This window comes from Crinia signifera, chromosome 3, assembly GCF_055691185.1.
Source record: "Crinia signifera chromosome 3, ASM5569118v1, whole genome shotgun sequence".
Taxonomy (NCBI): Eukaryota; Metazoa; Chordata; class Amphibia; order Anura; family Myobatrachidae; genus Crinia; species Crinia signifera.
The window spans coordinates 13824213-13946108 of NC_139219.1; the positions used below are offsets into that span (position 1 = coordinate 13824213).

Below are 121896 nucleotides of genomic sequence, written 5' to 3' on the forward strand. Positions count from 1 at the left end.
TAACATTGATTCCTATGGAAAAATCGGGTCATTGCATCGCATCGCATCCGATGGTCGCATGCGATGCGATATCGCATCGCATCGCATCTGATTGTATGCCTTAAGTTAAGGCATACAATCAAAAAATCGGACGCCCAGATACTACATAAGTACCCAAAAATGTGACCTTTTTCCTTTGTCATCCTTTTTCATGTCGACCAATAGTGGTCCAGAATGACCATCCTACTGTCGACCAATCATACACACCCTTATAGAAATGCCAATGAGTACATGCGGATGTGGATTACTAGATAGACGGTGTCTAGATACAGTCAATGGGTCTACCCCGAAAGGTCGACAAGAAATAGGTCGAGAGGGTCAAAGGTCGACATTGAAAAGTTCAAAATCCAATAGGTTGAAAAGGTAGACACAGGAAAAGGTTGACATGAGTTTAAAAATGTTTGTGTCTATATCGACAACTGTCAACATGTACCTCCAATTAATGTAATGCGTACCCTCGCATGGCTTGCTGCACTCGCCATGCTTCGGACTCGGTGCCTCACTGCGCTTGGCACACTGTTATATTCGCCAACTATGCCGACACGGGTGGTAAAGTAATGCTGCCCACACACGCACCGATCCCGGCGTGCGTTGTGGGCTTAACTAGCACACATAGCATCTCATCGTATGCCTTGTGCATACGATGCGATGCTGTGCTAGAAAAAGCTAGTACAAAAAGTATGTGCAGCACATACTTTTTGTACTGTACGATGAGGTGCCGCGGGAGCGCGCACCCCTTCGTACAGCATCGCACCGCCCGCATCGGTGCGTGTGTGGCCTCCTTAAGAACAAGCTGGTTTTAAAAAAAAAATCATGAAAAAACTACCTATTTTCCCAATTAAATAACCAGGGAAGTTTAAATACACTCAATTTTCAGCAATATAGGGCAAATATATATTTTTATCTATGAGAAGAGTACGCCGGTTTATGTTACAACAACTAAGACATATATGTGATTATCCCTTTTTTGGTGGGTGGTGGGAACGGAACGCTTGAGACTTCCCTGAAAGCCATTTTACTCAACAACCCAGATAATTGCAACGCTGGCTGACAGAAACAAGGAAACATCCGCATATCATATGATGCTAGCTGCTTACTCACGCCACACGCATGTTGCCTGGCAACTGCACAGGGCAGAGGATTAAACATTTCTAACGAGATAAAACAAAATAAAGCACAGATATAACAGAACAGTCAAAGTTGATCGCCACTTTTAAAGTGGTTGTAAAACACGTTATTAACTATCGAGGAGGTGTTTATTGCCCTGTGCTTTTGCCTTTATTGCAATTCCAATATACCTTGCTAAGCAGGACTGATACTTGAATCATTAACGTGATGCGGCACTGTGACATTTTTATTACGTACCCAAGGACAGATCTCTAATTCCGACATAAACGCAGCCGCAGGCCGCAACCTCGTCGTCTGGTCACACCACCGGGGGGGAAAATCTGCTCACCAATCTGAAGTTTGAACATGTATTTTTTGGGTTATTATGGTACATTAAATACCGTATCTGGATTAAAAGTCGACACCTTAATGTCGAAATGCATTATGTCGACATGCAACACAAGTCGGAAGGTTCACATGACCAACGTGATAATTATCGACACACATGGTCGAATCAAGGATTTAGGTAGGTTTTTTTACATTCTTCATCTATTGTGGATTGTGATTGGTATATTGTGGCCCAAAGTGTGGCAAGCAGACATTCAGGATTCCGACCTGTTCGCTAGTAGCCCCACCCCGCCAAACAGCCGCAGCAGTGGGAGATTCAGAATCAGCCTCTTATGCAATTAGGTATCGAGGAAGATCAATGGGAGTTTTTTGCACAATATTTCCCAATGTTTCGGTTTGTAGCCGAGTATAAAATCCCGGGTGTGACTCGGCCTTTTGATCTAAAAGAGGTTATAACTTGGTGGCTGCGAAGAGGGGGATAACCATTAAGGCAGCACAGATGGTGTAATGGTTAGCATTACTGCCTCACAGCACTGAGGTCATGGGTTCGATTCCCACCATGGCCCCAATTGTGCAGAGTTTGTATATTCTCCCCGTGCTTGCGTGGGTTTCCTCCCACATTCCAAAAATATACTGGTAGGTTAATTGGCTCCCAACAAATTAACACTAGAACGTCTGTGTGTGCGTGTACATGTGGTAGGGAATATAGAGTGTAAGCTCCTCTGGTGCAGGCACTGATGTGAGTGTTCAAATCTTCTCTGTACAGCGCTATGGAATATGTGTATGCTATATAAGAAACTTAATAAATAATAAATAAAATAAACCATTCAATGGTGAGTGATTGGGAATGGTCCCAGCCGTGCACCGGGGGTGGGGAGAGACTGTGGCAGACGGCTTTTACCTGGTCTCTGGGCTGATCGTGGGTATTTGGATACCCCGTATATATTTATATATTTATTGATCATTAAGAATGACTGCCCCTTCTTTCTCGATTCATTCCGTTCCTCCGGGTTTTTGTTTATTATTTTACTTCTCTCCCTAATTTCACACAGCTGCTTCCTCTTCATCTTTTCCCACTGCTGGAAATCCTTCTAGGACCTAATGCTCCTTAATTACAGGCTTTGTGAATGGAGAATAAACGTATGGGATAATAATAACATCATCATCACTATACAACCAGAACAACGCATATATTTACAGCAATATGTAAATGACATTAGCGCAGCACTGAAGTTCTAAAGAGAAGAATTAATTAGTGCCCACACAATGATCCAGACCTGACAGAGCCATGGCAATACGATTGCCCGCTGATGGAATGTAGTAAACACGGGCTGCATGGGTCTGTGTCAATGAACTATTTATTGGCAGATGCCGACAAGTTGGTAGGATGTGAGCCAGGCCCGGCGACAGGGGGGTCAAGGGGGACAACTGACCCGGGCCCTGACGATCTGAGGGGCCCCAAAACAGGCCTCCCACCCACTTAGTCATCATGCCACTCAGCCCCTAACTCTCCCGCCTCAGATGAATAGTCAACAGCTCCGCTGCCCGGCTGGGTGGGCGGGGCTACACAGGATCTGAGGGGGTGGAGCTAAAGGGGACCCAGCCGGAGGCAGGGCTACAGGTGGACGCTGCTGCTGCTTCCTGAGCATGAGGGAGAGGAGAGGCTGCTGTATTCCAGGCCCGCCCTGCACTCTTTGGATGTTTCATAGGTAATGCAGGGTACACACCAGGACGACCCGCTCACGATGCATATCGTGAGCGGGTCGTCAGTGTCTCGTCCGACCCGCTCACGGTGACGCGGGGGGGCACGACCCGCTCACGATGTGCACCGTGAGCGGGTCCGATTCGATGGCGACCCGCACCTGGCTGTATGGTCGTCATTGAGATCCTACCTGCAGCAGGTAGGATCTCAATAACGACCGACCGACCCGCGGGACCGCGCATCGGATCGGTATCGGTCCACACCAGGACAGAAAAGGGCCCAATCAGCACACAATCTACATCCATTTGATCGGAATTGGATCTAGATTGTGGGGATCGGGCCATAGTCGTCCTGGTGTGTACCCAGCATAAGACTGAGTGCTGGATGTGTGTATCTATGTGGGGAGGTTAGGGTTATGCTGTGGGGGAGGGGGAGTTAGAGTTAGGCTGGAGGATACTAGGGTTTAGCACTAGTGGGGAGGGTCAGAACTGGCCTGCAGGATGTCTGGATGGAGGGTTAGGAAGCGCGTCAGATTTAGAGCGAAGGGTGAGGGAGCGCAGGGTGAGGGTGCGCATCGTTGTGATAGAGCGCAGGCAACAGGGTAAGGGTGCGCATCATTGTGATAGAGCGCAGGGTGAGGGGGTGCATCGTTATGATATACTGATGTCAACATATAGGGGGTAGTCAATGTCGGGGCATGACTGTCGGACTGGCCCGACAGCCATGGCCCTGTCCCGTTCTCAGTCTGCTTGATCGAGATTTTGCAGACGGGATTCAATGACCCGCCTGCCGTGGCCAGGAGAAGGACGTGACACGAGAAGCAGCCAGGAATCGGCGAGCTGCATCCAGGAGCTTGTGAATTCCCATCCGTTCTCGGCAGACCGAGCCCGACTGCTTGTGAAGCAGCTGACATTCAGAACATGTTAACATTGTGAATGTCTACACATATTTGATAAAGTTGTCGAGTGGACAACGAAACTTGTTAGGAAGCACCGGCTCATTTTAAGCCTTTGGACTCTAGAGGTTAACTTTGGAATTCCCTCATTGAACAGCTCTCTCTTCATCACCCCAGGGTTTTGTACAGTCGTCTTTTGCTAACTTAAAATCATTGGGACACCACCACCTGCTTATTTTTGGATTACAAAAACCGCATTATCCTGAGGATGCCTCCATACCAAGGACACTGCACCATCCTCCAGCGGTACCAAAGTCCTGCCAGATACATGGACTCCCACAGCAACAGCCCCACTCCTTAATGGATCAGCCTTGGGGAATAGTGGTCAACGCGGTGTTGATCTTTTAATCATGTCGACATGTCATCACTAGCAACATGTAGAATAAAAAGTAGGACTGATCGGGGGTTATGCAGCAATCACAATCTTGGCTGCAGATTTAGAGCAGCAATAATTTAAAAGGCAAAAACCAGTGCAAATATCGGCGCTGCATCCCCCTCTGAATCAGGCCCTTTATTACAGAGAGAGAGAGCTTCCTCCCGCAGGTTTATGCTGTGTCCTAACGTGAGCTGCTATGATACCTGCGGCAGCCCTGTCCACATGCAGACACGTTGTGTACTGGCTGAAGGCTGCTGGTTTCAGTCATTAAATCCTGTTGATAAATTCTGTCATAGGGAAGCGGCAAGGCCAGAAACACCTGCGCCCCACCCCCACCCCCAGCACCTTGCCTCCAGCTCTATTGGACTTCCTCCTTCCACCTCTCTTTTGTGCTACAATTTAAACTAGAAACCCTGAAGGCTCTAGATAAAAGTCATTGTCCTCCCTTTTCTGAAGACTCTGCGGCAGTGATTTTCAACTCGGACAACTCAAACAAGATTTGAAATCGAAGGAACGCCATAAGACCCCCACAGGCAAAAATCCAATTGGACCCATAAAAAAACAAAAACTACTGGCCCCATGAGAAAAAAAACGGTACTGCTTTCCTAGCACGGCGCCCGTCTCATTGATTGTATGCCTTAAGTTTAAAGTGTTAGAAAGCAGCGCTCCGCGTCTGTCTCCCTCTTCTGTTAGTGAGCAGCCTACAGACTGTCTTGTCCCTCTGCAGCCACTGTAGTTAGAGTGTCACCCTGAGTGACAGCTTGCGAAGCGAATAGCAGGGCAGAGTCCCCTGACCCTGCTGGCAGCGCGGTTTCCTCTCAGTCAGGAAGTGATAGTGTGTGCCTTTAGCGCGTGTGTCCTATCATCCATGCCGGTTCACCGCTCCACGTGCATTGGAGCGTGTAATAGCAAGCCCCGCTGTATTCCTCGTTACCAGCGCGTCACTCACACAGGGAGATCCATCCTGTGTAGCAGCAGCGTTACTGGGAGAGATACCGCCAGCGTAAACCAGTCATTGCCATTAACCCTGCACAAGCTGAACGGATCAGATAAGTAACACCTGTGACTGTGATTCCTGCATCAGTTATATTGCATGTGAAGTTAACCACTGAAGTACCATTGTACACTGCAAGCTTATCACCTGAATAAATCTAAAGCTGGTTATATCTTCTAAGTGTGTCATCTAACAAACACACAGCACGATCATACAAATACTCTGCCAATAGGTTATGGGCCCAGCACGTCACGTGCGCGAAGATTAACCCCCTAAAGACCAAGTGCTAGCGCAGTACATAAAAGAACACAAAGGAATTATTTCTAAATTGACATTTGTGGAAGAGTTAACGAGAATGCACAGCACAGGGCATAGCATGAACTTTCCTAAACTCAAAGGCTCAGAGAATTACACTACATGGAAGTTTGCTATGGAAATGCAGCTAAAAAGGGAGAAGCTATGGAAGGTCACAATAGCCCCAGGAGATAGTCCAAACCCAGAAGAGGTAGACAAGGCCATCGGCACAATAGGCCTGGCTGTGGAGCAGCATGTTTATTCTACTATCTGTGGGAAGGAGTCCGCTAAGGACATGTGGACAACTCTACAAGGTGCTTATGAGAATAAAGGCCTGATGAGAAGGATAAGCCTGAGACGCACACTATATGGAACAAAGTTGAATGCATGCAAGGACATGAACGATTACATCGATAAAATACTATCAATAGCTCAGCAATTGGCATGTGTAGGAGCAAGAGTGGATGAGGAAGAAGTGGCGATGGTAATGCTGCAGAACTTGGCAGAAGAATTTGACTTCCTAGTTGTCGCACTAGAGTCGAATGAAACCAAGCTTACAACAGAAGTTGTGAGGGCCAAGCTACTACAGTTCCAAGAGAGAATCCACAAGGAAGCCATAGCTGAGGGTTCTGCCTTAGTAGCAAAGGGTGCAAAACCCAAGAAATGCACGTTCAAATGTTATGTGTGCCACAAAGTAGGGCACAAGGCTTCAGAATGCAGGATGAAGAACACTAGTGGTACACACAAGCGACATGACAAGAAGAACGAGTCAGCACTGAATGTAGCAGACAAGCCAAGGAGGGATTGCTGGTATATGGACTCGGGAGCCTCTAGACACTTCAGCTGCAACAAGAAGTGGTTCAATTCTTTAACACAGTGTACACCCACAACAGTTACCGGGATTGGTGAAAAGGTCCTTACTGCAACAAGTGTTGGGACAATCACGGTGAGACTAAGAATTGAGGGACAGACAGTAGTCACAGATATCCAAGACGTCCTGTATGTACCAGAATTGGGAAGTAACCTCATCGCTATCAGCTATCAGCAAAAGGCTACAGAGTCCAGTTTGCAAAGGGCAGGTGTATGGTGCATAATGAAAGAGGGACTGTAATTGCTTCAGCAACCCGATGCAACCAACTATACGTCCTAGACACAGATGAATGTGTAGCTTTGGCAGCCTCTGGTGAAAATGAGTCGATGGAACTCTGGCACAGACGTTTGGGACACTTAGGATATGACAATGTCCAGAAATTAGCTGATGGGATGGCAACAGGGATCACAGTGAAAGACACCGAAAGACCTGTGTGCGAGAGTTGCATAAAAGGCAAGCAGACCCGCAACCCATTTCCCAAGTCAGCAGGCAGAGCAGAATCACAGTTAGCTCTGGTGCACACAGATGTGTGCGGACCGATGGAAGAGGAGTCAACCAGTGGTTACAAGTACTTCATGACTCTCATCGATGATGCCACAAGGATGACACATGTATACTTCATGAAGAAGAAAAGTAGTCAAGAAAATTGTGGAGTACAAGAACCTAGTGGAAACTCAGACGGGCCTAAAGCTAAAAGCCCTGAGATCCGACAATGGGGGAGAGTACGAAAATGAAGCACTAACTGATTTTCTCAAAAGGAATGGCATAAAGCATCAGCTGACGATGGCCTATACGCCTGAACAGAATGGCGTAAGTGAAAGGGCGAACCGAACAATCGTTGAAAGAGCACGAGCGATGGTAAACGATGCTGGCCTGGAGAAGAGTTTTTGGGCAGAAGCTGTATCTACTGCAGTATACCTGAAAAACAGAACACCTACAGTGGCCGTGAAGGGAAAGACCCCCTTAGAGGTCTGGTCTGGGAAGAAGCCAGACATCAGTCACCTCCGTGTTTTTGGGAGCAGAGCTTATGCGCATATACCAAAGGAGAAGATAAAGAAACTCGACCCAAAATCAAAACAGTGCATACTGCTAGGCTATTGTGAGGAGAGCAAAGGGTACAGGCTCTGGGATGCAGAGAACAGACGTCTTCTGAAATCAAGAGATGTGATATTTCAAGAAACAGCACCACTCACAAAAGCAGAAGAGCAAGAAAAGCAAGCACTAGTAGAGGTGTGCGAGATAGAAAGCATGCCTGAAAAGGAAAATACAGAGGAGGGAAGCGAACCAACAAACAGGGCTTCCATAACTTACTGCTATACCAACTAGACTTCGATTCAGCATTCCTAAATGGAGAACTGGCTGAAGAAATCTATATGGAATCGCCAGATCATTACAATGAGGATGAGCTTCAGACAGAGAAGGTATGTCTTCTGAAGAAATCCATATACGGCCTAAAACAGAGTGGTCGTTGCTGGTACATAAAATTGGATGCAGCACTACTTGAAATTAATTTTATTAGATCAGAGACTGACCACTGCCTCTATCACAAAACTCTGGGAGAAAAGTTGTTCATCATAGCAGTCTATGTGGATGACATACTTATAGCAGGTCACGAAGATCACATCGCAGGTGTGAGGGATCAACTGAAACAAAGATTCAAGCTGAAAGACCTAGGCCCAGCCAATCATTTATTGGGAATGAGAATTGTTCAAGACTTACAAAAGGGAACAGTCACAGTCGACCAACAAATGTACATCGAGGCAACAATTTTGAAGTATGGGATGGCAGAATGCAAGTCAGTAAATACACCAATTGACAAAAGTATCAAGATGACAAAAGGTATGTCACCAACCACACAAGAAGAGGTAGAGGAAATGCAAGATGTTCCTTACAAAAACGTGGTTGGAAGTCTTATGTATGCAAGTATTGGAACCCGTCCAGACATCACTCATGCAGTCAGTCGGGTGAGCCAATTTGCAATAAATCCTGGAAGGCAACACTGGATCGCAGTGAAGAGGATTCTGAGATACCTAAAAGGTACAAGTTCCTTGCAATTAAAGTTCACAAAGACAGACAACTCAAATTTAAAGGTCTTTTGTAATGCTGACTGGGGAGCAGATGAAGATGATCGACGTTCCCACACCGGTTATCTGTTCACATTGGCTGGAGCAGCAGTTAGCTGGGCAAGTAGAAAGCAACCAACTGTTGCCCTGTCAACAACTGAGGCCGAGTACATGGCTCTTACAGAGACATCTAAGGAAGCACTCTGGATCAAAGAGACTTTGTGTGAATTAGGCCTACTCTATGAAGAAGAGACTATCAGCATCGCATGTGATAACAGGGGAGCGATAGATCTTTCCTGTAGTACCAAGCACCATGGACAGTCAAAACACATCGCGATTAGACATCACTTCATCAGAGAACTAGTGGAGAGCAAGTCCATCGATGTCGAATATGTTGCAAGCGGAGAGAATGTTGCTGACATGCTTACAAAAGGACTGTCGACAAACTTGCTTATAAAGTTCGTGAAGGACTGTGGACTTGTTTAAATCCAAAAATGTTGATTTGAAGTTTTTTGATGTTCTGAGTGTCTTTCTCTCTAACCATATTTTTCGGTTACAGGTATAACAAAGGACAAAGTATTGTATCATGTTCTTTTATGTAGCCGAAGACAGCCTTGAGCGAGGGGGAGTGTTAGAAAGCAGCGCTCCGCGTCTGTCTCCCTCTTCTGGTTAGTGAGCAGCCTACAGACTGCCTTGTCCCTCTGCAGCCACTGTAGTTAGAGTGTCACCCTGAGTGACAGCTTGCGAAGCGAATAGCAGGGCAGAGTCCCCTGACCCTGCTGGCAGCGCGGTTTCCTCTCAGTCAGGAAGTGATAGTGTGTGCCTTTAGCGCGTGTGTCCTATCCTCCATGCCGGTTCACCGCTCCACGTGCATCGGAGCGTGTAATAGCAAGCCCCGCTGTATTCCTCGTTACCAGCGCGTCACTCACACAGGGAGATCCATCCTGTGTAGCAGCAGCGTTACTGGGAGAGATACCGCCAGCGTAAACCAGTCATTGCCATTAACCCTGCACAAGCTGAACGGATCAGATAAGTAACACCTGTGACTGTGATTCCTGCATCAGTTATATTGCATGTGAAGTTAACCACTGAAGTACCGTTGTACACTGCAAGCTTATCACTTGAATAAATCTAAAGCTGGTTATATCTTCTAAGTGTGTCGTCTAACAACCACACAGCACGATCATACAAATACTCTGCCAATATAAAGTACTTAAGGCATATAATCAACGCGATGGACCCGATTTTTTAATCTCATGGATCTTATGCATCCACAAGATGCATAATATGCATGAGATCCATGAGATCCATGAGATGCATGAGATAAAAAAATCGTGAGCCGCCAATAACCATTGTTAACACCACCAGCACTATCAATGCCAACCCGAAGCGTGGCGAGCGCAGCGAGCCCGTGAGGGGCGGCGGTTCGCGTCCTCCGACCTTTTCATACCCCCACTATCCACGTCGGCGTGGAGTTGATTTAATATAGAGTGGCGAGCCCGAAGCGTGGCGAACGCAGCGAGCCCCACGAGGGGACGCGGAGTACTTTACATGTACTCCGCATCCGCTCGCCACGCTTCGGGCTCGGTGGCTCGCTGCGCTCGCCACACTATATGAAAACAACTCCACGCCGACGTGGATAGTGGGGGTATGAAAAGGTCGGAGGACGCGTACCGCCGCCCCTCGCGGGCTCGCTGCGCTCGCCATGCTTCGGGTTGGCGTCAATAGTGGGGTGGCGTTAACAATGAGGGGGCCATTTCACCCATGAGGGGGGGTTAGCAATTAAAATTGGGGTTTTGGGGGCTTTTTACATTGATTCCAATGTAAAAATCTCGTCGATCGCGTCGATTGCATCATCTCATGCATCTTATGCCGCACAAACACATAAGATGCATGAGATGCTTGTGATATCAGCCCCACACATACAATCTAGATCGTGGGCGCCGTGCTAGGAAAGCAGTACCAAAAAAACTATCAAACTGGTCCCCACAGGGAAAAATAAAAATAAAAAAAATACAGTGGCCCTTATATGAAAACAAGAGACCATTTTAATAACAGTTGAACTGGTGGCGGTGGCTGTAAACTGGTGTGGACATCTCTAGATCTGCGGGCGCACTTGACAACAGCACAATGGTTCAAAAAAACCTGCTCTACTGGGTACATTTACTAAGATTGGAGTTATATTAAAGATGGGATGTTGCCCATAGTAACCAATCCGGGTCTATCTATTGTATTTTAGAAGGTGCTAAATAAATAAAGAAGTAAAATCTGATTGGTTGCTGATTGGGTCATAAGTGACAAGCCTAAATCCCTACTTAGATGTGGCATTTAATATTCCATGAGAAGTGGGCGGTACTCTAAAGATGACTAGAGAATTTTTTACCTAAGCAACCAATCAGATTCCAGTTTTTATTAGATTATAGATCATACTGGATAAATGACAGAAATTATCGGATTGGTTACTTGTCCTCTTTCTCATTTGATAAATCCCCCCCTTCTAAACCATCCTCATTAGACAACACTGTCCCCAGACCAAGATCAGAAGCCTCTCGCTCTGCCAGAGAAAGTCATTGTCATTAAGAACCCGTTTTCAGTTGTCACTAATTGTCGTTCTGCCTGATTGGTTTCATTGTCGTTGACTTTGTTCTCCTGGTAAGTGTGGATGACCTAATATAAAATAAGGCTTCCGTTCCTCCTCCGGGATGACTGGTCACATCATCGACTTCTGTCACCATAAGCTTTTTCCCCAGCATGCCCTACACCAGTGATGGCTAACCTTGACACTCCAGCTGTTGTTTAACTACACATCCCAGCATGCCCTGCATCAGTGGCCAGATAGTAAAACTGTAGCAGGGCATGCTGGGATGTGTAGTTCAACAACAGCCGGTGTGTCAAGGTTATTCATGAGGATTTACTGTTATATATTGTGCAGTACTATACCAATATGCACTATTTTATTATGCAATATTTAATTATCGGGTTGTTGCCGGGTCGACGTGCGTTGTGAAAGGGCTTTCTGAAAATACCCTGGTCCAGCAACCTGGCATTCCGACCTGGGTTAACAGAAGGATTCATCCCAGGTTGCTGTGCAGTGTGAACGGCAGACCTGAGTCCAGCGACCCGGGTCCCGTTGACACTATAGGGAGGAGGCAGCATCAGCTTCAAATGCTGCTTTCTTCCACACCCCCTTTGGTGTGCCCCGCCCCCGATTACGTCAGCATCCGGCAGGGTTGCCAGAGCATCCATTTAAAGGTGCCCATACACATTAAAATTATTGTATACAATATCGCATCTCGGTTTTGCGATGAGACCTAGTACAAAAAGTGCTGCACTAGAGTGTACTAGATCTCATCTCATTGCATTGCAAAACCTATGCAATGTGATGAGATGTGATATTGTATACAATAATTGTAATGTGTATGGGCACCTTCAGAAGGCCAACATATAAATTGCTCTGTTTTTTGACTGTCACCCCCCCAACCATACCAACTGTCATTACATCCGAGCAGTCAAGAACCTGTGTCATTCAAATGTGTGCTTATTAAAGGGATGATCTGGCAACCCTGGCGTCCGTGCTTATTGCTGGGTTGCTGTAGGGACCTTGCATGGCAAATCCCGGGTGCGAGCCGGCCCTTGTGATGTGAAAGGATATTACAGTCTAAAGACCCTCGTACACCACTGCATGGTATCCTGTGTGTGCTTCGCATGCTACAGTATATACCCTGCCAGCTACCCGGCTCCCCAGGTGGTAGGATCACATACAATACACCATAAGTGCTCCTTTTGCATACCATGTATCATACGCAATGCCATTGATTGATCCGACAAATCCTTGTGGCAGCCATGGTCCTCTCCATATCTGATGCTGATTGGATCGGATCCAGAGATGAAATATTTACTATATGACACTTTGCACATGATTTTTTTGGCCCCATGGGTCCAAATTGTGCAAAAAGGGCCATATGGGTACATGGGCCCCTTAAGGGCCTAATTTAGAGACACGCAGTGCCGATATTTACAGCGCTTATCGTCCCACGTGTGTCTGCCTACAAATGTTATCCTCTAGGCAGAAAACATGGCGCTGGTTCAGTTACCATGGTGATTCTGCACAACCATAGATCGGCCACTGGCGCTACTTCTTTGAACAAAGCCGATAGGATCTCTGAAACCACCTGGGTGTGTGTGTGTGTGTGTATGTGTGTGTGCTTTGGTGCATTTCCAGGCAGCTATACACAATCTTGCAATAGCGTCCCGGAATCAGACCCAGAATTCTCATATACTGTATATAAGTATGATAGGCAGAAATAACTTATAGTGCCTGGATTTGGTATGCTTACCATCAGCTGTGATGCTGTACTTAAGCAGAGGTGTAGTGGTGCTGCTTTAGGCTACACTGCAGTGACAGTATATGTTGGTGAACCAGCGTGGATTGAGGAAGGAAACGTGCCCATTCACACTGACTTCTATATTAGGCAGGGGAACCCGATGACTGTGGAAATATTTCAGTGGTGCAGTCATCTGGCAGTGATGGCAGGAAGCAGAGAATCGCTCGCCTGTTACTAGAACGGCCCAATAGAACCTTCTCAGCTTTTACTGACTGTTTTATTTAACCCTAAATGTAATGGCTGAACATGAAGCGAGTGGCCACTGATGGCGCTGAGTGTTCTAGTAATGCCGGAGAATCCTGCAATAGTGATCTGTGTGTTCTGCTGATTCTTTCCATGTCCTGAAAACATGTGGCTGCTAGCGGAGTGTGTGAACTGCTGCGTGTTACCATATGAAATAATTATACCATCTATTTATATACCCCAATGACATCACTGTCACTAATATGTTTATGAAAAACGATTTAAAGGGATGATCACAGACTTTCTGCTAGTTTAGATGTCAGATGTGAGAACTCTACCCCTCCCTGCACCAGTCACACTAGCCGCTCCCTGCACCAGTCACACTAGCCGCTTCCTGCACCAGTCACACTAGCCACTCCCTGTACCAGTCCCACTAGCCGCTCCCTGCACCAGTCACACTAGCCACTCCCTGCACCAGTCACACTAGCCACTTCCTGCACCAGTCACACTAGCCCCTCCCTGCACCAGTCACACTAGCCCCTCCCTGCACCAGTCACACTAGCCCCTCCATGCACCAGTCACACTAGCCCCTCCCTGTACCAGTCACACTAGCCACTTCCTGCACCAGTCACACTAGCCGCTTCCTGCACCAGTCACACTTTCCGCTCCCTGTACCAGTCACACTAACTGCACCCTGCACCAGTCACACTAGCCCCTCCTTGCACCAGTCATGTTAATACATCCCTGCACCAGTCACACTAGCCGCTCCCTGCACCATTCACACTAGCCCCTCCCTGCACCATTCACACTAGCCCCTCCCTGCACCAGTCACACTAGCCGCTCCCTGCACCAGTCACACTAGCCGCACCCTGCACCATTCACACTAGCCCCTCCCTGCACCAGTTAGACTAGCCGCTCCCTGCACCATTCACACTAGCCCCTCCCTGAACCAGTCACACTAGCCGCTCCCTGCACCATTCACACTAGCCCCTCCCTACACCAGTCACACTAGCCGCTCCCTGCACCAGTCACACTAGCCGCACCCTGCACCATTCACACTAGCCCCTCCCTGCACCAGTTAGACTAGCCGCTTCCTGCACCATTCACACTAGCCCCTCCCTGCACCAGTCACACTAGCCGCTCCCTGCACCAGTCACACTAGCCGCACCCTGCACCATTCACACTAGCCCCTCCCTGCACCAGTTAGACTAGCCGCTCCCTGCACCATTCACACTAGCCCCTCCTTGCACCAGTCATGTTAATACATCCCTGCACCGGTCACACTAGTCACTCCCTACACCATCACACTAGCCCCTCTCTATACCATCACACTAGCACCTCCCTGCATGCTGTGTGTGTGTGTGTGTGTGTGTGAGTGCGTATATATATATATATATATATATATATATACAGTGGTCGAAGTGGAAATTTTGAAGTGGGGGTATGGAAAAGTAAAGAGTGAATATAGTGCGCACCTTCGGACACCCCCCTGTCCATCAACGTCCCCTGCCAGACTGCCCCGTTGTACAGGGGTATTACAAAAGCACAATATGCGCTGCTGAGTGATCAGAGAGCATCCTGAGGGGAAAAAAAAGTTTTTTTTTTATCTTCAGATTAAAGTGGCGGTATGGCATACCCCCGTATACCGCCCCACTTCGACCACTGTATATATATATATATATATATATATATATATATATATATATATATATATATATATGTATATATGATGTTTATGTATTTATAAATGTGAGTGCGTATGCATGTATGTATGTATGTATAATGTTTATGTATGTGTGTTGGGTGTGTATGGGAACAAGCACCAAGTTAAAAAGCAGGAACCAATTGGACCCCTCCACCCGGTGCACATGCGTGAAACTCAGACCACGTGTGTGCACTAACACTAACCGGGTCACACCTAGCCAGGGGAGCCGAGAGAGGGGGGGAGCAGGTACTAATTACCCGGGCCCAGGCATGCTGAAGGGGCCCCGCAGGGGCCCTGGTTCGACCCCTCCCCTCCCCCTCCGTCCCTCCCGGGTAGCAACAGTAGCAAACACTTCTACAGCATGTGCTGTGCTGACAACAGGCTCAGCATGAGTGTCTCACTGACAGCATGAGAGGTCATGCTGAGCCTGCTGTCAGCACAGCACATGCTGTAGGTGTGTGTTGCGTCTGAGATTACAGTTTTCTTTCACCCTCCTCTAAACATTTTGGGGGCGTGGCCTAAGTGTGGGTGGTGCCCACGCCACACACACTTAGGCCACACCCCCAAAATTTTACCGGGGCCCGGCATTCCTCTCGGCTGCCCTGCACCTAGCAGCACAAAGGGCGAGTCTCTGCCACGAGGGGTGTACATAACCACATATGTTTGGGATCGCGAGGGCAGCTGTTAATCGGAGCAGCCTTCCTGCCCCAGAGCGATGCAGTTACCCTCTAGTTATGTGACCACCACCACAACTCACAGCGACTCACCCAATTATCAAAATCTGAAAACAGCATAACAACACCACCAGACCGCGTGGAGAGGCTCTGGATGCAAAGTATGTATGTCCCTTTGAATCGAGCAAAAAATGCTTGTTTAAATGACAGATGTGCCATGGCGTGGTGCGGACTCAAGACGATGTCGCAGATGGCGCGGCGTCTTCAATAATGCAGCTCTCGACCTCTCAATCTTCTTACAGCCAATTATAGTCAGATGATTTGATTTGTTTCAGGATTGTGACTTTGTGTACCTGCGAACGCTCAATCACATGAACTCATCAACGTGTGTCAGGTTACACACAGAATGCTAAGCGGAGGTTGTCTGATGTCTGGCTGGCACAAGGCAGGACAGGACCACCTTGGCAACAATCTACATCATTGTGGTTTAAAATAAGCAAATGGAAACTGCGACATGATATAGAAAACTGCGTCTAACGATTGCATCAATGTCGCGTCACAAGGTTCATGTTAATTCATCGTGTCTCTCCGAGCTGCCACCATGATACAATATATTCCAGATTGGATGCTTTGTGCTGAGCCCGAGCGCCCCCTTCAGGTTACACTAATGTCAGCGCAAGACACAGCCCAGTAGTGTCTTGTGCGGACCACGGACTATGGGCCCGATCCATTCGGTTGAATGACTGCTCATGCACACGATCCACAGTGCCGACCGTGTGAACAAAGCTGGGGAGCATTTGATGGCAGCACCCCTGCATTTTCTGAGCCTGACACCTAAAAACGCAGATGGGCCCAGCCGTGGGGAGGGAGTTCCTCTGAAGCCTCCAACTCCACAAGGCCTTTACAGGGTGGAGTAAGTCTAGTCTAATGGTTTTCCCACTGTGTGCACAGCTGCAGATGTATTCACAGCCGAGCACAGGGACGGGGGGAACTGTGACGGGGTGGCGTTTTTATGTGATCGCTGGGCTCCGAAGATTAGCAGCACAGTGATCAGGTCTGAATCAGACCTATCTTCATTGTACCACAGCAGCTGCTTTGGACGTGCGGGACTTAAAATGGCAAGCATTTACACGGAAAAACCACGCCTTGTAAGGTCAGCCGGCATCCCGGGTGGCCGACGAACTGAAACGCTATTACATCCGGCCCATAGAACGCATGATCTTCTACTGTGCTCTTGTGAATGGGCAGTTGCTGACTATGGTTGGTCTGTATCACAGGTTCTCAAACTCGGTCCTCAAAGACCCCATACATTTCATATTTTCCAGGTCACCTGTGTATTTTTAACCCCTTGAATGGTGAGTTTTTCTGGGGGCACGACAAACTTACCAGGACAGGTTTGTCTTGCCCCAGAAAAACCCACTAGAGAACTTAGAGGCAGCCCCCCTGTCGCACACCCACCAGCCGACTCCCTGGCCTAGATCGCCGGGGTGCCCATTCCACTGCCCTCGCTGCCATTCACAGCAGTGACCAGGTGGCAGGCTCGGGGATGTTCGGGCGGCTCTGGGGGACTCGGGCGTCCAAACTCCCGAGCAGCCCTGAACTTTTTTAGAGAAGGGCCTGCCGCCGGTGCCTGCTCACTGCAGTGAATGGTGGCAGCGGAATTGGCAGGGGAGCCACGGCATACGATCGTCAGAGCAGAGGGTCGGGGGGAGTGACAGGAGGGTGGTGACAGAGGGGTTTAGTGCCGGTAGAGGTGGTGAGCCAGTAGTGCACAGCAGGAGGCACCACTGGCGCACACCTACATACTGGCATACCTCCCAACTGTCCCGCCTACCGCGGGAACATCCCGGTATTCTGGGACATTCCCGCGTCCCGCCTGGGGCCGCCATTGTCCCGTGTGGGGGTGGGGGCAGTTGTCACTGTGCGCATGCCCACAGCGTCTTTTCTTGTCACCCCAAGAATAGATGCTATTCTTGGGGTGACAAGAAAAGACGCTGTGGGCATGCGCACAGTGTCTATTCAGCGGCGGAAAACGGGGGCCCGGCCGGAGGACGCGTCATCCAGTGAGGCCATGCCCCTTTTCAAAGGCCACGCCCTCTTTTCGGGAGCGATCTCCCCCTTCAAAAAGTTGGGAGGTATGTACTGGTGGTATGCCTGGAAATTTACCAGGACAGCCCGCTGCGGGCATACCACTGAATTGGTTAAATGTGACAATTGGTGATACACGCGCGCACCTGCCGGGTGACCTAGAAAACATGGATTGTGTGGGGTCCTGAGGACTGAGTTGGAGGCAGAGGCGTAGCTACCGTAAGGCAGCCACCGCGGCTGCTTGGGGGAGCAAGCACCAGCGGGGCGCCCCCGGTGCCCGGGCACTCTGGTCAGACCCCCCTTTACCCCTCCGCATGCCGCCGCCACCGCATTCAGTCCGGGACCGCAGATAGCCTCCGGGCTCCGTCTCCTGCAGTAATGAAAAATGTCACGACAAAATGGCTGCCCCCTAATAGCAGACAGTTTTTACGGATGCTAGAGGAGGCCGCCGCCTCCTCTAACATCCCTAAAAAAACTGTCTGCTGTACGGAGGCAGCCATTTTGTCGTGTCATTTTTCATTACTGCAGGAGACGGAGCGCGGAGGCTATCTGCGGTGCCGGACTGAATGCGGGGCCGGCGGCGGCATTAGGAGGGGTAAGGTAATTTTTTGGCGGGGGGGCGCCACAATATTAGGTACGCCTCTGGTTGGAGGACCACTGCTCTTTATGTGCAGCAAATTATTACTTAATATATAATGCACAAAACCACAGTACCACTCTCCCCAGCAAGATGGCACCAAAGGTATCCAAGTGATTGTTTTTTTAGCAGGAAATAACGAAGAAGGCTCATAACTATCTATGGCTGTAACTAGAGACAAGCTGCAAACACTGGGGGTTATTTACTAAGGGGGAGCTGTGCAGGGTGTTCTAGCTCTAGGAGTCCCTGGACCCTGGCTTAGCAGCAGCCCGCCAGGCTCCGTCATGCACCATTTTTAGGATTATGAGGAGGAAATTTACTAAAGATCAATATCTTTCGATTTGACTGTTTTCTACGTCAAGTTTGTAAATCGGGGATTTCACAAAGGGAAAATCAACAGCGAAATCGCATGTGAGACACAATTTAACACACTATGCACCATCATAGCAAACATTGTATCCTTAATATTAACAAAATAGAAATCCTGGATTTGCTAAGAGCTGCAGCATCACAGCCAAAACCAATAGACAACATCCTGTCATGTTTGGATCATACTTTTGAAAACTAGTTTCAGGGAGATTACAGTTGGCAGTAGAATTTTGCATAGCACCCCATTAAAGGGGTGTGTCATGCTTCACCCAAAGGGCGTGGCTAGTTCCATATATGGGCGTATATTTGTGCTTAAATGCTTGTTGCTAAATATTTCTAGATAATAATAGTAACTATATACTTTGGAAAATGTAGCAAGTATTGATTACAACAATGCTTCCTTCAATATTGGATTATTTGTTTGCTATTTGCTGTGATATTTAGTTTCTTCTCTCTCAGCACAACATATGTGATAATAATTGTGATGCCTAGGTAATAAATTCCAAGTGCAAATCCCATCTGATTGTATATATATCTCTGATTTATTTTGTTTTCCAAATAAAAGGTAACGGCTGCATAACTTGGGTTAGGAGAAATCAGGGAGATTTTCTAGACTCTTCAGGGAGAGAGGGAGATCGCTCCTATTTCAGGTGATGGCTGAGGAGGGGGCGCAAGCAAGGTAGCAAGCCCCCGCTCCCCCCCCCCCCCCCCCCCCACACAGACACACCCTACTTTCCTGGATTTTTTATGTCATTTATTTTTAGGGTACAGGGACACTCTTCCTTTTAGGCCACACCTCCATGCCAGTCCCGGGGCTCAGCTTGACTCTTTTTGGTCCTGCACCAGTGTCACTGCCGTAACACACCCATAGGGCAGTGCACCCCTGTGCACCTGAATAGCCCCCACCCAGGAACATTCCTAATACAAATAGTATTGTGCTTCTGTGCATACCCACCATGGGCCATGTCAGAGGCGTAGCTAGATTTTCGTGGGCCCCATAGCAATTGATGGTGGTAAATGTATGTAAAACATATTACTTAAACAGCAAAGATGGGCCCCCTTCAGCTCTGGGCCCCATAGCAGCTGCACGCCTTGCACCAATGGTAGTTACGCCCTTGGGCCATGTGACTTTTTAACGACTTAGACGCATGTGTAACTGAAACGCATGCATGAATATCGATATTGCTACCCTGAATCAGGGCCTTTTTGCTTGCTCATAAAGCTTATATACCTTGACTACAAAAACTCCAAGCTATGAATTAGCGGGTATGGGAACCCAATGTACTGGAGTAAACCTATCCCGATGTCTTGCTGATAGGCTGGTGTTGCATAAATGCATCAGGTTTCCTCCTCGGCATTTTTTGGGAACACCCTGCTGTACCAAACATCCACTGCCTGTTGGGTGTTCATGGCGGAACAGTACAGGTCCCTTTGGATCCCGCATCTTAATATTTCTCAGCCACAGAAGTGAATGGGAAATATCTCCTCTCAGCTTTATAGTCAATGCAGCTAACATTTTTTTTTAAAGGGAGACGGGGTTTCCAACAAATGCTGCGATTTGTGAGTCTATCGAGAGGGGGAGGGGCTAAAATGACAGGATTCGAATGGAGTCTCATCACACTGGCTCCACCCACTCCACAATGATAATATGCTCTCTTTCTCACTTGTGTCAGGGGGGTTTCTGGGCACTTAAAAACCCCTTCTAGGTGTGCTAGTGGCCCCTGTCTGCTGCACAACTCCAGCTTCTCCAAGTGGACAGCTTAATAGATTATCCAGTAATTCCCTGTCAGGTTGTCATATTCTGCAGTTTTACATGGGTCACATAAAGATTACATCCATGTAGAGAACACAATGACCTGTGGACCCTTATAATAGATAACCAGAGTTTATTGCCTAGGAGCAAAGGCTGGTAACGAAGGTTACGTTGTACGTTATAGTAAATAGATATTGCACACTCGCACACACTAGCCCATACTCACTTTCACTAGTAAAGACACAGGGGGAAATGTACTAAGGCAAATACGACAAAAAATTTGTATTTGCATATTAAAATACAATTTTTTTTAGGGGTATTCGTATTTTTTGGCATTTACTATGCCAAAAATACACATATTCGTATTTTTGGCACATTCGTATTTGTATTTACAAATACGAATGTAAACGCCATCGGGGATTACAAAGCAGTCGTATTTGACTGCTTTGTAAATGATCCCCCGGAACACGAATTTGCATAACAGCCGTATTCATTCGAATTAAGAATACGAATACAAAAAATCGTATTCGCAATCTTAGTAAATTTCCCTCAAAGTATTTATAGACCTAATAATCCAGTTTTTATCCTTTATTATGAAATTATTTAAACTACTAAAAATAATATTTAACTACTGAGAGTATTATTCTCTTTCTGAATATTTTTTACTTTAGGTTATAATAAGCAGAGACACAGATCAACAAAGGGCAAAGGCTCAGGGCAACAACAAAAGCCACAAGGGCTTAAGGCACTGTGATACGATAAACGGCACAAAGGATAGCCGTCTGAACCACAGAGTCTCCTCCACATGCCACTATTACGCAACCAGGCTCCCAACTGCCACTATTGCGCAATCAGGCTCCCAACTGTCACTGCTGTGCAATCAGGCTCCCAATTGCCATCAGACTTCATCTACAAATATTATGACATCATGGCGACACGTCACTATGTTGCCTTCATACTGTTTTGCATGTCACTATGGGGTGTAATTTTCTGCAGTGAAGAAATCAGTATTTTTCGACTGTTTTCGTCCGAATTTGACTCGCCTTCTTCATTCCCCATGCCGATGGTTCTCCTGGGCGAAAAAATCCAGCATGGGCAGAAGCCGCATGGACCTGTAAATTTGCCATGAATCCACGTGGTTTAAGCAAATTTGTGGCCATTTTTGCCCATGAAGATTAGACAAAAAAAAGGGGAAACGAATTGGCGAAAATGGGCTGTTCCATATGACACTATAATGCCATCATACTGTTCCATATGACACTATAATGCCATCATACTGTTCCACATGACACTATTATGCCATCATACTGTTCCACATGACACTACAGTAAAATGCAATCATACTGTTCCACATGACACTATTATGCCATCATACTGTTACATATGACACTATAATGCCATCATACTGTTCCACATGACACTATAATGCAATCATACTGTTCCACATGACACTATTATGCCATCATACTGTTACATATGACACTATAATGCCATCATACTGTTCCATATGACACTATAATGCCATCATACTGCTCCACATGACACTATTATGCCATCATACTGCTCCACATGACACTATAATGCCATCATACTGTTCCACATGACACTACAGTAAAATGCAATCATACTGTTCCACATGACACTATTATGCCATCATACTGTTCCACATGACACTATTATGCCATCATACTGTTACATATGACACTATAATGCCATCATACTGCTCCACATGACACTATAATGCCATCATACTGCTCCACATGACACTATAATGCCATCATACTGTTCCACATGACACTATAATGCAATCATACTGTTCCACATGACACTACAGTAAAATGCAATCATACTGTTCCACATGACACTATTATGCCATCATACTGTTACACATGACACTATAATGCCATCATACTGTTCCACATGACACTATAATGCAATCATACTGTTCCACATGACACTATTATGCCATCATACTGTTCCACGTGACACTATAATGCCATCATACTGCTCCACATGACACTATAATGCCATCATACTGTTCCACATGACACTATAATGCCATCATACTGTTCCATGTGACACTATAATGCCATCATACTGTTCCACGTGACACTATAATGCCATCATACTGTTACACATGACACTATAATGCCATCATACTGTTCCACGTGACACTATAATGCCATCATACTGTTCCACATGACACTATAATGCATCATACTGTTCCACGTGACACTATAATGCCATCATACTGTTACATGTGACACTATAATGCCATCATACTGTTCCACGTGACACTATAATGCCATCATACTGTTCCACGTGACACTATAATGCCATCATACTGTTCCACGTGACACTATAATGCCATCATACTGTTCCACATGACACTATAATGCCATCATACTGTTCCATGTGACACTATAATGCCATCATACTGTTCCACGTGACACTATAATGCCATCATACTGTTCCAAGTGACACTATAAAGCCATCATAATGTTACATATGACACTATAATGCCATCATACTGTTCCACGTGACACTATAATGCCATCATACTGTTCCACGTGACACTATAATGCCATCATCCTGATGGAAGGAAACCCGACAGGGGTTAGGTAAGTATACTTACCTTACCCTCCTAACCCTCCCTAACTGCAGCCTACCCCTAACCCCCCCCCATGCAGCCTAACCCTAACTCTCTTTGCTAGTGCCTATCCCTAGCCCCCATACCCCGCAGCCTAAACCTAACTCCCCCACCTGCAGCCTAACCCTAACCCCAACTTCTAAGTACCTAAATCTCGCTCCCTGCAGCTGAACACTAAACCACCCCCCGCGCAGCCTAACCCTAAGTCCCCCCTAGTGCCTAAGCCCACCCCCCTCCCTTTCACCGCCCTAACCCAACCCGCATACTTACTTTCAGCATCCCGACAGTCTGGAATCTGGCACCAGTATCCATACTGATGTTGGGATCCCGGTGCCAGTCTCCTGCCAGTAGCAGGGATGCCAACATCCGTAATTGTGAATCCCCCCCCCCCCCACTGCCCTTAATTAAATAGCCCTTTTTCTACTCTAGTTTCCTGTCTGACTATATATGCAGCGCTGATATCCTCTGATGCTTTTAAAGGGTACTGAGACTGCGATAGGAAATCCTGGCATTATTATTTTGTTAGATGACACAGTAAGCAGTGCTGTGATAATTAGGCCAAGTGGTTGCAGATATAAAGGTGTCTGCCGCCTCCCTATGCGGTTAGGAAGTATCGATATATGTGGGTGGTAAGAAATGATGGAGTCACTATATAGATAGATATAGATGCATTGTAGTAAGGTTGGGATATTTTACTTTCTCGCCGGCAGATTGGCAGCTGTTGATTAAAAGCGATGTTTACCTTAATGGTGCAGTCATGTCAGCTGTAACTACTGTAATATCCACCCATTGTGTAAGAAGATAATACGTCTTCAATACACATTGTCAAAGACAAATTGTGGCTGTGTAAGGATTAGATATAATCTGTATTTCCCTTACGGCAAAGCAGACAAGCTCTTCTCCATTCATACCTCCTAACTGCCCTGATTTTTGGCAAGATAGTCCCGATTCCTGTGTTGCTGATATGACCAACCTGCCTTTGTAATGGGCCAGGTAAACCCTCCTGGATACCGGCGCCCCCCTCCCAGTATCCTCGCGCAGCAGCGTTAATTTCCCACAATTTGTGGCTTTTCAGCGAAGGGGGTAGGGCTAAAGATCCAAATTGTGACATTTATCCCCCTCCTCGAAGAGCCGGGAATGGCGGGATTTGCAGTACTGGGGGCGGGGCTTAATGATGCCTACATCAAGCCCTGCCCCTGAAGTGCTGCTGACAGTCTCTTCTCCCGGAGAGGAGACTTTAGCAGGCATGTCCAACGTTGGCCCTCCAGATGTTTTGAAACTACACATCCCAGCATGCTTTGCAATAGTTTAAGCATTCTCTAATAGCAAAACTGTGGCAAAGCATGCTGGGATGTGTAGTTTCACAACATCTGGAGGGCCAACGTTGGACATGCCTGCTTTAAAGGGTGGCAACCCTAGCCTAGTGACTGTAGACATAGATATTGTCCACCCAGCTGCTGAGGCAGAGCAGTCAGTGATCACTGAATAGATGCCCCACCCCCTACACCCAAGATCGCACCCCCTACACATATGGCCCCACCCCATTTTCAGCCCCGCATCCACTACTTCAAAAGTTGGGAGCTATGGTAACACGTGCAGAGAAAGAGTTCCATTTGTGAGGGTTGTGTTCAAACTGAAACCTAAATTGTCCAGTATTTGTGCGCTGCATTCAAAAGCAACCTGTATTTACCCTGCACAGAAAACATATAACCCACTCAAATATAAATCTCTGGTAACGTTAGATCAGCTTCACCTGCAGTGCAACATGGCGTTCCCCAGTTGCTTTCTTTCTGCTTTTACTTCCAAACATTAATCAGACATAAGTAAGAATTATCTGGGGAATTGCATAAAATAGACTTGTGGTACATTTAGTTTATTGTACGGAGATGAGGGCGGTAAAATCAGTGTGAGAAATATACTTATATTGTCGTTTTCACACTTAACTAATTCTCTGACTATGAAGGTTTTTCCTTACAGTGTGTCTTTGTGTAATGTATATCACGGACTTACACAAGGTGCGTATGGACGGTGTCATGAGCGCACATTCTCAGGTGCAAGGTACACTTGTAATAACATTATTAGGGGATTAGCTAGCATATGTTTAGCCAGGATGTCTGATAAGCCAGGAAGAGGAAAATACAATACTACAGTATACAGGAACATACAAAACAGGACCGGATCATAAGTGGTGCAAATAGGGTGGAAGTTTCCCCACTGCTACCTGCGCACTCATCTGGTGCAGTGCATTGCTCAAAGAGAACCGGTTAGCACTGCTATCCCTCTGATCTGCAGACAACCCCCCCACCAGCTACACAGAGTAGAGAAGTCTTGGACACGGGAGTGGGAGGAGGTGATTAGGTGAGAGGTCAGGCGGCGGTCGGCGAAGAGGACGGGAGGGAGTGTGGATAGAGATCAGTGAAGAGAGGTAAGGAGCGGTGGAGGAGGAGTTTAAAGAGAACTCGGAAAGGAATGGGGAGCCAGTGAAGAGGTAGACTGAGGGGAGAGGAAGAGGTAGAGCGGCGGGAGAGGAAGATGAGCCTAGCAGCAGCGTTAAGAATGGATTGGAGAGGTGCGAGGCGGGTGAGAGGTAGAAGGAGAGGTAGAAGGATGTTGCAGTAGTCAAGGCGGGAGATGACAAGAGAGTGAATGAGAATTTTGGTCGCGTCAGTGGAGAGGAAGGGTCTGATGTGCGAGATGTTGCGTAGGTGAAAACGTCAAGGCTGAGAGAGAGCACGAATGTGGGGGGTGAGAGGGAGGAGTCAATGATGACACCGAGGCAGCGCGTTTGGTCAGTGGAGGTGATCTTGGTTTCACCAATGCTGATGGAGATAGTGGGAGAAGAGGGGATGTTCGGGGGATGGAAGATGAGAAGTTCAGTTTTAGCCATGTTTCAGGAAGTGTTGGGTCATCCAGGCTGAGATGGCCGTGAGGCATTCGGAGACCTTGGACAGGAGTGATGGGGATAGGTCGGGGGAGGAGAGATAGATTAGGGTATCATCAGCATAAAGGTGGTAATGGAAGCCGTAGGACCTGATGAGGGGGCCCAGAGAGGTGGTGTAGAGGGAGAAAAGGAGAGGGCCAAGGACTGACCCTTGGGGAACCCCGACTGGCTGCGGGGTAGTAGGAGAGGAGACATATATATATATATATATATATATATATATATACATATAGGAGGAATACAAAACTGCCGGCACTCCAGGTTGAAGAGACAATATACTCTGGTGCCAGAGAAGAATAATAGACAGCCCAAAAGTCCTAGAGTATAGGACAAAAACGGCACTCAGAGATAATCAGCTTTTGTACACTTGTATTAAGATACAAATATGTAGGTCATCACAGGTGACGTTTCGGGGGACAAACCCCTTCTTCAGACCCTCTGTTTGCTGTAGGAGGGTCTGAAGAAGGGGTTTGTCCCCCGAAACGTCACCTGTGATGACCTACATATTTGTATCTTAATACAAGTGTACAAAAGCTGATTATCTCTGAGTGCCGTTTTTGTCCTATACTCTAGGACTTTTGGACTATATATATATAGAACTTGGGGAATTCTATTTTCTAGGCTGTGGAATCATCCGATTACAATGGGGGGGGGGCGTGGCTCTTGGGTTCGGCATTACAGCAAGGCCATTCCCCCAACAGGGCCGGTGTCAGCCCTGTCTGTGCCCCAGGCGACCCCCCGCTCGCCCCCCCCCCATCTCCCCTCCGCACACCCACTCCGAAGGCGGGGGAGGGGGGATGAGTCTCTGCAACACCAGGAGGGGGGGTTCAGCGGGCGCCTGCCGCGGATGGGGTAGTCGGGGGGGGTCTCCAGGGGGGTGCCGCTGACGACCAGCGCGGGGTGCAGTGGGTGTAACGCTGATCCGGGGGGCATACGGCTCACTGGACTCGCCTGCCAGGATGAATTACATCCTGCTGGGACCTGGTAGCCTGCTGCAGCTTTCTTCCTGCTCTCCTCGGCGGCTCAGTACCGCCCTCCAGTGGCCGGCGCCCTAGGCAAATGCCTAAAGCTGCCTAGTGGTGGCACCGGCCCTGGCCCCCAATGGCACATCCATTCAGACAATTCAATGAACAATATTTGTGAACGATAGGGAGCACAATATACAATATGCACTGTATATTGTTCCGATCCCTTTTGGGATGATATATCGCACAATATATTGTATAGTGTGTACCGAACATTACATTGTGGAGGGCAGAGCCAAGGCTGACTGCTTGCTTCCGCCCTTGCTTCCACCCACTATTAGCAATGCTCATGGCGAAGGCATATGACCAAAATGAGGGGGTGTGACTTATTGGTAAGGGGGCATGGTCTTATTCTAATGCGGGAGCCACACCCCTCATCATACTAAGGGCACTCCGCACTCTGGGACCTGATGGACATCCCCCAGCCTCTTCCAGAGTCAGCACAGTGTGTGTGTGTGGGTGACGTGTACAAGTCCCACCAAAGGGCTGCAGTGTCCCACAGGCGGGACAGTCCCAGAAAAATGGGAATATCCTGCTGAAATTGGGACAATTAGGGGGTATTCAGTGCCAGAGTCTTTCATCTCTTCTGTGCATGCTCCATATTTCTCCATATTTCTAATTTTATCACTGGAAAAATGGCGCCACGGGACAAGCATACGGGCACATTGCAAAGAGGGAGACGTCCGAGGGGGGGGGGGGGGGGCATATATGGTGCCTTGTGAATAATTCTAATTGGCCTCATACATACCACACAAACCTGCAGAGACTAAGGTCACCCGACAACATTTTCTATCGGTCCCGAACTAGTAAAATATGTATTTGGACTGGCGCTCTTTTTGTGGCTGCACCCTCAGCAATTGGTGCCCAGTTCAGTAAGTTTGGCAGCATTAGAGGAGGCAATTCAGCACGCAAATAACAATTTACCTTAAATCATTAGAAATGTCTGTGTCTCAATGGTGTCGATTGTTTCAAATTAAAATATCTTGCCTACCGTTCATCCATGCATTTACTTCTGCACCCCCTTCTCACCCCCCACAGACACTAAATGGCTGACCTAAAGTAGGGATGGCCATCGATCATCGATGAGTCACAATCATCAATACAACATTTTTGCCATCTTGCCATCGATGGGTGAGAACCAGACGGTTTCCCACCATCGATGTCAAGCTTACACAAATAGTTTAGGGCCAGGACAGAGAGCATAGGTCCGCCCCTGTCACCCATTATGCCCCACCCCCATGTTTTGATTGGTCCACAGGCCAATCAGTCAAAGAAAATGGATGTCCATCAATATGCAAAAACATTGATAGTCATCCACTGCATATTACGCTATCGATGTCCAGCTGCACTACTGCCATCGATGGCAACCATCGATGGCAAAGGCAACGATGGCCATCCCTAGCCTGAAGATGTCAATGACAGCTTGTGGCTACAGGTATCAATCCATTTATTTTAATTGGTTTCTTCACTCAGGTTTCAGGTGATCCTTAGTGATGTCATCAGAGGGGTACATTTGGGAGTTCTATTGAAGATGGGATGTTTTCCATAGCAACCAATAGTAGATTTGACACAGAGAGGGACAGTATAGTTCTGTAGAGAGAGAGAATAGTTCTTATTACATAATCAATGTCTGTCTGTATAAGCTGTAACCAGAGCTGGATGTCTTAGTTACAAGCAAACAGGTGCTGCAACAATTATCATATATTTGCAGTGTCCTCATTGAGAATAAAGTTACGAAAACAAAAAAATGCTCCGGAACATATATATCTATATAACTCGTCTTCTTATCCCGCCATAAAATACACATAGGCCCTTATTCAGATCTGATCGCAGTACAAATTTATTCTCAAAATGGGCAAAACCATGTGCACTGCAGGTGGGGCAGATGTAACATGTGCAGAGAGAGTAAGATTTGTGTGACTTATCTTGTTTCTGTGCAGGGTAAATACTGGCTTCATTATTTTTACACTGCAATTTAGATTTGAGTTTCAACACACCCCACCCAAATTTAACTCTCTCCGCGCATGTTACATCTGCCCCACCTGCAGCGCACATGGTTTTGCCCATTTTGAGAACAAATTTGTACTGCGATCAGATCTGAATAAGGGCCACAGTACGAATTTAAATAAACTGTGAAATCAGTTAAACACGTTGCATAACTGAGTCTGCAGGTGCACTAATGGTGCGAAAGTCAAAATTTATACAGAACATTCATGACATCTCAGCAGAAACATTGGAGAAAGCCTGAAAGACTATAACATCCCAGCAATATTTTCACAAGCAAGAAAGTAGTTTTAATTTGATCAGCAGATGCTTAAAAGAAAGCAGTTGGTCATTAAGGGGCCCATTTACTATATAATATTTGCAGCTAATTCCCAAAAAAACGGATTAGCCGCAAATATTAAGTATCCCGTGAATGTAAGACTAAGGGGTTTATTCTAGTTCATTCTTTCTGACAAAATCCTTCTTAGATGGACAAAACCAATTTGCACTGCAGGGGGGCAGATGTAACATGTGCAGAGAGAATTAGATTTGGGTGAGTTATTTTGTTTCTGTGCAGGGAAAATACTGACTGCATGATTTTACACTGCAATATAGATCTCACTTTGAAGAAAAACCCCACCCAAATCTAACTCTCTCTGCACAAGTTACATCTGCCCCACCCACAGTGCACATGGTTTTGTCCATCTAAGAAGGATTTTGTCAGAAAGAATGAACTAGAATAACCCCCTAAGTGACCGCAGCGATCCCTGCTGCAATTCCTACTGCCCCACCGTCAGCCGCATCCCCCATAGGTTACTATGAAGGATGCAATGCTGCATCCCGGATCCAGGATGCAATGCGGTTAACCCAGGGCAGGGACGGGCTCCTTTTGGAGGGAGATACATACACATATTGCAATGCGATCCTGGGCGGTAAATGACACCCAGATCCCATTGCATATGAGATCCCATATTAAATGGGCCCTTAAGAGGTTAGGAGCCCACTACTATAGACTAGTGGCAGCTACAGAGGGAGGGCTGCAGCACAGTTCAAAATTCAAATAGAGGAACCATTGCCAACTGCCAGTGAGTGCATTTGGAATGACAGTTGGTGTTGCTCCACTTTTTGAATTTTGAACTGTGCCGCAGTATTTTTATATGCATGTAACATGATTTAGAGACAGATTGAATGTGGGGAGCAAAGGACAGCTCAGAGTCGAGGATGACCCCTAGGCAGTGAGCTTTGCTACCTTACCTTGCTACAGCTATCACTTTGCGTTCTGGGTTCGGCATCGATACACATACTGCACCCGCGTGGCCGCAGGTTCCCTCTCCAGCAGCTCATAGGCCAAGCTTTCACATTCCGAAACTTACATATGAGGGCCGATTCTGCGGTCTGAGCAGTCGTTCTCAAACTCGGTCATCAAGGAACCCCAGTTTACCAGGTCCCCAGGCAGGAGCACAGGTGTCTTCATCACTCACTCACGCATTTTAAAAGATCCACAGATGGAGCTAATTATTTCACTTACTATTCCGTATAGAGAACTGGAAAACATGCAGTCCTTGAGGGTCCTTGAGGGCGGAGTTTGGGAAACACTGATCTAGGGTAGAACTAGATGTCAGGAAAATAGTTTTAATAAATATACCCCCAAGACTTGATAAATCTCCTTTCAACCATCTGTATTTAATACATTTGTGTGCTTGGCATTGGCGGACATTTTGAATTCTCCACCCTGCAAAATATGTCACTCATTCTAAAGCCACATACACGAGAGGAGAAAGTAAAAGATATCGTTCAGAAGGATCCATCGCGCAGAACTTCCTCAACATCCTTAACGATGCACGCTCCATCCCACCGTTAACGACCCCTTCTCTCATTTGTTCAGTACTGCCAATATCACCTGGTAGACACATTGCTTAGTATGTACCCAGCTTTCGTCTTACATTCGTTATGTAGGACCATCGACAACGTCACACAGTTACATAGAGAAAGCCATAGATGATAACAATATAATATTGCATGTCAGCCATTTTGTCTTCCAGTATCCTGGGAGTCTCCCGGACTTTTTAAGAGGGCGAGCAATAAGTGCGTAATCATCTACAATGTGATTTACTGGTACTAATGGTGATTTCACAGACTATTCCCTAGTGACTGTCCACCTAGACCTGTCGACAGGATACCTGGCAAAACCACCTAAAAAAATTTTGGTTCGGATTTGGTTTTAGGTTTCGTGAAAGCAGAACAAAAACTGTTTGCGTAATTTGGACCCATTTCTGTTCCTACAGTATTATTAACATCGGTTACATTTATTTCCAGTCATATCGAGTTAATTTACTATGGTTACCACCAGTGCTATTTTTCAGCAGGAACCAGCAGGAACTCAGTTCCTGAACCTCTTATTCAATATGACATCATCAGGAACTGGGTTCCTGAACCTCTTTTGAGCCAAAATTTACTTTCCATGAGATAAGTTTTATTTTAAAGTCACCTGTGAGTGCCTTCATTTCTAAATACAATATATACATCTCTCTCTCTCTCTCTCTCTCTCTCTCTCTCTCTCTCTTTTTATTTTAGCAACCCACACCCAGACCCGGAGTTCCTGGACCTATTTTTCTGGAAAAATACCACTGGTTACCACCCATCCAGGATTACTCCGGACAGTCAGGTAATTAAGACTGGCGTCCAGAGTCCGGAGGTGTGGCGCTATATAATTTCCGGGAATAGGCAAATACTAGCTGCCTATTCCCAGACACTGTATAGTCCAGGAACGACACCCCTCCGGACTCCGAGCTTAATTACCGGACTCTCCCCAGACGTGTGGTGGTAACCCTACTCTCCTGTGTGAAATAGCACCTGAAATCACGATGGAACGAGCAGTCCAAAATCAAAGATTTTAAATCTGAGTACCGAATATTAAAAAATATTGTATAAACTTTACAGATGAGTTGTTTCGGGTTTAATCACTTTTACTCGGTCCTCAAAAAGGTTCTTTATTGACTATCACATGTTTTGTATAGCTTATAAGATAAAATTCTATTTTGGCTAAAATAACTAAGTAAATCTAAACTGGCACAACTGTAAAACAAACTACCTTCAGGCTGTGTGTATAAGATGTATATCAAACAAATTAATTTCATGTATGTACACAAACTTTGTTTCATGAACACATGTATTACAAATATTGTATAAAAATACCTTTGGGCTGTGTAAGCAGAGCGGTTTCTAGAAAAAAAGGCTCCTCCCCATAATGGGCGTGGTCTTGGTGGAATATATATTGTGATTGACTGTGCTTGAGCATGTGGGAGAGAGAAAGAGATGTAGTTTCATTCTCTGCCAACAGATGGCAGTGTTTCAGAGACACAGGAATGGACACTAGACACACACACACACACACACACACACACAGTAATATCTACTGTCTGTTGGGAAGCATGTGGGGAACGGCAGGCAGTGTTTTTATGTCAGTGGAAAATGGGTATAAAGGAAAAGTGTCTTGTTGACTCTACAACAGACATGCTGCTGAGCTGTACCTGGACAGACTTGTCTACGGCCAGTGTAAAGCAATCTCCAATGCTCAGGATCTGGTTACAGTTTAGGATTACAGAAGTCAATGTGTTAATTAGGAATGGGGTGTTGGGCAAAAAGACCTCTTATTAATTTTGTCACAGTCAGCGATCACAAGCTGCAGCGCTCGTGTCTCTTGTTCACACTGTCTTTAATGGAGCGCTAAACATAAAACACCAGTAGCTCTAATATGGATAACTATATAATATATATAAGTAGTCACAACCATAAATATAGCACATATATAAATAACCAATCACAATGATACAGTATACGTGAAAGTGATCATACAGTGACTGCGCCGGCTGCAGACGTAACCTTGTCGTCTGCTTCCCTTCCAGCTATGGTGCTGTTATCAGCTTCCCGGCCATTAGACGCTCAGTGCAGGGTATTTTATGGAATTGTAATTGTATTTATCATTAGTAGCCGTCAAAGAATGAAAATGGCATTTTATGTTTTATTGGTCCCTTAAGACAGAGAAGAGGGACTCGCATACAGTTACTGAGTGCATATCAGGTATAACTCTGTACATCGCATATAACTCTGTGTATATCAGGTATAACTCTGTACATCGCATATAACTCTGTGTATATCAGGTATAACTCTGTACATCACATATAACTCTGTGTATATCAGGTATAACTCTGTACATCACATATAACCCTGTGTATATCAGGTATAACTCTGTACATCACATATAACTCTGTGTATATCATGTATTACTCTGTACATCGCATATAACTCTGTGTATATCAGGTATAACTCTGTACATCACATATAACCCTGTGTATATCAGGTATAACTCTGTACATCACATATAACTCTGTGTATATCATGTATAACTCTGTACATCACATATAACTCTGTGTATATCAGGTATAACTCTGTACATCACATATAACTCTGTGTATATCAGGTATAACTCTGTACATCGCATATAACTCTGTGTATATCAGGTATAACTCTGTACATCACATATAACTCTGTGTATATCAGGTATAACTCTGTACATCGCATATAACTCTGTGTATATCAGGTATAACTCTGTACATCGCATATAACTCTGTGTATATCAGGTATAACTCTGTACATCACATATAACTCTGTGTATATCAGGTATAACTCTGTACATCACAAATAACTCTGTGTATATCAGGTATAACTCTCTGTACATCGCATATAACTCTGTGTATATCAGGTATAACTCTGTACATCGCATATAACTCTGTGTATATCAGGTATAACTCTCTGTACATCGCATATAACTCTGTGTATATCAGGTATAACTCTCTGTACATCGCATATAACTCTGTGTATATCAGGTATAACTCTGTACATCGCATATAACTCTGTGTATATCAGGTATAACTCTGTACATCACATATAACTCTGTGTATATCAGGTATAACTCTCTGTATATCACATATAACTCTGTGTATATCAGGTATAACTCTGTACATCACATATAACCCTGTGTATATCAGGTATAACTCTGTACATCGCATATAACTCTGTGTATATCAGGTATAACTCTGTACATCACATATAACTCTGTGTATATCAGGTATAACTCTGTACATCACATATAACTCTGTGTATATCAGGTATAACTCTGTACATAACATATAACTCTGTGTATATCAGGTATAACTCTCTGTATATCACATATAACTCTGTGTATATCATGAATAACTCTGTACATCACATATAACTCTGTGTATATCAGGTATAACTCTCTGTACATCACATATAACTCTGTGTATATCAGGTATAACTCTCTGTACATCGCATATAACTCTGTGTATATCAGGTATAACTCTGTACATCACATATAACTCTGTGTATATCAGGTATAACTCTCTGTATATCACATATAACTCTGTGTATATCAGGTATAACTCTGTACATCACATATAACCCTGTGTATATCAGGTATAACTCTGTACATCGCATATAACTCTGTGTATATCAGGTATAACTCTGTACATCACATATAACTCTGTGTATATCAGGTATAACTCTCTGTATATCACATATAACTCTGTGTATATCATGTATAACTCTGTACATCACATATAACTCTGTGTATATCAGGTATAACTCTCTGTACATCACATATAACTCTGTGTATATCAGGTATAACTCTCTGTACATCGCATATAACTCTGTGTATATCAGGTATAACTCTGTACATCACATATAACTCTGTGTATATCAGGTATAACTCTCTGTATATCACATATAACTCTGTGTATATCAGGTATAACTCTGTACATCACATATAACCCTGTGTATATCAGGTATAACTCTGTACATCGCATATAACTCTGTGTATATCAGGTATAACTCTGTACATAACATATAACTCTGTGTATATCAGGTATAACTCTCTGTATATCACATATAACCCTGTGTATATCATGTATAACTCTGTACATCGCATATAACTCTGTGTATATCAGGTATAACTCTGTACATCACATATAACTCTGTGTATATCAGGTATAACTCTGTACATCACATATAACTCTGTGTATATCAGGTATAACTCTGTACATCACATATAACCCTGTGTATATCAGGTATAACTCTGTACATCGCATATAACTCTGTGTATATCAGGTATAACTCTGTACATAACATATAACTCTGTGTATATCAGGTATAACTCTCTGTATATCACATATAACCCTGTGTATATCATGTATAACTCTGTACATCGCATATAACTCTGTGTATATCAGGTATAACTCTGTACATCACATATAACTCTGTGTATATCAGGTATAACTCTGTACATCACATATAACTCTGTGTATATCAGGTATAACTCTGTACATCACATATAACTCTGTGTATATCAGGTATAACTCTCTGTATATCACATATAACTCTGTGTATATCATGTATAACTCTGTACATCACATATAACTCTGTGTATATCAGGTATAACTCTCTGTACATCACATATAACTCTGTGTATATCAGGTATAACTCTCTGTACATCGCATATAACTCTGTGTATATCAGGTATAACTCTGTACATCACATATAACTCTGTGTATATCAGGTATAACTCTCTGTATATCACATATAACTCTGTGTATATCAGGTATAACTCTGTACATCACATATAACCCTGTGTATATCAGGTATAACTCTGTACATCGCATATAACTCTGTGTAGATTAGGTATAACTCTGTACATAACATATAACTCTGTGTATATCAGGTATAACTCTCTGTATATCACATATAACCCTGTGTATATAATGTATAACTCTGTACATCGCATATAACTCTGTGTATATCAGGTATAACTCTGTACATCACATATAACTCTGTGTATATCATGTATAACTCTGTACATCACATATAACTCTGTGTATATCAGGTATAACTCTGTATATCACATATAACTCTGTGTATATCAGGTATAACTCTGTACATCACATATAACCCTGTGTATATCAGGTATAACTCTGTACATCACATATAACTCTGTGTATATCAGGTATAACTCTGTACATCACATATAACTCTGTGTATATCAGGTATAACTCTGTACATCACATATAACTCTGTGTATATCAGGTATAACTCTGTACATCACATATAACTCTGTGTATATCAGGTATAACTCTCTGTATATCACATATAACTCTGTGTATATCATGTATAACTCTGTACATCACATATAACTCTGTGTATATCAGGTATAACTCTGTACATCACATATAACTCTGTGTATATCAGGTATAACTCTGTACATCACATATAACTCTGTGTATATCAGGTATAAGTGCTGTCTTTCCCAATGGGCTTAATGGGCAGTTGCCCAGGGTACATGCCAGCAATGTATATATTACTGGCACCACTGCCCACCAATGAATTATTTTTTATGATGGTAACGTATACATTGCCAGCAATGTATACATTCCCACCGCCATTGGCCACCAATGCATTTTTATTATGGTAGCAACGTATACATGGCTGTTGCAGGTCAGCCACTGTATACAGTACCGCTACTCCAATGTATATTTGGTACTTGTGTAGTTTCACGGCGACACTTCCCTGCGGAACGTAGGCAAATCATATGTAAATTGCATGCAGTATTTGCATACAATTTGCATACGATTTGCATACAATTCGATCTGTGATGCGATTTAGCACACCTTCACTATCTATGTCAGCCCGAAGCATTGTGTGTGCAGCGAGCCCCGCTAGGGGACGCAGTACGCGTCCTCCCACTATCCACGTCAGTGAGGATTCTATAAAGTGTGGCGAGTGCAGCGAACCACCGAGCCCAAAGCGTTTGAGCGCAGCGAGCCTAGCGAGGGGACACGTAAAATGAGCCCGAAGCATAGCGAGCCCCGTGAGGGGACGCCAAATACACGTGAAGTAATCCGTGTAATCTCATTTTCCGCGTCCCCTCGCGGGGTTTGCTGCGCTTGCCACACTTTATAAAATCAACTCCACGCTGACGTGGATAGTGGGGGTATGAACAGGTCACGGGGATCGCTGCGCTCGCCAAGCTTCCGGCTGATGTGGATAGTGAGGGTGTGGTAAATTGCATCGTGGATCAAATCGTATGCAAATCGCATACAATATTTGCATGCGATTTGCATACTATGAGATCCACAGGGAAGTGCCGCCGTGAAACAACACAAGTACCGTATATTTTATTAAGATTACCACACATCGTGGATTACTCCAGACAGTCCGGTAATTAAGTCTGATGACGGGAGTCTGGACGGGTGGAGTTCACGGATTATAGAATGTCCGGGAACAGGCGGCACCAGCACTAATTACGCACTCTCCGCAGCAGCTGATGCAGAGTGTGCAGACGGCGATGGGAGAGCTAGCCGCCCTGACAATCACGTCTGCAGCTATTTTGCTCCTTGCTGCACAGCGCTATCGGCCCGGCTGCCGCTCTCCCCGCTCTTAAACTCCCCCATGGAAGCATTTTATTCCCCCATCGCATCGAGCACGAAGACGCTAACATTGAGCAAGAAAACCCTAGCAATTAACATGTAGGTAAGCAGCTCTAATGTGGCATAATATGTAATAGCCATCACGGTGTGTTGCATAATATTTAATGGGTATCACAGTGTGTGGCATTATGTGTAATGGGCATTATCGTATGTGGCATAGAGGGCATCACGGTGTATAGCATAATGTGTAATGGCCATCGCAGTGTGTGGCATAACATGTAATGGGCATTATGATGTGTGGCATAATGTGTAAGTGGCATTACGGTGTGCAAAATCAAGAATAGAATTTTAGCAAAGGTTAAAAAACCATGATAAGGCGGGTCATGGGGCGGCTGTGGGTGGGTCAAGGAGTGGGCCACTCTAGGGGAATCTCTCAAAACAAAGGTGGTAGCCCTAATTTTATTATGGCAGTAGAGTGCACATTTCTGGCGCATGTGAATGGATTTTTCTCCCTACGTGCACACCTGCAAATACAATCGTGGCCGTGCACAGAGGCGCTGGAACGTTTTTAGGTTGGGGGGGGCAAGATATAATCTCATTTTGGCGCCCCCTAAATTGCTATATGTTACCCCCGGGCACTATACACACTGGCAGCGGCATATATGCATGGGCATTATACACAGGGCAGCGGCATATATGCGTGGGCATTATACACAAGGCAGCGGCATTTACGCATGGGCATTATACACAGGGCAGCGGCATATACACGTGGGCATAATACACCGGGCAGCGGCATATACATGTTGCCAGAGACACCAGGACTGACATTAATCCAGGGGTTGTCATTTACTCGTAAAAAGTGGAAAAAGTGGCAGTGTCACCCCCAAACAGATTTATGTGATTATGTCTGATTATGATAATCAGACATAATTACATAAACCTGTTTGGGTGTGAATCCAGGGGTAAATGACAACCCCTGGATGTGTCAGTCACTGGGGAAGGGAGGGTGAGAGAAGCAGCATTGGCGGGCGCACATCTTCCCTGCCACCCGCCCGGCTATACTACTGATTAATCAGCTGCCCACCCGCCCGCCAGGCATGTTTCGCGCCCCCCCCCCCCCCCCCCAATTTGTAGTAGGTGAGGCTCCTGCTCCGTGAAAAGTGGGCACGGCCCAACATTATACCACACACCGTAATGCCCATTGCACATTTTAGCAAACTTTGTAATACCAATTACACATAAAGCCACATGCCATAATGACAATTACACATAAGGCCACACATGATGCCAATTGCATACTATAGAACACACCGTAATGCCCGTCGCATACTAACACACCGCAATGCCCGTCGCATACTAACACACCGCAATGCCCATCGCACACTATTTAACAAATCGTAATGTCCATTACACATTTAACACATAAGTGCCACTTACCTACATGCTCGGTGCCAGGGGCTTCATGCTCGATGCCATGGGCTTCATGCTCGATGCCAAGGGGGACTGAAATTGCTCGTTGCCAAGGGGGACTGAAATTTGCTCGCAGGGCGGGAAGGTGTGAGTAAATGATAGTGCAGAGCAGGGAGGGTGGGAGTGATAGTGCACAGCAGGGTGGGTGGGTGAGTGAGGATAGTGCACAGCAGGGTGGGTGGGTGAGTGAGGATAGTGCACAGCAGGGTGGGTGGGTGAGGATAGTGCACAGCAGGGTGGGTGGGTGAGGATAGAGTGCACAGCAGGGTGGGTGGGTGAGGATAGTGCACAGCAGGGTGGGTGAGGATAGTGCACAGCAGGGTGAGTGAGGATAGTACACAGCAGGGTAGGTGGGTGAGGATAGTGCACAGGTGGGTGAGGATAGTGCACAGCAGGGTGGGTGGGTGAGGATAGTGCATGGGTGGGTGGGTGTTGGAGGATAGTGCAGAGATTAGTGCACCCCACCCCACCCCACCCACAGTCGGCAAAGCAGCAGCGGTGCTTTCCGCGCACCCCCTCCCCCCTGTCGCCGGGGTTGCCCGCTCCCGGCTCCCTGCTGTGCACAGTGCTGCTATTCAAAAGTCACTCACATCTCCCGCTGGACCGCGCTAGCCAATAGGCGCTTGCGGTCCAGCAGGCAATCAACTGGTGGCTACTGGACCGCGAGCGCCTATTGGCTAGCGCGGTCCAGCGGGAGATGTGAGTGACTTTTAAATATACCACGTCTCCTGGGGGCAGCGGGCAGCCGGCGGGGGAGCCGCACTGACTTGGGCACCTGAGCGGGCGTGATGGCTACGCCTCTGTCATTATTATCCGCCCGCCCGCCCTCCTATATTACATACCAGGCGCCGTGGATGGCTGCTGCTGCTGCCGCCGGGGAGATGTGTAGAAGACGCGCCCGCCAATCACAGTGTATGTGGAGGGGATGCGCCGGCAGTGATTGGCTGGCGCGTCTTATGCACATCTCCCCGGCGGCAGCAGCAGCAGCCATCCCCGGCGCCTGGTATGAAATATAGGCAGCCGGGCGGATGATACTTTTTTAATATAGGCGGGCGGGCGGGCGGCTGTAATATAGGCGGGCCGGACATACTGGCGCCTCAGTAATTTTGGGGGGGGCAAGCTGCCCCCTCGCCCCCCCCGTTCCGGCGCCACTGGCCGTGCACATGGGTGGGATTTCTCCGGGTGGGGCGGCATGTACCAGATCGCTGGGCTCTGGAAAAATGCAGCCCAGCAATCAGTTATGAATCAGGCCCCAAATAAAATGGCCCCTGCTCCCACCCTTGGAATTTAAACGCCGCCCATTATGTTAATAGCCGGTACTTATGTATTATCTGGGCTCCTATGTTAAATGCACCCCATTTTTTCATACCCCTACTATCCAACTACGCATGGAGTTGATTTTATATAGTGTGGCGAGCGCAGCGAGCCACTGAGCCCGAAGCGTGGTGAGCGGACGCGGTCTCATAAGAAAAACGGGAGCCCAGATATTACATATGTACCCAATAGCCTTTTATAAGATCTTGGCATAGTCTTTTGAAATGAAAATCTCCTAGTGTGTATGGGCCTTAAGTCATGTATAACTTTGTGTATATCATGTATAACTCTATGCATATCAAGTATAATGCTTTATATAACTCTGTACGCATCAGGTGTAACCGGGGGTTAAGGTGAAGCGCCTTTGACTTAACCAGCAGGACCTGAATTCTGGGCTTTGGTACTGGCACCAATCCGGACCTGGCTTTGCTCAATTTTCCCAGAGTCAGGTGCTGCCCAGTCACCACCACCAGCTCCTCATATGTCTGGGGTCCGCCTGAAGAGCCGACTGCTGCACCAAGTGGTCTAACACCCGCATAGCCTGGTCCAGTGCGTCTAGCTCCACAATCCTCACTGCAGAGTTTTTATCTGGCTGCAACCCGGCCCCTGACTGCTGGGCTAGTTTGGCCAGGTGAATCCTGGGAGGTTCAGAGCCCTCCAGCCACCAGTCACGGAAATCCTGTGCTTGGCTGGGCCCCGCAAGTATCTGAATCTGGGCTTGTTGCCCCTCACGCAACATCTGAATCTGGGCTTGTTGCTCCTCACACAACATCTGAATCTGGGCTTGTTGCCCCTCATGCAACATCTGAATCTGGGCTTGTTGCTCCTCACGCAACATCTGAATCTGGGCTTGTTGCCCCTCACGCAACATCTGAATCTGGGCTTGTTGCTCCTCACGCAACATCTGAATCTGGGCTTGTTGCCCCTCATGCAACATCTGAATCTGGGCTTGTTGCCCCTCATGCAACATCTGAATCTGGGCTTGTTGCTCCTCACGCAACATCTGAATCTGGGCTTGTTGCCCCTCATGCAACATCTGAATCTGGGCGTGTTGCTCCTCACACAACATCTGAATCTGGGCTTGTTGCCCCTCACGCAACATCTGAATGTGGGCTTGTTGCTCCTCACACAACATCTGAATCTGGGCTTGTTGCCCCTCATGCAACATCTGAATCTGGGCTTGTTGCTCCTCACGCAACATCTGAATCTGGGCTTGTTGCCCCTCACGCAACATCTGAATCTGGGCTTGTTGCTCCTCACACAACATCTGAATCTGGGCTTGTTGCTCCTCACACAACATCTGAATCTGGGCTTGTTGCCCCTCATGCAACATCTGAATCTGGGCTTGTTGCTCCTCACGCAACATCTGAATCTGGGCTTGTTGCCCCTCATGCAACATCTGAATCTGGGCGTGTTGCTCCTCACACAACATCTGAATCTGGGCTTGTTGCCCCTCACGCAACATCTGAATGTGGGCTTGTTGCTCCTCACACAACATCTGAATCTGGGCTTGTTGCCCCTCATGCAACATCTGAATCTGGGCTTGTTGCTCCTCACGCAACATCTGAATCTGGGCTTGTTGCCCCTCACGCAACATCTGAATGTGGGCTTGTTGCTCCTCACACAACATCTGAATCTGGGCTTGTTGCTCCTCACACAACATCTGAATCTGGGCTTGTTGCTCCTCACACAACATCTGAATCTGGGCTTGTTGCTCCTCACGCAACATCTGAATCTGGGCTTGTTGCTCCTCACGCAACATCTGAATGTGGGCATGTTGCCCCTCACGCAACATCTGAATCTGGGCTTGTTGCTCCTCACACAACATCTAAATCTGGGCTTGTTGCCCCTCACGCAACATCTGAATCTGGGCTTGTTGCCCCTCACGCAACATCTGAATCTGGGCTTGTTGCTCCTCACACAACATCTGAATGTGGGCGTGTTGCCCCTCACGCAACATCTGAATCTGGGCTTGTTGCTCCTCACACAACATCTGAATGTGGGCGTGTTGCCCCTCACGCAACATCTGAATCTGGGCTTGTTGCCCATCACGCAACATCTGAATCTGAGCTTGTTGCCCCTCACGCAACATCCGAATCTGGGCTTGCTGCCCCTCACGCAACATCTGAATCTGGGCTTGTTGCCCCTCACGCAACATCTGAATCTGGGCTTGTTGCCCCTCACGCAACATCTGAATCTGGGCTTGTTGCCCCTCACGCAACATCTGAATCTGGGCTTGTTCCCCCTCACGCAACATCTGAATCTGGGCTTGTTGCTCCTCACACAACATCTGAATGTGGGCGTGTTGCCCCTCACGCAACATCTGAATCTGGGCTTGTTGCTCCTCACACAACATCTGAATGTGGGCGTGTTGCCCCTCACGCAACATCTGAATCTGGGCTTGTTGCCCATCACGCAACATCTGAATCTGAGCTTGTTGCCCCTCACGCAACATCCGAATCTGGGCTTGCTGCCCCTCACGCAACATCTGAATCTGGGCTTGTTGCCCCTCACGCAACATCTGAATCTGGGCTTGTTGCCCCTCACGCAACATCTGAATCTGGGCTTGTTGCCCCTCACGCAACATCTGAATCTGGGCTTGTTGCCCATCACGCAACATCTGAATCTGGGCTTGTTGCCCCTCACGCAACATCTGAATCTGGGCTTGTTGCCCCTCACGCAACATCTGAATCTGGGCTTGTTGCCCCTCACGCAACATCTGAATCTGGGCTTGTTCCCCCTCACGCAACATCTGAATCTGAGTCCTGCAGCCAGATCCTGCAAACAGTTTTCTTAATAATATGGGGGCCCTTTAAGACCTTTCACATAACCCCCTATAAACTCCAAATTGCCCTGCTTTTCCAATATATGCACAAACTGGGGAGGTTTGAACGGACTAACCAATTCCTTAAGGAATCACATACACTGGATAAGATAAAGTCTTGGTCTTTATTTGTAGCAGGTATACAGCTTACCAGGTAATCAGCATAAGCAAGAATGGTTACAGCATTCATGAATATAGGTGTCACAGTATAGTACAAACTCTTCAGAAAGCTCCAGTGATCCCTACCGTAGCCCACACCCCGGCCTATCACTTGGGCATCTATTTCACCATCAGGAGCAATGACACTCTGCCCTGGAAACCCTTATATCAGATCACGGGTGCTGATTGATCACACCAGTTTTCTTGCTGCTGCTCTAAAACCTGGACTGGATCTTCCACATTACTTTCATGTGTATAGATGCTGGCCCTGCCACATAATATATAAGTCTACTTACAGCATTTGGTACTGTTCTTCCTGATTGTACTGTAGGTAATACGCCTACAGGTCAATTTGCATGCAACATATGAATATGATAATCTTTAATAATAATCTAATACATTTTTTAAATAATAAAACTTTTTTTGCACTTACAAACAAATATACTTTTTTATGGGTAAGTGCATGTAGACGCACTTACTTGTGCTTCACGGCTTAATGAACTGAACCCAAATTGTTTATTTTGGTGTCCATTTCATAGACAGTATAATGAGCTGGGCAGACAGGCAAGACTGGCCCCCCTGTGGGATTGAAATGGACATATTTCTGTGTACTACTGGTGATTTACCTGCTCACAATGACAGCAACATGAGAAGTGGTGCCCCGTCACACACCCCTGGAGCAATTGTGATGTACAGCACGAACCGCCGCCTAGTGCCCCACCCTCCTGTACTTTAACCTAACCCTAACACAGCCATTCTGAGAATGTCAGGACTCTCGTCTTTGTGAAAATTGCATCTCAGCAATGAGCCTGATGGTTTGCAAAGCACATTTGGTTTGCTAATGGACAAAACCCATGTGCACTGCAGGTGGGGCTGATGTAACATGTGCAGAGGGAGTTAGATTTGGGTGAGGTGTGTCCTTCAAACTGATATCTTTTTAAGCTAAAGGTTTTGTGCATGGGAGTGGGGTAGTGCTGCAGCTTCACCTATATGCCAATTAATGGTGCCGAGCATCGGGAGCCAAGGCACACTGACTGCACAAGTGTGCAGTGCATTACCGGGAGTTGACTAAGTCCCATGAGACTTTGCACAAGAGGTGCAAAAGAGGCTAAGAGGCTTGTCTTGAGCTCTGATTCCTGGAGCTCATCACATGCTTCTAGGGCCCATTGAGGACAGCAGCAGCAGCCTTGTCATGGGAGGGTTTGTAATCAGAGGCAGTGCTGAGCCTGTGAGGTCTCCTACAGAGTAAGGTACAGAGGGACAAACACAGGCTTATCATGTGAGATATCTACATATCCTTATTCCAGAGTTGCATACCCTCCCGGAATGGCTCCCAAAAATTGGGTCCCCCCAGCCCCCCCCGGACACTGTCGGATCCCTGCATCTTCCCGGAGGCTGCAATAAATTACCGTGATTTGCGGCTGTTCGGGGGAGGGGCTAAATATGCAAATTGTCCCATTTAGTCCTGCCCCCTCGTCGGAGACCGACAAATTGTGGCATTTGCCATACTGGGGGCGGGGCTTGATGATGTCTACATCAGTCCCCGCCCCCAGAAGTGCTGCTGACAGTCTCCTCTCGGGGCGTCTCCCATATGCCTTACACAGTCTACACATTCCAAAAAGACTTCTTAGGCTGGAGGTTTATTAGGAGATCCCCTGCACCTGGCTGGCCCAGGCATGCAGAGAAAGCTCAGCGCACCTCCGGTATTCTATTAACAACATTGTTTCAGTCAAAATTTCTCTTTTTGGTCGGTTTGATATTTCAAAAAGTGCAAACTGTACAGCACATCTTCGTTACACATTGCCTCGCATGTTTGCAAGGGGAAACGGCGGCGGGCGGGGACACGGGTGCTAGGCGAGCTTCGCAGCTTACCGAGATAATTAGCTAATTAGCCAATGTGACTGTGTCTTGTTCCATTGGCATCTTATGGTAATACTGGAGTAGATTTATGAAATACTCGGATGACTAATTGTGGCGGCTTGTGACAGTGTAATTCCGTCTCCGTGTGTCTTCAGAGGTGAACCATCAAACGCACCATCAGTGCACTAGCACTACACCTATGGCAGATGCAGCTTCACCTCCGGTGTGAGTGACTGTGGGTCTATGAACGCAGCAGCAGATCCCTGTCTGTGACACGCCCATTTTTGCTTCGCCACACCCCCTGTAACCTCACTGGAATACATCCAGCATCCAACTTTGTGTCTCTGTGCGGTAACTATCAGGAGGCAGACACCGTGCTACTCCGACATCAAATGCATGTGGCGTGAACACTGTGTCCACCTGTCAATGAGCACAGTACAAGACAGATCTTAGGCTGCCCAGGGCTATAGTGGATTGGAAATAAGCTGTTCCATAAATCTAGATGAACCAGTTTGTCTACAATGTACAACCAACTGTAAGGGATGTCTTTACAGCGGTTTAGGCCCTGGGTAAAGCAATGCACTGGAATCCCTACACATCCCAACATTGGAATAAAAACATCATAATTCAGAATTTACCCTCCTGCTGTCCCATGCTGTCTCCCCAGCATTCCCTACATACGCGGAGGGGGGGGGGGGGGTTCAGCATACATAGAAAATATGATCCTTTCCGCCAATCCATCAGCCCAGCTGTCATATTAAGCAGCACCGGCAGCTTCCTCCTGTCAGATAGTGACAGGCTGCCGCTTGGCTGGCTGCAGATAGAGGGAGCTAGTGTGCAGCTCCTCCCAGGCTCTGCTCCATGTGGCTGTGTGTGAGCCGGCCTGGGGTGGCCAGTAGGGCTGCCACCTCACTGTTCATCAATTCCTGGAGATTACCCCGCGCGCTCTGGAAAAGGGTGTGTGGCCTATTCAAAAGTGGGTGTGGTGTGTTTAAAAGAGGGTGTGGTCTATTCAAAAAGTGGGCGTGGTGTTTAATACATACACACACACACACACATATACATACATACCCACACATACATATGTGTACATACACACATACATATGTATACATACACCAGTTCTTGGTTGGCCAGGGGTGGGCAGCGCTTAGCTGGCCAGGGGTGGGGGGCCAGGCGCAGCTGGGGGGGGGGGGGGGGGGGCTGGCAGGCCGGGGGGGGGGGAGTTCATGGCTGCCCGGGGGTGGGCAGCGCTTGGCTGGCAAGAGGTGGGTAGCGCTTGGCTGGCCAGGGGTGGGCAGCGCTTGGCTGGCTGGGGGTGGGGGGGCAGCCGCAGCTGGCAGGCCTAGGGGGGGTGGAAGCTGGAAGGCCGGGGGTGGACAGCGCTGGAAGGCCGGGGGTGGGGGGGAATTGCAGCTGACCGGGAGGCTCCTCTCAACTCCCCAGTGGACGTGGTCCTCCCCAGCAGTCGGCCAGGCCAGCAGCAGCGCGGTGTGTCCAGTCCACTCTGTGCACGCCACGCACTCAGGCAGGGCATGCTGGGAGTCCTTGTGCACTACAATACTGTAACACACACACACAACCGGCCATGCATATAATATCTATATTTAGATTCTATATGCAATGAAATGAAATTCCTGGGGGTAATGGACGGTCACTCTGCTAAGACACAGCCGAGTCGTAAGCATGCCCGGCTGTGTCTCGGCAGCGCGACTGTCCATTACCCCCATGAATTTCATTTTTACCCCATTTGGGGTAATTTACCCCTGTTCACTGAACACTGTTCTAGATGGTCTGGTGCTAAATGAATAAACAGTAGGTACTAATGCCCATAGCAACATCCCACCTGAAGAACTCCTATCTTATTAAATACACCCCTAAGACACTCTCATACAGTATATGGATGGCCAACAATTGGCTGAAACGCGTAGTATTGTCACTGGAAATCCTATCATACAAATCAACTTGTAACCTTTTAGGTGTCCGTGTCCCCCACTGGTACAACGTCCATGTCTATGAGTTTAGAGAAATCCTCTCTCCTCCTGACTAGTAGTAGATCCCTCTCCCTGTAAGTTCTGCATTAATACACACGTGTTTGGGAATGACCCCGTTTGGGTGTTTCTTGACAGATGGGAGCATTGCAGACATCAGAAACACAAATGTCATCTGCTTCCAGGACGCACAACCACATAGCACATATCAGTACTCCTGCTGTCAGCAGCAATCAGAGCTGAGGAGCAATACCTAATTGCTGCACTTACACACACGTCACTCTCAGACTAGCTCCACGCTGTTTAGATAGCATCGCTGCCATGTTGAAAGCTTAGTCTTATATGTCTTTGGGTTTTTTATCTCACCAGTTTCTCTACTGAGTGTTGATACACACATAATCCATGGCATCGGGATTCCCTGGAGAGGGACCTCCACCTTTGTGCAATCCAAGGAGACAAAGCTCATGAAACAGTAACACGAGGTCTCATGACACACGATACAGTGTGGATTTGGTTGCAGTTTCGCTTAGGGTTACTATATTTAAAAAAAAAAATTTCCAACATTCGTTTAAGATCTGAGACTCAGATCTCGGCAATCATGGCATCGTTTAACACAGCGGCCCCCTCATTTTGGGTTGACTGTCTTTGCCTTGTGAATAGACATGCCGTTTCTTAATGCTATTTTCGGGATAGTCTTCTGTAAACAAAAACAAGTTATTGCTTGCACGGGCACTACTGTACATTAATAGTCACTGACACATTTTTGGAATGTGACCCAAACCCAATAATTGTAATCGGCTTAACAGTGAAGATGTTAATGTAGGTACATCTTTTGGGGTAATTGTTTAACGATCGGACGCTGCTGATTTTTGGGCCCGTATGTGCAGACCACGACATCTAATGGCTTTGGCGAGTTAAGGTGCCTACACACTAGAACGATTTTTTGGCCGATTGGTCGATTTCCGATAAATCGGTCGAAAATCGGCCGGTTTCGGTCCGATGCGCGCTCCTGTGGATCTTTAGCTGAATCTTCTGATCTTACGTGCTGCATGAAAGATCAGAAGATTTAACAAAAGATCCATAGGAACACACACGGGATCTTAAGAAAAATCTCTGGTAAAGATGTGCGCTTGCCTGAAATCTTTTGTCCAGGACAGGCAAAAGATTTGAAGGCTAATTTATGCGCACATCTTATGATCGCAAATCTTTCTAGTGTGTGGGCACCTTAACACACTCAACGGGCCGTTTGTTGCGGGAAGGAAGGAATAGTTTTCTGCAGTGGGGGTGGCGCAGTTGGGAGTCTCCCCCTGCGGACAGCATCTATTCAGTACTACAGAGGGACAGGGGGCATGGCCAGCAGCACTGACCATACCCCCACGGTGGTGAAAACAGAGGGGGGGGGGGTGGATTTTGCAGAAGTACCGTGATTGTAGGCCATGCCTCTGATCACAAGGCCACACCTGGCCGCGAGGCCACACCCTTGGCTCAAGCATTTGTCCCTCCTCTGCTGCCACCAATGTTGGGATGGTACGTCGGTGCATAACACACTATAGTGCAGAGAGGCTTTGGGAGGTTTCGATAAAATTACATTGAAGGATTTGTCTACACGCTTACCTTTATCCATGCCTGTTTATATCAGGCCTAAGGCAGTAGCGACACAGAGACTAAGGGACACTGTTGTATAACTGCGCTCTCACAACAACGCTTGTACATGTTAACAACCTTACATTGCAATTATGGTGTTACTAGGACTGGGACACAAATGTTAGATTTTAACAAAATTGCATAATTATCTCCATACCACTCCTCTCCTCCCAAGGGCATAAACAAATGTTGTGGGCCCCATAGCAAATTACTATGGCCCTTATTCTAGTTGATTCGGTCGGATGCATATTTTCGGACAGGAACCGAGTGTTCTTAGCCCCGCCTCCTGTACGGATCGCTCACACCGTCTGAATGCAGTAAGACGCCGACCGAACGGACCGCAAGTGGATTTTTCATGTGATCACCTCCCCCATCTGTGTGAACCTCCCCCATCATTCGATGGTCGCCGACCATCGAATGATGGACCGAGCGGTCAGGCAGCACTGAGTGCTCCAGACCACTTGGGCATTTCTCCATGCGAAAGCAGGGATATGGGCGGGCAGCTGGCATCCAGCTATGTCAGCTGTCCGCCCCCCACACGTGCGTCACGGCCGGATTACCATACGTACGCCCAGCGTTTTCACGGGACCGCCCATGAAACGCGGGGCGTACGTATATGGTAATGAGCCCAAACGGCCCTTCACGCCCCTCTCCACCCCCTGCTCGGATTGTTCCAACCGATCGTTTTCTGTACAGAATTCACGCCGTATTCGGACGTGCGCAGCATTCGCACATGCGCAGAAACGCCTCTGCATGTGCGCAAACACCAACCATCGACCGTCCGTCCGCATTCGGAGCCATCCGACTCAATCAGAATAAGGGCCTATAACCCAATGCTTCTTGATAGACAGCGCTAGCCAGCAGATATGATTACATGCGCCATAGATGTGCCATACTACATTATCTGTACTATGGTAGTGCTAGGGTAGTGTTGGCACATTGTAGGACTGCCAGTTAACGTGCCACAAAGTAGCCCCAAATTCACCAAGACATAGTATTCCCTACACTACATTACAGTGCCTCCTGACCACTCTCTGCCACATTTAAGCGCTCTCCAGTTCAAATTATGTCACAGTGCCCCAGTTCATATTATGCCACATGATAGTGCCTCCATTTCATATTGTGCCACATTAAAGTTCCAGTTCTTCTTACGTTACATTATAGTGGCCTTCACGTTACAATGATCAGATTATGGCACATTACAGTGCCCTCCAGTTCATAATGTCCCACATTACAGTGCCCTCCAGTTCATATTGTCCCACATTACAGTGCTCCCCAGTTCATAATGTCCCACATTACAGTGCCCTCCAGTTCATAATGTCCCACATTACAGTGCCCTCCAGTTCATAATGTCCCACATTACAGTGCCCTCCAGTTCATAATGTCCCACATTACAGTGACCTCCAGTTCATAATGTCCCACATTACAGTGCCCTCCAGTTCATAATGTCCCACATTACAGTGTCCTCCAGTTCATAATGTCCCACATTACAGTGCCCTCCAGTTCATATTGTCCCACATTACAGTGCTCCCCAGTTCATAATGTCCCACATTACAGTGCCCTCCAGTTCATAATGTCCCACATTACAGTGCCCTCCAGTTCATAATGTCCCACATTACAGTGCCCTCCAGTTCATAATGTCCCACATTACAGTGCCCTCCAGTTCATAATGTCCCACATTACAGTGCCCTCCAGTTCATAATGTCCCACATTACAGTGACCTCCAGTTCATAATGTCCCACATTACAGTGCCCTCCAGTTCATAATGTCCCACATTACAGTGTCCTCCAGTTCATATTGCCCCACATTACAGTGCCCTCCAGTTCATAATGTCCCACATTACAGTGCCCCCCAGTTCATAATGTCCCACATTACAGTGCCCTCCAGTTCATAATGTCCCACATTACAGTGACCTCCAGTTCATAATGTCCCACATTACAGTGCCCTCCAGTTCATATTGTCCCACATTACAGTGCCCTCCAGTTCATAATGTCCCACATTACAGTGCCCTCCAGTTCATAATGTCCCACATTACAGTGCCCTCCAGTTCATAATGTCCCACATTACAGTGCCCTCCAGTTCATATTGTCCCACATTACAGTGCCGACCAGTTCATAATGTCCCACATTACAGTGCCCTCTAGTTCATATTGTCCCACATTACAGTGACCTCCAGTTCATAATGTCCCACATTACAGTGCCCTCCAGTTCATAATGTCCCACATTACAGTGCCCTCCAGTTCATATTGTCCCACATTACAGTGCCCTCCAGTTCATATTGTCCCACATTACAGTGCCCTCCAGTTCATAATGTCCCACATTACAGTGTCCTCCAGTTCATAATGTCCCACATTACAGTGCCCTCCAGTTCATAATGTCCCACATTACAGTGCCCTCCAGTTCATATTGTCTCACATTACAGTGACCTCCAGTTCATAATGTCCCACATTACAGTGCCCTCCAGTTCATAATGTCCCACATTACAGTGCCCTCTAGTTCATAATGTCCCACATTACAGTGCCCTCCAGTTCATATTGTCCCACATTACAGTGCTCTCCAGTTCATAATGTCCCACATTACAGTGCCCTCTAGTTCATATTGTCCCACATTACAGTGCCCTCCAGTTCATAATGTCCCACATTACAGTGCCCTCCAGTTCATATTGTCCCACATTACAGTGCCTTCCAGTTCATATTGTCCCACATTACAGTGCCCTCTAGTTCATATTGTCCCACATTACAGTGCCCTCCAGTTCATATTGTCCCACATTACAGTGCCTTCCAGTTCATATTGTCCCACATTACAGTGCCCTCCAGTTCATATTGTCCCACATTACAGTGCCTTCCAGTTCATATTGTCCCACATTACAGTGCCCTCCAGTTCATATTGTCCCACATTACAGTGCCCTCCAGTTTATAATGTCCCACATTACAGTGCCCTCCAGTTCATATTGTCCCACATTACAGTGCCCTCCAGTTCATAATGTCCCACATTACAGTGCCCTCCAGTTCAAACTATGCCACATTACACTATGGGGTTTATTCTAGTTGATTTGCAGGCCCCCATGAGCCTGAGGGCCCCATGTCTATTTCACTCCTCCTAGACCATATCATTTTAATTGATACTATAACTAAACCAGACCTTATATCATACTTCCCAACTTTAGAAAGACAACAGTGGGACCGCCCTGAAATCTGAGGGCATGACTTAGCTGCAAGGGGGCGTGGCCTACAAATTGCATCACTCCCATGAGGCCACTCCCCATTTTGCTGCTGTGGGGGCACGGCCAGCAGCTCTGTGGGACAGTTGAGAGGTTACGGTATGCTTATATACCAACCAAAGTATGATACAATTACAGCTAAGGATTCTGCAACTGGCCATCGATAGTGCTTAACTATGCAATGGATGACCATCAATATTTTATATATATATGCATATCGATGGTCATCCATTGTGTTTGATTGATTGGCCTGTGGGCCAAGCAAAACACGAGGGGCGGGGCTTCGCGGGTGTTGGGGGGCGGGGCTATGCTCTGTGTCCCGGCACTTAAAAAAAAAAGCAAAACATTGTTTTGCTATTCCATCGATAGAGGGAAACCATCTGGTTCTCTCCCATCGATGGCAAAAGAATTCGACGTTGGCTATGAACCATCAATGATTTAGAATCATCGATGGTCGATGGCCATCCCTACTTACTGAATGTAAATCAGTAAGCATGTGTGCGTTCTACAGTAAAGATCATTCTTAAAACTGCCTTTGGCTGCCAAGAGGGACAAGTGACTGAGGTTAAAACTGCCTGTTACAGTTAATTGCAGGAAAGTCAACAGGCCGTCGTCTCCACTTTTAGATGCTTATGCAGAATGTTTCTATGGGGTTCTGCGGTTAAGCAGTTCATCTATCAGGAGACAGACTGCAGGGATATATCACAGCTGACAAGATGATACAGCCAGCTCTGCGGGACATTGCAACAATGGAGGATACAGGGAGTCTGGCTGTCAGTCCAGCCAGGTATCCACGCATCAAACATGGTGCTTCGGTCTCACACCAGGCTATGAATGGCCAAAATGTAGGTCGCATGCTAGTGCAGGGATTTGGTTGGTGGGGGGGGGGGGTGCGTTCAGTAAGGTGGCAGTTACCTGTTCGCTAGTGAATATATGCTGAGTAGCGATCAGAACTGAATCAGGCCCACTTACCAATTATCAGATCAGCAGGTAATCATATGATTGGAACAATGGGCCTGATTCAGTTCTGATCGCCGCTGCTCAGAAGATTTGAAATACCGCCTGCGCATTTTCTAACACACCCAGAAACGGCAGCTTTGTGTCCGTCAAATAACGGCAGGGCTGCAAAGAAATTAATCTATGTTTCTTGTCGCTGTTTGGTGTCCCGCATGCATGCAATGAGCACCAGCGATCACCTGTGCATGGGGCCCAATAATTGGACAGTATATTGTCGCTACCAATCAGTATTTATTGGCCTGACGGGCATGCTGAAATCATCAAGCATATCCGATAGATCTGATCAACAGTCAGCTCTATCTGGCAGTGCATGCAGTGCTCTGCTAAACCACCTGACGTTTGCCCTGTTCCTCCACAGGGAAGGAACAGGCAAAATCTTTCCTCCCCAGAGAAGCAACAGGAAAATGCTTTCATAATGTCTCCTCACCAGGGAAGAAATGGGGTAATGTCTCCTTAATTTATCCTCGCCAGGGGAGGAACGGGGAAACCTCTACTCCCCAGGGATTGAACGGGAAATGTCTGCTCCCCAGGGTAGGAACACTGAAATGTCTGCTCCCCAGGGTAGGAACACTGAAATGTCTGCTCCCCAGGGTAGGAACATGGAAATGTCTGCTCCACAGGGTAGGAACACTGAAATGTCTGCTCCCCAGGGGAGGAACACTGAAAAGTCTGCTCCCCAGGGGAGGAACACGGAAATGTCTGCTCCCCAGGGTAGGAACACTGAAATGTCTGCTCCCCAAGGGGGGAACGTGGAAATGTCTGCTCCCCAGGGGAGGAACACTGAAATGTCTGCTCCCCAGGGGAGGAACACTGAAATGTCTGCTCCCCAGGGGAGGAACACAGAAATGTCTGCTCCCCAGGGTAGGAACACTGAAATGTCTGCTCCCCAGAGGAGGAACACGGAAATGTCTGCTCCCCAGGGTAGGAACACTGAAATGTCTGCTCCCCAGGGGAGGAACACGGAAATGTCTGCTCCCCAGGGGAGGAACACTGAAATAAAGGGGGGGGGTGTATACAGCGCTCGAGTTAGACTGAATAATAACCAACTACAAGTTGTAATAAAAATACAAATACATTTATTGCATAAAACATCAATTAGAGAATTCTCTATGAATAAAAAGAAAAATGGGGGGAAAAAAACAGTAAGAACTGGGTAATCGAGTTTAAAAAAACAGTCCCCCAGGGGAGGAACGCAGAAATGTCTGCTCCCCAGGGGAGGAACGTGGAAATGTCTGCTCCCCAGGGGAGGGACGCGGAAATGTCTGCTCCTCAGGGGAGGAACATGGAAATGTCTGCTCCCCAGGGGAGGAACATGGAAATGTCTGCTCCCCAGGGGAGGAATGTGAAAATGACCGGAGAGCAGGGTCCGGTCCGAGGGAGCTACAGAAGGGGTAGAGAGGTGGCGGGGAGCGGGGTCCGGTCCAGCTGCAGGAGGGGTAGTGGGCTAGCGGCAGGACTGGAGATGTAGCGTGGGAGCTGCAGAAGGGGTAGCGAGGTGGCGGGGAGCGGGGTCCGGTCCAGCTGCAGGAGGGGTAGTGGGATAGCGGCAGGACTGGAGAGGTAGCGGCAGGCGGGGAGCGGGGACCCCATAACAGAGTTCGGGTAGCGGCGAGCAGGAGAATAGGAAACATCCTATTCAAAAGACTGGGCGGTCGCCGATTGGCCGAGAGCTCAACTAATCAGCGGCCACCCCTGCCTGCCCAGTCTTTTGAATAGGATGTTTCCTATTCTCCCGTCGCTACCCGGACGCTTTTCTGCGGTCCCCGCTCCCTGCCTGCCGCTACCTCTTCAGTCCTGCTGCTAGCCCACTACCCCAGCAGCTGGACCAGACCCCGCTCTATGCCACCTCTCTTGCCGCTAGCTCACTACCCCTTCTGCAGCTCCCAAGACCGTCCGACATCCAGATTTGATCCGATACCCACGGGACCGCGCATCGGATCAGATCGGATGTCATACCCTGCTCTCCGGTCCCCGCTCCCCCGGACCTGCTCCCTGCCGGCTGCACATAAGATTAATCTTATGTGCAGACCGTCCAACATCCAGATTTGATCCGATGCGCACGGGACCGCGCATCGGATCAGATCGGATGTCATACCCTACGCGATTTAGGCATTATCACCTGATTTCTCTGCACAATACTCCAGAATTGGGCCCAAATCGCGTAGTGTATGGGGGCCTTTAGGGTAGTAAAGGTATGGAACTCCCGTACAGAAGAGGTGGTGATGGCAGACACAATAAATAAGGTTGGACAAACATTTATTGGAAAATCACAATCAAGCCCAAGGTTGAAAAAAGTAAATAAATTCACATGGGGAAATCACATCTAGACCATACACTCTAATGGGTGCTGTAAAAAAGGATGAACTTGATGGATATTTGTCTTTTTTTTCAAACCTAAACTACTATGTAACTATGTAAGATAAAAACATGTCAGATAAAATGTCAGGATGCCAATGTATGCCCAGCTTTAACGTGCGTACACACGGGGCATTATGATCGCTGGCAATATATTGCTCAGCAATCATATTGCTCAATGTCCCGTTTTCATCTGCGACCAGAGATGGTCGCAGATGAAAATGTCACACTGCCGGGAGAAGAGGCAGGGGAAGTCGCTGGTTGGAGGAGCATGCTCCTCCGACCAGCGACCATTCAGGGGCTGAAAACGGGAGTGCGCACCCGGCGATTTATCAATGGTGCACACTCCAATCGCTGGCAATAGCGACCATATTTCCACCGATATTTGCTATAATCGCCCCCGTGTGTACACAGCCTTATACCTTCAAATCTGGCATAGAATTACAATGCTAATTCTTTAAGTTACTATACCATGTCTTAAAAAACAACAACTTTGTAATGGAGCATAAACCCAACCTCCCAACATGACCCATTCCACGAGGGACAAACTGCTCTGCTCCCGCATACCTCCCAACTGTCCCGTAACATGTGCAGAGAGAGTTAGATTTGGGTGTTATTTTGTTTCTGTGCAGGGTAAATACTGGCTGCGTTATTTTTACACTGCAATATATATATATATATATATCAGTTTGAAGTACAAACCGCACCCAAATCTTACTCTCTCTGCACATGTTACATCTGTCCCCCTGCAGTGCACATGGTTTTGTCTGTTAGAGAGTGAATTTGCCTTTCCGAGTGAACCAGAATAACCCCCATTGCACTCATTATAGAAACACCTATGGCGTATCCTGTTGACCTAAGAAAGTTGATTTATAGATCCTTTAGAAAATTGTTTAACAAATAAAAACAGCATTTTTCATAGATCCATAAATTCATCAGCTCTATGGAAACCTTTTGGCTCCATATAAATGAGAGATCATACAGCAGTGACGGACCAGTAGAAGAGAACGCTGCAGCGCCAGTAAAGCGTAAGTATAGCTAAGCAGAATCGGCGTGCAACAGATTCAAAACTACTACTAATGACAATACAAAGTGTTGTCGACGTGACTTTGGGCCTTATTCTAGTTCCCTCTTTCTGACAAAATCCTTCTTAGATGAACAAATCCATGTGCACTGCAGGTGGGGCAGGTGTTACTTGTGCAGAGAGAATTAGATTTGGGTGGGGTTTTACTTCAAAGTGAGATCTATATTGCAGTGTAAAAATAAAGCAGCCAGTATTTACCCTGCACAGAAACAAAATGACTCACCCAAATCTAATTCTCTCTGCACGTGTTACATCTGCCCCCCTGCAGTGCACATGGTTTTGTCCATCTAAGAAGGAATTGGTCAGAAAGAATGAACTAGAATAATGCCCTTTGTGACCAAACAAACTACCACAGTACTTGCCTCACGTGTTGCGGTTATACACAGAGACAGTTTATGTGGCACTCATTTTTGTTTAATAAAATACGGATTCTGTATATCTGTACCTTTGGCTTCGTCACCTTACATAGACATACCGTACACTTCTTTTTCACTCTGTAGATCGCTTACCAGCACAATAGCAACAGGTTGGACCCTGGTACAAGTGAGCTGGGTTTAATAATATATCATATACCCCGTTTGTAAATATGGCACGTGTAATATGAGTCTCCCCCAGAAGATTGTCTCATCACAGCAATTCATCTCCATTGTTTCTGTGCCCTCAGGTGAAGAGGATGAGCACAATTGAATTACTGATCTCTGTGTTCTCCTGTCCCATATGCTAACCATTGTACAGTATTACACTCTACGCCTCATTAACCATGCTGGCTGCAGACAGCGTCGTCTGTGGGTGATAAACATCTAGCATTATGGGAAACATCGCTGGCAGATTACGGGCAATGCATTCAATGCAACAAAATAGGATCATGCATACCCTGAAATATAATTACCTACATTAATAATGGTAAACATTGGTGTGTGTGTGGTTGTTTGTATGTATGTGTGTGTGTGGTTGTATGTGTGTGTGTGTTATATGTGTTTCATTAGTTGTTTGTAATTTTATATATATATATATATATATATATATATATATATAACTATAATAGTCTTGAAAAGTTGGCATGGAATATTATTCTGGGACTTTGGCATATGCACTGTATAATCTTCCAGTTCCTGATACTAATTGCTTATAAGAACATTTTGCAGCAGATCCAGGTGTATTTAATGCAGGTGACAGTGCTCCAGGGTGGAGAGGCTGAGCTAGGTGAAAGGTGCTGCATGCAACAGTCTTTGCAACCATGAGGCAGTAACTTCCCATAAAAGCAAAACAAATATGAATAAAAGGGCTTTTCAGTCACAGTGCCATGACAAATGCGGCACTATATTGCTAGCCCGTGTGGGTTACAGCGGGTGAAGGGACGTGTAAGGCACGGATATGTTACATTTGGTTTATTAGTGCTATTAGGTTCCATAGTTGACAGTCCCCTCCCCATTACTGCTGGAGGAGAGGTGCTGCTGCGTTTATTCTCAGCAGCGGCGCCACTGCGCATGCGCGCCAGCCGCCGCTGCCGCGACCACCACTGTAGTGTGCATGTCTGAGTGACGCATTGCAGGTACCGAGCGACCAATCAGCGAGCGCTTCTAGACACCATCACCCTTCCCTACCGGTGCACATCCGCCTGGCCGATTAAAAAAAATAGTCCCCTCCCTCCTTCCCTCGCCGTAGTCAGGGAAGAGTATTCACTATTAAGCGCCGTAAGAGCCCCGGTTACTGCGGTCGGGCGGTTTATTTATTTTTTCTACCCACCGGTATTCGCCTGCCCGGCTTGTAAGTGGGGGCGGAGGGGGAAGAGAGGCGACTCGCGCCCGAGATAACGGCGCCATCGCCGCCGCCAATGATGATGGGAGTGGGGGGCGGAGCCAGTGCGGCGGCGGAGGGATCCTTCACCCAGGGCGGAGGGAGGTGGTTTATGAAGAGCTGTTGGCGGCGGTTGGAAATTAGTCCGAGTCGAGCTTGCGAAGGGGAGAGGTTGTGCTGCCTGCTGAGCCTTGTAGGAGCTGCGCGCTTAATTAAGTCCATTGGAAATGGTGAGTAGCGCCCGGTGGCGGCTGTCCTGCGGGCGTGGTGGGACCTTTTTGTCTGTGATTATGTTGGTGCCTATGGACGACATAAGCCGCTGCCATCGCCTTGCGAGCGGAGGGGGTTGCACCCAGCCAGACCGCAGGGCTTTCCCTAGCTCGCACGGTCCTGGAGGTGGCTTATGCGCTCCTTAACCCTGGACTTTGATACCTTCTGCTGGAGCAGCAATGAACCTCAGATGTGCATGCAGCTGCTGCAGAACCCCTTTGGCAGGCGCGCCGTAAACCTCAGCTAGGTATGCAGCTGCTGCAGAACCCCTTTGCAAGCTTAACTGTCAGGCTCAGCCCCTGGCTTATAGGATGTTCTGCAGCTGCTGTGTTTTACTGTCTATGCCGAATGCATGCTGTGTACACTGCTCCTCCTTCTGTTGGCGCTATCTGTCTCCTCCTCTGGTCCCTGCAGGATCTGGTTCTAGCATGGTGCTCATGTTGTTGCAATATTGCCTCTTTAACAGGGGGGGGGGACCCATCAGTGATCTTACATCCACTGCAGGTTGCTCCATTCATTCCTGCTTTCTGCAGCACTTATTGGGGTGTTGCACCCTATTAATCCAGTTTCCAAGGTGAGGTTCTGTGCCAGGCTTAAAAAAAATGATGCCACAGGGCTGCAGCATGCAGATCTCCTCCCACGCCCAGCCGGTGACTGACACTCTTTGTATGGAAAAGTGGCTGTTATGTAATGTTAAATAACCCCCCTATGTGGGAAACTGGGACTTAGGGGGATAGGCGGTGCAGCAGGAACAACCTCGCCAATAGTGCGCCCACCACCTACCTCTACACCGGTTTGTGTGCATCTAATGGCTTACTGTCACATATTGGGGTTTTTTCTTTTCCCCCATTGAGTTTGGTGGCTGGTCTGGATGCGTTCTATGGCCTGCGTGTGCCGGAGTGTCTTTATAGGGTGCTGTTCTAATAAGGAGCTCTAGCATGCCACCCTGGCCAAAGTTCAGCAAGGAGGTGGTTTTGCTAGCCCCCCTGGAAAAGGGAGTTGGTGAGAAGATTTGTCACAGGGGCAGCACTTCACCTCCCCGTATCAGGGTGGGTCCAGCTGCATTGTGCTGCAGTTTCCGGAAGGAAGGACCTTAGTCCTGCCCATTATGACTTGGGTGGTGGGTTGTGGAGATCCCATGGGATAGTACTCCAGCAAACGGTTATATTATAATTTTTTTTTTTTTTTTTTAAACTCTAGAACCCCCTGCCCCCCCCCCCCCACACCTACCTACTAACTTTATCAAATAGGTATCAGTCATCTTGTCCTGGTATGACTTGACTTGTGGATTTATTCCCCTTCATCTTGCAGATGGTGGCTGTATTTAGTTGCCGGTTATCTAGTTACACTAGGCGTGGCAGGCAGCAGCCCCAGCAGAAATGATATTTTTGCACTTCCGTTCTCTGATTTCAGGATCTTTTTTGGGGGGAGGGGGGGGGGGGGTTCTTCTGTACTCTTTGGGGTTTTTATTTTAATCCTAGATCTACAATGAGGTCAGGCCACAAACTACTTTAAAGGAAACTACGGGAGATTACATCATAGGCATGTGTTCTGTTAAAGCACTTTCCTACACCAATGCTGCATGCATGCACGGCCCTAATGTGTCTTCAGAGACCTTTTTGGTGATGGTGACTTGTTAACTCATCTACTCAGGTCTGCATGGGTCAGTGGAAATTACAGGGGTGCTCGCCTGGCTTTCTAATCAGTGCCCATTGTGTAACCATATGTAACGTTGGTTTATTTGAGCTAGGGCTATATTTGGGGCGAGGCGTGCTTGTTTATACAGTAGTAGTGACACCGACGTGCAGAATTCCCTGGATCACGGCTAATTGTGTGTGTGTTCTATAGTGGCCAAATGTGCATTCCTGCCTTCTGGCACATGCCGTGGTGCTATTAGCTTAATCAATGATCTTTGAACTGTTGTGCTAATTTGGGCTTGGAAGCTGTGTCCATTGATTAAACTTCTCTCTTTGCTTTATCCTTGGAAGTGTGCGACGGCTCAGTCAGACTTCAGTGCACTGATTCTGTTGGCTGGAAGCCTTCATGTTATGCTTTATTTCAAGCTATGTTGTAATTTTTTTTTTTTTTACCACAAACTACTTGTGGTTAAATAAACCTTTATAGCACTGCAGTTATGAATGATACATTGTACATGATTCATGAGTGTCGGAGCCTCCATGCCTCTTGAGCATGGCCAAAAGGCTGCTCCATAAAAGTGGTAGACGAGGAAGTTCCAGTACATGGACTAGAATCTACGTAGCACCACCATTCTGGAAACCGGTGACAAAATGACATCCACAATAGTGTGTTATTGTCGGTGTTCTCCTGGCGAGGGCTGATGGGCCCAGCACTACTCTTGTTTGCTGCCATCACTATCAGGGATCAAAGATGGCGCTGTTGTGAGGCCCTCCTGTACGTACTTCCTGTTCTTGTTGCTTGGGTCTTTGCAACACTTGGGAACTTTGTTACATGGGACTGCAGATGGAGGCCTGTTTCGGCGCCTTTGTGGGAGGTTCAGGCCGAAACGGCCTACTGGAAGTGGCCAGTATTCTCACACAATTGGTTTGTGCCCTTTTAGGCTTGAAATGGGCATCCTACCATGAGGGCAATCTAAGTGGAAGAACTTCTAAGGGCCACCAATTATTATATTTATTTTTATAAACAATCAATGCCCAAAGCTAAGCTTGTGCTCCTTTGGAAAATGGGACATCCAGTTTTTCGGTTGTCTTCAGTAGATCCAAGGCTCATAATGTAAAAATACCGCCATACCACTAGATGGCGCCCACCATAGCAATTAAATTGTTGCTCTAGCAGACCAAAGTTCCTTGGGAGGAAACCTGCCTCTTGGCATGAAGAAAGGTGACCTGGGGGAACACACAAATGGCACTTTGTGGCTAAATACAGTATTGTTACACAATGCAGGAATTACAGTATTGTTACACAATGCAGGAATTATCGGGCACCCACTAGTCATTCCAGCTGTTAAATGGATAAAGGAATTGCTACCCTAAACCGTTAACCTATGAACCAGGTGTATTTACTGCAGTCAGTGATTAATACTTTGTCATTGGCTGCCATACATGTTTTGATTACCATGGCAACAGATAGTGAGGATTTAGAATGCTCTGCTGTTGTTGGTCTGGTTTACACTACCTGCACCATCACGTGACCTACTGAGCCTATGTTGGGGAGAATGTGATCTGCTGCAATGTGGTGCCAAGTTGCTATGTGCACAACCCATTACCTCCCCACTCCCTTGTGTATGAGGAGCACAGAGCAGCACATGCCGACTGATGTAGCTGTACCTGTCTGCCCACTAGAGAGATTTTGAAAGTGAGAAACTCTTCTTCACTCCATGGCAACCATTACTATGGATTTCTAACATCCTTTTTTTATTTTTTTTCTTTCATGGGGACTGTCCACCCTGTGTATATAGCCAGGCACCTCCCCTTTCACAACACCACACCCCCATATCTCCTAGTATGGGCAGCGTAGTAAAGTGTGTTACTGGGTAACCTCACATGCTATAGCCCAGCAGCGGGCCTTCTGGAGCTGCAGTCTGTGGTAGGGAGGCACTACTTAAAACACGCATGGAATTGGTCAAAGATGGGAAGACGCATACAGCTTCCACCTAACCACCGTACCTATCTGTTGGGTGTCTTTGTATCTTCAGTCGCCCTCTAGTGGCCAGTTATACATAGTGTGAAGTGGTAGTAGGCCTTCAGCTGTATAATTTTCCCCTATACGTTCTTCTTTTAGGGTCCATGTAAGGGACTTGTGTACAACAAATATGAATTGGATGTCTTTCTGGCTCCCATATAGCAATTGCTGTATCATGTGAGCCACTGGTGGCAACAAGGACCTCTTGCATCATGAAGGGGGGTGTAAAGGAGTTGACCTTTAATCAGCTACTTGCCAAGCTGTAGTTTGAATTACAGTATTGGGGATCTTGCCTCTGCTTGATCTCTGTAATACAGAAGTGTAAATTGGGGGACCCCATGGGCCTCTGGATGCCTATTGGTGAGACATGGCCTAATATCTAGTAGGGCAGCAGGGTTTCCATGGATACGGCAAGTGGGAGCGCTTGTCTCCTTAGTGCTGTGTATTGGGACCAGGCGTCTGATGCAGCGACTGTTACATAAGTGGAGGCATGTAGGGTTAGCAATAACTTCTATCTAAACCAGTACAAACAGCAAAAGATAACTATGTCCGGGACTAAAATCGCCCTCACCCAGTGATGGGCAACCTGGTAAACCTTGAGGGCAGCAATGGGTGCCCTTTAAACGATCAGAACATACATTTACCTGTTTGTAAAGCACATCAGCAACATTGTAACTAGTGTTCAGACTAGTGTGTGTGTGTGTGTATGGGAAATCTCCTGATCTCACCTCCCTGTGCATGCCCCTTTATGCAGTGTACCCACGGTGCGATTAGGGGTCACTTTTTTTTTCTACTTGATTTAGACTATATATTCCGGATCAAATAGAAAGTTAGTCTGAGTTACATATGTACTGCTGAATTCAGTGTCTGTTCGATCCCGATGCAGAGTCCCCGGCAGATCAGGTCTGATAGGCTGCAGGCACGATTATATAATACACATCTGGATTATATTGTCAAGATGGAATGTGTGTTTTGATTGCTGTGCAACTTAATCCAGTGGGAAGATTCCACTACTAGAAAGCAGAGGAGACTCTGGGCAGCACATGGAGGCTCTGGCCTGGAGCCGCCTGTTCACTGCCCTTACTAAGATTACAAAGCACATGTCACACAAGCATCTACACCATTGGCTGCTCATACCCAGCTGGTGTGATCCCGCGTGGCCTACCTACGGAAGGTGAGGGGTAGGGAACATTAACTTGATAAAGGTGAATGACTGTCAGGTCACTGAAATGCTCTTGCAAGGGACCCTGGCAGGCTGGCACTAGCTGCTGGCACTGATGGTCTAGGCTAATAACCCTTTGATGTGCACCCAATAACTACCTTGGGTGTTCAAACAAGCCCGCTGGTCCACAATATACCGATCACTGAATTTGGGAAGCCATGTGGTCATAGCACCTGTGGTGGTAAACTTGTGGGGCTATAATTAACAGTGGCTCAGGAATACTGCGCTTGTCTCGTCCCTTTACCCACTGTCTTCTGTATAATCTCCATTGTTGGTGACTGGCTGCATAAGTATCTTTCTCTCAAGTGTTCTGCATGAAATAATGAAAATGCCAATTGGGTACAGCCATATAAGCCAATGACCTTAAAGCCCATACACAGGATTACACACAGGCTGGGCTGAAAGTGGCTCACTCTTCCTGTTGAGCACCAAATCCCTCAATGTGTCTGGGGGGGCCAAGAGCGCTGATGTGGGCCCACATAATCTCTGGTCATATGGCTGGTATTACAGGCGGAGGGAGCCACTTTCCATAGTCTCCTGCTAGGGCCACTTCCTGAGATTTAGGCTGCACTTCCTCCTGGGCCCAGTCATGGGACTTCTGCTCAGTAATTACTGGAAGGGAAGTGTTGGCAGCTAGGTTCAGTCCAGTGTAAGTGCTACAGATGTGTCCGCTTACATCTAGCCGGGCGTGCTGCATGTTATGTGTATAGTGATACAAGTAAGACTTATGGCAAAGACCTTTCACCGAACGGTCTGGTCGGGCATGCAGGACACCTTGCCAGGGAAACGCTGCCTTGTGCTGCTCCGCTATGGATGGGTCAGGCACTGCCCGCTTGTATGCTGAATAATCAGGTCTGCATGCAATGGTTCCTGTGTCTGCCCCACACTAAAAGCCGTCACTGAGCATGGATTTCTGGCCGCACCCCTCTGAGGCGAGTGCAGGAGTTTGTCCAAAGTATGGTGGTCGGTGCCTTAGCTGCAGTTCATCGGGTAGTTTGTTCAGACGACCGCTTCATGTAGGCTAAGGCCAGATGCACGAGGGATAGCCAACCAATTGGCTCCTAACTGTCATGTTACAGGCTGGGCTTGAAAAATGACAGGAGCTAGTTCTTTATCACTCTCCACTTTATCACGTCTCGAAGCTGGATACATCTGGCCCTGAATCTGGTACCTTTAGGCACATGAACTCCGTGCAGGTCGGGCACTTAGCAGCTGCATAGCTCTTGTTACCTGTGATTGCAGCATTGTAACTGTAAAACAGGAGCGCGCACTCGGCACACTCCCATCACTGGCAATATGGTCGCCAGCGCTTTCAGCACTTAGCTGCTGTGTGTACACGGCTTCAGGCCTACTAACTAAACCTACTTGTAGTGTAGTTACTTATTTGTGTCTGACAGACTTCTGCTCACCCTAGGACCTCATTAGTCACATGGGGTAATGTCTGGCACTTAATGGTGGTGATCACTGACTGACATGCACCCTCCCAGGTTACACATGGTAATGCAGCTATTGAATAGCTTCAGCCACACACAGCCCCGGATCTACATCCTTAAAATGCTAATTGAATTGGCCCATAATGTAGGCATTGTAACCATATTGGCACTGGCGTTCTAGTGTCTATAGTCAGACAGTTGTTCTTCTATAACCCTGCAGAGCTGCATATGGTCCCAATACTACAAGTAACTGGGCTAAGCTTGTCCGAGACCTGTTCCATAAACTCTGCTCACGTAGCATCACTAGCGAGGCCTCCTGCAGGACAGGGAGAGCAGCGGTCTGTGCCAATGGGCCTTCTTCTCTGCCCACTAGTGCAGCACCTACAGAGGATTCCCTTCTGGTTACTGCAGCGTTGTAACTCAGGTGCTTCATAGTAGGCGTTTTAATAGCTGCTGCCAAATGTTGGCTGTGGCTTAATGATCCTCCTAATTATGATGGTATGTAATAGGCACCTTTTGATCTATTGGGAATGCTGCCATATTAGTTCATGCTGTTGTGTTCTGTGGGGTGTGTCTGTGTACATCCGAAGCTTAACTATTTCTGCCAAGGACTAGACTAAATGTCTATCGGTGCTTGCTGTGTCACTGGTTGTCCTAAACCTTCCCATAGTATAAGCTGAGCCTGTCGGGGTAAATGGAGGTGGGTTTGTCATGTGCACACCCCTTGTGGGCTGTCACCAGTTCCTAGTGCATTCATTGGTTGGATCCAGTGCTTGCTGTGTATAAGGCTCCTCCCCTCTGTACAGCTAAGCTATTGCGGGACCTCCCTCACACATAAGTGGTTACTGCTGCCATACTTGGCCGCTGCGTAATGGCTCACACACTATTTGGCTCTAGAAGCGGTTCCATATAGGGGAAACATCAACTTTTGTATATGGAGTTGAGAAAAAAAAAAACCTAGGCAACGACTACTCTTTGTATAGTGTTTTGTTCTCGTTACCACTATGTTGGAAAGCGAGTAGTATGTAGTCTGCTGGGCCCTGGTGTACACTTACAGCAAATGTGTAGATCACACGCATACAACTCATTAATGCAATGTTCCAGTGATGTAATGCATTGATCTGATTCGTATAATGGAGTTTTGCTCATGGACACTATCTGTAAGATGCGTAACGAGACTTTGTTTTGTGTTCCAGGCTGACCAACTGACAGAAGAGCAGATCGCAGGTACAGTACCAGTCACATCCGTGCTGTGCGTTTCTGTAACGTGACACTTCCTGAATGAATCTGTCAGCCAGAGTCCTATATATAGAGGGTTACCTGACTACTAGCGCACACTGCAATCCATGTGTCTGCAGCAGTTCTCTGCTGAACTAAACTCATACGTGGCTCTAGGCAGGAGAGTGTCACCATGACTAAACCCTGCAATATGGCTTCCATGAAAGTGGTTCAACTGGGTTCATGGTTGCCCACCCATGTCTAACGCCTCCTTACCGACACACAGCCAATCAGCTGCTAACTACCATGTTACGGCCTGTATTTGAAAAGTCAGTAAGGAGGTGATTGGCTGGAGTTTTATCTCTCCTTATCACCCTTGCATTTATCTCTTGTTAAGGCTTAATACATCTGCCCCAGTGTGTGGTCTGCTTAAGACAGATACTTGTTCTCTTTATCGTACTGGACTCTGTTGCTGGGGCCAGCATATTCTGGTCTTACACCCACCATGCCCATACATGTACATACAGCATTCTGAGCTGTCAGACTCCAGAAGGCAGTTTGGCATTTCGTGCCCACAGTGAAGTTCAGTTCTTTGTGTCATTTTTTTTTTTTTTTTCAATCATTCCATTGTGTTGGCTTTGTCTTATATTAAGTATATAATTCTCTTTTATAGAGTTCAAAGAAGCTTTTTCATTATTTGACAAGGACGGCGATGGCACCATCACAACAAAGGAGTTGGGCACAGTGATGAGGTCGCTTGGCCAGAACCCCACGGAAGCAGAGCTGCAGGACATGATCAATGAAGTAGATGCAGATGGTAAGTCGGCATTATATTGCTCAGTGTACAGTCTTCAGCGACCAGTGATTTGGGCTGAAAATTGCAAGGAATTTTGTCTTTTAAAAACTATAGTGTGTGTATTTTCACTAGAAATAACTGGTGCATTGTGCTCTAGCGAAGGTGTTGGATTTTTTTTTTTTTTTTTTAAGCCAAATATTAGAGCATGCTCCTGCGACCATTAAAGGCTGGTTGCAAGAGTGCGCTCCTGGCTATTTTATCGCCCACAAACACGACCCTTTAGCAAGCAACACCGGGTAAAATTGCCCAGTGTGTGAAGGGCTGGATTAACCACCATGCTTGTTGGACTACACTCTAACACTTCTGTTCCCAACAGGCAACGGAACAATCGATTTCCCAGAATTTTTGACTATGATGGCTAGAAAAATGAAGGACACAGATAGTGAAGAAGAAATCCGAGAAGCATTCCGTGTGTTTGACAAGGTATTTACCGTTTGCGGCCTCTGGTTCTCCTGTATAGTGTTAAGCCAGTGTCGTCCTTGACACATTCGGCCCTGGTGGAGCTTTAAATCTAGACCGCTTAATGTATAGTCCAGTTACCTTACTGCCGGGTCTGTTGTAAGAAATGCAGTAACATGGCGGTCTTGTGAACTCTACATAGCCAGGGCACTGGTCTTGATCCAAATCCATGACCCCATTGAGTTTGATATAACCACTGTGCAACCATGCTGCACCATGGCATCACAAGGGTTCCACAACGCCTGACTATACGTGGGTGAGCAATAAAAAGAATAACTTATTACAGCACATGGTAAAGGCAGTGGCCAGGACACGGGTGCAATTATCAGGGTGGCAGAGATAGTTGGAGGAAAGGGTCCTGCCCACGAGAGCTTACATTTTATGTATAGTTGTGTTCCTGGGCAGGTGGGTTATTCTGCCAATGGCTAGACATTACTGCTTGCCTACCAATGTAGGGCGAGAGCAGAAGTAAGCCTTGTTGGGCTTCTGGCCACCAAACTGCTATTCAGGTGGTACAAAAACTTGGCATTGTGAGGAATTTGGCTGCGACATAAGTAACTGGGAACTGCAACACTTGCTCGAATCGACAAAACAATAGACTGTCTCCTTTGTGGCCAAACTAGTTATTCCTCTAAAATGGAAACTGCCGAGTGACAAAGCTGCACCAGATATTGTTAAATGTATTCATGGGAATAATAGGATTGACCTTATATGCGAAAAGGCTTCCTATGCAGATGTTCCTGTTATGTCCTGTCACAATGTAGAGATTCCCAGAATGCAGCATTCCCTCCAGTCCTCCAGCATATGTGGTAATTACATTCCCTGCACATTGCTGAATACAGTAGTCTCATCCCTTCTCTGAATTCAGTCCCTCTACCCATTCTCATATTACCCTGTCCTTTGGCTGAAGGGCTCCTCCATCATCCTCCTGTGGCTTCTAGGGAACTCTCCTTGTTCGAAGCCGATATTTCCATATTCTGTCTGATCTCCCTGTATTGTCCCGTCCATGCAGAATGGTCATTTGCATGTGGCACAATGACAGCGTAGGCAGGTGTTCCCACCAAACAGGGACATAAGAAATCCAGGACTCTGATATATATGTATGTTTACAAAGACAAGCGACTGGGCGAGTGCATGTAACACTGGTTTCCTTGTGGAGGGAGTCCGTATAGATCTACAAAAGACTCAAGTACATCTGCTGTTGTGGCTTGGCTTCTTCTGCATGGTACAGTAAACCTGTATAAACTATGGTTGGGCAGAAAAGAAAGACCGGTTCTGTATGACTCGCCAACAGTCAGAATCCTGGCTCAGCCTGTGACAGATATCTACCTTTTGGAAGGATAAAATGGTTGGCGAACCCAGTTAGCCAATAAGAGGCTTCAATAATGCCCCCCCCCCCCCCCCCCCAATCGGGTTAGTCAGGATTCTGAGTACTGACTGTCAGTTCTACCATACATAGGATGACTTGGTGCACAACAGGCTATGCCAGGGATGATCTGCTTTGTGTATGTACAAATCTGACTTGTGCGAATCTGAACTTCTCTCTGGTTTCTCGGCAGGATGGAAACGGCTACATCAGTGCCGCTGAACTCCGTCACGTTATGACAAATCTTGGTGAGAAGTTAACGGACGAAGAAGTTGACGAAATGATCAGGGAAGCAGATATTGATGGAGATGGTCAAGTAAATTATGAAGGTAAAGTCTAAAACATGTATCTAAAGGGGAGTACTATTGGGGGGATGGCAGCTGATCACCCATCACTGTGGGAGGGACTAGACACCCTCTGGTTAGTGTGCCGTAGACTTTGCAACTTCGAACCATGGCTGTGTGCTTCCAAACGTGGCTGTCATACATCCCGCGCTCAGTCAGTTACAGCCAGTGCTGAGGTATATGCAGCTTATTCAGATCCTGAGTGCAGGGTAATCTGATTACATCATACAATGTTCTGCAAGCACTTGGTGATACAGATATAAGGCACCGTAACGCCCAATTTCTGGCTAGGCGTGTTATGCCTACATAGACTGTCAATGCAATGCACAGGAACACGTGGGCCTTTAAATTAGTTATCACAGATATACGATATATCCTTTAGCAAGAAATAGTGCTGTAGATCCAGTCCTTGTGATCTACCAACGGTTCATGATTCCAGGCCACCTGCGGATCTTTAAAATGTATCAGTTAGGAATGAATGCAGCAGGTTTGAAAATGACTGTTGGTAATGGTTACACCTGTGCACCAGCTACGTGAACTGTCAGGTCTTGGGGACCAGTCTGGGCCACAGCTGCTGTAGATCATTGCGTAGTAACTGTTTGTTCGTGGAGTTTCCCTAAAACCACCTTTTTCTTTCTCTTGCAGAGTTTGTACAAATGATGACGGCAAAGTGAAGACTGTACAGAATGTGTTTAAATTTCTTGTACAAAGATGTTTATTTGCCTTGCTTTGTTTGTAACTTATCTGTAAAAGGTTCCCCCCTTACTGTCAGAAATGCATGTATAGTAATTTAGAATTCCATTCATGTTTCCCATATTACTGTCACTGTCTTTTCTTTTTTTCTTTTCATATTTTTTTTTTTTAAAGTTGAATAAGTAACCAATGCTGCATGTGGCTCTCTGGATTTTTAATGAAGCCCTTTGTGCACATGAAGAGCCCCGATGCATTTGGAAGGGAACATCTAAAGCTCTGCAAATGGGTCTTTGTTTCTTAATCTCTTCCTCCCCCTCCTCAAGCTGGATTTCTTCAAGTAATGTCTGCTTGTCGGAACGTGGAGTGAACGACTCTAAACTACAGATAGTTTAACAATATTGAACTTGTGTTGCACTAATGCAAAGCTGGTCTACCCAGATCCATGTCTCGTTCTCTCTCTCTCCGCTCTCCCTGACCTCCTCCTCCACTGCTCTGCTCCAGACCCGGGACACCTCCATCCTGCTTTCTTACCATTTTTCTCTTTGATTATCACAAATGGGGTCTGCATAGCATTACCCAGCAGTGAATTGTAAGATCCTTCACCAGTTTAAAAGTTTACTTTTGGTTTAGCCACTTTTCAGAAGAACCTGCTTACGGCACAATTTGCCTCAAATCCATTCCAAGTTGTATATTTGTTTTCCAATAAAAAAAACAAGTCTGTCTTCATGGTCACTTATTGTGTTTGCCCTGCGGTCACTAAAGAAGAGGACCACAGTTGTCCTCCTGTGGAACATGTTCTAGGGTCATTGGGAAGATTGTATATTCCGCAGTGCTTTAAACTGAATATTTGAACAGTCCCTGCCCCAGTGGAGCTTATAATCTATATTCCCTACCACATGTACATGCACACAGATGTTCTAAGGTTAATTTTTGTTAAGTGCGGTGATGGAATAATGCTAACCATTACAGTGAGAACCGTTCTGTATAGCACAGGACTAACGTCATGTCCCACCTAGCAGCTCTGTCCCAGTTATGATGCTGTGAAGGGCAACAGCAAGCATGTAGCTTGTATGCAGTCTCCGGTACTGTATTACAAAGATGCAGATGTCTGTATTTAGCAAGAGCCTTGGTGGTCCGTCCTAGTTGGTGCTTTGTTCTAGGCCTCTCCCACTTGTTGCGCATGTAATGGGGCATACACAGGGTAATCTGAGCCCAGATCACTTACAAATGAAGCACAGATTGCCTAATGTGTATGTCACCCCTGCAGCAGCGATGCACGGTATTATGCGTCACAGGATTAGACTTATACTGCATGCGCCAGTGTTTTACAGAGAACCGACGTACAGATGGTGGTAGATGCTCAATTAGTTCAGTAATACCACTCGGGTGCATGAGGGAGGGGTTAATACTGAGTAAGTAAAACAAGACATTGGTTCCCCAGCACACTGAGTGGTGGAGTGGAGAGATATTGGTTACATATACCTGTGCAGGTGATATGTAACCAATATCTCTGAATTCTATTATGTAGTGTTCAAGATTGGTTCCCCCAGCACACTGAATAGTATTAGTAACCAATGTCTTGTGTTACCTTCTCCAGAGAACCGAGCAGCACAATTGCTGAGTGATCTGCTTAACTGCATCGCTAAGCACAGATTTCCTGTGTGTGGGAGTCTTCAAGGCTTACAGCACTTGATGCATACCCTCTACAGCCGGGGTGGCCAAACCTGTCCTCAAGATCTACCAACGGTGCATGTTTTCCAGGCAACCTGTGGATCTATAGTAGGAATGAATGCAGCATGTTTGAAAATGTGACAGTTAGTATTGACTGCAGCTGTGCACCAGCTAGGTGATCTGGAAAACGTGGACCGTTGGTAGATCTCGAGGACCGGTTTGGCCACCCCTGCTCTACAGCAACTGGACAAGTTATGCTTGGTTGTAGGTGCTGGCCAGTAAACTGGCAGCTTTCAGCTATGAAGTCGGAATGATCACATCAGTCTACAGCTGGCCATACATATACAGATTTATTGTCAGACTTGGCTGGTTGGAACAAAAATCTGGCAGTGTCTGACCATTTCCCAGCATGGTCAACTGTCTCTTGCCCTAATACATTACCAGGTTTATGTTCCAACCAGCCAGATGGCACAGGTTATCGGCATGTCTTCAGGGCACACCTCAGTATTTCCAACAGGCATTCTTTAAAAGCAGAGTTCAAATAGGAATACAAAGACCATTGCTGTTTAAACCAGGCCTTGATCTACCAACAATTCCCTGGTTTCCAGACCATCCATCTGGTGCACAGGTGTAGTCATTACTGGCACATTTTGAAGTGTGATAAACATGTGGTCTGGAAAATGAAGTGTTTGATCTTTTACAGAGCAACAGTAAGTTGCAACCTCTTGTACCTCTTATACAGAAAGAGGACGGTACCTGGCATAGAGTCTGGACTACAACAGTGGTCTCTATTTTTTGCACGATGCTGAGAAGTGGCACAAATTTGAAGAGATAAATCATCCTTATTGTGGCCAATGGGCACAGCCTCAGCAGTTCTTTTTTGCACTGTACACTCTGCATACGCCTTGTGCTCTTTAAATACTGACAGTATGCTTTGTGTGTGTGTTGCCCTGTCACTGATGGGTGGCCAATCCCGAGATCCTGAAATTTGGCCCCAAAAATGCCAGGCTTTCAATACCGGGATAAGACTATGCATGTGCAGTCTAAAGCTGGGCACTGCCCAGCCTGCGGTTCTGCATGGCGGTCCGAGGTCACACTGCGCAGACCGTGCAGCCGCTTTGACCACCGGTGCCTGGTCATGGCTGCCCACCCGCACCATTAAAGTAAATATGCGGGAGAATTTTTCTTATTACAAAAGCCAATTCCAGGATCTGGCATTTATTCAATCCTGAATTCTGGGATTTGCATCTCTGGTCAAGTCAAGATGCTTCCTCTTGATGCCTCCGCTTCTGAGATAATCAGGGAAGTTGGTGCGCGCTCTTCAGTTCACAGTACCATTGTCAGGACCTGCTTTGCCTATTCAGGGTCCTGTAACAGATACATGTATTAATGCATCTGTGGCACGTTTCGCTCATGCAGTGGGGAGAGGCTAGCAGCCAGTGAGGTGCTGTATGCCAACAACGGTTAGTCTGGTCAGTGCCACTGGTCCTTTCATTCAGTGCGTCACACCCCTGACTGCTATCTTGTAGGTAGCAGCACTGGTAACGGGGTGTCACTGTTTGCCACACATTCCTTAATACATAGGTGAGAAGTGGTATCTGCACAATGTGCATTGATGTAGACCATACATCTGTCTGACTTGTCTCATCCTCAGTACAGTTCTCATTTTTCAGGTCTGCAGAGCTGCAAGTGAAGTAATTGGCTTCATCTGTGGGTGATTACTTCACCTGTGCACCTGCCCAGTAACCTGTTTTGCAGACCGAGTTTGAGAACCACCACACTGGCACACGAAGCGCTGACCTAATATACTATTAAATAATGTAGAGATATATCTTGGTTCATCACAAGGTATAGTATGGAAATCCCCAGTAGGTACACAGTCATTTTGAATGCTGATTTTTAGGGGATCTCTATGGTCCCCAACAGTATGGCCTGGGAATACTTGTGTGGGTTCCCGAGGACCGAGTTTGAGAATCTCTGGCTAGGTAATTCCTAGTGATCCTGTGCTGTCTCTAACTACCAATTGCAGCACTGCAAATGCAATAACCGCTTCCACCTGCTCCAATAGGGCTTTCCTATCTGTGCCAACCATGGTCTGCTGCTTGAGCCTTTTTGACTTCCCTGATGAGTCCTCTGGTTCTACCTCTGCGGATTACAAACTTGACTTCTTCCTTCCGTCTGGGCTGCCTGCTATGTGTACCACACCAGTAAATGTAGCATTGAGACACTGATGCTCTAATTCAACAGCAAAAAATTGTGTCCGTTGGTTATTGTTAGATGTGTTAAGCAATTTTCGTCCAACACTCAGATGATTCAATAGGGAGAATTTAATTTTAGTTTTCTTTGGGAAAAACAAAAGTACTGTCACCAGTTGAGAATTACTTATCACTTATGTCACATTGTAGACTGCCATGTAGACTGCCAATACACATTACGTATGTGCCCGGTCATCGCGCCACTATCTCCTGACCGCAAAGGACAGCAGTGAGCCCTGCTCTGGAACACTTGTAGCAATGTGTCCTGCTCATTTTGCACTTTTGTGGGGTTCCATTCACATAGAGATTCAGGCCCTATGTACTAAGCTTTGAAAACTGATAAAATGAAGAGTGAACACTGACCAGCCAATCAGCTCCTATCTGTCATTTTCAAACCCACCCTGTGCAGTGACTTTGTATATTGTGTCAGCTCAGCACGTATAAGCACACCTCCTAACATTGGGGGTTGTTCTGACCTTTTCAGATAGCCACACCCACCCAGAGTGCAGCTCCGCCCTGTGCAAGTCGTTCGATAATCACCCACCTTGCAAAATCGGAGGGCTGCGATCAGGTCTGAATAACCCCCATTGGTGGCTAGGGGAGCAGGACACCCCGCTCACGTGAAATGGGGTGTGTCCTGCGCAAGACATCTGTATACCCTGCTCGCATAGTAGAGCAGTGGTCTGTGACCATCAAAACTGCCTCCCCACCTAACACTGTGGTCTGTGGATGGTACAGCCCCAGGAAAACTGGGAAGTCCTGCTCAAAGTGGGACAGTTAGGAGGTGGAGTATGTATAATTGGGGGGTAAGCATCAATTCTTATAGGTACACAAAGTCAATTTTGTAGTATTGAAGTCAAGTGTACCAATCATACCAAACAGCCAAACCCTGATGTACTGTTCAAGCTCTTCTGAAGAAGCACAAAGACGGGGGCAACGTTGGGGACCTTACACGCGGTGGTCGGCAAAGGAAACTTAATGCTTCAGATGAAAGACACATCCCTTTGAAATAGGAAGATGCCCTGGCAGAAACCAGAGGGACCCAGGTACAACCATCTAGTGTTTGGAGAAGACTGCCCAGAAGTGGTCTTCATAGAAGTACAGCACCCGAAAAGCCATATCTTCAACATGGAAACCAAGACCAAGCAACTCAACAATGCTCAAAAACATAGAAAGTGTGGTTCAGACAAATGACAGCAGGCGCCGTGGACTGAGGAGTCAAAATGAGAAATACTTGGCTGTAACAGAAGGCAGTTTGTTCCCTGAAGGGCTGGAGAGGGGTATAATATTGAGTGTCTACAGGCAACAGTGACGCACGTTGGAGGTTCCTTGCAAGTTTGGGGCAAATGGAGTTGCGGATTTGGTCAGGATTAATGTGTCCTCAAAGTTGAGAAATACCATCAGGGAGGCATCTGATTGGCTCCAAGTTTATTCTGCAGCACAACAATGACCCCAAACATACAGCCAATGTCATTTAGATGTGACAATTTGGCTCCCGCAGAGCCCGGATCTCAGCATTATCCAGTCTGTCTGGGATTACGTGAAGAGGCCGAAGGATATGAGCAAGCCTACAGCCACAGAAGATCCGTGGTTAGTTCTCCAAGATGTTCTGAACCACCTCCCTGCACAGTTTCTTCAAGACCTGCTTGCCAATAAGGCAAGGCTGGGCAACACCGGCCCTCCAGATGTTGATGAACTACACATCCCAGCATGATTTGCATCAGTTTCAGCATGGCCACATAGCAAAACTAATGCAAAGCATCCTGGGATGTGTAGTTCATCAACATCTGGAGAGCCGGTGTTGCCCAGCCCTGCAATGAGGTGTTCTGGAACAGAACTATCGCACCAAGATACCCCGACAGATAGTAATCTTAGTTTCACTTTTTGTAGAACCAACAACATTTACTTATAAAAAAGGTTTTAAAGTAGTCATACAGCTTTCTGCAGAAAATCACTTAAAATTCAGAAAATGTCAATGCGTTTTGTTAATATTTTGACTTCACAAGGGTTTCATTTTACTACCTCGATGACCATGACCAACTTATTCGGCAGCGGCAGAGGGTGTACGCCTCATGTATTAACATACTGCTTTTATTATTCTCACTCCCGTTTTCCAAAAGCCACAGCTGGATCACAAATCCACACAAATTAATTTCACGGAAGGCCTCAATAACATGGCCTTTTTCAATGCATCCTCCCTAAAAATGCAGTCACCCCTATGTGTCTGGTGGTGTGTCCTGGACTTTCTCCAATGATATAAAGGGGCTACCTCTAGAGAAGCCGGCAATCTGTATATTGTGTATTATATTTTACTGTTTACATATTGTCAGCTATACCTCCTATATAGGCACTCGAGTGTGTCAGTACGCCGTACGGTTGAGTATAAGACAAAAAGTCATGATACTCCGCTAAAGAGCTTCGGGGCAATGAGGTTGGAATGCGGCACATTGTACAATAGGTGTTTCTTTGGTCGCTAACAATGCCTCTCTGCGGGCTGTAACGTGCGTTAGAAACGCGATGTAGTCGTGCTGGACAATCCAGTTGGGTCTCATGACAACATGCTCTATATGAGGCAAGGTAAAAGGTTTTCTTGTCTTAGTTACTGGGGGAACCAAAATGGCCGCAGTGGGATATAGCAGAAGAAATCTGCAGATCATGCTAAATAAGGTGAGCGAAACTGAGGTACGACTCAGGGGGGGTTCGCAGTCATCATTGGTGGCCAGGTTTGTGATGTGCTAATGAGATGCTAGGGGGTTTATTTACTAAGATCAGAGTTCTGTTTCAGTTGGGATGTTGCTCTGAGCAACCAATCAGAACCGAGTTCTTATTTCTTTAGCACCTTCCAAAAGATAACCGATAGAATCGGGTTGGTTGCCCGTAGCAACATCCCAAGTGAAATATAATTCCCCTCTTAAATCTAAAGTATATTCAGCTGGATTCTGTACATTACTGGGCAATGTCTATTAGTAGTCATTGTATGTAACATGTAGAATTCTTTGGGCATTTTCCCTATTATATGTATATGGGTGCAACTCATTCTAAGTGTAGGTATCAACTCATTAGTCATTATATTAATGATTATATCATTGTCCTTTTTTAATGCCGCTGAGCTGTAAAAGTCATAAAAACTGTGTTCCGTGCCTCATAAATCAGGGTCAATTTGGGCAGACCCCAGATAATCTAAAGCTGCATATTTATGATGTAATAAAGGAGATAACATTATTGTAAATGATTTCCTTTGAACTCCCCGGAGCTACAGAATGAACGATATATCGCAAACACATCGAACGATTACAATCTATAAAGATGTACTGTTTTCTTTACACCTTACCATCTAGTTTTATGAAAAAAAAATGTATCGTTATCGTTGGTACACACAAAACGATATGCACCTAGTCATAAATGATGTACTGTAGGCAAAACTGGACTGTACTGATGATAAGGAGGTAGATAACGACCAACTGGAGGACGCATTTATATCGTTATCGTTCATACACTTATCGATATGCACAATTATATTGTTAAGGCGCCTACTGTCTGCCTTTATTGCATAGTGTGTACGGGGCTTAACAGTATTGCTTTAACCCTTTGAGTGATGTGCAAAATATCCGCTACAAAATGCCAGCTTGGCTCGCACTTGTTATATAAATTCAAATAAAAATGTTGTGTAATTAAAAAAGATTATGGGTGACATTTTAATAGGATATGATTTTTAGTCATTTTTAAATTCGCCCATTATCACACTTTTTAAAATTGCTTTTTTTGCAGCAAATTTGCATATTTAATGAGGTGCGTATTCCAGGTAAAAAAAGTGCGATATGGTGCGATAATGTGCGATTTTTAGTCATGAAAATGTGCGAATTTGAGGAAATGTGCTCATGTGGTTATGCTCAGGGGGGGACCTCACACCATTTAAAAAAAATAAAAAATAAACTTTTACACATTTTTTAAGACAAGACCATGCAAATTCACCTGTCAGAACCTGGTCTGCATGTGTGGTGAATTTTAGTAAATTTTTTCTGTTTTTCGCGTCTCATTAAATATGCGATTTGTATACTTTATAATGGGAAAACATCTGGATGCGAGTTCCGGCGCGACTAAAAATTGCACTTTCAGACTGAGCGATTTCGCGGCAAAATCAGCAGTTTTTGCCGTTTTTCGCAACTCATTAAATATGCGATTTCGGACGGTTTTGGCAAAAAAAATCGCAAAAATCTAATTTTCGCATCTCATTAAATGTCACCCTATATTTCCTATATAGGGTAAACATTACAGGTCATTATGATGAATAAAAATGTTTGCTTGGCAATTTTCACATCAATTTTTGACAAATTCACTTGGCGCTCAAAGGGTTAATGGGTCATCCAAAGATATCAGACTTGATTTTAATATGAAAAAAATATATAGCTTGGATTATCACATGTGTACATGTTACTGGATGCTTAACAGAAATCTTGGGGCTCTGTACACTGATATTTCCGGGGTCCTCCAATCCCATGCTTACATATAATGCCCCATGTACTCACTGCACTGGCCGTTCCATGACGTTCAGCACAGCAGGTAATTGATGTTTTGTCATTCGTCGCGATAAGTCGCATATACCAGGAAAAGAGAATTAGGACAATGACAAATTGGAAGTAGTAACGAGGAGAACAAATCAATACACACATTTCCGTAGACCAATAGCAAATATCAGTGATCCCAACCCGGGAGGATAAATAAGGTGTTCCACAGTAAAATCAAAGGGATTTGCTGGATACATACAGGGGCTGGTGTAGATTTGGGGCAAATGCAATCTGCCATTTTCTTACAATATTTTTGTATTGTATCTTTCCCAAAAACTGTTCCAGCAGCGCAGTGAGGGCATGCTAGGGCAAATTGTGTCTGGTTGGGATCATTTGGTCTACAGAATGATGGTCAACAGTCATTAGGTCAACACCATTAGGTCGACATGGATCAAGGTCGACATGGGAAAAGGTCGACATGGGAAAAGGTCGACATGGGAAAAGGTCGACATGGGAAAAGGTCGAAAGGTCTATAGTTCGACGGGTCATTAGTTCGACAATGTCTAGGTCGACAGTGAAAAGGTCGACATGGGGTTTTTCACTGTTTTTTTACCTGAATGTCAACACAGTCGACATGGATAACGTTTAAAGTGCACCGCATCCCCTCGCAACAATCGCTGCGCTCGCAATGCGTCGGGCATGGTGCCTCGCTTATGCTCGGCACACTATTTTATTCTCCCACCACGCCCTAGTGGATGGTAGGGCATGAAATACCGCCTGTCGGCACATGTCGGCTCAAAAAACTGTGAAAAACCCCATGTCGACCTTTTAACTGTTGCCCTAGACACTGGCGAACCAATGACCTGTCGAACTAATGACCTGTTGCCCTAGAACCATGTCGACCTTTTCCTTTGTTGACCTAGACCTATGTTGACATTTCCCATGTTGACCTAATGGCGTCGACCTAATGACTACCATCATGCTGTAGACCAAATGACCGCGCCCCATCCTCCTGTGAGTGCACATTTTCTCTCTGGAAATTGGAGTTACAGTTTTTCCTCTTAAAATACCAGGTTCAATTAAATACATGGCGTAAATGAATTATGAGAGCGAGGAGTCATCAGGTCTGTTTATATTACACGTCTGTGGGATGGGAGGACTGCGCCAAGTGAAGGGGTGAGGGGGGGGGCACTACAGGAGCAGAACGCTTACACACATTTTTTCCACCTGAATCTTTTTCTTCCAAGTCTAATAAATAGTCATTTTCAGATTAACAGTGTGCTCATAAAAGAATTACTGCACAGTAATAAAATAAATTGGCTTTCTTATCCTTTTCTTGTTATTTTACAGCGCCATTATCTCCATAACTTTCCCCAGGAATGAAACATCATTTGCTAATACAAACACAAAGGGCTCAATTCAGCCCTGTTTGCTAGGTATCGTACACTTGACTTTTTCCACACATTTTGTTACGTTACAGCCTTATTCCAAAATGGAATAAATTCTTCTTTTTTTTCCCCCTCAAAATTCTTCACACAATAATAGCCCATGAAGGCAACGTGAGAAAAAGATATTTGGAGATTTTTTTTTTCAAATTTATTAAAAATATAGAAAACGAAGAAATCGCATGTACTGAGTGCTGCAGCGGGTTTCGTCCTACACATTTGGTGGCAGTGATCTATAGTAAACGGCTGTTTGATTGCAGTCACAGATCTATTTTTACGAATAGAAGTTCCATTCCTTACCAAAAGTATTTCGTGCTTCCGTTTCTGTTCCCACCAGAACAGGATCACAGATATTTCCGCAGTCCTAGGCGCACGCTCACTCACAGCCCGTGTAGCAGTGCCCCTCCCATAATCTTATCAACGTCCAGTAAGGAATCTGGCACACCTATTGTGAGGAATTCGTGAAATGCACTATTAGAAACTCTTCAAGGTTACGCTAATGTGTACTTGCCCTTACAATAAACATATCACAGATACAGTGGATGTTCTAATATATTTCCTATGATATCACTTAATTCAGTTGTTCCCAAACACGGTCCTTTAGGGCACCCACAACAGCCCAGCTTTTAGGAATATCCCTGCTTGTGCACAGGAGGAATAATCAAACTGACTGAGGAACTCAATTTTAGGATACCTGTGTCTCAGCATGATATCCTTAAAACCAGTGGGATAGATAGAAATCCCCCCCCCCCCCCATACGGGACCCGCTCATTACATATGCACGGGGCGAGGACTGCATTTGGGAGCCACTGGCTTAATTCATTTCTGACACCTGTGAATCACTGTTATACTATTTTCAGACTTTCTGATGCCAGCTCAGCCTCTTGTGACCTTTTCTATTACTACCCCAACATTTCTACATTCTTAGCTTAGTCTCCGTGGCAATCACAACGGTGTGTGTGTGTGTGTGTGTGTGTGTGTGTGCAAGAGGCGGGTAAGGGGTTGCAAGGCAACCAGAATGAGGGCCATTGGGCACAAATCGATTGGACTTCTGAGCAACTCTATTCTGTCTCAGACAGAGCGCCACTTCTAAGATGCCAGCTGTGCATTTGCAGTGCGGCTTTGGCGCATAAGCAGTGGCAAAAAAAAGCTCCATTGCATCGACATTGGGGGAATCAGACTCCCACACAGGTGTTTGCCTGCAGAAAGCATTAAGAGAGGTTTCTACAATATCCTGCCTTTTAACAGAGCATCAAAAGTGTATATTATTAATTAGCAAAAGCAGCAGTAAATGACTAAGGTTTTATTAAATGTAAATAGAATTTGTAATATTAACACCATAATCGCCTATTCTCATGGAGGAAACTCCCAAATTTTGTGATGGTCTCCCGATAGAGTAGAGGTCCCACCCTCCCGGATATTGGCCACATCCACAGTGTAAAGTGGCAGAATGCCTACACAGTTCAAAACAAATTGCATCGTCCTGGCCCCTCCCCCGCTTAACAATATCAAGGGTGGCTATGATGAATCGGTACTTGTTTCCTAGCACAGCCACAACGATCATGATCGTGGGCATCGTGAGGAAAAATCGGGGGCATCGCGGCCATCGCATGCACTAAAAAATCGGGTGCGATGGTACCGACGCAATGCCCGCGATTTCCCCATAGGGAACAATGTTAAATGCCTCAATTTAGCCGCGATGCCCCCGATTTCCCAAAGGAATCAATGTTAAATGGCTCAATTTACCCAAATCATCATAGGGAACAATGGTAAATGGGCCAGAAAACCCCAAAAACACCCCTGAACAGTGAAATGTCCCCCCAAAAGTAGTTGACGCCACCCCACGATCAACGCGAACCCGAAGCGTGGCGAGCGCAGTGAGCCCGCGAGGGGCGGCGGTACGCGTCCTCCGACCTTTTCATACCCCCACTATCCACGTCGGCGTGGAGTTGAGAATAGAATAGTGTGGCGAGCGCAGCGAGCCACCGAGCCCGAAGCGTGGCGAGGGGACGCGGATACCTGTGAAGCCCGCGAAGGGACGCGTTTACCTGTGAAGGTATCCGCGTCCCCTCGCGGGGCTCGCTGCGCTCGCCACGCTTCGGGCTCGGTGGCTCGCTGCACTCGCCACACTATTCTATTCTCAACTCCACGCCGACGTGGATAGTGGGGGTATGAAAAGGTCGGAGGACGCGTACCGCCGCCCCTCGCGGGCTCGCTGTGCTCGCCACGCTTCGGGTTCGCGTTGATCGTGGGGTGGCGTCAACTACTTTTGTGGGGACATTTCACTGTTCAGGGGTGTTTTGGGGGGTTTCTGGCCCATTTACCATTGTTCCCTATGATGATTTTGTGAAATTGAGGCATTTAACATTGTTTCCTATGGGAAATCGGGGGCATCGCGGCTAAATTGAGGCATTTAACATTGTTCCCTATGGGGAAATCGGGGGCATCGCATCTGGACCATTTAAGCCTTTTTTAGCCGCATACGACGCGACCGACGCGATTTTGACTTTTTATAATGCATTTCAATGGGAAAATCGGGGGCATCGTGTCGGTCGCGTCGCAGACCACTAAAAATGACACCCGATGGCCGCGATTGTGGCCGTGCTAGGAAACAAGTACCGATGAATCTCTTCCCCATTGGGACCTCCCCTGCGGTTTTCTTGGAAGGGAGGTATGAAAAGGAGGCAAGTGGTCTATATTAACACCTACACACATGTGTCCGTCCGTCACGCTAGCACACAGACACACATACTGTATAAACACAGACCACACACACACACAAATAAATTAATAAAAAACAATGTTTTTTGACTGATCTTCCTTTCTGATATCTGCACATTCGGATGAACACCAGAGAAGAGCAATATAGCATCAATGGTTTATTCTTTAACAGCAAGTCAGCCAAATGCGACTTAACGTGTGTGTTTATGTCGGTTGTTAGGTGCTTATGGGTGTGATTGTTGTGTTGTGTATGTTGTTAAACAAACCTTAGCATTATGAAGGCAAGAAGACTGCCTGCTGAGTAGCAATCCTGCTGGAGGCAGCGGTTGTATGTAGTAACCATAGTTACATTAGCATGTATCTTCAGGGAAAACATTTCCTTCATTAATAAATATGTGCGCTGTCCGGGCATGAGTCTATGGCCTCGAGCACTCTGTGCCACAACTGGTCACGGGTCATTAGATCTAGGTTGACAGTCAAAAAGTCAACCCCTATTGGTCGACAGTCAAAAGACGACACATGACAAAAGTCAACATGCCTTAGGTCGAAATAAGGTTTTCATCTTTGGTTGGTGTCTAGGTCGACACGAACACTGTATAAGTGTACCGCCTCCCCTCGCTCGCCATGCTTTAAGCACGGTACGTCGCTGCGCTTGGCACACTATTATATTCTCCCGCTATGCCCACTGGGATGGCAAAACATCAACAAGTTGCTTGACCATGTTGACCATGTCAACCTTTTTCATGTTGGGGGTGTACCTGCGCACTGAGTGTTCCCTGGTCGGACTAGCTTCAAAGCACTTAAGTATAGTCTGACTCCAGTGGCGTAAGTTCGTCCCAGGGGCCCGGAGGCAAGATGAATGCTGGTGCCCCCCCATCTCTCAACACATATTCTTATACATATATGTATGGGGCTTGGAGCATTCACCTTGCCAGCGGACGCCCTGCGAGAGGATATAGTGCAGCAGGAGCAGGGGGGGACATCCGGTGTTAGCAGGGGAAAGCCGGGCGTAGCACATGTAGATGCCCGGCGAGGGGGGGAGAACCAGCGGTGACGAGACATGAGCAGGGGAAAGCCGGGCGCACAAAATGTGGATGCCCGGCAAGGGGGGAGCCAGTGGGGACATGGCAGAAGGGGCGAGCCTCTGTGGATGCCTGGTGAAGGGGGCAGGGGTGGGGGGCAGCGCTGACCTGGCAGGTAAGAGACGCTATATAAATGTCTCTCAACTTCACAGGCTGCCACTGCAGCGTCTCTCACCCGGCTCCCAGGTCCTGGCTCACTGCTGCTTCAGTGATAGGCTCGCTCACCCGGTCCTGCGCTGGCTGTGGGCTGCGGGCTGCCTCCCGCCCGACTCCAGGTGACAGGGAGGACTCGGAGCAGGGGATGGGGCGCTGCGCTGTGCCGCTTCACGGCCATTCCATACAATAAGGGTAGAGGGGGGGGGGCAGCGGAACATTAGGAGGCAATGGAGCCAGTGCCCCCTTTGACTCCATTGCCTCCGGGAGTTCCGCCACTGTCTGACTCAAACTATACTGAAAATGGTAATCATAAGATGTAGTGGGGGTTAGTGCTGAGCTTTGCCCTGGTGTGCGTACAATTAAATATAAATATAGATGTAAATATAAATATAAATGGTATCTGACACAGTGATGCAGTAAAAAAGGATGCTTTTACTGAGTGATATCTTATATCAAACAAAATAAAATAAAATAAAATACAGGTGGGGTAGTACCAAAATGAACTGTCGTCTGCAGTAGTGGTCTAAAAACAATACTTCTAGACAAACAATTTTCCCAGCAAAAAGCTTGCGCACCGGGCTTGCTGCCCGTCTTGCCAAGGTGATTGTGGGTGTGCAGACAATTCCTAGGTATTTAAGTGAATGTCTCAGGTTTAAGTTGCTTGTACTGCAAAAATGCAGAGAGTCTCTGTCTGAGTGCGGCGTCCCGCTGCTCAGATACAATGTTAGCTTCGGGTAACTCTTTAAATCTTGCCACAGTGTTGGTGCAGGGTGCGGGTTTTCGGAGGTGGTTACTGTTGGTGCAGCCTAGGGTGTGCCAGTGTGCGGTAGGTCTGATGTACGTGTTACCGCCGCACACGTGTGGATCCCACAGCGTGTAGCGGTCCCGGTGTATCAGACGTGTGCACTGGAGCGGATGACAGGATCACCTCGCTTCAACCGATAGTGTCGGTATATGCGTGGTGTCCCGCCGTCCGACTGGGAGCCCTCCTGCCTCGCGAGCAGTGCCTGTCTCCTACTTACCCTTCCTTTCTCAGATAGTGCTGCCGTGCCGCGTCCTCAGTTTCAGCGTTTGCTGTGGAGTCTTCCCGGGGTTGCGTCACGGAGTTGCCGGGCGTTGTTTGTGAGGGGACCTGACTGTGGATAATGTCCGTATTCCCCAACGCGTTTCAGCTTTCAAAAGCCTTCTTCATGGAGCATCCTTTTTTACTGCATCACTGTGTCAGATACCTTTTATATTTATATTTACATCTATATTTATATTTGATTGTACGCACACCAGGGCAAAGCTCAACCTTTTTCATGTGTCAACATTTTGATTGTTGACCAATAATGGTCAACCTTTTGACTGTCAACCTAATAACCGCATCCCACTGGTCACAACTGATCCTGTGCCTTTTTTGCAGGACCCGGACAATAACAAGGAGAAGGATAATACAAAGGAAAAGCAGTTTACAGAAAGGGATTCGTGGTGGCTGTATTCCTATAGGGTAAGGACTACTCGCACTGACATCACTACTGCATATGCTGCCGGTATTGGCTTACATTACTGTCATTTCTGATGCTTTTACACACTACTTAGTATAATATTAAAGACATACGTATAAGTGACATCCCCTCTGTGCTCCGACTAGTGGTTAAAGTGGGGAGGAACTGGGTGGAACTGAGTTTCACCACCTCTGATGGAAGGGGGAACTAGTTCCACCTTCACCAAAGCCCTGCACAGTAATTCCAACAGAAACCCCTGCAGCTGCTTCCTTCTCCGTGGGCTTTTACTGTGGGCACTGTGTAAAAGTGACACTACTGTGGGCATTGTGTAAAAGTGACACTACTGTGGGCATTGTGTAAAAGTTACACTACTGTGGGCATTGTGTAAAAGTGACACTACTGTGGGCATTGTGTAAAAGTGACACTACTGTGGGCATTGTGTAAAAGTGACACTACTGTGGGCATTGTGTAAAAGTGACACTACTGTGGGCATTGTGTAAAAGTGACACTACTGTGTGGCACACATGTAAAATGAGTACTATTGTGTTTCCTAACATGAATAAAGGGCACTAATAAGTGATGTAATGTGAATAAGGGGCACTACTGTACTGTGTGTCATAAAGTGAATAAGGTGCACTCCTATGTGGTGTTATATAAATCTGGGGCACTATATGTTGCCTAATGTGAATATAGTGTAGCATAATTGGAATTGGGGGTACCATTGTGTAACCACGCCTCTTCCTTATATGTTCCTTTATAAAGTATGGGCAATAGGGTAGAAATGTGTAGGGGGTGCCAAAAATCTTGCCACTGACCAGGGCCCTGACTAAGGGGTGGGGGGCGGGAGTGAGTTCCACTGCCCCTCCAAGACTACTTTAAGCCCTGGCTCCAACTCATACGTGCCCACTCACCCGGAACTTATCAGAGACTCCCAAATTGGGGGGTATTAAGCGGGTAATTCAGACCGCACGGGCACGAATTCACAGCAGCCAGCATTTAGTTAAGCTCAGGGCCGTCTTAACATTAGGAAGGGCCCCTGGGCAACCTAGTTCACTGGACCCCCCCCCCCCCAAATTAGTTTGCCCAGGAGCCCACAGTCACCTCCCCAACCCTCACCTCTCTGGCTCCGTGTGGCAGCCAGTCAGCTTCCGGAGGCCGGGGATCCGATCATCTTCGCTGGGGGATCCGGGCAGCGGGATCAGGGCAGCGGCGGTAGCTAGGAGCCTGCCCTGAAGTGGCAAAGTGCTATTAACTGGCGGAGCGGGAAGCGCTGTTGCATTTGAAAAGACTGGCCAGACGCTGATTGGCTGAATTCAGCCAATCAGCGTTCGGCCAGTCTTTTCAAATGCAGCAGCGCTTCCCGCCCCACCGGCAAATAGCGCTAATGGGAAAGATGGTGGCCGGGTGGCGGGGATCCGACCATCCTCGCTGGGGAAGGGGATCAGGGCGGCGGTGGCGGTAGCTAGGAGCCCGAAGCGGCGAAGCACTATTTGTCGGCGGGGGCGGGAAGCGCTGTTGAATTTGAAAAGACTGGCCGGATGCTGATTGGCTGAATTCAGCCAATCAGCATTCAGCCAGTCATTTTAAATGCAGCAGCGCTTCTCGCCCCCCCTGCCGGCAAATAGCGCTTCGCCGCTTCGGGCTCCTAGCTACCGCCACCGATGCCCTGATCCCCCTGCCGGATCACCCAGTGAGGGTGATCAGAACCCCGGCACACGGACCCCCGAAATTAAATTCACTGCTAGCTAGGAGGTGAAGCGCTATTTGCCGGCGGGGTGGGAAGCGCTGTTGCCTTTTCAAAGACTGGCCGGATGCTGATTTTCTGAATTCAGCCAATCAGCGTCCGGCCAGTCTATTCAAATGCAACAGCGCTTCCCGCCCCGCCGGCAAATAGAGCTTCGCCGAATCAGGCTTCTAGCTACCGCCACCGCCCTGATCCCCCTGCCCGGATCCCCCAGCGAGGGTGAGCGGATTCCCGGACCCCGGCCACCATCTTTCCCATTGGGCTGGGCCGGGGGCCCCTAGGTCCTAGGGCCCCCGGGCAACTGCCCATCGTGCCCAATGGGAAAGACGGCACTGGTTAAGCTACCACCCCATTGAAATGCCACCTAGCGATTAAATGTGCCCGCTGTGCAAATAGATGTGTACGAATACGTCCAAGCTACTCACCATGGGATGATTTTTACACTGGGCTCAAATCATCGCAGGGCCACAGTAGCCAGAGACGTGGCACTAAAAAACGCAGGTAGCCGGGCAGTGGGGGAGAGATGACAGGCTGCTGCCGCTGCAGCACAGCCTCTCTCCCCAGCTCAGCACAGCTGCTCAGTACTGTGTGTTGTGCTGGGCAAAGAGACAGCTGCAGCGGCAGCCTATCCTCTCCATCTCATTTACATTTTTTCAAGTGGGTGTGGCCACACCCCCTTCCGGAGGCAACGCCCCCACCTGGGCCCAGCCGACCTGGTCGTGCACACACAAATTGTGGCCCATTCGCATGCATAGTTGATTGATAATTGGCCTGCGTGTGAATTTGTGGCTGTGCTATCTGGTTTGAATGACCTCCTAAGAGAGACAAGGGCTCATGTCCAGTTTCCATCTGGGCTCCCTTCTACTGCATATGCCCAAACCGCCAAGAAAATGCCCACTGTGTCATTTCCCTGGTGATCTATGCAGTGCTGTTGTTGCCAACGCAGGGTGCAAGGTGTGCGGTGTGGACCCCTTCGAACCAAACGACCCATGTACAGTGCACACCCTGTACCCGTTATATAAAGGCCACTGCTCCTGCATCCCAGCACTGTTGCGGAATGGTGGGCGGGGCAAATGGCCTGATGACACGATTCGCTGCGAATAATTTCTGAGTAGTCCTACCACGGGAGTAGAAGCAGAGATCATGCAAATTACTGTGCCACTCCCCAGACCAGTCTTCCAGGACCTCCCTCCCCAGATGTAGATTTAGCAAAGCTTGGAGAAAGGTAAAGTAAAGAGAGTGGAGAGAGATAAAGTACCAACGAACCAGCTCCTGCTGTCATTTTTCCAACACAGCTTGTAAAATTACAGAATGCCCAATGCCTTTAAGTACAGGCCTATTATTCCTTATGCTACATCCAGTACCAATCATAGACCTCCCACTATTCTCACTTGTAGAATTTCCAGACTGTCCGTTCTATCTGGATGTATTCCTGATTCTGCGGTGTTCTGGATATTACAGTATTATTTTCTGATGTTCTGAATGTCCTTTGCTTTACATTATCAGGAAACCCCTTATCCGGGGAGTTACGAGGTGCGGGATTTTCTCCAAGATGCAAAACTTAATCCTGTCCAGCAATCGTATAGCTTCAGAGGGCAAGGGCGGAGGAAGCCCCTGAGTGCCGCTGGATCAGGAGAAGCTCTGTTACCTGGCTGCTATAAGGTCCAGGAACTCAGTGACCTGGTGGAACAGATGCCACGTACCTATTCATTCCGGAACACCTCCCGGAAAGCGATACTCCCGGGTGTAAAAGATAAGGTACAGCCGTCAGTCAGTGTTTTACCTATTTACATATAGTCATACTTGCCTACCCAAAAATCGAGTGGTGGGCAAGTCCCCTGCGTAGGGATGGCCATTGACCATCTGTGATTCCAAAATCATTGATGGTTTATACAGCCGATGTCGAATACTTTTGCCATTACCAGATGGTTTCCCTCCATCGATGGCACAGCTGAACCAATGTTTTTTGTGTGGTGGGAAACGGAGCATAGCTCCGAAAACCCTGAAGTCAAAGAAAATGGATGTCCATCAATAGGTAAAACTATTGATGGTTATCCATCACATAATGTGTTACTATCAATGGTTGGTTGCAGTATCACCATCGATGGCAACTGCATCGATGGCCATCCCTATCCCAGAATGCCTGGAGTGGATGGTCCTAATTGGACCCGATGACATGATTGGCGCTGAATCTCGTCATCGTAGCCCTGTTGCCCACAATACAGTGCCTGTTCTCAGCACTGTCTAGCTGGGGGCGGAGCCAGGATGACAGGATTGTGAAGCCCCGTCAATGGCCAGCTACCCTTCCTGCTTGGCCACACCTAGTAACTCCCTGACACGCTGGGAGAGAATACGTTTCCCAAAACAACCAGGTTTGGTTGCGGCCTAATCTAGGAGGCTTGCCCACTGTTTGGGGGGGCGCCGGGAGTGCCACACACTTTTCAGGAGCCCGTCGGCCATTCCGGGAGAGTAGGCAAGTATGAAGTGGCAGCTTATGTGAAATATTTTTTGACTGCCCAAGCGAGTAGACTTGCGAGTTTCTAAGTTGTGTTACGGCCTGTACGACAGACATGTATGAAAAATGACGACTAAAGATGGTTTTATTTGTTATTCTAAAGAAGCCCATAAAATAGTCCGATATGGACCGATTTCACCTGATCCCGACGGGTCTGGCCAAGAAATCGTCCCAAATTGGATGTGTTTGACGTCACGAGTTTTTATGGGTTTTGGTGGACACTGTATAAGTGTGCCATGTCTTCTCGCATGGCACAAATTTATGTTTAATGTGTTGAAATTGACATTGACCGCCATTCTGCTTGTGTCGATATTTATCAATGTCGGTCTAGACCATGTTGACCTTTCCATGTGTCAACCTACTGCTTGTTGACCAATAGCGTTGACTTAGAGACACTGTCGACCCATGGGTCGGGTACCACACCAGGAGAATGTTGCATGTTCTCACTGTCTGTACCTTTCCTGAATGATGTACCTCTGTTGCTCTGGGCGAACCAACCCTTTCACCTTTCCTTTCAGCGGGATCTCTGTGTCCTAATTCTCCATACAGTTGGTAAATAAAAGACAGACGTATTTAATGTCACCGTTTCCTTCGGGCTTAGCTACAAATATCAGACACAACAACGCCGAGCACCAGAGGAATCCTGTTTCCCAGCCTCTTGTCTTCCGACCAGAGATTTATAGCCGTGCTTGTTACTGGACGCTCGGTTTTTTCCTCTGTTACCTAGAACAAATGGCGATACCTTTATCGGGTGATGTGCGCGGTCTGTCATGTTCATGATCATTTATATTATTTTATGTTTAAATAGTTTTAATCTTGTTATAGGAGCTCGGTTGTAATTATCTTAATTAATAATAATAAAAGGCTAACCCTGCTCCTCTATGGGGGGAATTCAAGTGCTGCACGTGCAGGCGGTCACTAGATGATGCACGATAGAGCAATTCATTCTGCCGAGCTGGTAATTAGCATTATTATATTTAAGACTTTATTCTTATGTTCTTCCTCTTGGTTATGGTATAGCGCAGTCATCCCCAACCCTGGTCCCACAAGTACCCCAACAGTGCACGTTTTGCAGGTCACTCGGAAGGTGCACAGGTGTACTCGTTATTCAGACACATGTTAAAAGACCCACAGGTGAGGCTAATTAATTCCCGCGTGATTCCGGGCCTAATTCCCTCAATTGGGGGTCTGGTTTGTGCATTAGCCCATCATTGGACACCAGGTTAGGGGTCAGGGTTGTGCATTAGCCCATCATTGGACACCAGGTTAGGGGTCAGGGTTGTGCATTAGCCCATCATTGGACACCAGGTTGGGGGTCAGGGTTGTGCATTAGCCCATCATTGGCCACCAGGTTGGGGGTCTTGTTTGTGCACTAGTCCTTCATTAGCCACCAGGTTGGGGGTCAGGGTTGTGCATTAGCCCATCATTGGCCACCAGGTTGGGGGTCTGGTTTGTGCATTAGCCCATCATTGGCCACCAGGTTGTGGGTCTGGTTTGTGCACTAGCCCTTCATTAGCCACCAGGTCGGGGGTCTGGTTTGTGCACTAGCCATTCATTAGCCACCAGGTTGGGGGTCAGGGATGTGCATAAGCCCATCATTGGCCACCAGGTTGGGAGTCTGGTTTGTGCATTAGCCCTTCATTAGCCATCAGGTTGGGGGTCTGGTTTGTGCACTAGCCCTTCATTAGCCACCAGGTTGGGGGTCTGGTTTGTGCATTAGCCCATCATTGGCCACCAGGTCGGGGGTCTGGTTTGTGCATTAGCCCTTCATTAGCCACCAGGTCGGGGGTCTGGTTTGTGCACTAGCCATTCATTAGCCACCAGGTCGGGGGTCTGGTTTGTGCACTAGCCATTCATTGGCCACCAGGTTGGGGGTCTGGTTTGTGCATTAGCCCTTCATTAGCCACCAGGTTGGGGGTATAGTTTGTGCATTAGCCCTTCATTGGCCACCAGGTTGGGGGTCTGGTTTGTGCACTAGCCCTTCATTTGCCACCAGGTTGGGGGTGTGGTTTGTGTACCAGCCACAACATTGGAGTTCTGATTTGCATCCCATCCACAGTCTGGACGTCTGCGTTATACCTTAGCCACAGGGGCATCAGAGATCGGTATAGGTAACCTGGACAAGGGTCTACAGTAGCTCAATGCCGATACGGAGAACACACAGAACTATAGATATGTTCATTTTATTCATGTTATCTCCTTTTTGGATTATTTTACACTATCCATCTTTTACCAACCACCACCTTTGTTCAGCTGAAACAATGGTGTAGGGTGTGTAGTGTAGCTTATTGATAGCCGTCTGTAGGCCCCGCATTGCTTGTCATTGCCTGTGATATCTGTGGTTCTAACACTCTACCATTTGCAGGACATAAACCTTGATCCTGGACAGTATAACCTCATGACGCCACCAGTAGATGATCACCCGTGCAAGTAAGTTTGAGATCTCAGTAATTTTGACAGAAACCATATGACCCAATTCATGAGGAAATCAGTTGTCCGCTACAGTATGTTCCAATTATTCCAAATGTGTTCAGCTGGTTACTATAGTACAGGGGTGGCCAAAACGGTCCTCACTATCTACCAACAGTTCAAGTTTCCAGACCACCTAGCTGGTGCACAGGTGCAGTCATTACTAACTGTCACATTTCCCAGACCACCTAGCTGGTGCACAGGTGCAGTCATTACTAACTTCCCCATTTCCCAGACCACCTAGCTGATGCACAGGTACAGTCATTACTAACTGTCACATTTCCCAGACCACCTAGCTGGTGCACAGGTGCAGTCATTACTAACTGTTACATTCCCAGACCACCTAGTTGGTGCACAGGTAAAGTTATTAGTAACTGTCACATTTCCCAGACTCTCTAGCTGGTGCAAAGGTGTAGTCATTACTAACTGTCACATTTCCCAGACTCAATAGCTGTTGCACAACTGCAGTCATTACTAACTGTCACATTTCCCAGACTCAATAGCTGTTGCACAACTGCAGTCATTACTAACTGTCACATTTTCATTCATTCCTAACCGACACATTACACAGATCCATGGGTGGCCTGGAAAACATGAACTTTTGATAGATCTCAAGGACTGGTTTGGCCACCCCTGGCCTTAGTACCACCAGTCACAGCATTCAAGTCTCCCACAGCTGCTCACCATCTGCATGGCGCCACTCACTTCCCAAGCAATGTGGTCGGTCCGGGTTTCCAATGACGCGATATGCGCTGAATTGCGGAGTCACGGTCACACCCCCCACCGCTTTACAATTTCAATGTTCTTACCAATGTATAGCGGGGGCAGGAGCCTCAATGATGCCATGGCAGCACGACCCCCCCCCCCCCGCACTGCCCACCTGTTGTTGAGCCATCCCCTTACCCCCGGCTGTGCCGTCTTGGCTACCCCTCCTGGCTATATTCAAGTGCATTCTGGAAAATGGAATCTAGAATCACACGACAAGCAGAGTGAGAGTCGTCATCTAGGAGTCTGCAATATAAATATCTGCCCCTGAATAGCAGCTTTAGGAGCAGCTGTAACACAAATGCAAACAGCTCTTTGTGTGTTCTGTCCCAAAACAACTTGATGGTTAAACGTGTTATTTGTCACCATAACAGTGACAACTAGCCCAGAATGCCAAACAGGTGTAGCACATATTATTGCCAGAAACAAGCGTATTCAGCGGAAACAAATGAATAGGCCGGTGAGCTTACGCTTGTGAATCCTTATTATCAGTATCTCGCTATTGTCTGTTGTCCTGCATTGCTGTGCACCTGTGTGTACTACTAACATCCCTACTGTAGGGGTTGTGCTTCCTCCTGCAGGCATGTAATGTTCCGGTCCGCAGTGCAGAGGTTCCCAACGGCGTACTTTATCCCTGTAAGTATCCTAACAGGCAGCACATATAGCGGGTTGGGATCATTTGGTCTATTGCATTATGGTCGAAAGTCATTAGGTCGAATCCATTAGGTCGACATGCTAAAAGGTCGACATGACTCTAGGTCGACATGGGAAAAGGTCGACATGATTCTAGGTCGAAAGGTCATTAGTTCGACAGGTCATTAGTTCGACAAGGTCATTAGTTCGACATTGTCTATGTCGACATTCACAAGGTCGACATGGGGTTTTTCCACTGTTTTTTTTACCTGAATGTCAACACAGTCGACATGGACACAGTTTAAAGTGCACTGCATCCCCTCGCATCGCTCGCTGTGCTCGCGATGCGTCGGGCACGGTGCCTCGCTACGCTCGGCACACTATTTTATTCTCCCACCACGCCCTAGTGGATGGTAGGGCATGAAATACCGCCTGTCGGCACATGTTGGCTCAAAAAACAGTGAAAAACTCCATGTCGACCTTGTGAATGTCGACATAGACAATGTCGAACTAATGACCTTGTCGAACTAATGACCTGTCGAACTAATGACCTTTCGAACTAGAATCATGTCGACCTTTTCCCATGTCGACCTAGAGTCATGTCGACCTTTTAGCATGTCGACCTAATGGATTCGACCTAATGACTGTCGACCATAATGCAGTAGACCAAATGACCGCATCCCCATATAGCAACACCCTGTGTGCTGAGATTACAATGTGGTAGGCAATGATGCAGGTAAAATGGCAATAAATTCACACTTGCCTACTCTCCTGATTTGATTGCTGTAGGTGTGTGCTACTGCTGAGATTCCAGTTTTTAGAGTTTTCTTTCACCCTCCTCTTTTAAATATGGGGGCGTGGCCTAAGTGTGGGAGGTGCTCACAGCTCCCACATTTAGGCCACGCCCCCAAAAGTTTATCAGGGCCATTCCTCTCGGCTGCCCTGGGGATAAAAAAAAAATTATAATAATTTGGTTTATATAGCCCTCTTTCACCCATAGGACTCAAGGCGCTTAACAGAATGTATGAACGTAATACAGTATAGGAACAGTGAAGTACAGACAAGCTTTTCATAAACTACAGAGAGCGTGGAGATACTTAAGGCAATTACAGGAATGCTTGAGTAAACAGGAACGTCTTGAGTGTTTTTGAAGGCTTCTAGAGCGGGCGCCTGCCGAACTGTGCGAAAAAGTGAGTTCCTTCCATAGAATACAAAGAGTCTTGCGAAAGGGGCGGAGCCCAACAATGAGGTTCTATGCTAATTGCGGAATGTGAGCACCACCCCTATGCATATATCGCCCAATTGTGGTATCTTTCCCAAAAGAGTCCAGGCCTAGTAATGCGATTACCCCCCCTTCCTCGCAGCGGCGTAGCTACGTTTTGGGCGCCCCCCACCGTTAGGGGGGGCGCCCCCCGCCGCCCATTCAAACCCCCCCAATTATAATCCAACAGGTAATTCATACTTACATACATACAGGAGATGTCCGGAGAGGGGAAGCAGGTGGATGCAAGAGGAGCGAGGAAGCACTGGCGTAACTATAGCACCGCAGCCCCCGCCACCGCGGGGGGGGGGGGGGGGGGCGCTGTGCACATGGGGGCCCCGGGGCTGCGGTGCTATAGTTACACCTCCCCCCCAATCCCCCGCAGCCTTACCTTTCGCGCTGGTCCCGGCGGCTCCGTTCTTCTGCTGAGGACCACCACAAAATGCCCGCCCCCATACAGCAGTTTCAGAGAACTGTGTGCTATATGGGGGCGGCCATTTTGTGGTGGTCCTCAGCAGAAGAACGGAGCCGCCGGGACCAGCGAAATAGGTAAGCCTGCGGGGGATTGGGGGGAGGTGTAACTATAGCACCGCAGCCCCCGGCGCCCCCATATGCACAGCGCCCCCCCCCCCCCCCCCGCTCCGTGGCGGGGGCTGCAGTGCTATAGTTACGCCAGTGCTTCCTCGCTCCTCTTGCATCCACCTGCTTCCCCTCTCCGGACATCTCATGTATGTATGTAAGTATGAATTACCTGTTGGATTATAATTCACCATGCAGGAAGACTTTTGCCTAGGTCAGTGGTTCCCAACCTCGGTCCTCAAGTACCCTTAACAGTTCAGGTGTTCCAACCTGGCTTATAAAGAGATACCTGTCTTTCCATGGTACATATGGGGTGTTTTTGTATTCAGGGGAAATCCCACAAATATAATTTGATAAGGAGGCCCTAAAGTTATTGGGGGAAATTTACAATGACGGGACTTCTAGTTCACATGGGATGTTGCTATGGGCAACCAATCAGATACAATCTATTATATTTTAGAAGGTGCTAAATAAATAAGTAGATTCTGATTGGTTGCTTGTTTATTTGTTTAAAACAGGGCGGTTTTACAATTAATCAACTGTTTCCGTTCCTCAAACCCCCACACACACATTTGTAAACCACCCATCCATTCCGCACCTGCAACAGTGCCATCTCCTGCCCAGCACACGGGTGCACTGTCCGTTCCATCCATGTTCTCTACACTGAGAGATTTAAGTGAATAATGCATTGAAATCTTAGATTTGTTTGCCTTACACGGTTTCGGTTACGTCCTCCTGGAACAGCCGTGGTTGTGTATCCATGGCTCCCCTTCTCTACAACATGTCATGTAGAGAGATTAGATCTTAATATCCCTATTACCAGCAGTTTATCTCACTCATCTCTTTTTGGAAATCACCAACTAGTCATTTGTGGCGAGTGCTACAGTTACAGTATTATATATTTAAAGGGGATTTATACTGGATGTTGCCCTTGCGGTAAATCTCCTTACTTAGCAAAAATAGCGCTTTAATAGGAATGATCAATTGCAAGTTCTCATTTGGTGCAAATCTCATACTTGCCTGCCCTCGAGTGGCTGGGAGGCTCCTGAAAATCAGACTGACCTCCGGCCTGTTCAGGGAAAGCCGTACGTCAAACTTGTACAAGTTGAGCTTTTGACCCTGTCGACCCACTGGGGTAGATTTTCTTCCTAAACACTGTAGATCGGCCACTGGTAACTGGATCTAATTCAGGTTTCCTCGTTAAGCAGGAAAATTCGCTGCTTACCGAGTGCTGAAACGCTGCTTGCTGCCTTGCAGAACGCCTGCCCCCCCCCCCCCCCTTCAGTATCATGCAAGGGGATGTGCTCAATAAAAACATCCCCTTGCATGCAGCCGGTAGCAGGAGAAATGGGAAGCGGTCATCTGTCAGAATGAACTTAGGTCTACAGTCATTAGGTCGACCCCACTAGGTCGACTGGCAGGAAGGTCGACCTGACTTAAGGTCGACATGGGCCAAGGTCGACATGACTTAAGGTCGAATTTGCATAAAGGTCGACATGAGGAAGGTCGACTGGTCATAAGGTCGACATGGGTTTTTCACTGTTTTTTGAGCCGACATGTGCCGACAGGCGGTATTTCATGCCCTACCATCCACTAGGGCGTGGTGGGAGAATAAAATAGTGTGCCGAGCGCAGCGAGGCACCGTGCCCGAAGCATTGCGAGCGAAGCGAGCGATGCGAGGGTCTGATTCTCATTGCCAACTGTGTCCATGTCGACTGTGTCGACATTCGGATCAAAAAACAGTGAAAAACCCATGTCGACCTTATGACCAGACGACCTTCCTCATGTCGACCTTTATGCAAATTCGACCTTAAGTCATGTCGACCTTGGCCCATGTCGACCTTAAGTCAGGTCGACCTTCCTGCCAGTCGACCTAGTGGGGTCGACCTAATGACTGTAGACCTAACTTCATTCTGACAGATGTACCGCTTCCGGAGAAATCTACCGGTTCAGTGCAGTCTTGGAACTTAATTTTATTTCCTCCACAAACCGACGAACATGGGGCGGATACGGACGTCGTGTGAAGTCTTACACACACCCCGAGCAGGCATCGGCCCGTCTGCATTCCCAGGGGAGCACTCAGCGTATTCATAGGAACGTCCATAACACACTGTACGTTCAACGCCTCTGCGAATTCAACTCCTTCCAAGTGGTACAGAATCAGGCCCATGGGGGGTTATACAATAGGCTTGTTTCTCATTATAACGAAGGGGTGCATTCAATTTAGCTCCAAACTCACTGATTACACTCCGTGACTCATAACCCCCCCAACATATCATTATAAATATCTGCTCCTAATATTTGTGGGGCACAATCTTCCATATCCGCGTTCCCTTCATGTCGCTCTGTTCCGTACTCAGGTAGGGACACAGATCATTTCCGCAGGATTGTTCTTCTTCCAATTCATTCCACCTTTGTTAGCAACAGAAATGTCTGTGTTCCCCGAGGTAACGCGCTTGGAATGAATTGTACGCTTTTTGTGATCTTATTATTTTGGAAGAGGAAGACGCGTTGTACTTAGCTCGTCTCATCAGACCCAACATTTCTCTAAATCTGATAACATATGATTGAGGATGATTATCTATCACACCCCAATTCCCCCATCCACGCACCCCTGTCGCTGGATGTTCTGCCGCATGGAGAACACTCTTGGAAAGTAAAAGGCTTAGAAATGAAAATGATGAAATAACGAAGCCTTTTATCCTGTGTTTCTCAGTGATAGTGTGCAGTGTACTTGGTGCTACACACAAGTCATTTTCAACCATTCGATGATGAGTGATTCCGAATGGATGTGCGCATTTTCTCAACGCCATCGCAGCTTTGCACAGGGGCGGGATTTGAACTTTGGCAGGGTGGTGGCTAAATGATCGCTGGGCTCCGAGGATTAGCAGCCCGGCAATCAGGTCTGAATTACCCCTATTAAAGCCTGGCTGCAGGGAGTCAGTGAGCCTGGTGGAGTCCACATAGGGCTATGGGAAGAGGAGCAGCTGGGCACGCACAGCAGCACTCCTCCAACGGCCATTTTTGTTTAGGCCCACTGCCCCCACTGCCTCCAATCACTGTACAGCAGCCAGAGATAAGTTGCCGGCGCTGTCCGCCCAACCAGGTCAGGTGCCCTACAACCCCCCCCCCCCTGTGGCGATGTCTCTTAACGCCAGAGTCAGATAGGAGGGGGCCACATTGGAGGCTGCTCACAGGTCTTTTCCTCTCTTAAAAGCCCCTGGTCTCAACTCTCTGGTTGGCTGTACAGGAGTATATAAAGCAGGTCTTACAAATAGATTTTACAATAACTAAAAAATGGGCATTTTGGGGAGTATATACACCCCAGGAACAAAAAGAATATGCCATACCAACTAGAAAATTATTTATAAAATTAGCAGCGGCCACGAAAAAAACTATATTGACCGAGTGGATTAATAGTAGACCACCGCCTATATCTCTTGTACAGCCCAGAATAGTGCATCTGTTTCTTATGGACTGGGCAGATTCAACATTACAAAAAGAAAAAATGACAAAAAATTTCATGGAGATATGGTTACCATATATTGGAACGCTATCAGCGCCATTAAAAGGAGCATTGAGGAACTCCCTGGTAGAAACATCTTGGTATAGAGAGGAATCCCCGAATGGGGAACCAATCTTTTAGAATAGGAAAGTAAGGAAATAGAAAAGGGAAAATAAATATAGAAGGGGATAAATGTATAGATAAGGATTCAATTGTGTTTTGTCTATTGTATATGTCTGTATACGAAACGAAATTATACTGGAATTTAAACTTTTGTACTGTAAATGTCTTTCAAGAAAATAATAAAATTTGCATATAAATAAAAAAAAGCCCCTGGTCTCATGCCCTGCACATTTGGACACACGGAGAGTGATGCACGAGCTGCAAAGACTCAGTCATGGATGCCGACCAAGAATCAGCCCCATTGTGTTCAGGGCTGTCATTGGAGTGATTACTATTTATAAACAGTTTCTTATGTAGCGCACACATATTCCAAAGCGCTTTACAGAGAATATTTGAACATTCCCATCAGTCCCTGCCCCAGTGGAGCTTACAATCTATATTCCCTACCACACGCACACACAGACATTCTAGGGTTAATTTGTTGGAATCCAATTAGCTTACCAGTGTATTTTTGGATTGTGGGAGAAAACAAGAGTATCTAGAGGAAACCCACGCAAGCACAGGGAGAATATACAAACTCCGCACAGAGCCATGGTGGGAATCAAACCCATGACCTCAGCGCTGTGAGGAAGTAATGCTAACCATTACACCATCCGTGCTGCCCCGTATATATAACACATGGTGGGAATAGAACCCATGACCTCAGCGCTGTGATGTAGTAATGTAACCATTACACCGTCCGTACTGCCCTGTATATATAACACATGGTGGGGATAGAACCCATAACCTCAGCGCTGTGAGGCAGTAATGTAACCATTACACCATCCGTACTGCCCCGTATATATAACACATGGTGGGATAGAACCCATGACCTCAGTGCTGTGAGGCAGTAATGTAACCATTACACCATCCGTACTGCCCCGTATATATAACACATGGTGGGGATAGAACCCATGACCTCAGCGCTGTGAGGCAGTAATGTAACCATTACACCGTCCGTGCTGCCCCGTATATATAACACATGGTGGGAATGGAACCCATGACCTCAGTGCTGTGAGGCAGTAATGTAACCATTACACCATCCGTACTGCCCCGTATATATAACACATGGTGGGGATAGAACCCATGACCTCAGTGCTGTGAGGCAGTAATACTAACCATTACACCATCTGTGCTGCCCCGTATATATAACACATGGTGGGAATAGAACCCTTGACCTCAGTGCTGTGATGTAGTAATGTAACCATTACACCGTCCGTACTGCCCTGTATATATAACACATGGTGGGGATAGTAACATGACCTCAGTGCTGTGAGGCAGTAATGCTAACCATTACACCGTCCGTACTGCCCCGTATATATAACACATGGTGGGGATAGAACCCATGACCTCAGCGCTGTGAGGCAGTAATGTAACCATTACACCGTCCGTACTGCCCCGTATATATATATAACACATGGTGGGGATAGAACCCATAACCTCAGCACTGTGAGGCAGTAATGCTAACCATTACACCATCCGTACTGCCCCGTATATATAACACATGGTGGGGATAGAACCCATGACCTCAGTGCTGTGAGGCAGTAATGCTAACCATTACACCATCCGTACTGCCCCGTATATATAACACATGGTGGGAATAGAACCCATAACCTCAGTGCTGTGAGGCAGTAATGTAACCATTACACCATCCGTACTGCCCCGTATATATAACACATGGTGGGGATAGAACCCATGACCTCAGCGCTGTGAGGCAGTAATATAACCATTACACCATCTGTACTGCCCCGTATATATAACACATGGTGGGGATAGAACCCATGACCTCAGTGCTGTGAGGCAGTAATGTAACCATTACATCGTCCGTACTGCCCCGTATATATAACACATGGTGGGGATAGAACCCATGACCTCAGCGCTGTGAGGCAGTAATGTAACCATTGCACCATCCGTACTGCCCCATATATATATAACACATGGTGGGGATAGAACCCATGACCTCAGCGCTGTGAGGCAGTAATGCTAACCATTACCCCATCCGTACTGCCCTGTATATATAACACATGGTGGGGATAGAACCCATGACCTCAGCGCTGTCAGGCAGCAATGCTAACCATTACACCGTCCGTACTGCCTGTATATATAACACATGGTGGGGATAGAACCCATGACCTCAGTACTGTGAGGCGATAATGCTAACCATTACACCATCCGTACTGAGCCGTATATATAACACATGGTGGGGATAGAACCCATGACCTCAGCGCTGTGAGGCAGTAATGTAACCATTACACCGTCCCTACTGCCCAGTATATATAACACATGGTGGGATAGAACCCATGACCTCAGCGCTGTGAGGCAGTAATATAACCATTACACTGTCCGTACAGCCCTGTATATATAACACATGGTGGGGATAGAACCCATGACCTCAGTGCTGTGAGGCAGTAATGTAACCATTACACCGTCCGTACTGCCCCGTATATGTAACACATGGTGGGGATAGAACCCATGACGTCAGCGCTGTGAGGCAGTAATGCTAACCATTACACCATCCGTACTGCCCCGTATATATAACACATGGTGGGGATAGAACCCATAACCTCAGTGCTGTGAGGCGGTAATGTAACCATTACACCATCCGTACTGCCCCGTATATATAACACATGGTGGGAATAGAACACATGACCTCAGCGCTGTGAGGCAGTAATGCTAACCATTACACCGTCCGTACTGCCCCGTATATATAACACATGGTGGAGATAGAACCCATGACCTCAGTGCTGTGAGGCAGTAATGCTAACCATTACACCATCCGTACTGCCCCGTATATATAACACATGGTGGGGATAGAACCCATAACCTCAGTGCTGTGAGGCGGTAATGTAACCATTACACCGTCCGTACCCGCGATGCTGAGAGAAGTGCCGTACGGAGAGTCACGTAACCTATTATTTACAGTAGTTAAGCCTCTGCTTAGTGGATACATTGCTGGGTGTTAATTAGTTAAAACTATAACGAACTGCGGGGAAGCACGGCTGGCTCTCTGCCACGGGAACATGTCTCAGTGTATACTCCGCAGTAACTGGCGAGGTTTTTCCTTATACACATTCCGGAATTCCTTTGGAGTTCACTGGAACAATATAAAGGCAGAATAACTCATTTAATTATATATAAGCACAACCCTAAATGGGCCTGGAAAGCTGGGGTAAGACCACCAAAATAACGCTAAGCCATACAATAAAGCCGGGATATACTGGGCACATTGATCTTGGTGGTACTTATAGTAGTATTACAGTTTGTTTTACCCAATTTTGGCACTATGGGGGTCATTCAGGTTTGGCTCACACAGCACATTCGGTTTGCTAATGGATAAAAGCATGCGCACTGCAGGTGGGGCAGATGTAACTTGTGCAGAGAGAGAGATAGAGATTTGGGTGGGGTTTGTACTTCAAACTGATCTATATTGCAGTGTAAAAATAAAGCAGCCAGTATTTACCCTGCACAGAAACAAAATAACTCACCCAAATCGAATTCTCTCTGCACATGTTACATCTGCCCCATCTTCAGTACAGCATGGTTTTGTCCATTAGCAAACCAAATGTGCTGTGAGCCAACCTGAATCCCCCACTATAGAAGAACCAACCTCCCCACCACCAGCACCTCCAACTGGCGCTGCACCCCTCCGCCCCACCAGAATCGTTCCTAAGCATGTCGGAGGTGGGGTCAGCTTCTGGGACCAGGAGTGGGGAACTGTGACACCCTGACCCCTCGCACGTGTGGAGGATCAGCCTCTGGAGGCGTCACCGGTTCCTTATCAGAAGCAGGCGCTTTGCGTCGTGTTGGTGCACCGCTTGGGCAGTGATATTATCCTGGGCGAATGGCGCTGTCACTCATTCAGTGGCTGATTGTGCAGTGTATGTGTTTTTGTGCCCTGCGTCGCTTGTGGAGCAGAGTTGTGCGCATTTCGGTCAAATCCTCACGTACAATGGAGGCGAATCTGGTCTGTAACGGAAGGGCCCGTTCACTATAAGATCACACATGCAATGCAATCTGGGCGGAGTTTATGGGTAAATGCATGTCCCTGCAGACACAGGGAGAGGGGCTCCAAAAGGATCTGCTTCGCTGGGTGCCAGGAGGTCTGCAGATGCGCAGTTAGCGCTAACCCCCCCGCTGACCGCACTGCCCCAGCGGCTACAATGGGCTACTGCCATCTCAGAATGGCGGTAGCCCAGGGACACACTGCAATGCTGCCCAATACTGATACATCTAGCAGCATCACATCCCCCATAGAAACCTATGGGGAAATCAGCTGGCGGCGGTGCAGGAGGGATCCCAGCAGGGTTCGGAGATTCCCGCTGCAGTCCCTCAGTCATATTTGCAGGCGGTACGTAATATTTGCCGGAAAGCACTTCCTGAGGATTTACTGGATGATGTCATGTGCTAAATGTCACTTTGGGTAATGTGAAGCAGTAATTGCATTTAGCACAGCGTGTGTCAGTGTCTGACAGGAAAGTATCCGCCTTCCTTCATTTTGACGCTGCCAGTTACAGTGCGACAGACACATGAGGTTAATATTGATAGAGGTAATGCAGCAATAGATAATAATTGTACCCAAAATGGAGGACCCCATTGGGGTTCTAAATGCCCATATTGACTTTTGAGATTGTTATTATCCTTTATTGATTTGGAGCCACAAGGGATCCGCAGCGCCCACTTACAGCGTTCATAAACGGTGACTTACTGTACAGTTCAGTACATGACAAGTACATGGCTTAGAAACATAATCTGTATCGCAGACAATACTGATATAAGTATTAGGGTGGCGTAAAACCGAGGGATTAGATGCCGTCAAAAGGCACATGAGGGAAGAGGGCCCTGCTCGTGAGAGCTTACATCCTACAGATGCTAAAATGTACTGTTTCTTTAAGGTGTGTTTACATGTATTGTTGTCCATAAAGTCAGGGTATTTGCCCAGGAGGCCGGGTGGTCATCCAAGCCCCCGCACACAGCTACATCAACAGAGTGGGAGCACTGTGGCATAATATGATCTGTGGTCTCTGTGTGGCATAAAGCAAAATGGGAGCACTACGGTGTTTAACATATTTGTGGTGCTGGGAGTACTTCCACATTATATTTTTATAACATGGCCATCATCATCTTACTGACAATTTTTTTGGTATGGGCCCCCAGAAGTCACTTGTCTAGGGGCCCACACAATCTTTAATCCAACCCTGGCCACTGGGGGAGATGGTGAGCGTGTGCTAATTACCCAGGTCCAGGCTTGGTAGAGTGGCCCATCTGGTGCCCAGGTAAGCTGCCCCTCCCCCTAGTATTATTACCATGCTCTGGAACTGGGTTTTTCCTCCTCTGTTGCACCATCTTCTCAGTGCCAACTCCAGGAAAATGGCACCGCACAGGGAAAAGCGCAGACTCTAGTGCACGTTACATACCCCAGCTTCCCGAATATCACTGGGAGGATGGCATGGGCCCCACATTTAGTATTTTGTTATATACAGTATATTTTTTGTGGCAGGCACCTGCTTAGGTCAGACTTATCTACTGTGATCCCCAACAATGCATTTAGGGGATCCTTAATATTGTGAAGGTATGGCCCCAATAATTGTTGCTTAAAATAATTTATTGCCATAAGTCTGTATATAATACACCCCTGTAACCATATATTTAGCCTATTCAGGGCAAGAAATGGTTAAATAATACCAGATCCTTTTTGTTTTCTAGAAAGAAGGTCCAGGACCAGGAGAATATAATCCAAAAAGCTCCACCTCCCCTTCTATTTCATCAAGTTTCAGATCCAATGTGCCCCGGTTCCGCTCGTATCATAATGTAAGTTCAGAGAACCAATGATTTAACATAGTAAAATACATATATTCTATCCCAACACATTATATTTTCAGGTGAATTTCTCTGAATTACTTTGTTAGGAGCCTTACAGTATTACATAGGCAAATGCAGGGAAGGAAGGGGGGGGGTAATACGGTTGCCCACAAACAACCCTCCTCTTGGCCATTGGTTCAAATGTTGACAATAGTAATAATATATTAAAATATTATTAGAGCTTCCACCACATCATGCAGTGTAAGGGACAGAGCAGAGATACTGCTTTTTTCGGTACTTGTTACCTAGAACGGTGCCCATCGCGGGCATCGCATGTACATCGCATGCCATTATAATGGCATGCGATGCGACTGATGCGATGCCCGCGATTTCACATAGAAATGAATGGTAAAAGGTAAATCAAGTCGGTCGCATCGCATGCGGCCAAAAAAACGCATGCGATGCGACCGGCGCGATTACCACGATTTACATTGGGAACAATGCTAAATGGCCCAATTGACCCGATTTTACATAGGGAACAATGTTAAATGGCCCACAGACCCCAATAATTTAATGTTGCACATCTGGTGGTCAGAATATAAGCCCGAAAAGGGGGCGGGCGTCCGAAAAGGGGGCGTGCATATGCAAATGAGGGCGCGGCTTATGCTAATTAGCCGCAACCTCATTTTCATACGAGAATAGACGCTGTGCTGTAATTGGGGGGTCTCCCAACTGCCACCCCCCGCAGCGGGACAATGCCTGCCGCGGGTGGGACAGCTGGACAGTACCCGAAATCGGGACTGTCCCGCTGTAATCGTGACAGTTGGGAGGTATGCTAGAATGTCTGTGTGTGCGTGTACATGTGGTAGGGAATATAGATTGTAAGCTCCACTGGGGCAGGGACTGATGTGAATGTTCAAATATTCTCTGTACAGCGCTGCGGAATATGTGTGCGCTATATATGAAACTGGTAATAAATAATGGAATTCACCATCTTTTTTGTTATTAACAGTGGCGGCTCCAGAGGCGGGGCTGCCACACAGTTCAAAATTCAAATAGAGTAGAAACACCCACTGCCAGTAAGTCAGGTTGGAATGGCAGTTGGTGGTAGTGGGTGTGGCTCCCCTATTTGAATTTTGAACTGTGCTGCAGCCTCAGCACTGGAGCCGCCCCTGGTTATCACGATGCGTCCATAAACCAGAGAACTGATGTCGCAGTCTCCTATAAGTAACAGCGGGAAAGAACTTATTCACACCTGATCGCAGGACAAATTTGCTGCAGACGGGGCAGATGTAACATGTGCAGAGAGAGTTATATTTGGGTGAGTTATTTTATTTCTGTGCAGGGTAAATACTGGCTGCTTTATTTCTTCACTGCAATTTCAGTTTGACTCTACCCAAATCTAAATATCTCTGCACATGTTACATCTGCCCCAACCGCAGTGCAGCATGGTTTTGCTCACTTTGAGGACAAATTTGCCCTGCAATCGTCTGAATTAGGTTCGGGAGCTTGGAAAGAAAAACAAAACAAATTTATGCCATAATAACTAAAACTGTGAAGTTCATTAAAGCACAATTAGCTGTAGAAGGGGGTAGCCTTACTAGACTTCAAAAAAGGAAGCAACCAATGAAATGCTACCTAATATTTAATGCATTATAGAAAATATTACCCAGAATCTGATTGGCTTTTGCTGTCAACACCTCCTCTTTTCCATTTTAGTGGCTTTACTGAATCTAACCTAAAGCTTTTATGCAAACAGTGCAGGAGGGAGGCACCCAAGGCGGCGGTAACATTTCCGTTCCAGCAAAGCAAAAAGCTGCTCGTTTGCAGCGCCAACAGTATTGTGTTACTAATATGTTATTTATTAAGTATATAGTATATTGCTGTTCTGGTCTGATCTTTATACTCATGTGAGCTTTTAGTGCTTAATGTGAGTGCAATAAAAGTCCAAGCGGATTACACACTTGATTGATCTACTGTATCTACAGTATGTAGCGTTGCACGAACCGTATAGGTAGATGTTGGTCCCTGCCAACATTAGATGACATGGTTACTCTAATACTCTAAGTGGCTTTTGTGCAAGGTTGTTAGCTGCAGTGGGACAGTATACTGACAGCTGTTTTATTATCAGGTGCAAATCCATTATAGCCACCGTAAATTATACATTTCCTTGGCCTGTCATCGACAGAACAAATGATACATCCTCACAATGGGCCTTATTCTGATTTACTGCTTCTGGCAAATTCCTTCTTAGATGGACAAAACCATGTGCACTGCAGGGGGGCATATGTAAAATGTGCAGAGAGATTTGGGCGAGGTATTTTGTTTCTGTGCAGGGATAATACTGACTGCTTTATTTTTACACTGCAATATAGATCTCACTTTGAAGTAAAACCCCACCCAAATCTAATTCTCTCTGCACAAGTTACATCTGCCCCGAGTTCTGACCGTCTCCATTCCAGGAACAGGCCAGCGATTGGTCCTCAATGAGCTTTTGTCATGTTTCTATAACTGCTTTGTTCTCTACTGTTTTTCTTACTTGCCCATGTGATGTCACATCTTGTGTGATGTCATTTCTTTCTTGTCAGTCCTACTGTTGTACGTAGTGGAATTCCAAACTTCATAAACAACCATTTTAATTGAAAGTTGTATACTTTTATAGTCAGCGTAGTCCAATAAATATTAAACATTTACTAGCCTACACTTTTAGGGATGAATAAATAAAAAAACGATAGTCAATTTGCAATAAATGTATTGGTATTGTTAATACAGGTAGATAAAGTAGATTCCATTTGGGTTCCTATTGCACAGCACATCAAGCCAACTTTTGTAATTTTTATATGATCATAATACCTAATTTCACCAAAATTTTGCACTTTTGCCAGATTTAGGAATGATGTACTTATCAAGGCCTGTAGGATGTGCTGCACAATGTTCCAAAGGTGATAGCCACCACAGGGTCTTTCCTTCTATCGACAGTGGTAGCCACCTTGTATCGATGGTGGTAGCACTGCAGGGTCTCTCCTTGTACCGATGGTGGTAGCCACCGCAGGGTCTCTCCTTGTACCGATGGTGGTAACCACCGCAGGGTCTCTCCTTGTACCGATGGTGGTAACCACCGCAGGGTCTCTCCTTGTATCGACAGTGATAGCCATCACAGGGTATCTCCTGGTTTCATTGGTAGAAGCCATAGCAGGGTATCACCTTGTTTCAGTGATGGTAGCCATCGCTAGGTATCTCTTTGTATCAATGGTGGTAGCCACCACAGGGTCTCTTCTTGTATCAATGGTGGTAGCCACCGCAGGGTTTCCTTGTATCGATGGTGGTAGCCATCACAGAGTCTCTCCTTGTATTGATGGTGGTACCCATCTATGGTAGAAGCCATAGCAGGGTATCTCCTGGTTTCATTGGTAGAAGCCATAGCAGGGTATCCCCTTGTCACAGTGGTGGTAGCCATCACAGGGTATCTCCTAGTCTCAGTGGTGGTAGCCATAGCAGGGTCTCTCTTGGTATTGATGGTAGTAGCCATCGCAAGGTCTCTCCTTGTATCGATGGTGGTAGCTATTGCAGGGTTTCTCCTGGTATTTTTGGTGGTAGCTATTGCAGGGTTTCTCCTGGTATTTTTGGTGGTAGCGATTACAAGGCCTCTCCTTCTTTCGATGGCGGTAGCCATTGCAAGGTCTCATCTGGTATCGATGGGAGCAACTATCATGGCTACAAGAGCCATCTTTGTATTGATGGTGTAGCCATCACAGGGTCTCTCCTGGTATCACTGGTGGTAGCCATCCCAATGTATCTCCTGGTGGTATCCATCACAGGTTCTCTCTTGGTATTGATGGTGGTAGCCATTGCAAGGTCTCTCCAGGTGGTAGCCATCACATGTTCTCTCTTGGTATTGATGGTGGTAGCCATTGCAAGGTCTCTCCTGGTATCGATGGTGGAAACCATCATGGATACAAGAGACATCTTTGTATCGATGGTGTAGCCATCACAGGTTCTCTCCTGGTATCAATGGGGGTAGCCATTGCAAGGTCTTTCCTGTTATCGATGGCGGTAGCCATCACAAGGTATCGTCTGGTATCAATGTTGGTAGCCATTGCAGGGTCTCTCTTGGTATCGATGTTATCCCTCACAGGGTCTCTCCTAGTATTTATTTTGGTAGCCATCGCTAAGAGGAAGCTGGGAATCACATATTTCTCCTATATCTGTAGTGCTAGGTGTTCTCCTTTGAGATCACTAAAACAGATACCGCATATAGCAATCGGAATAAACTTATTTATCTTTAAATATTTTTTTGGTTTGAATTCTATATTAAAAAAAAAAAAAATGAAATCTGCACCTGGAATCCCAAGACCGGTTTGAGGTGCAGTTCCTGAACATGTATGCTGTGAAGGGAACCCAACTGGCTGGCAATGCGCCAAGGGGTGTGGAACTGGCATTTGGCTTGCAGCAATTTGAGGGGAAGTCGGTAGGGGGCATAGGCGTGCACAGCACATTTTATTAGGGGGTGCACCGTCAAAGGGGTGTGCCTAGCACCACATATTGGGCATGTATAACACCGCCCACTGGGTGTGTCTAACAGCGCCAATCCGGCATGTCTACCATCATCTATTGGTACTCGCTACAATATAAAATGGCTCTCAGTATAATAATACATGAAAATAAAGTAAAAAACATATATGGATGATATGTAGTTATATGACAATGGTCTGGTACAAGTAACAATGCAACACACATAATTGATTGATGGGCGCTTCTTTTGGTAAAAGGTATTGCTGGTAGGGAGGTGTTCATAAGGTTGGGCACAGCATTAGGGGGTCTGTGCACCCATAAGACTCAATGTGCGCACACCTATGGTAGGAGGTGTGTATAATGATTACCCAGACACAGGTCCCTGTAGGGGCCCAGGATTGCAGAGAGGGGGTAGCCACGCTCTTGCTATGCCGTGGCCATATCTCATGATGTTCTGGCCACACCCAAGGTGGTCCCCTGTATGGACATCTAAGAGTCATCTACATATGTAACATCTGGTACTCCTGAGTCAAAGTGACCAGAACTTGACCGGGAAGTTCCAGCTACTACATATCTCAGATCTACTTCATCCATGATACCGACCTACCTTGCTTCCAAGATCTTTGTGTGAGATATGCATTGTTAGCAAGTCTTTTACTGTGGGTTTGCTGCTTTTTAAAATAAATATAATACAGTGGAGCTTAAATGTTGGGGAACCCTTCAGAAATTTCTGCAGAAATTTAGCCGAAAACTACCATAGATTTAAACATACGTCCTAAAACTAGATAAGGAGAACCAAAAAAACACAAAAAAAAGAAACAAATAAAATTAGACGTGCTCAGTTTGAGAAAAATGATCCAATGTCAAAGAGTTGAAGGTGTTGACTTCAAATTAGGATCTGCTGGTAATGTCTTGGTGCCAGATCCCACAGGACACCTTGAGAGGTTTGTGGAGTCCATGACTTGATGGGTTGGGACAGATGAAGAGAGGAGGGGGCCAGGCCAGCAGTGTGCCAGTGCATGCCCACTTCTCTCTGTGTGTTGCAGATGCGAGTAGACTTTTGGTACTGTGCCATTCTTGTGTCTCCGGAAACATAGCGGACTCTCCCTGGTGAAGTGCAAAGCGCCAACAGAGTACTCTAAAGGTGCCCATACACTAGTAAGATTTATCTTCAGATCTGGCTGGTTGGAACAAAAACATGGTTATGGATGAGTGACAGTTTGTCAGGTTTCCAGCATTTCCAAGCAAATGGTCAACTGTCATCTGCTCTGTTCCATAACCATGTTTTTGTTCCAACCAGCCAGATCTGAAGATAAATCTGCGTGTGTATGGCCACCTTTACTCTGTAACCACTTTTTAATTAAACAAAACAATACACACCCCCTTCCAAATCATATGCTCTCTTTTTAACACATTAGGGTATGCACCCATTATAAATGCGACACTGCGTAGAGATCTGTATATTTGCACACATACACACTGCTCACCCTTTCACGTAAAGAAGGTGCTGTACAGTAGCCAGTAATTACCTGAAATCTGAATCTCCTCCAACCTGAACACACAAATCCTGACTGCACGCCCTGTGAGTCACTGAGTCACTACATGCGGCGGGTGCAGCACCGGAGTGTGGTCAGTGGCAGGTCTAGAACACACACATGCATTTTAGCTGTATAATGTTACTAACAAGAAAACGATCAGCTGACACCAGCTAATTGCCAAATACACCACCTGCCAAGGAGAACACAACTAGGTGTGCTACACAATTATTACCCATTATCCTAAATATTACCTAGAGGTTATTATTCTAAATATTACATGGAGGGTGAGGATTAAAAGTAATTTGTAAGTTAATTATTGTTTACAAATGTAATTACAAGTTAATGAAACTGTAGGCAGCCTGCACTTAGGCCCTTACTCAGATCTGATCGCAGTACAAATTCATTCTCAAAATGGGCAAAACCATGTTCACTGCAGGTGGGGCAGATGTAACATGTGCAGAGAGAGTTAGATTTGGGTGGGGTGTGTTCAAACTGAAATATAAATTGCAGTGTAAAAATAATACAGCCGGTATTTACCCTGCACAGAAACAAAATAACTCACCCAAATCGAACTCTCTCTATGGGCGGGATGTATCGCCTGCCCTTCGCCGCCTGTCCGCCGCGATGCCAGCGCATATCTACTAACATATGCGGCTGGCATTGCGGTGTGGTGACGGAAGCCTCCCGCGATACCTGTAATGTGGTGTGCGGGGGGGGGGGTCTCCATCACCTCCTGAGTGTCTCCTCCCCCCTGCAGCCAGAAGGATGTCCGGCTGCGTTGCTAGGGGGAGGAAGGGTTTACCTTCTGGGTAAGGTAAGCCAGAGGGAGGGGGAGAGGGGGGTCGGCGGAGGCGGCTGGTTGGCATCGGGCTGGTGTCGGGCGGCGATAGAAGCCAATAGGCTTCTATAGGGTATTGCCACCCAAAGGTGGCGATACCCTGCCCTGCGGTAACGTATGCGGTACATATGAAAATGCAGTAAAATGGGGGGTTTACCACATTTTCAGCTTAGTACATCCCGCCCTATACATGTTACATCTGCCCCCCTGCAGTGCACATGGCGTTGCCCATTTCGAGAACAAATTTGTACTGTGATCAGATCTGAAAAACCATCTATTTGGGAAATCTCTGTTCTTGTCTGTGAAAGTCCCTAATGGGGGAATGTATTTTATTCATACCCCGTTCACACCAGCCTAAATTCCCGGGTTGGGTCTGGGAACAACCTGCGACTAGCGCTGGTGTTAAAGGTTCCTGTGCCAAATTCCCGGATAAATTTGCAGAGATTTCAACCTTGCTAGCTAACAGTGTTACTGGCTGTGAAAGGGCCCAACCCAGCTTCCCAGCTTCTGGGGGAGGGCAGGATTGCCACCGGGGCTCTCCATATTCAAGACAACGGTGACGGGGATCATCCTCCCTAAAAGGGTCTTCAGCCCTGTTATAGCGCTGTGCTGGGAAAGGAGCTGCCGAAACCTGAATTTGCCGCTGTGGGAAGCCGCTAGGTAACTACTGAGTAAAGTTCTACCCTGCGCCAATCCCACGGCGGCCCCGCCAGCATCATCCCACTCACACCACCTCCCGCCACCTGCCCATAGGCAAACGCAGGGGGGGAGATCCGTTTGCCCGGAAACCCCCTCCTCTTGTCAAGTGTCTCAAATTATGACACTAGTAATAATGGTCATGTAATGGTAGGTGGAATGAGTTTCACCTTCACCATGGCCCTGCACAGTATTTCCAACATAAAAATACCACTCATGTCAATAGATGCACATGCACATCCCTCCCAGGTCCTAGTGTCTCCATGTTTCTCCTCCAACTGCGTCCCACCCCTCCTGGTACTCACACTAGTTCCGCCACCTTTCCTGGACCACTGTGAATCCTGCCCACAACTGACACCACCCACCCCCTTCCCGCAGCAGCCACTGCCAGGTACACAGCAGCTCTGATATTCTCACCTGACAGCAGACTCTCTTTTTATTAAGTAAAGTCCTAATTTTTACCTGGAGGAGCCCCTTCACTGCTTGATGTCTGGGGCAATTGTCTCTGCTGTCTTGCTGTGGGAGTTTTACCAGGGCCTTAATGGTGGCCATGGAAAGCATTAAACCAGCAAATTGTTAATGAATCTGTAACATAACTGGTAGCTGGTGGACCTTCCAGGTGAATGATTAGTCTGAATAAAGACTCAGCAGACAAAGACTCAGTCACTTTGCACCAGTGGTGGCTACTGCAGTCTGGTAACTCATTTAACACAGGAGGTTACTAGAGTCACTGAAGTCTGACACTGAGATTGCAGAAGCTTCACGGACAGGATTAAGATGGATTATACCCTTCTGTATTCTGAAGCCAGGGATTGCGATTTAGCTAGTTGCGATCAGGAGTTCATTGCTCTGGCCCTGAATGAATGACCAGAGAGAACTTAGATAGGAGTTGCAGGTTACTGATTGGTTGCTGGTGTCACCTGACATAAGGAGCACTCTTACTGGAGCAATGCAGTCATCTGACATGCTCCAACATGGCCACAACCATGCATCTGTTCTCAAACAGGGACAAGCAGGAAATCCTGTCCTGCAGGTCAAGTGGCAAAGGAAAGTCACTTGACAAATGATTTAGAACAGGCTTGTCCAACCTGCGGCCCTCCAGATGTGCTAAAACTACACATCCCAGCATGCCTTGCCACAATTTGGCTATTAGGGAATGCTAGAATGATGGCAATGCATGCTGGGATGTGTAGTTTTAGCACATCTGGAGGGCCGCAGGTTGGACATGCCTGATTTAGAACATGAGCAGTCCTGACAGATGCTCTTGTAAATCCCCCCCCCCCCATTCCCCCTCCCACCCCTACTTCAAAGAGACCAGATAAGCATTAAAAACAAGAAGCAAACCATTTTTAACAACACATTATTTTCAATTACAGTATAGGAGAACCCTAGTTTTGAGCAGTGAGCAGACCTATTTAACACACACTTTTTACTTCAAGTGTTAAATCCCAACAAATGTGCACAAACAAACATTGTAGTATATCTATTATTGTCCTCACAGAAAAAAAAAGCGATGCCTTTAGACACCATGATTAACTGTGAAAACAACATTCTTGATCTTTTACGAGACATTCCAGTACTTTCTACAAACATAGCTCTGGGCCTTTTCAGTCAGCCCAGGTTATTCCGTAACTGAAAGAATAGTGTCGTCTGAAGATTTATTGTTAATAGTTATATCTTTACTAGCTTTATCATTGTAGTCACTGTGATGGGTTGTCCTACTTCACCCAACTGGCTTGGCCGGTTTTCAGAAGGGTACCTGGAGATTCTTGGGCTAAGCATTGGGTTGTTTCTTTATGAGATTAGATCAATATTTGCTGGGGAAACCGTTTTCTACAACACTTCTATTGTACTTTCCCTTCGTGGAACAGATCAATCACGTACAGAGACAACTGAATTGTGCCGGTTACTGCCTACACTCTATTTGCATGTTTTAGCAGCAAAACCTGAAGCACTACAAACAGTCTATTACACATCCAATCCCCCACCACCGCCCCACCACCGCCACGCCACCGCAGATTCACGTATCAGGGAAATACACCACAGATGGAGACTTCAGTGGCTGCAAGGGAAAAGGCAGCGACAAAAAGTCACCAGCGACATTGTCTACATCAGGCATGTCCAACGTTGGCCCTCCAGATGTTTTGAAACTACACATCCCAGCATGCTTTGCAATAGTTTTAGCATTCTCTAATAGCAAAACTGTGGCAAAGCATGCTGGGATGTGTAGTTTCACAACATCTGGAGGGCCAACGTTGGACATGCCTGGTCTACATCGTCAGTCAATAGAGTGCTACCATTCGGTCAACGTAGACAACATATCGACATGGTAAAATGGTCCACACAGGAAAAAAATCAACATGAGGTTTTTTGAACTTTTTCGTACTTTAAAATCCATGTGTTCTGAAGCATTTCTGGTTCAACCTTTTGCGTCGTTCTTTCCTCATGTTGACGTTGTGTGTGTTGACCTTTTGGGTTGACGACACACTGTTGACCCTGTGATCCACACAAACACACACGTCTATCTTCTGATTGTCGTTTTAATGATTGTTGAACTGATGGACAAAGTTATGGCTGTCCGATCTGCGAACCTCTTACTCTTACGTTCTAAAAAAGAAACCAATCTGATTCGGTCTATCATTTCTCTATTGCATCCTAGGAGATGATAGACATTATCTGATTGGTTTCTCTGGGCAACAGCATCTAGCTAAAAGGGGGGGGGGATCCATTTGCAGCCTTGCACGTGGATGGGATTTTACTTGTGTGGGGCGGCGTTTACCTGAGCAGGTCTGAATCGGGCCCGTCGTTCAGAGTTTTAAAAAAAAGTTGCCGTCTTAACTCTTAACAGCATTGTAGGCCCTGGGCAAAGCAATTCCCTGGGGCAGCTACACACCCACTGCCAGGAACCAAGTACAGAAAAATCTAAACTTATCCCTCCCTGCAGTGCTACGCTGTCTCTCTACATCCTTTTATACAGTAAATGGATGTCAATGCTCTGATTGGTGGATAGTTCCTGCTGCCCACCAATCAGAATGCAGCCATTTACTGTCTGGCTGCAGGCTGAAAGGCAAGTAGTGACTGTGGCTCTGATTGTGTGACCACCACCCTCCTCCTGCTCCAAGAATTGAGGGGCCCTATACCTTTATGTTATGCTGGCCTGAAGTCACCTACGAAGGTGGATTTCAATGAGCCGATGTCCCCTTAAGGGAGCCAGCAACTGTACTGTTTAGTATTTGGCACAGAATGAGCCGGTGACAAGCAATCATAGGTTAATCCTCATTATCAGATTGGTAGTCCGCCAGTACAGAGTCCAACATTAAAATCTCTCAGCTGTCTGAGCACTTAGCAACCAGCCAGCAATTAGCCTGGATAACAATGCCGCTGACATGTTTCCTACACAAACGCTGCTGCACAGAGGGACCGGCGATGGGAGGAGGCCAGGGTTTCTGGAATGCTTTCAGAACTTTGACACATAGGAACAACCTCCTCAGTAAGGGCCCCCAGATGCCACCTGTATGGTGCTTTGCTTTGCTGAGCACCCAATAAAATTCTCATGTACATATTTGACATATCCAACAGCCTATCAAACCTAAGGGTTCCCTACATCAGGCCTTCGGCCCTCCAGCTGTTGTGAAACTACACATCCCAGCATGCCCTGCAACAGTTGTAGCATGGCCACATAGCAAAACTGTCACAAGGCATGCTGGGATGTGTAGTTCCACAACAGCTGGAGGGCCGAAGGTTCCCCATCCCTGCCCTATATAATACTGCAATTGTGGGGCTTATTATATTTGCAGACGTTCCGCCCGCGTACCCATGGGAATGCCCAGAATTTTCAGGTGGATGCCAATGGAATGCTGGGCATTCCGATAGGCGACACACGGCCCCACTGCCATCCACCCCCGGCCTGCCCTGCTCCCTGCAATGGCTGGGCGTCTATGCATGTCGCCAAAACCTTTTGCAAAGTGGATTTGCACATGCTCATAAAAGCACACAGTCCCGATTACCGCGGGAACATCACGGTTTTCGGGGACATTCCTGCGTTCCTCCTGCATCCGGCAGTGTCCCGCGGCAGGGGAGGACCCCCTGTCAGCTGCTGAGCAGCAGTGAATAAACAGCATCTATTCCCGCAGCCAGGAGGGCTGGGAGCATGGCCAGACTCTCACAGAGCCTCTGGGTCATGCCCCCACAGCGTCAAAATGGGGGCCCAGGCCTTGTGGAAGACACAATTATAGGCCACGACCCCTTTCCATGTAGCCACGCCCCTAATTGCGACCCGTGTCCCTCTTCAGGGAATTTCAAAGTTGGGAGGTATGTAAAAGACCAGGCCCATGTGCAGTCTCTCAACCATCGGAACAGAGCTAAATTCGCCCCGTTCTGAAGAAATCAGAATAACCCAGAATACGCATATTCCCACATGCGCAAACCCCAAACATCAGCCCGGGTATCGAATTCGACCAGAACCGAGCAGATCTGAATCACCCCAGGGAGAGATGCAATATGAAGTTGTTCCAAAAACCCTGCACCAAGACCTACAAGCGGCATTTGCTGGTTTACGTATGTTGTAATAATAGGTATGTGTGGAGTTTGTATATTCTCCCCGTGCTTGGGTGGGTTTCCTCCTGGCACTCCGGTTTCCTCCATAAAAATCTACTGGTAGGTTAATTGGCTCCCAACAAAATTAACCCTAGAATGTCTGTGTGCGCGTGTACATGTGGTAGGGAATATAGAGTGTAAGCTCCACTGGGGCAGGGACTGAATGAGTGGCGGGCTGCATTAAAACCACATGCAGCGCTATGAAATTTGCAGCGCTGTGAGTGGACCAGAATAAGGTCCTTAGGGTCAGAAGTATCAAGCTTTAAAAGTGATAAAATGGAGAGTGATAAACAACCAGCCAATCAGCTCCTGTCTGACATGTTACAGGCTGGGTTTGAAAAATAACAGGAAGCTGCTGATTGGCTGGTTGCTTATCACTCTCCATTTTATCACTTTTGAAGCTTGATACATCTTGCCCAAAATCTTAATCCTATAGACTGCAATGAAATTTAATTTGACATTTCATCCTGGTGGCCGAGCTGCTCCTGGAGTGTCCAGCAGTGTCTTCTGGGTCCCAGTGGTCCCTGTCACTTCTAGGACAGACCCAGTGGTGCATTTCAAATGAGTGCAGTGTGCACGGTGGGCCCATACCGCACACGCTGCTCCCATTTCTAAATACTTACCCTCCGTAGTACAGTGACGGAGGCTGCAGAAATCTCCGCCATTTTTCCGGCAATCTGCGCATGTGCAATGGAGCTGAGCGCTTTAGTACCCTGAATAGTTTGTAAGCTTGCGAGCAGGGCCCTCCTACATTTTGACTGTCTGTAAATACCCTGTTTTGTTGTATCACTGTCTTCTATTGTAAAGCGCAACGGAATATGCTGCGCTTTATAAGAAACTGTTAATAAATAAATAATAGCACATGAATAATGTGCACACGCACACATACATTTCCTCTACACCCAAAATCCTCTCCCCTACGCGGCGGTCTGTTTAGCAGCCCACAGATCCGTATCATAGACAGTTGTAGGTGCGATAACAATCAGCGATTCATCAGGAACAACCGTTTCTTCATCATGGCATCAGGATAGGGGCAAAGGGCTATTTTTATTTCACCTCTGATCATCTCTAGCAGTGTCAGCAAAGGAACTGGATTTCTCAAAGGGAGTTTATTTCCAGAATGCTGCTCCGGTGCCTTCAGGGTTATTTGTTATTACATAGAAGTACATTAATGGAGAAAGAGAGACAGAGCCAAATATAGTCCTCTCTCTTTAGTGACTCACTCTCCTGTGTATCATTAGCAACTTACAGCAAAGCTCCGCTTCCACTTATCCATGTAGTACTTCTCAGCTCAGGGAGCATTGGGGAGACTTGTTTGTTAACCGTTAAACAAAAAAACTGCGACCAACTAATGCATGGCAGCTGCAGAGCGGTTATATGCGTATTGGTGCATTTTGGTTTATTTATTGTTTTGCTCTCACTTTTTGAAGCAAACAGTACTCATGGTGTAAAGGCCCCACACACTACTGCAAGTTCTCAGATGGGAGAAGTCACATGTGATGCCCTTCGTACGGCCCACCAGCTTCCCAGGCAGCAGGATCGGAGACGATACACTGTATGCAGACATTTTGTATAGGATGGATCGTATAAGATGCCTGCGATCTCCGGCTCTCATCCAATGTGCATGGGACTGCGGAGATAAAACACATATGATTTAAAACTTTTCAGTCAATTTCTCATCCCATTCCTGCCTCACTGACAGCAGCACATCTGCCTCACTGACAGCAGCACATCCCTGCCTCACTGACAGCAGCACATCCCTGCCTCACTGACAGCGGCACATCCCCGCCTCACTGACAGCGGCACATCCCCCCCTCACTGACAGCAGCACCTTCCTGCCTCACTGACAGCAGCACATCCCCCCCCTCACTGACAACAGCACATCTGCCTCACTGGCAGCAGCACATCCCCGCATCACTGACAGCAGCACATCCCTCCCTCACTGACAGCAGCACATCCTGCCTCACTGACAGCAGCCCATCCCCGCCTCACTGACAGCAGCACATCCCCACCTCACTGACAGCTGCACATCCCCGCCTCACTGACAGCAGCACATCCCTACCTCACTGACAGCAGCACATCCCTACCTCACTGACAGCAGCACATCCCTCCCTCACTGACAGCGGCACATCCCCACCTCACTGACAGCAGCACCTTCCCGCCTCACTGACAGCAGCACCTTCCCGCCTCACTGACAGCAGCACATCCCCCTTCACTCACAGCAGCACATCCCCACCTCACTGACAGCTGCACATCCCTGCCTCACTGACAGCAGCACATCCCCTGCCTCACTGACAGCAGCACATCCCCGCCTCACTGACAGCAGCACCTTCCTGCCTCACTGACAGCAGCACATCTCCACCTCACTGACAGCAGCACCTTCCCGCCTCACTGACAGCAGCACATCCCTCCCTCACTGACAGCAGCACCTTCCCACCTCACTGACAGCAGCACATCCCCACCTCACTGACAGCAGCACATCCCTGCCTCACTGACAGCAGCACATCCCCGCCTCACTGACAGCAGCACATCCCCGCCTCACTGAGAGCAGCACCTTCCCCGCCTCACTGACAGCAGCACATCCCTGCCTCACTGACAGCAGCACATCCCCGCCTCACTGACAGCAGCACCTTCCCGTCTCACTGACAGCAGCACATCTCCTGCCTCACTGACAGAAGCACCCTCCCGGCCTCACTGACAGCAGCACTTTCCCGCCTTACTGACAGCAGCACATCCCCACCTCACTGACATCAATGCATCTCTGCCTCACTGACAGCAGCACTTTCCCACCTTACTGACAGCAGCACATCCCCACCTCACTGACAGCAATGCATCCCTGCCTCACTGACAGCAGCACATCCCTGCCTCACTGACAGCAGCAGAACATCCCCGTCTCACTGACAGCAGCAGCACATCCCCTCCTCACTGACAGCAGCACATCTCGAAACACTGACAGCAGCACATCTATGTCCCTGTTTGAAAAAAATACACATTTCTGACTGAGAAACTTCAACTATTTTAATTACTTATACATGTTACTGACTTAAATTAATTCAGCCTATTTTGAACTGAACAGTATTTTTCTCCAGTTGTTCTGTATCAGCTTCGCCCTATAGTGTCACAACAGAATCCATTTTATAATATAAGATATAGACACCACTATTACGTATAGAACACACACACACACACACATATATAGATATATATAGATATATATCTATATATCTATATATATATATATATATATATATATATAGATATTAAATGCCATATCCAATCCTGTTTTGTCTGATCACAGATTGAATGTAAAATGACTAATAAGTGACACAGTATAACGGTTTGTACCATTGCTGTAATACAAGTAAATCACAACTATACTCCAGACTGATCCACAGAAGCAGGACCGTAGAAGAACCTCTACTTAGGTGTTTCCAAGAGGGCGGAAGGAGATGACGGCCAGCCCTGCAGCCAAACATTAAAAGCCAGGGAGGAGACAATGTGCTCTGCAAGGGGGAACTAATAGGCATCAGCTCTTATCATTTAATTGCCCCTCTCCATAGAAGCAGATTTCCCACAGTCCTCTGCGCTTTCTGGAGAGGTTCTGCTGATTTTCACATCACTTAACTCACATTCTCTCTTTTTTTTTTCTTTTCTATTTTAGAGAATTCCTGGTCCGGGAACGTATGATCCGACAAGACAGCTACTGAAACAACCACCCACAGTTGCCAAAATGGGTCGAATGCACGGCCTATTCTTCCGTAATTCATTTGACTTTTAAATTGTGAATCACATAACATAATTAGAGATCTGCTTCCTTCTGCTAAATGGATTCTGTTTGCAAAATGCTGCGGCACGATGTATACACCAGTCAGCAGCTGCGAGCAGCTGTTGGCAAGGGCCTCACACTGTCCCCAATATCATCATGCACTCGGCTGGCACACTGCCCTCCTGATACATCCCGGAGCAGGGTTGCCTACTTTCTGGCTGCCCGCTCCCTCCCCCCCCTGGGAACAGGAGGAGGACCGCTGATGGGGCGGCACCTGGCGGATCATCCAGAGTGGGGGCGTGGTCAAGACAATTGCCTACGCCCTCACCGTGCAATGCCGGTATTTCAGGCATTGCACAGCAAGGGGGAGGGCTAAACATACGCGATTTGCATCATTTTCTCCCACTGATCCCCCTGCCGAGGGGGGTTGCAGGAGACTGGCCACATTCTAGGAGGCTTGCCCCCCTTTCTTGGGGGCTGGGAGGGGGACCCGATTTCCGGGACCCTCCCGGCCATTCAGGGAGGGTAGGCAACCCTGTCCTGGAGGCTCTAGAAATTCGACGAGGAAGATTTGCCAAGTTTCCAGGAGCCGGTTGCCACTCACCGCCACCCACTACCTGAGCAAAAGTCTGTGGTCTGGGTCATTATTGTCCCAACTGCTGCTTCAGAATGCTGGTAATCATGGTATTGTGTAGTGGGGTGGTGACCACAATGCTGCCGTTACCGCATCTCGCCCTCCCGCCCGCCCACTCTCTCTTAAGCTGAGCCGACATGACGGCCCCCCCTCCCGGAGGAGACAGCTAGGAAGTCGTTAATTATAGAATACCCTGGAATGCGCACAGTAAAAATATTTCTTTACAGTTTATCTTCTTAACGCTTTATGACGCCAACATCATTCATGCAATGTTTCCATTTGTCTCCTATAATAGTGATTGGCTTGTTCTTATATATGTCTTAATTAAATAAATAATATAAGTGATGGGACATCATCTTTGTGTTTATTATGTATTTTATTACATATGTCACAGACACATTTGTACATTTATAATTAAGGCATAAGATTTCTCCTTGAAGTTGACATCAGTGTCTGTGGCCCTTTTTAGGATATTTACTGTAAGAACAAGTTTTACAGCGAGTAACAAGCTTTGTGGCTCCACGAAAACACTGGAGCACCACCGGAAACTGGAAAGGTGTTGTAATATTTTGCATGGAAATGATGCAGGTGAGAACTGGTGATATATCAGGAACTGTAACCTATAGCAACCAACCAGATTCCATACCTCCCAACATGACCCATTCCA

At 46.9% G+C, this 121896-nt stretch overlaps 2 protein-coding genes across 2 annotated transcripts; both read left to right on the top strand.

Moving 5' to 3' along the window:
- Window positions 1-58456: 58456 nt before the first annotated feature.
- Window positions 58457-70617, top strand: CALM2 (calmodulin 2). Its single transcript, XM_083175291.1, has 6 exons — window positions 58457-58604; window positions 66156-66186; window positions 66851-66994; window positions 67350-67456; window positions 69052-69187; window positions 69848-70617. The coding sequence occupies exons 1-6, from the start codon at window positions 58602-58604 to the stop codon at window positions 69874-69876; spliced, it is 450 nt and encodes a 149-aa protein (XP_083031417.1). The 5' UTR covers window positions 58457-58601; the 3' UTR covers window positions 69877-70617.
- A 4221-nt stretch (window positions 70618-74838) lies between these two features.
- Window positions 74839-120869, top strand: STPG4 (sperm-tail PG-rich repeat containing 4). The gene is made up of 8 exons (XM_083174844.1): window positions 74839-74919; window positions 75323-75478; window positions 85136-85219; window positions 88468-88719; window positions 91842-91906; window positions 93292-93346; window positions 104554-104658; window positions 120491-120869. Exons 1-8 carry the CDS (start codon window positions 74839-74841, stop codon window positions 120605-120607), a joined length of 915 nt encoding a protein of 304 aa, XP_083030970.1. The 3' UTR covers window positions 120608-120869.
- The last annotated feature ends 1027 nt before the right edge of the window (window positions 120870-121896 follow it).

What these genes read in the sequence shown, in the direction of transcription:
- STPG4 (XM_083174844.1), top strand. Translation starts at nt 74,839, where the DNA reads ATGCCCTGGCAGAAACCAGAGGGACCCAGGTACAACCATCTAGTGTTT. An exon ending in TCCCGGGTGTAAAAGATAAG is followed by an intron (nt 88,720 to 91,841) that starts GTACAGCCGTCA and finishes TACCATTTGCAG; the next exon opens with GACATAAACCTTGATCCTGG. An exon ending in GGTTCCGCTCGTATCATAAT is followed by an intron (nt 104,659 to 120,490) that starts GTAAGTTCAGAG and finishes TTTCTATTTTAG; the next exon opens with AGAATTCCTGGTCCGGGAAC.
- CALM2 (XM_083175291.1), top strand. An exon ending in CATTCCGTGTGTTTGACAAG is followed by an intron (nt 67,457 to 69,051) that starts GTATTTACCGTT and finishes GTTTCTCGGCAG; the next exon opens with GATGGAAACGGCTACATCAG. An exon ending in TGGTCAAGTAAATTATGAAG is followed by an intron (nt 69,188 to 69,847) that starts GTAAAGTCTAAA and finishes TTTCTCTTGCAG; the next exon opens with AGTTTGTACAAATGATGACG.